This window comes from Prionailurus bengalensis, chromosome C2, assembly GCF_016509475.1.
Source record: "Prionailurus bengalensis isolate Pbe53 chromosome C2, Fcat_Pben_1.1_paternal_pri, whole genome shotgun sequence".
Taxonomy (NCBI): Eukaryota; Metazoa; Chordata; class Mammalia; order Carnivora; family Felidae; genus Prionailurus; species Prionailurus bengalensis.
In genome coordinates, this window is record NC_057350.1 from 29,284,189 (window position 1) to 29,428,367 (window position 144,179).

Below are 144,179 nucleotides of genomic sequence, written 5' to 3' on the forward strand. Positions count from 1 at the left end.
AACGAGGATGAGAGAAAAAAAGAGAGTAACATTAGATTGTTCACTTTCTTTTATTACTTATTTCTAATGATACATTCAAATAAAATGTTCAAAAATATTGATTGTGTTTTATCCTTTTCACTGTAAATAGAGACTACTTAAAACTGGAATAATTGATAAAATGTAAGTTACATTGACACAAGAGGGCAGCCTTTTCCTATAGATTTTTCAAATAAATTTCCGGGACTAATTCTGTAGATACTTTAGCTCACTTTCGAAAAGAGATTGAAAGGAATCCCAAAGCAAAATTAGTTCTTCAAGGTGATTATTTTGCCATATTCTTTATGTAATCACTGGCAAGTAGTCCTTTAATTTAAACTATTTTACGTCAATACAATAGAACAAGCAGAAAAACACATTTTAACTACAATAAAACTTTATTGATTTAAATGTTTTATGGAGAGGCAAAAGGCTATGGAGATAGAATCTTATATTGTGAAGCTAGAGTAATTAACACAATGCAATATTAGTGTAAAGCCAGATGGTTCAAAGGAATAGAATAAAAAATACACTTTGCTGCAAGAAACAAACAAGTAAAATTTTATTACATGACAGAAGAGTCATTTTAACTAACCATTTGGAGAATGAACAAGGTTAGATTCCTGCCTTATATCACACAATAACATTAATTTTAGGTTGATTATATATTTTAATGCTAAGTATGAAATAAAATACGAGAAGAAAACCTGGAAATAGTCACATAATTTAGTAGGAAAAAAAAAAGGGTCTTCCTGAGAATGTCATGCATGGCAGGTACCACAAGGGAGAAAATGGTAGACTTGAATATAAGCTAAATTCTCCAGCTCACAGGTACCTAAACAAAACTGGAAGCAAATGACACACAGCGAAAGTATATTTGCAACAAGTATAAATGGTAATCAAGAATATTCCTTCTATGTAAGGACCTCCTTAAAAATAATTAAGAAAAATATGATACTCCAAAAGAAAAAAAAATGGACAAAAGACTTAATTCACATAGAACAGGAAATGATCAATAAGTTAGAAAAAATGTTCATGTTATTTTTCTTCATAAATTTTATTTGTAATAAAATCTATGAAAACTTAAAAAAGAAAAAAAATAGCACACGTGGCTTATTAGATTGGCAATTATAAAAGAAACTAAATATTGAATAAGGGTAAGGTTGTTGGAAAATGAGCTAGCTGTCTCATTTTGAATGTTTGTATTCCCTAAAATTCATATGTTGAAAACTACCCCTTCAACGTAATGATATCAGGAAGGGGGACCCTTGGGAGATGATTAGGAATAGATGAGGTCATCAGTGGGGAGCACTAAGCCCTTTGGGATTAGTGCCTGAAGAGTCAGGTGAGAACCTGCTTCACCTTTGTCCTTTCTGCCATGTGAGGATACAATAAAAAGAACATTGTCTGCAAACTGGAAGTGTGCTCTCCCCAGAACTTGACTTTGCTGGCATTAGACATCCAGCCTCCAGAATTATGAAAAATAAATTTCTTTTATTTATAAGCCACCTAGTCTATGGCATTTTGTTGTAGCAGCTTGAACTAGTGCTGCTGATAGAAATGTAAATTAGCATAATCTTTCTGAAGAGAAAATCAAAACAAGAAATATTAAGCAACTTACCCTAAGTTAACAGCTAGGAAGTGACCGAAATCAGATTGAGATACAGAGATCACTACCAGTTAAACCTATGGTCCTTACATTACCATAAACTCTTGGATTTAAGGAGTGCATCATTTAGAATGCAAATCAGACACCCAAGCCAAAGAAAGGAACTTATTGTAAAACTACAGGGGTCTTAGGTTGATTTTTTGAATGAGGGTCTCAGATGTTCCTGTTACCCTCTTTTGTTTCTTTCTGTTTTTCTCCACATATCTATGTTATTCTATTCTGTAAATGACTTCATCTGTTTTCCTTACCTACAAGATGAAAAGCCAGCTGTAGATAGCCCCCAAATTTTCATTTTTTGAATAAAACCACTCTTTCCTTTCCTTTTTGTATTTTCAGGCAGAAAAGACCATGATTGAGCCTCCTTGGATTGGGTGCCAATCCCAACCAAGCACTTTTGACTACAAGTGGGGGGTGACAAGGATTGGCTTGGGTTGGGTTTTATGCATGTATTCCAAACATGTGTGACTAAGGAAACAGTGTCCTTTTATGAAATTGCTGTTATAACGTGATCATGGTGAGGCAGGATTGGTCTTTAAATGAGATTATTTAATGTGAGGCAATCCACAATATGTGTGCAGACATAATCATAATCAGGTTCCTGAACTTCAAAATGGAGGACTAGACTATAGACTCGTCATTTTGAATTTAACAATTTCAGGGAGAACTTCAGCATCCTTATGTTTTCTGAGGTGTTTTCCTCAGTACTAACATCTGGCATGCAGTAGGCTGAATAAATAGTAGTTATTATGGTTATTAACCTTGTACAGCTCCACTCTATGGGCAACAACTCTGCTTTATATTGCACCTTTCAAATCTCAATATAGTCAATATGCCTCAATTTCAGGTTTCTTGAAGCTAGTGACATAAAAATTTAACCAAACAGGAGCTCCAGGTGGCCCAGTCAGTTGAGGATACAACTCTTGGTTTCAGCTCAGGTCATGCATGATCTCATGGTTTGTGAGATGGAGCCCCATGTTGGGCTCCACGCTGGGTAAGGACCCTGCTTAAGATTCTCTCTCTCCCTCTCCCTCTGCCCCTCCCCCACTCAGACTCACTGTCTCAAAAAAAAAAATTAACCAAAAAAAACCTTCATTAGGAAGGTTGCTTTTCAGGGTGTCTGGGAAGCTCCATCGGTTGAGCACCCAACTCTTGGTTTTGGCTCATGACTTCATGGTTCGTGGGTTCAAGCCCTGCAGCAGGCTTGCTGCTGTCAGCACAGAGCCCGCTTTAGATCCTCTGCCCCCGTCTCTAACTTGCCCTCCTCCACTCATGCTCTCTCTTCCTCTTTCTCTCTCTCTCTCAAAAATAAACATTGAAGGTGCTACTGGGTGGCTCAGTTGGTTGAGCATCTGACTTTGGCTCAGGTTATGATCTCATGGTTGATGAGTTTGAGCCCCACATCACACTCTGTGCTGACAGCTCAGAGCCTGGAGCCTGCTTCAGATTCTGTGTCTCCCTCTCTCTCTGCCTCTCCCCCACTCATGCTCTGTCTCTGTCTCAAAAATAAATGAACATTAAAAAATATTAAAAAAAAACATTGAAAAAAAAAGAAGGTAGCTTTTCATTGTCACTCATCTTGGCAGGAGGTGATTTCCTTGCATTTAAAAGCTTTTTTAAAAATATTTTTTCTACTGATGTCCCTCTTAAATACACAAACACTCAACGAGTCCATTTAAAATTTCTCACGTTGGGACATCTGGGTGGCTCAGTCAGTTAAGCATCCAACTCCTGATTTTGGCTCAGGTCATAATCTCATGGTTTGTGAGATTGAGCCCTGCATCAGGCTCTGCGCTGACAGTGTGGAGCCTGCTTGGGATTCTCTCTGCCTCCTCTCTCTCTATCCCTCATCTCTCTCTCTCTCTTTCTCATCTCTCTGCCCCTCCCCACTTTTGGGCTCTCTCTCTCTCAAAATAAATAAACTTAAAAAAATAAAATTTCTCGGGGCGCCTGGGTGGCGCAGTCGGTTAGGCGTCCGACTTCAGCCAGGTCACGATCTCGCGCTCCGTGAGTTCGAGCCCCGCGTTGGGCTCTGGGCTGATGGCTCAGAGCCTGGAGCCTGTTTCCGATTCTGTGTCTCCCTCTCTCTCTGCCCCTCCCCTGTTCATGCTCTGTCTCTCTCTGTCCCAAAAATAAATAAACGTTGAAAAAAAAAATTAAAAAAAAAAATAAATAAAATTTCTCATGTTATGGGGATAAAAGGTACAGCATAGAAAATATAGTCAGTGGTATTGTAATAGCATTGTACGTACAGATGGTAGCAACACTTGTGAGCACAGCATAAGGTATATATAGACTTATTGAATCACTGTGTTGTACACCTGAAACTACTGTAATATCGTGTGTCACCTGTACTTAATACATGTCTCATGTTTATATTTCCTAAATGGTACATGTTATCTGGAGAAAAAATCATTGAAATCTGGAGAAATAAAACTGAAATTGTATGATTATGGTATCAAAGAATAAAAAAGCAGTTTTGCCATAAAATGGTTCTCTTGCTCAGAATATTTTTGGGAAGCTTCCATTTAGTTTACCCGAAGTAACTTTAATAGATTTGAAATTTATCCTCAGGGTAGAATCTTGATAGAGAGCCTCATTTTTAGTCCCACTGACCATTGGGCCCCGATTTCTATGAAGGAGATGTGACAATGACATTCAATCTAGCATGAGGTAATTATGATATCTGTTTACAAATTTTTCTCAAAAGTACTGACCAGTTATTATAGATCCTGTAAATAAATTTTTAGTACCAACAGTATAGTAACATATTTAGAGCACTGGAACAGACCTCACAAGACTTATATTCTAGCCTTTTCTCTGCTGAAAAAAGATGTGTGTTTTTGGGCAAATGAGCCTCAGCTTCTTCATTTATAGGGTATTTTTCTCAGGACTAATGTCTGGCATTCAGTGACCTGAATAAATAGTAGTTATTATGATTATTAACCTTGTACAGTTTCAGCCCCTCATTCATTCATTCATTCATTCATTCATTCATTCATTCATTCCTACTCCCCAAATCCAGTAATGAATACTTAAGCAGTAAACAAAGAAAGTTTGATTAATGTTCTTATTTTTTTTTTAATATTGCCTGAAAATTTAGTTCTTTGAAGCAGTTCAGTGAGTTTATCTGCAGTGTTCTTCGGAAAAGTACATGATGGAATTCTGAAAAATTCTTTTCATAAAGTTCCCAATTGCTTCTGTGGGCAGTGGGTGAGAATAATTGTCTTTGTCCTATTTGGATGGCAGGGGGAGGAGGGAAGTAACTGCTGTGTGGGCAGCTGGATAACCCGTAGGTAGAAGGTAGAGATTACTAGTTTATGAGAAAGGCAAACCTGAGATTTTCATCAAAGAAATGACTTGTAACCACCTCACTCCCATTTTCACACATAACCCATTGGCTAACTAACGTTCTGGAGTTCATCTTCTTATTTTCTAACAATGACATTAATTTTGATCAGATTTTTCCTGTGTGCACATATTCTAAGGAAAGAAATTGGGCCAAATGGCTGGTCTCATTTGCCTTCCAAGATCCTGTGACATGGCCCTGAGCTATGCCACTACCTAGGAATGAGGTTTTAAGCTCAGGATATTTTAATTACATTTTAAAGCAATATAATCACTAATATAAGAATGTCTGGTTAAAGAAACATGCCAATTTTCCAGACCTAAGTATTGTACAAGCATTTGAACAATAAAAAATAGTATGATATATGGATATACATACAGAGGCATGTTAGTTGAATCAAACTGTCTTAGCTCATAGGAAATACAGTTTAAATATTACTGAATTTTCACCATTTAAGATGTTTTTTAAAAATGTAGTATCAGGTTCCTTATATAAATATAAACAAGCAAGTATATTTGCTATTAAAGGGACCAACAACCCATCAGAGTGGTTTGAGGATAATTTTAAACTGAAAACATCTGAACAAATAGCATCCTCAGAAAGAAACTTTATCTAACTTCCCATTATGGCCTTAAGTAGAGCCATAAACTTTCTCCTGAAGGGGCTCATGTTCGAGAGAATACTGATCCTTAACCCTGTCAGATGAGAGTTAGGCTGCCATAAACGCCCCTTTGGGAGAGCTTCAAGCCAGGAAGGAAACTGCCTATCAGCACCTGCATGAAAACATGTAAACACATGTAAACAAAAGAATCTTCCATACTTTTCCACTGAAGCCCTAACCCTCTCCGCTCATTTGGCAAGCTGGTGTATAAACCATTGGCCCTTGCAATTTGAGGAGCCAGTCCTTATAGTATGCTCCCACATGCATGTGAAGTAAACTTTTCTTAAATTCATTTATTCAGGCAAATAATTTCAAACAAAATTACTGAATTAACCTTTGTCAATTTAATTTTCAGGCTCCAGACTACTTACACCTAAGTTGGTAGCAGAAAAGTTTTCCTCCTAACACCACTCACCTTGGTAATTAAAGATAACCCACTTGAATACATACCCCTACTTCCCATGATGTTAAACTCCAGTATCTTCACGGGAGGCAAACATATCACAGCTTGACAGTTTGGAAACAAGGTCCATTTTCTTAATCTTTGTGTCTTTGGTTTCCGAAAGTAGCTTATAGATTGTTGTCTGTAAGATGGGTCACTTTGGAGTCACCAGCTGTCTTGTGATAGGACTCAGGATGAATTTCTCCTCATCCCACTGATGGGTTCAAGAGGAGACTCCATTGAAACTTAGAACAAGGAAAGAGAAGTCACGGTTCACCGCCCTCCAATTATTCCCTGTGAGAAGCTGCATGCCTGTGTCTGTGGGCCATTGCAGGGGTCACTGCTGCCCCGAACTTAAAGACCTTGGACACATAGGAAGTTGCTGTCTCCGCTAAGAGAGAAAGGTGGGAGGAAGCCACTTATCCCCTAGGGAATTGAGCTTACGTTGAACACTTGTGGCTGGAAGCAGCAGCAGGACTCCTTATTTTGGCCAGCTCGTTTTCAAAGTAGGCATGTGGGTTATTTTCAGACAATCCTGCTCCTTGCATAACAACTGACAATTTACTTTTCCTTAGAGGTTCATTCATGTATTTTCTTAGATGTTTTTATTTTATGACAGCAGACATATTTCCTAAGCTGTTTTTAAAATTTTTTTTTCTTTTCTTTCTTTCTTTCTTTCTTTATTTATTTATTTTCAACGTTTTTTATTTATTTTTGGGACAGAGAGAGACAGAGCATGAACGGGGGAGGGGCAGAGAGAGAGGGAGACACAGAATCGGAAACAGGCTGCAGGCTCTGAGCCATCAGTCCAGAGCCTGACGCGGGGCTCGAACTCACAGACCGCGAGATCGTGACCTGGCTGAAGTCGGACGCTTAGCCGACTGCGCCACCCAGGCGCCCCTAAAATTTTTTTTTAATGTTTTTATTTTTTTGAGAGAGACAGAGCATGAGCGGGGGAGGGCCAGAGAGAGAGGGAGACACAGAATCCGAAGCAGGCTCCAGGCTCTGAGCTGTCAGCACAGAGCCCGATGTGGGGCTTGAACTCCTGAACCCTGATATCATGACCTGAACCAAAGTCAGACGCTTACCTGACTGAGCCACCCAGGAGCCCCTCTAGGATATTTTAAACTGTGTCATATTATTATTTAAGATTTCCCTGACTTAAACTATAGTTAACTTTTAAGTTTCTAAACACCATCAACTGTATCTTACTTCAGTTCCTTAACTTCCTCTAATTTTATTTGCCATATTCTGATTATGCTGTCATTTTCTTACCTCTAAATATTCATTTTGCTGACAAATAAGCTCCTCATTCTGGATGTTTCAAAATACCACTCATTGTTCTAAATTCAAGTTTAATGTCACCACCTTCATAAACTCTACCTTGTCACCTTTGTTGACTACACTGTTTATTCTGTGCAAAAGGCTGGCATCACTTCTTTAACTTACTTTCTGCTCCACACTCCCATGACAACGGGTGGGGGCAATAAATTCGGTCACTGGGAGTATTCCCTCCTTCCCTCAGGACTGTATCCTCTACAGGAGTATCTAACATACAAACACAATCACTATTTTAATATTAAAAAAAAAAACCCTTCGGCAAGCATTCCGAAAGAAATTCAAAATTGTTTATATTGTACAAAAATCTAAAGATTTTACCTCTTCATATCCTAAAAAAACACACCATGATCAAAGATTTATGTGTAAAATTGAATTCGGAAAAATTCTAAAACAAAATAGATTTTTTCTTAATCTTTGATTATGAAAGGCTTTCTGGGAAAAATCCCCAAAACTATAAGAAAGACTAATATGTATGATAAGTCTGGGTCTAAAGTTCTCTCTGGGTCTAAAGTTCTCTCTGGGTCTAAAGTTCTCTCTTGTCTAGCAAAAGAGCTGGATGCAGGATTGAAAGTGAGAGATGGCTAATGTCCGGGAAAATACAAGAGCCCTGAATAAGGGTCCTTGCTCTGTTTTTATTCAGATCAGAAGGCTTACAAATGTGATGGGCATGTACAAATAGACAAAGAAACTGGAAACATTAACTTGGGCATGTGAGGGAAAAGGGGGTATTTGAAGATATACAGTGTTTGGGGGTTTGGATCAATATAACACAAAATCCGGGCGCAGGGCAGTTGGGAGGAAGGTTGTTTACCGCGGATGTGAGGCAGCACCTCTGTTTATCTTAGCTACCCTAGGGCATGAGGCAGGTAGGAGGAATAAACTCAGGGTTGACAAGGCACCTTTTCTTTTGGTCACCATCTCTGCTCTGGGCTGCTTGCCTGCAGTGCAGGGTCCATAGTCCAATTCAACAATTTACCTAACCTGGCTCTATCCTACTGTGAAAGCAGCTTTTCTGCCACAGTACTAAATTGGGGGTGCTTCCACCCTGAACATCTAATCTCGTTTATTTCATATTCCTATGTATTGGTCACCTTTGCACCGTTCCTATTTTAGGCCTTTGCCTCTCCCTCTCTATTCTGGGGACTCTGCACCCCCTCTCTATTTTGGGGTGCCTTTGCACCTCCATATTCCTGGCGCTTTTGCACCTCACTATTCTCAGGGTGTTTTGCACCCCCTATTCTTGGTGTGCCAATCTGGTTTACCCAAACTTGGGTGTGAGCATTTTATGACTTTGTATTTCTTTATGCCTTGTTAACCCATTGGTACAAACCCGGGCCACTCCTACACTTATCCCCCACAAACTATATGGAAATTAAAATCTGCTCTGGAAATTAAATAAAAAAAACCCTGGAAAATTATTTAAGTATATATAAAAAGGAGTGAATTTTCTTAAGATAAAGAAGGATTTAAAAATCAGCAAATAGAAATTCCTTTTAGACCTGACACACTGACATACTGAGAAACAGAGTTTTATCTCCTCGTTCTCCAAAAACCGATTAAAACAAGAATAAGAATTTAAAAAAAGAAAAAAAAATATTTAAGCATCAGAAGTTGGGAAAAGGGCCAACAACAAAATTTTTGACATTCTCTAGGTTTTTAAGAACATAAACTAACCAACCCAATAAAAATCTTTTAACCACATATCTTTCTTATGTCCCTTTCTCTCCTCCCTTTCACAGGAAGAAACTTGAATAAATTATCCTTTTGCAGTCCATTACCTATAGTTATTTTCTCATTCTCACTCGAAATCAGTCTGATCATGCTTGTGCCAGAATCATTTAACCAAAATGTCTTATATGAAACATCATTGCTAAATCCAGTGACCAATTCTGAGTACTTATCTTACCTGATCTATCAATAGCATTTGACACAACTAATTATTTCTTCCTCCTGGAAACACTGTCTTCGCTTGGATTCCCAGATACCATGTTCTGTTTGTCATTCTACTGCGGTTCTTCCTCATCTCCCTATGGTACGAATACTGGCAATACCCAGGGCATAGACCTTGGAGCTCCTCTCCTTTCTACCTACACACACTTCCTAGATGGTCTTATCCAGTCTTAAGGCTTGAAATACCACTGATATATAATATTTAAATCTTCAACCTAGATCTTTCTCTGGACTTCAGATTTATATGTACAAATTTCTTGATATCTATTAGATTTCTGACATGCAAATCATAATTAACATGTCCAAAATTCTCCAGATTTTGCTCTAAAACTTACTCCTCCATAGTTTTGCCCATATCAGTAAATGGTAATTCTTCCAGTTGCTCTAACCAAATACCTTACGAGTCATTGGTTACCCTTCATTCCCTCTTTCCCATGATTAGAATACTTAGTGAATGGTCATCTTTACCTTTAAAATACATCTAGAACCTGACCACTTCTACTGTTACTGTTTTGATCCAAACAACCATGTCCTCTTGACTGGATAACTTCAATAGTCTCAATATTTCTGCCCTTGTCCTACCCTCACTCCCCACACCCCATCCACAAGACATCCCTGCTAAGAATAATATGTCAAGGTTGTTACAATGACCTGTAAGTTCCCATTATCTTCTGTTCACATCTCTGCTGTGATCAACCTCCTCCACCATATTAGCCATATTCTCTTTCTTCCCTGGAATGCTTCCCCCATGGGGTCTTTGACTCTGCTGTTCCCTTTGCCTGGTGTTCATTCCTCAGATATCCACATGGATTTCTTTCCTGCTTTGAGTTTTTAATCCCTAAACATGTTCTTTAAAATATATATATGTGTGTGTGTGTGTGTGTGTGTGTGTACATATATATGTGTGTATATATATATCTTTTTTCCTCAGCAGTTTGCTGTTATCAACATCCAACTTTGTTATTGACCTTAAATTTTCTCTTTCCACTACACTATTCCATAAGAACATGATTTAAAAAATACATTGCATAACCCATGTTCCTGTATCCTTAAGAGGTTGGGGTGATATTGACAAGAGGCAAACCATTTTACTAATACCGGTTTAAAACTTGGAGCCATTCTTCCAAGGATAGGTAAAGAGCAGGCCTAAAAATGTGAGAACAGTTGAGAGTCAGGATAGAAAACTGGACTTCTAGGTATTCTCCCTTTTTTTCTGTGTATTCGGGTGACTGCCTTTCTTCCTCCCAGGATTTATTGTCTTGAGGAATGGAGACTCTCATGCCCTCCTATTGTGCTCTGTTTACCTCTACTATAACATTATCCTGAAATCACCTAACTCTGCATCTATGCCAGAAGACCATAAACTCCTTGAATGTTGGGATCAAACTTTTCCAGTGATGTCTGTCACCTCAGCACCAAACTCTGTGTTTGGAATGATAATCATTCCTTGTTGATTGATTTGCTTTAATGAGTACTCCAGCAGGAAATGAAGAGAACCTGAACAAGGTCACAATGAGGAGTTAATGACTACTTAGAAATGGGAGTGACAGGAACTGTCTAGAATAACTCCAAGGGTTTTGATTGGCATGCAAGAGAATCTGCAATGTTTTCCCTTGTGATTAACTTAGAGGTGGGATAAAATCAGTGAAGATTTGTTGCCAGCCTGGGGCAAGCAGCTGGGGTGAAAGTTATTTTCCTATCCAGGATATTACTAATTTTCTCATATAGAAATAGAAGCAAAGACATTAATTATTAGGATTCATAGTGTATGGGACTGATTAACAGTATTCACTTACAGTATGTTTTCATTTATTAAACTCCCCAAGCAAGGTCCAGTAGTTGAAACAATTATTGTTATATCCAGGTTCCTTGCAGTAGATGATGTTCTATAAACTTGTTGAAAGCCAATAATTCTCAGAGCTTATAACACAGGAAATATGTGAGTTTGTATCCTTCCTTACATACTGGTTATGTTTTCTAATTACAATGCAAGTAGCACATGTGTTTCTTAACCCTTATACCTGTTAATGATATAACAAGATGGTATTGGAAACTGAAAAGGAAATATTACTGGGAACCAGGTAATAGATTACTTGATCTCATCTGCTAAAGCAGTTTCTACACACACATGAAGTAATTTTTGCAGGTTGGGCATGACTGGTAGTAGACTTAGTCCACAGTTGTGGCCTCACGTGACCTTGTAGAACCCATTCTGATCAAATAACATCATCACTATCAACTTCAGAAAATATCACTTAATGCAAACCAGAGAAGTTGTGTTCACTGAACTTCCTCAGGCTTGAGGTACAGAAGCATCCTTTGTAAAAAAAGATGTCCTTTGAACTTTCTGCTTTAAAATATAATATCTACGGAAATCCAGAGCCCCTCTCTCTCTCACTCTCTCTCTCCCCCTCTGTCCCTCTCCCCTGCTCCCATTCTCTCTCTAAAATAAAAAATAAAATAAATGAACCAGAGACAAGAAATATGATTTGATAATAAATATTAAATACCATACATTAATGAAGTATCATTCTATTTATTGTTCATCATCAAGATTTAAGTATGTCAAATATACTATATCAAACCCAGCTGACAAAAGAGGTTGGGTAATACAGTCATAGCTAATTTTCATGAACTACAATTAAGCGAGAAGTAAAGACGCAGGTATTCCTATTTATATACAGTTACATAAAAAGGGAAGGATCTAAAAACCAGTCCCATGATAATAAGCTTTCCTTTGGTATCCTCATTTTATGAAATAAAGCTGCAGGAGAGTAAGGCTCAGAAACACCATATTTAGACATAGAAGATAAAATGTTATTCACAAAGGAAACTAAAGCCTGCTTTTCCATCTTTGTTAGGAACAACATGCAACTCCTAAATATTTACACTAGTTTTCATTCAGAAAATCCACCGCTCCATATAGGCAACAGTCTTGGAGAGCAGGGTGCCTTATCCACAAGTGCTCAGGAAGTGACTTCTGATTGAGAAGTTAGTGCAATGCCATCATCAGTACTAAAATATAATAACTCAAAGCGTATTTCTTGTTGACAATGTGTCAAAAATACTACTACAAATACAAAAAATACATTATATTATTTTTAAGTTTTTGTCATTCAAGACAAAAATTTTTGTCACTTAACAGGAAATCAGATGTCATATTATTATATATTTCAAACAGCACAAGAAAGCCACGAAACTGGTCATTTAGGAGAATACCGGTTGTTTGTGTTTTTGTTTTTTTTTTTTTTAAAGAAAATGAAGAGCAGTATAGACAAATTTCATTTGAACATAATCCCTAATATCTTTTCTTTTTCTTACACTTTCGGAACTTTTGGCTATATTCATTTCCTCTATTATTTTCTGTGCTACTGTCACTGTCACTGGTTTGTTTTTGCCTCTTTCGTTTATTCGTCTGATGAAGGTCAGGTTCGCTGGGCTGTTGGTGAGTCCATTCATAAGAGCTGGGTCCAGCCTCTAGATCTGGAACACAATTTAGGGGAGAAGACATGGCCGTGCTACTGGGAAGCGGTGCTGTCACCTCGTAGTATGGAAGCTGCAGTGCTGGGTTATACGCGTGCCACTGCCATGAAAAAGAAGATAATCTTCTACCAAAACAAGCCCAAACGTTTAAAAAAAGTTAACAGTTACAAATAACTACGAGCAAACTAAACCGCGTGTTAGAAGGACAGTGACTTCAAAACGGCAATGTGGTAGTTTCCTTAAATGGTTAATGTGAAGATTGAAGGTAGTATATGCCTTATTACAATACAGATTAGTGCTGCCTTACAGAAATACAGTACAAGCCACAGATACAGTTTTACATTTTCTAGTAGCTACAATATGAAAATAAAATATTTTGTTTATAATACTGTTTCTAATATTAATAATGTATTTTATTTATCCCAAAATATCCCAAATACTGTCATTTGAACATGTGAATAATATAAGAATTATTAATGAGCTTTTTTACTTTCCCTTTTGCATACCAAGTCTTTAAAATTTGTTGTGCATGTTATACTTATAGCACGTCTCAATAAAGATGCTACATTTGCACAGACAATACTTGATCTGAATTTAGATTATCCAAAATTTACATTTGAAAAAGGAGATTCACATACCCAAGGTTTCAAATATTCTTAAAAATATTCTAATAACTGAGGGCGCCTGAGTGGTTCAGCCGGTTAAGCACCCGACTTTGGCTCAGATCATGATCTCCCGGTTTGTGGGTTCGAGCCCGCGTCAGGCCCTGTGCTGATGGCTCAGAGCCTGGAGCCTGCTTCGGATTCTGTGTCCCCCTCTCTCTATGCCCTTCCCCTGCTCATGCTCTGACTCTCTCTCCTTCAAAAATAAACATTAAAAAAATTTAAAAAATATTCTAATAACTGAACCGAGTTATCTGTTTTTAAATTTTAATAAAAATTAAAATTAAGTAAAATTAAAAGCTCCTTATTCTCACATGCGGCTAATGGCCATCGTACGATAGAGCATGTTTGTCCACTATTAAGATAGACACTTTCTTGTTTTTAATTCAAGTTTCTAACTACACAAAGTAGATGAAAGATTAATAGAGACAAAATGAACTTGTGTGTGTGAGTGCATCCATGGGTGCGTATGTTTCTCATCTCTACCAACAACATGACATGTAGGAAGAAGGATATTGACAGTTTTGAATGAGAACTGGTTGTTTGTTAGTATCTCACTGTAACTAAGAAAATTTTTTTCCAGAGGTTCAATTCTCGATGTTCCTTATGTTTACAAAATGAAAATGCCTACGTGAAACATCTGAAGCTCACATATATGTTGGGTATTTAAAAAAAAAATCACAACCTGTGAATCACACTACTTGTGTTACAATCCCACATCTGTCACTGACAAGCTGTCTTGGGCCTATTTGTATCCCTCAGTTTTATTAGGCATAAAATGAAGAGTTAAAAGAAAAATATTTTCCTAAGTTCCCCTTTAACTTATTGTGACCATACTTATAATTTCTAGGCTGGAACTACATTTTTGAGAGCCTTTGGAAATAATGCAGTTTACTCTACCAACTGAGAACCTAAATTACATTAAATTTAAATTTAAATGAGAACTCTCTATTCAAATTTTCCTTGGACCACAGTGCATCCTCACTACCATCTACCCGCTTTGTGCTGACACACTCGCTCAGGTACTAAGTTTGAGACTGAAGATGCCTGTGTTAGAGCCGACCATCACTGGGCAGAAGACAGCCTCTGCCTTCACTCCAGGTTGAGATTTGAGAACCGTAAGTTCCACCGTAGTCTGTATTATATTATACATTGAACCAAAGGCATATCAAACTTACCATTTTCTGAAAGAAAAAATATTCTTGAGGTAAAGTTGCACCATTAATTGGAAAAAACTGCATGGGAAAGGAAGATCTGCCCACAACTTCTTCATTTCTTTGGGAAGGGAAAAGAAAAATTAATGAACAGTTAAAATTCTTACACACAAATGTCCTTTTTTCTAAAAAACAATAAAAAAATAATAAAAGCTCTTTGTAATTAAAAAACAAAGCTTCCCTAAGACAACTCGATTAAGATTAACTTGAAACATATACATACAAATGATCAGACATTATACTGATAAAATAGTGACCTCATAGTGCCTTATATCTTATTAATTGGTAACATACTGAAATCTAAATATATAGAGTCACAACTGACTTTCTGATAGGAAAATGTTCAATATGTTATATTTGTACAAAGAAAAAGAACACTTAGATATGAAGAGAGCAAAGCTAGTCATTAGTAACCACCAAGAATGCATTTAATTTTCTACAGATATAAAAAGTGAAAGAAATATAGAATTTATCCTCAATTTATTTTGGAAGGTATCTTCACTGTTTAACTATAAAAATTATGCTCTTTCCTAAATGGACTGTTAATGTTACCATCAAGCCATGTTTGCTGATTTCTTTCACACATGAATTAAGATAATAAAAATCCCTAATTCAAGAATAGTCGTGAGCTAAAGTTTCATATGTAAGTGTAATATTTGCTTCTATGAAGATGTTTAATAAATTCCAATGTTAGAACAACTAGCCTTCATTTGCTACTTGCTCCTCAGTATTCCACAATTTTAATGCTAATACGACTAATCCTTAGGAAAGAGGTGCTGGGAGAAAGGGTAAAACTAATACAGGCATGTTTTTGGGACCTGGGAAGATGGCGGCGTAGGAGGACGCTGGGCTCACCTCCTCCTGCTGATCACTTAGATTCCACCCACATCGGCCTAAATAGCCCAGAAAACCATCAGAAGACTCGCAGAACGGACTCCAGAGCCAAGCATAGACAGAGGCCCACGAAGAGGGTAGGAAGGACAGAGAGGCGGTGCATGCTACACAGACTGGCGGGAGGGAACCAGGGCAGTGGATGGGAAGCCCGCCCGGCAGGGCAGAGCCCCGAGTCTGAATTGCAAAAACAGAGGGGCTGGACTCCATGAGTTCTGACAGCCAGTGGAACTTAACATCTGGAATGTTATAAGTCAAAAGCTCTGCTCTTGGAGAGTGGGGAGGGCGAGAGGATGCCAGGAGAGTTGTTGAGTCCCGGAAGACAGAGCTCAGCTCAGCAGGGGAACAAAGGCACTGGCAAGCGCCCTCTCCCTCTCTCATTCCCCAGCCAAAATTCCAAAGGGAACCAGTTCCCGTCACTGAACTTGCTTGCACCCTGCAAACACCCAACGCTGTGCTTCTGTGGATCCATCCCTCCGACAGGCCTGCCTCCCTCCAGGTGCTGCAGGGCCCCTCCCGCAGGGGACCACCAACGTCAAAGTGAGCTAAGCCTGCCCCTCCTGCCCCTGTGCACCTTGCAGATCCACCCCGGCTAATACGCCAGATCCCATGGAAGCAGCACCACAAGCCTGGCAGTGTGCAAGTAGCCCAGACAGGGGCCACACCACTCCACAGTGAGTCCTGACTCTGGGAGAGGGGAAGATGAGGTACACACCAGTCTGACTGTGGCCCCAGCAGTGGGCTAGGGGCAGACATTGGGTCTGACTGTGGCCCTGCCCAACAACACAAGTTACTCCGAACAGCACAGGAGAAGTGCCTTGCAGTTTGGAGCCACCCTCCACAGGGACTACCCAAAACGACAAAATGGAAGAATTATCCTCAAAGAAACTCCAGGAAGTAGCGACAGCTAATGAATTGATCAAAAACAATTTAAGCAATATAAAAGAACAAGAATTTAGAATAATAGTCATGAAATTAATCGCTGGGCTTGAAAAACACATACAGGACAGCAGAGAATCTATTGCTACAGAGATCAAAAGACTAAGAAATTGTCATGTGGAGCTAAAAAAATGATATAAATGAGGTGCAAAATAAGATGGAAGTGGCCATAGCATGGATTGAAGAGGCAGAGGAGAGAATAGGTGAATTAGAAGATAAAATTATTGAAAAAGAGGAAGCTGAGAAAAAGAGAGATACAAAAATCCAGGAGTATGAGGGGAGAATTAGAGAACTAAGTGATGCAATCAAATGGAACAATATCCATATCATAGGAATTCCAGAAGAAGAGAGAGAGAAAGGGGCTGAAGGTGTACTTGAACAAATCATAGCTGAGAACTTCCCTGATCTGGGGAAGGAAAAAGGCATTGAAATCCAAGAGGCACAGAGAACTCCCTTCAGACGTAACTTGAATCAATCTTCTGCACGACATATCATAGTGAAACTGGCAAAATACAAGGATAAAGAGAAAATTCTGAAAGTAGCTAGGGATAAACAGGCTCTAACTTACAAAGGTAGACACATAAGAATAGTAGCAGACCTATCTACTGAAACTTGGCAGGCCAGAAAGGAATGGCAGGAAATCTTTAATGTGATGAACAGAAAAAGCATGCAGCCGAGAATCCTTTATCAAGCAAGTCTGTCATTCAGAATAGGAGAGATAAAGGTTTTCCCAAAGAAACAAACTCTGAAGGAATTCATCACCACTAAACCAGCCCTACAAGATATCCTAAGGGGGAATTCTGTGAGTGAAATGTTGCAAGGACCACAAAGTACCAGAGACATCACTATAAGCATGAAACTACAGACATCATAATGACTCTAAACCCATAACTTTCAATAATAACACTGAATGTAAATGGACTAAATGTTCCAACCAAAAGACACAGGGTATAAGAATGGATAAAAAAACAAGACCCATCTATTTGCTGTCTACAAGAGACTCATTTTAGACCTGAGGACACCTTCAGATTGAAAGTGAGGGGATGCAGAACTATCATGCTACTGGAAGTCAAAGGAAAGCTGGAATAGCCATACTTATATCAGACAAACTAGACTTTAAATTTCAGGCTGTAACAAGAGATGAAGAAGGGTATTATATAATAATTACAGGGTCTATCCATCATGAAGAGCTAACAATTATAAAGGTCTATGCGCCGAATATGGGAGTCCCCAAATATATAAAACAATTAATCACAAACATAATCAATCTTATTGATAAGAATGTGGTAATTTCAGGGGACTTTAATACCCCACTTACAACAATGGATAGATCATCTAGACATAGGATCAATAAAGAAACAAGGGCCCTGAATGATACAGTGGACCAGATGGACTTGACAGATATATTTAGATATATCTGCATCCCAAAGCAACAGAATATACTTTCTTCTTGAGTGCACATGGAACATTCTCCAAGATAGATCACATATTGGGTCACAAAACAGCCCTTCATAAGTACAAAAGAATTGAGATCATACCATCCACACTTTCAGACCACAATGCTATGAAACTTGAAATCAGCCACAGGAAAAAGTCTGGAAAACCTCCAAAAGCATGGAGGTTAAAGAACACCCTACTAAGGAATGAATGGCTTAACCAATGGAATCAAATGAAAATACAACAATCCAAACACTTTGGGATGCAGCGAAGGCAGTCCTGAGATGAAAATACATTGCAATCCAGGCCTATCTCAAGAAACAAGAAAAATCCCAAATACAAAATCTAACAGCACACCTAAAGGAAACAGAAGCAGAACAGCAAAGATACCCCAAACCCAGCAGAAGAAAATAAATAATAAAGATCAGAGCAGAAATAAACAATATAGAATCTAAAAAGCTGTAGAGCAGATCAATGAAACCAAGAGTTGGTTTTTTGAAAAAATAAACAAAATTGATAAACCTCTAGCCAGGCTTCTCAAAAAGAAAAGGGAGATGACCCAAATAGATAGAATCATGAATGACAATGGAATTATTACACCTAATCTGTCAGAAATACAAGCAATTATCAGGAAATACTATAAAAAATTATATGCCGACAAATTGGACAACCTGGAAGAAATGGACAAATTCCTAAGCACCCACACACTTCCAAAACTCAAACAGGAAGAAATAGAAAACTTGAACAGACCCATAACCAGCAAAGAAATTGAATCAGTTATCAAAAATCTCCCAACAAATAAGAGTCCAGGACCAGATGGCTTCCCTGGGGAATTCTACCAGACATTTAAAGCAGAGACAATACCTATCCTCCTCAAGCTGTTCCAAAAAATAGAAAGGGAAGGAAAACTTCCAGACTCATTCTATGAAGCCAGCATTACTCTGATCCCCAAACAAGATAGAGACCCAGCAAAAAAGAGAACTACAGGCCAATATCCCTGGTGAATATGGATGCAAAAATTCTCAATAAGATACTAGCAAATCAAATTCAACAGCGTATAAAAAGAATTATTCAACATGATCAAGTGGGATTCATTCTTGGGCTGCAGGACTGGCTCAACATTCGCAAATCATCAATGTGATACATAACATTAATAAAAGAAACATAAGAACCATATGATCCTGTCAATTGATGCAGAAAAAGCATTTGACAAAATTCAGCATCCTTTCTTAATAAAAACCCTTGAGAAAGTTGAGATAGAAGGAACATACTTAAACATCATAAAAGCCATTTATGAAAAGCCCACAGCTAATATCATCCTCAATAGGGAAAAACTGAGAGCTTTCTCCTGAGATCAGGAACACGACAGGGATGTCCACTCTCACTGCTATTGTTTAACATAGTGTTGGAAGTTCTAGTGTCAGCAATCAGACAACAAAAGGAAATCAAAGGCATCAAAATTGGCAAAGATGAAGTCAAGCTTTCACTTGTTGCAGATGACATGATATTATACATGGAAAACCTGATAGACTCTACAAAAGTTTGCTAGAACTGATACATGAATTCAGCAAAGTCGCAGGATACAAATTTAATGTACAGAAATCAGTTGCATTCTTATACACTAATAATGAAGCAACAGAAAGACAAATAAAGAAACTGATCCCATTCCCAATTGCACCAAGAAGCATAAAATACCTAGGAATAAACCTAACTAAAGATGTAAAAGATCTGTATGCTGAAAACTATAGACAGCTTACAAAGGAAATTGAAGAAGATAACAAAGAAATGGGAAAACATTCCATACTCATGGATTGGAAGAATAAATATTGTTAAAATGTCAATACTACTGAAAGCAATCTACACATTCAATTCAATCCCAATCAAAACTGCACCACCATTCTTCTCAAAGCTAGAACAAGCAATCCTAAAATTTGTATGGAACCACAAAAGACCCCGAATAGCCAAAGTAATTTTGAAGAAGAAGACCAAAGCACGAGGCATCACAATCCCAGACTTCAGCCTCTACTACAAAGCTATAATCATCAAGACAGCATGGTATTGGCACAAAACAGACACACTGACCAATGGAATAGAATAGAAACCCCAGAATTGGATACACAAATTTATGGCCAACTAATTTTTGACAAAGCAGGAAAGGATATCCAATGGAAGAAAGACAGTATCTTTAACAAATGGTGCTGGGAGAACTGGACAGCAACATGCAGAAGAATGAAACTAGACCACCTTCTTACACAATTCACAAAAAATAAACTCAAAATGGATGAAGGACCTGAATGTGAGACAGAAAACCATCAAAAGCCTAGAGGGGAAAGCAGGAAAAACCTCTCTGACCTCAGCCGCAGCAATTTCTTACTTGACACATCTCCAAAGGCAAGGGAATTAAAAGCAAAAATGAACTATTGGGACCTCATCAAGATAAAAAGCTTCTGCACTGCAAAGGAAACAATCAACAAAACTAAAAGGCAACTGATGGAATGGGAAAAGATATTTGCAAATGACATATCAGACAAAGGGATAGTATCCAAAATCTATAAATAACTCACCAAACTCCACACCTGAAAAACAAATAATCCAGTGAAGAAATGGGCAGAAGACATGAGCAGACATTTCTCTAAAGATTTCCAGATGGCCAACAGGCACATGAAAAGATGCTCAACGTCGCTCCTCATCAGGGAAATACAAATCAAAACCACATTCAGATACCACCTCACGTCAGTCAGAGTGGCTGAAATGAACAAATCAGGAGACTATAGATGCTGGAGAGGATGTGGAGAAACGGGAACCGTCTTGTACTGTTGGTGGAAATGCAAACTGGTACAGCCGCTCTGGAAAACAGTGTGGAAGTTCCTCAAAAAATTAACAATACATCTACCCTATGACCCAGCAATAGCACTGCTAGGAATTTACCCAAGGGATACAGGAGTGCTGATGCATAGGGAGACTTGTACCCCAATGTTTATAGCAGCACTTTCAACAATAGCCAAATTATGGAAAGAGCCTAAATGTCCATTAACTGATGAATGGATAAAGAAATTGTGGTTTATATACACAATGGAATACTACTTGGCAATGAGAAAGAATGAAATATGGCCTTTTGTAGCAACGTGGATGGAACTGGAGAGTGTTATGGTAAGTGAAATAAGTCATACAGAGAAAGACAGATACCATATGTTTTCACTCTTACGTGGATTCTGAGAAACTTAACAGAAGGCCATGGGGGAGGGGAAGGGAAAAAAAAAGTTAGAGAGGGAAGGAGCCAAACCATGAGAGACTCTTAAAAACTGAGAATAAAGTGAGGTTGATGGGGGATAGGAGGGAGGGGAGGGTGGGTGATGGGCATTGAGGAGGGCACCTGTTAGGATGAGCACTGGGTGTCATATGGAAACCAATTTGACAATAAATTTCATATTAAAAAAACTAACACAGGCAGGTAAAGGCAAAAATGAGGACAGGTGAATGACAGGAAGCAGTTAGGTGGATAGGCGGAGATCCCATTTATAAGCGGTGACAGTACTGCAAAAACCAGAGGAAGAGTAAATTTCATTAAGGAAGGAATTAGACAGCTGTCAGTTATAAAAGAGGAAGTGTATGGGAAGTAAGGATGTGAAGGATGAAGGATTTTTCGGGGGGGGGGAATATAATAGCCTGATTTGGAGACAAGGTGCAAAGACCAGAACATGTGTATAGAACAAGCGATAGTAAAGAAACAAATGGAAAGTGCAATGAAATTCTAGAGTAGGGAAGATATGACCTCAGTAGCAGAAATAGTGAAATTAGCACCATCATGAAAGCAATTACAGATTCTCTAAAACCACGATCCTTCCTATGTGAGTATCTGGGCATGCACAGTTGTCTACATAGAAGAATTGCATGTAAATTGGGAAGGGTTATGAGCTAAACTGTCACCTCAAATTTATTATTTTGAAATCCTAACCCCCTAAACCTCAGAATGCGACCTTATTTGGAAATAGGATTGTTGCAGATATAATCAAGAGGAGGTCATACTAGAGTAGCATGAGCTGCTAATCCAATAGGACTGGTGTCTTTATTTTTTTATTTTTATTTTTTTTATGTTTATTTATTTATTTTTTTTTTGAGAGAGAGACTGAGAGACTGGGGGGAGGGGGAGGCAGAGAGAAGGAGAGACAGCATCCCAAGCAGCCTCTGTGCTATCATGTGCAGACACTGATGCGGGGCTCAAGTTCATGAACTGTAAGATCATGACCTGAGCTGAGATCAAGAGTTGGACGCTTAACTGACTGAGCCACCCAGATGCCCCAGGACTGGTATCTTTATAAAAGGGGGAAATTTAGAGATGGGTGCACACAGGGAAAACACCATATGAAGATGAAAGCAGAGATAGAGGTGATGGGTCTATAAGCTAAGGAATATCAAATATTGCCAAATAACCAGGAGATGCTAAGGGAGAGACACAGAACAGACTCTTTCTCACAGCCCTCAGAAGGAACTAACTCTTTGGGCACCTTGATCTTGGGCTCCTAGCCTTCAGAACTGTGAGACAAAATATTTCTGTTGTTTAAATACCTGTTTGTGGTACTTTGTTATGACAGCTTTAACAAACTAATACAGGAACTATTTATTAAAAACAGAAGGTATGAGAGGCAATCAATAGAAGCACAAAAACCCTTTGCCAAGAAAGACCAGTGAAAGACGAAGGGTTTGACATGTACACCACTTTTCTCTGGACATTACTATAACCTATTCTCATTCTTCCTTTATAATATAACAAATAACTAGAAGATAAGGTACTACTACCGGTGAAGTGTAGTATTATGGAATATACTTATAATTCTGATTTTCTACCCTAGAATTTGTGATGAGTTAGTTTGTCAAATGTAAGTACAGAATACAAGAGTTATGTTAACATCTTACAAGGTTTGTCTTATCTTTCTACCTCTGCTCAAATTGTAGCAATAACTTGTTCCTTCCTAATTCCTGAGAAAAAAGAGGTATAGTTTACCACGAGAAGAGGGGAAACTCTCATATTAAATATATAGCTCAATTCAGGAGTCTATAGCACTTCCCCTACCAACACAGTTAATTACTCTCTCCTTTTTGGTAACACTGGCTGAAAGTATTCACTGAATACTTGCTATGTGTCCAGTATTTTAAATACATTGCATTTATTACAAAATTTGATTCTCATAATAATCTTTGAGGTATTATCTTTGTTTTTTTTAAGTTTATTTATTTATTTAGAGAGAGAGAGAGAGAGGGAGAGAATGAGCAGGGGAGGGGCAGAGAGAGAGTGAGAGAGAGAATCCCTAGTAGGTTCCACACTGTCAGTGCAGAGCCCGACACGGGGCTCGAACTCATGAACCGTGAGATCATGACCTGACCTGAAACCAAGAGTTGGATGCTTAACTGAGTCACCTATGCGCCCCTTATCCTCATTTTAAAGACAGGTTATGGTGTGGTGAAATAACCTGTCCAAGGTCATAACATTAAAACAGTGGTAAAAGCAGAATTCAAATTCAGGCAATTTGATGTCAGTACCTACTTTTTAACTTCTAATGTCCCTGATACAGAAATGCTGGGAAGAAAGATGATGTGAAGCACACTGTGTTTTATTTGGGATGAAATAGTTTTACTACAGATAAGCCTGTGTAATTGTCAGTCCTAAGAGGCACTGTCTTATGCCTCAGAGGGACAGGAGTTTCAGCTACAGCTAGTTTACTTGAGAATATTCGGTTCTGCTGCAGAAGGCAAAAACAAATACGATGGATGAAATGCTTGTAATAGACTCTAAGTAAGCTGGCGGTTTATGGAACAGTGATGAAGCTGGGTTAGAGATAGAATAAGCAAATCACTTGGGAGATAAAGGCAGAATTTATAATATATATTAAATATAGATAGGAAATAAGTTAGTATCCTGCCAGACATCTATAGATAGATTCAACAGAATATAGGATGGAATAAGTAAGAACGTTACTTATGGACAAAAAGGGAAAGAAACACCATGTCCTCATCATGTCACCCCTGGGCTAACAATTATGTTGCTTCTCTTATCTTTGCTCTGCCTCAGAAACTCAGATAAAACCTGGGGGCATCTAGCAGACTAACCAACAAGTTACTTGTGTGGCCAGGTATATTTGCCCCTGACCCTCTTTGAGAAGGAAAATTCTGGGAATATTCCATCTGAATGGATATCCTTATTGAACTTCAACTCTAGTTCTCAGAAGCACGCTAGCAGTGAGGAAAGCTGATGCAGCAGAGCGAAAAACGGTGCATGAATATTAGTGTAACCAGAACGCGGTACGCTGGTCCTTCGGCCCATTTGTACCCACTGCTTAAGTGTGCTAACCTATCCAGTATCTTTCCTGTTGCTTTTCACTGTGTCTTTTAAGTTGGTTTAATAAACAGTGTGACTCAAACATCTTAATTCAGTTTGAGAGTCCTTCTGTTCCATGACCTCTGGGATAGCTTGCCTGACAATGTCCTTAGAGGCTAACGTTGCATCGAAAAATCAGCCAATGCAAAATTTTAGAATATTTGGAAAATTACAATAGGGAAGTTCTAAAAAGTAGTAAAATAAATAACAGAATGGCTTAATGGCAGAAGGCTTTATTTCAAGACTAGCCACTACCACTTTTTCATCTTCATGACCTTAAAAATTAGTTAACGTTTGCATTTCAATTTATTCAAATATAAAATATGGATAATGGTATCTCTGTGATCATCACAATGACACCTTGGATGCTTAAGTAATTTAACAACTATGACAGGCACAAGGTAAACCATAAAGAACACTAGAAACATAAATCTCTCCCACCTACTGATGAAAATATTAAAACCCCACTTTAAATGAAAATATTTTGTCACTTTTCATGGTTTCAGAAAAAAAGTGAATTGCTTAATTTTATCCTATGTCTAAATAGTAAGGTTTTACAATAGTCCAGTATATATAAAAACTACTGCTGGTATAAGAACACATTTATTTGCTTTACCTTTTTGAAAAAAAATATTTTTAATTACCTGTAGCTGTGTGAATTTATCTTAACACAGCTCTCGAAACTTTGGTTGGCTGGTTCAGAAGAGCGAGAGCTCCCTATGGAAGAAATAGAACAACTGATTACTTAATGGTACATTTTTTTTTTTTTTGAGTTCTAACATTAAGCCATACAGAAACTCGAAACCTGAAAGGATTTAGCACTGGTTAAAATTCCTTAATCATATAATTAAGATACCCAAATATATCTTTGATCTCCCAAGTAATATTTATAAATTATTTACATCACTGCAAATGAATGAATTACAACCAAGATTTGTCCAAAGTAATGGCTGTACAGAAAAATGATACTGATATGGGACCATAAGGTCCCTGATGTTGTATTGTTCTACATGCCTGTAGACTAACAATGGCAAACATTTGTGTTATTTGCATCCTTTGCAGAATGCATGAGTTCCCCAACCCGCACTGGCAAAAGCGGATGCAACCTTAGGATGCTGAGCAGCTGGCTGGGATGTGTCAGAACATACTATGTCGTGGCCCGTTTTACCAGTCCTTGTGAGTTAACCGGAAAGTACTTGAGAGCATTATACAGCTAATTAGCTTTGAGAAAACATTAACAAAATAAATAAAAGAAAGAAACACAAGGAGAAACCCTTTTCCTTTGCAATGAGGTATTGTTTTCTTATTCTTATTCATTTTTAGTATAATGAGAGGAATAAAAAACAAACAAGGAATACATCAATATCCTTGAATAATCTGGGGAGGGAGGGAACATAAGCATCCCAAGCCCTGCACCATGAGCATAAGCATCGCCTCTATCAGTCCCTCAAAGCATGAAAGAGGTAGAGCAGCAGCACAGTGTTCCCTGGTATTTAACCAGTTGTTGGGGGGTATGCAGGAGAAGGCATTTGAGGTCATTCATGTCAGGAAGCTTTCCTCCAGTTACTGAGGGTCACTCTGCAGCCACTTTCAGCCAGCTGCTCTTGCAGGGACTTTGATCCAGGGCAATATGTACAGCATGGTTTTCCCAGAAGAATGACTAAGACACTCACTATACCTTCCAAATAGTAGGTATTTGATACCATACATTAGCACTGACGAGAAGATTAGCAAATAGCCTTGCTGTATAAAGGCCAGAGCTGTGTGTCCGCAGTTCATTTAGATTTGCTTAATTTAAAACAGCAAATAGCAATATCGTAGCTACCTTCTGGCTGGTACTAAGAACATTTTAAATTTTCATATAGAAAAAAGTGCTATAGAGTTGGCAATACTAATTAGTCATATAACATTTTCAATGTCCACATGTATTTTGAGAAAATTTAACAGAGACCACAAGGGCCCTATACATCATATAGAACACACAATATTTACACCTCTGAGAACAACACCATCAACAAAACACACTTGGAAGATTCATCGATGGCAAGACCTACCAAATCGATACTGTACATTAATTGGTCTTCCATATAAACGAATTCCATTCAGCAAAGCTATGGCATAAGACACTGATTCAGGGTGTTTAAAGCAGACAAATCCAAAAGACTTCGGCTTTCCTTCTCTGTCTTTGCATATAGTCACTTTGGTTAATGGCCCAGCCTATAAGAAACTTAAAAATTATTTTCTCATAAATCTAAAGATTTTTTTACATTCAGATAAATCAAGTATATTCAACTTCAAAGTTAAAAAAATTTGTTAGCAATAATAGCTTTATGTAGTTCTGCAAATATACATTTTACTAACAGTAATATTTCATCACACTTTCTGGTATTTTTTGGCAGATCAAGGAAACATTTGTAGTATTAGGAACAGAAAACCCTCTGTTAGGCTTAACAAAACAATGTAGAGAGCATTTAAATCTAAGAATGAAATACTACTTTTCTCCATACATATTAACTGTGTAAACTCAAAATAAATTGAAATCACCAACCTAATGTTATTTGAGTGATCCTAAAAAAAGTGTTAATACTGTATTGAGGCCTAATTTCTTTTGTCAAGATTAAACATTTTTACAAGAGAAACTAAATTTATCATGTGTTTTGATCTAATAATCCTATTTGGTAAATATTTCCAAAGAAAAAAAAGTTTTAATATCTTTAAAACTTTTAAGTAGGTGCACTATTTATATGAGTGAAAAATTAGAAAGATTCCAAATCCAACAATGGGTGAATATTATTCCATTGTGTATTGCTAAAGTGGGATAAAATAAATTTAAAATATTCAGATTGTATTTACAGTAAAACCTATAATTAGAAAACAGAGTTAAAAAGTAGAAGCAAATATTATAAAAAAGTGTTAATTAAAACTAAAAACTTACATCTCCCCCATTGTAAGTGTTACAGGTAGTACCCACAAAGACTTATAAACAAGATTTAATGGCAAATGGCTCATACTTTTTAATTGTATATTAATGATTGATTACTTTTCTCTGTAGAGTTGGATAAATAAACTGCCTTTAAAGAAAAATGTTAACTATTATCTTTAAAATTATACTATATTTTAAGATTCAGTCTTTCTTTTTTTTCATTTTCTGCTTTCCCAGGGACTAGCTCATCCTTCCCTATGACTTCAAAGACCATTTCACCAACAAATCTATTTGTTATACTCATGACTCTTAGAGACCTCTGTGTGACTGTACTTCAGACTCAACACATTTGAAACTGCATTCATTATCTTTCTCCCCCACATCTTTACTTCAGTATTTCTTAGTCAAAAGTACAAAAATATTAAACCTGATTTTCTCACGTCAAAGGATAATGAGAAATTTTAAAAAAAACTAGTAAAAGGATAAATACACAGTAATAAAATAAAATCAATTTTAATCAGTATTGTTCTTCTACAGATAGTAAATATATAAAATCACAAATGAACAGAATATGCTTAAATGCTTTGAATTTCACAAATTCAAAGATATACCAAAGCATTTTTAAAGATAAATTTCAACAAGATTTGCTCATAGCAACAATCCCATCACCTTTCAATCTTTTTAAAGACTAAGGTTATGTGTTTTAAAAAGCCTTTTTAAAAGATACCTCACTTTAGCAAATCCTTCCAGAATATAGAAGGACCAAGGCAAAAATAAAAACATATGCTTGGTTGCCTGATCTCTAATGGTGAAATTATAAAAAATGAGAAAATTTTATATATTTGTATATAATTTATATATTACATTATAATATATACATATATACATATATATATATGTATATATGTATATAAATAGATGGATCCAGGCCCTGCTGACTAGAAATAATGTAAGTGCGTGGGGCCTTCATGATTATCCCCAACCCCTTTACCAGCTCCCCACCTTCTTTTTGGAAGCTCATCATTAAAGAAGCCTTCACGGGAAAACAACTATAAGGCTTCTTTCTGTTTTCCTTCCTTTCTTCCTTCCTCCTTCCCTCCCTCCCTTTCTTTCTTTTTTTTTCCTTTTTTGTCTTAAAATTTTTTTTTTTCTTTTAGTTAGAGTCATAAGTTTCAAATGATATTTGGGGAAAAAACTATAGGAAACTATCAGAACAGATTAAAAAAGGCCAGGTTTTTAAACTTTTTAAACTTAAGTATCTTTTTAAGAGGGCATATTAGAATAAGCATAAAAGTCTTAAAATAAACAATATTTTTCAAATAATAACAAGTTTTATGTTCCTGGGGTGGGGAGGGAATTCTGTCTACCAAATTGTGTATATCTATAATTAGCAGTAGACAGACACAAAGTTAGGGCTTTTCAGAAACTATATCAAGAACCCTTTTCACCACCGGTACTCATACTTAGTCCTAGAAATTTAGTTTTGTTATAGTCTCCCTTGGAACTTGCCCTTATTAGGATAGAGAGAAGTCATTCTTTCTTGATTTCTCTTGATGTTAGTAGTAATAGTAATACTATCAGTAGTAGCAGTAGTTTGCAGCAGCAAACGCTTAAAAGTGCCAGGCTCAATTCTAACTGTTTTACCTGGATTAATTTATTTAACCTTCACACCACATCATACTGTAGATGCTATTACTACCATTTGACATTTAAGGAAACTGAAGTACTGAGATATTCATTTACTTGCCCAGTGTCACTTTGCTGACATCAGAGTCAAACAGCTACGCTATATTACATATCCCCCTCTTTTGTAGATTATCTTAAATCAAAAATTTAAAATTTTCCCTTTTAGAAAAACCAAGGCCTATCTCTTAAATTTGTATGCTCAGCATCTTACTTTGTGTTTGCCATGTAATTTTTGTAACATTAAACAGTTAGATAGGGGCGCCTGGGTGGCTTGGTCGGTTAAACGTCGGACTTCGGCTCAGGTCATGATCTCACGGTTCCTGAGTTCGAGCCCCGCGTTGGGCTCTGTGCTGACAGCTCAGAGCCTGGGGTCTGTTTCGGATTCTGTGTCTCCCTCTCTCTCTGACCCTCCCCCATTCATGCTCTGTCTCTCTCTGTCTCAAAAATAAATAAATGTTGAAGAGTTAGATAAATGGCTGGATGAAGATATCTCTTTAGCAAGTGACACCTACATGTATATAATAGGTGAGTGTTTAGAGGAGACAGAGGAGGCTTACTCATGGAAGTCCTGGGTCTCAAAAAGTTTCCAGAAAGTCCTCTTGGTATGAAATACAGGGAGCTTCCCAAGGAATCAATTGGTCAGCTATGATGCGGCTGTCCAAATCACTAAATTTCATTTACCATACTGGAGTAAAAATACCCTCCATATAAAAGGGCTTGGGGGCATAAGTAATGTATAGGGCAACATTTTAAAATCTATACCTCTCATTTCGCTGGATGTAAGGCGTGAGGGTGCTTATTGCCTGAAGGAAGGCAGTGACAGGGCTGTTTTCTGTTTTGCCCAAGATACTCAAGGCCCAGGCAGTTTCTGGGAAGCCCTCACTCAGGGCTGGGCGCTGGGGGGAGCCAAGTCACCCCTTACCCGCAGAACTGTACAGTGGGGACGGCGATAGGACGCACATTATATCACTTCAATGCCAGCTGCTCACGTGGGGACAGGTGCGCCCAAACGGAACTAAACTATAAACCTAGGCTGAGGATGGGGCAGGAAGGGGGCCGGGCACCGGGTGGTCCAGGTGTGCCCCGCCCCTCGGGCTGCGCTTCCGGCTTGACGCTCCCCGCCCCTCCGCCGCCCCCCGCAGACGGTACCTGAAGGAACAGCTCGTAAAGAATCTCTTCCCGTACTCGGGCCTCTAAATTCCCCACAAACACCGTCCTGTCGGCCTCCTCTTGAGCAGGGAACATCCCTCCGGTCTCCGGCCGAGGATAGAGGAGGCACCCAGACCCCGCCCCCTCTCGCCGTGTTACTGCGCCTCTCGGACTAGGGGAGTCGCGCGGACGACGGGAGCGCGCGCGCCAGGGGCGGAGCGAGGTAGGGGCTACGCCCCCCGGCGCCCCGCGGGGCCGCCCACCATGCCGCTCCAACGCCCTGGATCCGGCCGGGACCGAGGGGGTGTGAGTGAGAATAAAAAAGATTACTGTGTTCGGGGCTTGCCCCTCTTGCTTGTGGAGTGCCCTCCATTTTCTTGGACACACCGTTATTAATTGACTTCGGATTTATTCAATAAAAATTTTCAATAAAATGTGTGTAGAGAGGCTTTTAAGACGTACTAGCCGCTGTACAGTCGCTCCTAGGCTAATGGGGCTAAGATATGTTTCCAAAGAGTAAATGTATAAATCTCTAGGATTTTGAATGTATATTCTGTACAAAATACTTTTTGAAAGAATAAATTCATGCATGCATGTCAATGGGTGTGGAATACAATGGAGTGCTAGAATTAAAGTTTATTTACCTAGGAAGCGCACCCTAGAGAAGTCTTTGAAAATGGGCATAGACGTTTTAGGTGGACTCCAGAAGACATTTCTCAGGCCAGAAGGCATGAGAAAACATCCTATACCTAGGAACACTAGAAAGAGTATAGCAGGTTTTGTGACTGAAGCCAGAATTCTTGAGGATGGCTGCAGGGCGCTTGTAGCGGGATCCAATGTTTGTATACAGTGACCAGGGTGAAGAATTCATTCTTTTTTGAGGAGGGTTAGAAAAAAAAAAAAAAAAAAAAAAAAAGAAGAAAGGTAATTAAAGGGGGAAGAAAACCTACTCAGAATGTCAATAGATTAATAAATCAACTGACAGCTATTAACTTGGTTTCCGTTTGAAGAATCCATGTCTCCAAAAGACCCTGAAATTATCCTGTAAATAAACAAGTAATCAGGACATCATTTGGCCTTTAGTTAGGAGTGGTGATAATTCATTTTGCATTGCACGCATTTACTTAGTTGGTGGACAAAAATGCCCTTCTTTTCTAATGAAAAGGAACACATCTTTGGAAACCTTATTTCTAATTGAAATGTGACATTATTTAATTTTATGATTTTACATAAGTAATTTCACTTTTAGGAATTCAAATTCTATTTCTTAAGGAATGTATTGAGCTAATGTAATTACAGTACTTCATTTAATATTTTCCTATAAAATAAATACAACATAATGTGTCAGTAACTTCAGCAGTCACCTTCTGTTGATATATCATAAGTATACAGGTCCTGTCTCCATTTTTCCTTTCCTCTGCCATCAACATTATTGTGGTAGGGTAGGAAGGGGTTAAAGAAACTAGCACATTGTAGTTATATAACAAATATGTGTCGATCAAATGAATGGATACCCGAAGATTTCTATTATGTATAATTCTATTGATTTTTAAAATTCATTTATCTCATAAATCTTATCCAAATGAACATATTTTTCGTTTCCCCTCAGTCACACTGATCTGGGAGCTGTTATCTTCAGGTTTCATTGTAAAATTTGCAGTGCCCATGTATATGATTGTGAATGATACAAAACTTTAGCTGTATTTACAAATAGTTAATGATCATGTTGTCTTGCTATATTGAGGTTTGCATCATAGTTTTGAGGTTTGCATCATAGTTTTTTTTTTCTTTTTTTAGAAATGTGTATGGTTTTCATGTTCTTATCAATCCTCTTTTCTTTTGGCAGGACTAAATTTATGGTGCTTGTATTTCTATGGTACTTTTTTTACTGTTATAAGCTCTGGGGTGCCTGGGTGGCTCAGTTGGTTAAGTGTCTGACTCCTGATTTCTGCTCAGGTCATGATTGAGCCCCATATCATAGGCTCCGGCTTCTCTCTCTCTCTTTCTCTCTCTCTCTCTCTCTCTCTCTCTCTCTCTCTCTCCCTTTCCCTCTGCCCCTCCCCCGCTTGCTTATATGGGTGTGCTCTCTCTTTGTCAAAATATATAAGCATTACAAAAATTAATGTTATGAGCTTTGAAAGCTCGTGCGGTTAACTGTTCAGAATTTGACCTTAGTATATATCATTTTTCTAATGTAAGCTTACTGTATTTCCTAGCTTCTGTTGAATGAACACGTAGTAATAAACCTAGCAGTAGCTAAAAAATAATTCACTTATTTTTAATGTTTACTTATTTTTGAGAGAGAGTGAGCGCGGGGGAGGGGCAGAGAGCAAGGGGGACCCAGGATCTGAAGTGGGCTCTGCTGACAGCAGCTAGCCTGACTCAGAGCCCAAACCCATGAACCATGAGATCATGACCCGAGCCAAAACCAAGAGTCAGCTGCTTAACCAACTGATCCACCCAGTTGCCTCAAAAAGCCACCTTCTTAATGGATTTTAAAAACTTCACTTTTTGCTTTTGCTTGGTTTAATTTTTTTTTTTTTTTTGAGAGAGGGAGAGAGAGAGAGAGAGAGAGCGCGAATACAAGTGGAAGAGGGTAGTGGGAGAGGGAGAGAAAGTGAGTTCATGACCTAAGCCAAAGTGGGACACTCAACTGGTGCCCCCAAATATAATTCACTTTATTCTCAGCATTTCCTGGACCATTAGCCGAATATAAGTTTCAATGTGTTAAGTGCATGGTACACTATAAAGAATTGGCCTTTCTTAACTCCTATCAGGATGTTTTATACCCCTAACTTTATGTATTCAAAAATGAAAACGTTTATATATAATAATATATGTAAAACTATAAGCTATGTATATAAATAAATAAGTGTATCTATTTACCTATCTATCTAAAACTAGAGCTTCTTTCTTCCCTTCTTTGCCCAACTGACTCTTACTCTCTTTGGCAGTTCAGCCCAGGCAGCATGTCCTGAAGGTCTTCCCTGAAGTCTGCACTCTAGATTAGCTGGTGGTCCTGCTGTGTGGTGCCATACTTTCATAGATACGCCTTTTTCAAGCCCTTCTCACTGTGAATTGCTATAAGGTAAATAAATATATTTCAGTACTTAGGACAATCCCTGACATATCTGTGGATATATCATAAATAATTGTTGATATAGTACAGTTTGAATAAACAAATGTCTCTACTTTGTATGTTCGACAACTACATTATACCTGGAAATTAGTAGATGCTTAGTAAAAGTTGGATAAATGAATGAATGAAAGGAGAAACTTGATAAATTGGTATTAAGGGACTCTAGTTAGTGGATGCTTTTTCTAAAATTGACCTCACTTTTGACTTCACTTATTTCCTACCTTCATTTTTTATTTATTCTGATTTTCTTAACTGTATCTGTCCCAAGCTTTTTTGCTTGTTTTACTTGTATTAGATACTTATTGTAAAGAAATATTTTTAATGTTTAAAGAAATAAATAAGAAAGTAAAAATCATCAATAAGTCTACCATGCAGACATAAACATTTTGGAGGAAAACCTTCCTTAGTTTGAAATATACATGTGCATATACATATACATATATACATAAAACATTTTAGGAAAATAAATCTTACTATACATACTGTTTTGTAGCTTACCTTTTCTCCCCTTGTGCTATGTAACGGAGACTTTCTTTACCAATAAATAGTGATTTATACACATCATTAGTTTTAATCTACTGTATGTATCCATAGACTAATCCCCCACTATTAGACATTTACATTGTTTCCATTTTTTTTGCCATTAAAAAAATACTGATATTAACATCCTTGCTCATATGCCTTTATGCACATACGTTAGTAAAAAATTTATGTAGGAAAATATCTTGGATGTTTAATTGCTGAATCAAAGGGTAATAACCATTAAGCATTTTGACACATATTGCTAAATTATACAAAAGATTGTGCCAAAATATATTCTGATAAACAATGACTACCCCATCTCAATATACACTACTCAGCTACCTATTATAATTACCTATAAACTGCCTGGAAGCCTGCCTGGTACACAGAGCTCAATCAATTTTATATCTTCATCCTCATCATCCTCATTATCACCTTTATAGTATTATTAATAATGTACCTATGTCTGTAAGCTTAAAATCATTTTTTATTTCTCAGGAGGACTAAAAACACAGAAATATTGTCTTACTAAATTATAGACATTTTATATAATATTTTGTTACTCCTCAGTATTATGCTATTTAATGCAATGGACATTCATCTGTTTTATCGCTATTGACAGTAAGTAAAAAATATGAAAACAGTATAATTTTTATATTTTGTTACTGCTATGTATTGTACTGTCTTAAATGCCAAGTTGAGATTTTCTTTTTTTTTTTTAATTTTTTTTTAACATTTTTATTTATTTTTGAGACAGAGAGAGACAGAGCATGAACAGGGGAGGGGCAGAGAGAGAGGGAGACACAGAATCTGAAACAGGCTCCAGGCTCTGAGCTGTCAGCACAGATCCGACATGGGGCTCGAACTCATGGACCGTGAGATCATGACCTGAGCCAAAGTCGGACGCTTAACCGACCAAGCCACTCAGGCGCCCCCAAGTTGAGATTTTCAATATAAGCTCTTTAGAATGACAACGATGAAAATAATGTATAAGATTCATATTACAGTGTCACATCAAAAGCACAAAATAAAAGAAGTATATGTTAAATAGGAAAGGTTTATCTTTTAATTTAAGTATAAACTTGTTAATAATCTCTTTTAACATGTACAACAATTGCATTACATTTTTTCCCACATTTTGAAGAGATGTGGTTTATTTATATTTTTGTTAGAGAAGTACAGTTGTTACAGCTAAGTGATATTAAAGGACATAGGTTATTTGGTGGTCTCCAGTCAAATTATAGTAATGGCCCCCTTCTAAAAATGAAGTTTCACATAAAGCCCCTAGAGATCAAACAATTGAAAATGATGATTTTTACATTTTTCACAGTTTTTAAATGAATATCTCATTTTGTTTGTGGATTCTTTGAAATATTTCCCTAGACTTCAGATTAGTTTCTGCTGATACTGTTCTTAAAGTATCTTTGCAAATTTACAGAAACTTGAATTTACAAAAAACAAATTTAATGTTTGAACTGATAATGCATGTACTGAAAATGGTTCTCTATTTTCCTGACCTACTAAAGTCTATTACTGGAAGGAAAATAAGGGGAAAAATAAACATGCGAAAAGAAACCTATAATAATTTTAAAAAAATGTTTGTTATATTAAAAACAAAAATATGTTTTTTTGATTTTCCAATTGTAGAACTCAAGAGACAAGCTAGCATTTTGAATTTTAAAATAGCCACTGAATTTGGGTTGCATAATGATATAAACATGAAAAGGTCATATTTTATATCTGACAGCTTGATGGATATGGATTTTATTATTGATTTTATGGTATATGAAGACAGCTTGGTTTGTAATCAAAATGAACATAAACCACAACGTTTTCTGACTTTTTCCATTTCTAGCATTTTCTAACATCACATTTGCTCTAGGCTTTCAATAAACATATTCTTCCTGACCGCTTCTGAAATTCTGAGGTTAAGAGGAATAAGGAAAGATATAATTAGCTTTTTCTTTCCCTTCAATTCAACTTGGGCAGCTGTTTGTGACTTATTACAGAGTTTTGACTTAAAAATCCTCTTACAACCACAAGCCAGATGAGAGGGGGAAAAAAAAAAAAAAAAAAACCAACCTACCTTACCTTTTCAACAAACAGGGAGGAGCAAAAGATCAGAGATCTTTTATGATAAAACCTACCAGACTCTGACAATCTTACAAAAGAGAAACCTTAATGAATTTCAGAATTTCTTTTGTGTTGAATCTCAGAGCTGCTTTTACTTTTACTGGATTCCAAATGAGAGTATACATTTTTCTTTGTTTGATGTGCTGGGCAAGATCTGGTAAGAACTTAATAGTTTGATTTATCTTACCAAATTGTGTGTCAAATAATGAATATAGTATTTTGATTCTGGGATAAAAAATTCTGTGACATCATGGTATGAAAGGAAATAGTATGACTGTGAATACTAACTATATCAAATGGTTAATTATGAATAAAGTTTGCGTGTGTGTGTGTGTGTGTGTGTGTGTGTGTTTGGTAAATTTTATATTCTGTATTTTACTTAATTTCCAGTTAATAACTAAGTAAATAGAGAACAAATATTCAAGAGACAGAATAATTCAGTAATAGAGAAATTAAATCTATTTGAAAATCATGACTTGATAAACATCTTATTTCAATTTGAATGCTCAAATAATCTTACTTTTGAGGAAAATGTTTACATAGGTAAATTGTCAATTGCAAAACTAACAAGTAAACGTATACTACAACTTTTTTTTTGTCCAATTATGCTCAAGTGTGACTAAAACCAAAATTAGTTTATAGTAATAAAGTAGAACTTTATTCTCCTGTTTTACAGATTTATGGTAATAAAGTTTACTAATGTTAGTAATATCATTTATTTCTTTCTGGTAATAAAGTAGAAGTACTTGTTCTACTTTATGATAATGTTATAAATTTAAAATTCATGATGCATATAGATTTTTGTCCCTTGCAAAGGCAGATGATTTTGTTTTAAATTTTCTTTTAAAAAATTATTGAATGCATACTTGAATAACCTTAAAATATCACCTAGAAATTCAAATTATTTCTTGTTTCTTTTCAATTAGATATTTGAGTTTATCATAATTCTAGAAATGTTTGAGTTTTATATTCAAATGCAGAATCTAAATGGTGTTAATATACAGTTTACTATATTTTTTCTCATTTAGATTTTTCTTGGTAGGCATTTTATATTTGTGTAATGCATGATAGTGCCCCCTTAAATTGGAAGTCAGAGAAATTTGAAGTCTAAGCCCCTTTTATGTCATTTAGAGTTGGCATTATCTTAGTATCATAGCTTCTACTCCAACCTCATGTGGCAGACTTTCTAAGATTATTGTTTTGATTAGTAGTTAGGAATTACCTAATTTTTCAATTGGGAACCCTCATATATAATTACTAAGTATGTTTCTGTCTCTGTTGACTGAAATAGAACAGAAGACCTTTTAGATATTAATAACAGTAAATAGAAAATAAGGTAAAGAATTCATCTATTCTCAAAATCATTTGTAACCCATGCAAACTCTTGTGCTCTCTGTCATTTTCCTCGAAATCCCACATGCCTAGGGAATTTTGTTGAATTTTCAGTAATTACTTTCATGTAAGTATGTTTTATTTAAACCATACAGTCTCCTCCCTTCTCTGCTAGAGATTCTTATAGATGTCTCTTAGCATCTCCTCAATCCTCACACTCCTCAACATGAAAATCATTATATGGTTATATCTGCCTTCAACAAAGGAAAAACATTCTGAAAAACTGAGATTAGTCAAATGTTTTAAAAAAAATTTTAATGGAAAAAATGGGAATGAAGAGATAGCCGAACAAACTGTACAGATATGTAGCTGTATGCATATATATTCAAATTATATGAATATATATTCTTGTTACAGTTTTTGCTCATATAAGTGTTTAAACGGTAGTTGTAGTTGCTGCTATTATCATAGCAAGGGGCAGCAAATGTTTCTGTAAAGGGCTGGTTGATCAATATTAAAGGCTTTGAGGGCCATATGATTTCTGCTGCATCTATTCAGCTCTGTCATCATAATGTGAAAACTGCCGTAGATAATTCGTAAATTAATGAGTATGGTTGTGTTCTAATAAAATTTATTATAGACACTAACATTTGAATTTATTGTAATTTTCACGTGTCACAAAATATTATTTTAATTTTTTTCAACCATTTAAAAATGTAAAAACCTGCCTTATCTTGCCAGCCGGATTTGGCCTTCTGGCCATAGTTTGCCAATTCTCTTGTTCTGGTAATCTGGAAGAGATATTAAAGATAAATTAGGGGTTCATACGGGCTAAGTCAGGTAAGCACCTGACTCTTGATTTCGGCTCAGGTCATGATCTCACGGTTCGTAGGTTCTAGCCCTGCATCAGGTTCCATGCTGTTAGCATGGAGCCTGCTTGATGTTCTCTCTCTGTCTCTCTCTCTCTCTCTGTCTCTCTCTCTGCTTCTTTCCTGCTCATTCTCACTCTTTCTCAAGATAAATAAGAAAGAAACTTAAAAAAAATAATTCTTCTTTCTCATTTTACAGTTGAGGAAAGTGAAATTCAGAAAAATGGAGTCACTTTTCTAAGGTGATAGATAGCACTTATATGTAATACAAAACAACTGGGAGTCTTGTTTAAAATACAAATTCTTATCCCATAGGCAGGAAGTGAAGTCCAAGATTCTGCAGTTCTCATAAACTCCCAGATGATGCCTGTGGGTATATGGGACTGCACTTTGAGTAGTGAGAGTATAGACATTTGTAGAACTTTATTTAGTGGGCTGTTTTGTAGGGCAGTGGTCTTTCTGAAACTCATGGCATTCTAAGCTCATGGACTCAATAAATTCATCATTATTTAACTGTATAAAAATTTATATATTTGTATAAAAATTTTGTACAATTTATGTAAATTTGTATAATTTGTATTTAAAAATCTGATATGACTAGTAATTCATTTCCCCTGATCTGCTAAAATCAGATGATTACTAGCAACTTATTGTACCAAATTTATTGGTACAATTTATTGTACCAAAGTGTCTTTAAAATAAGGGGAACATGCAAGAACATGGAATTTGCAATTAAAAGACCCAGATTCAAGTCCTGGCAGCTTATAATCCCAGACAAATCACTTAGCTTCTGTGAACCTCAGTTTCCTCATTTTTAAATGGAAGTAAAAGTTATAATACTGTCTCACTGCATTGAAAAGCTCAAAGGAGATAAAGTACAATTTGGTCAGTTATAAATTAGGTTAGAATAATCCGCTGTTTTCTTCCCATGTACCTTTTCTCTGTAATTGTCTCAGATTAACTTCCAGGTATAAGTCTTCATGTTATATCTACCTGTACACAGTTGTGGTAGACTTGTATGGACTACCTATATCGGAATCCCCTGGGTTATGCATTTTAAAATGCAGATTTACCTACCAAACCAGAATCTCTAGGGATGGGACCAGGAAACTACACTTTGAACAAACGTTCCCAGTCATTTTTTACACCCATTTTTAAAACCATGCTTGAGAATTCTTGGCCTCAAGACCTATCAGACATCAAGTTTATTTTGTGTGTGTGTAGTCAGCTTCATTTTTAACAACTTTCCAAACATTTGCACAGTTGGAAGAGTTGTGGATTGAATATCTGGACTACTTATGACTTGTTAAATAAGTGTACATTTTCTAAATGTGCTTTGATTGCTTCAGAATCAGAAAATTAAGGATACTTTTACCTTTAATTTTGCTTTCTGCCTTTAACCTTCCGAGATATTACAGTTCTACCTACAGTTTTGTGTCTTAACTGGCTCTATGACCATAAAAATCTCTGATTTTGTAGCTATAGAGTCAGTCTATTGTTTGGTACCTGATATTTTGCTAGCCCCCAAAGGTCTTCATTCTTTTTATTACACATGAGTATAATTAAGCTAGTGAACTTATGTTGCTCAACTGTTTACAGAGTAACTTGTGCTGTGAATATGGTTATGCTTTTCAGATGTCACTCATAAATGTTCTGTTGCTTCTAATTGTGTGACCTTTCTTCATATATAAAATGAGGGAAAGGATAGCAAATACAAAAGCACCACAGTGCAACACAGAGTGAGTGCTAAATAACCATTAGCCATTATTACTATCATTGATGGTTTTGTTTATAGGTGTTAACAAATATGTTTTGTTTTCAGAAATGGGGAAAAGAGAAAAGAGGTTTTCATGGAGTCTTTTTAGGGTGAGTGTGGGATTTCAGAGGATTATCAAAGGAAGTAGCAGTAGACCTTTCCAGAATGTGCTGGGATTGTTGGCTTTCTTTGGCTGGGTTTTGAGGCTCCTCTGTTATTGGCTTGGTCAACACTGAAAGTTGCAAGGCAGACTAACTGGTCTTAGCAGCTCACTGAGTATGAAAATAGGTTTGGAATCAAAGAATGTTAGAATAATACAAGTCATAGGGAGCATTTGCTTCAACTCCTTGCATTTAAAGAAACCAAGACTCAGAGATGAGAAGATTTACTCAGAGTCACAAGAGATATTTGAGGAGGCTAGAGGCACTTGGGTCTCAGCTGCCCATGTCCAGGGCACTGTCCATGTTTCTGGACTCTGTCCATTTTGATCCCCTTGTCTTCATCACAGCCATTGTCACTGTAATGGAAATATATTTCAGAGATACAACTGAACAACTTAGAATGATTATCCTAATTCCACCATATGTCTTTGATATTTTTTAACAATTTTACTGCTTCTAGAATTGAAGTCTCAGAACATTTTCAGAATTCTTTCTCAGTGTACCTCTGTTGAGATTACTAGAGTCATCATCTCCCTACATATTTGGCAATGGAATCTGATACTGTGCCCCTGCTACTGAATTTCTTACCACAATAGAATTACTTACTGTATTCTCTAGACCCTCAATTTGTTATTTTTCAAACAGGATTTAAAAAAATGATACTTGCCTTTCTGTTCTCGATATATTCATCCTTTTGCTGTTAACTTATTTTTGCTATTGTCATTATCAATTAATTGAAGCCTATTTAAATCATTTTTCATTAGTGTAAAATTAATGCATATTTTAGATCTAGAACATTTAGAAAATGGTGAAGTACAAAAAATAGAAAACACACATAAAAATACAGAAAAAACGACTCCAATATTGTCAACAACTAAGTTGTTTTATTTCCTATCAGTTCTATTATAATACATATGTATGTGTGCACAAATGTGTATGTTTTTAGTATAATATATATATATATATATATAACAGATAAAACTTACAACTGTATATTAACACACACATATATATGGATTATATAAATTTTTTGATTGCTGCATACAGCCCCCATCATATGGATACACCATTAATTTATTTTTCTAGTCTCTCATTTCTGTGCATTTAGTTGATTCTCAAATATTCACTGTTAAAAATCCTGTGATATAAATTGATGTTATTAATGGGTATAATAAAAATGTGATAAGAAAATATTGTAATTTTTATTTGATTTTTAAGAAGATTAAGTACATTTTGATAACTTTATGAGCCATTTTCATATTTTATTTTATAAAATATTTGTTTATATCTGTCACTTGGTATTCAGGTGGGTATTGTTTTTCTTCATTTATATTTACTTGTAAGCATATCAATTCCTTTCCTACCTTACATTGAAAATATTTCCCTAGCTTATATATTTTGTCTTTTGGCTGGTATATAGTTTTTATGTACAGAAGTTTTAAATTTATGTGCTGTGAAATCTATTAGTCTCCTACTTTATAGTTTCTTTTGTTTTTATGCTAAAAATTCATTCCTCAAACTGAGGTCATGTACATATTAACTATATTTTTCTAGGTCATATAATTTAATTTTTACATGGCATTTTTAAATAGGACTAACATCAATTATCCTTGTCATTGTTTATTTAAAAATCCATTATCTTTGACCATGAATTGCCATAATTATTATGGGTAATATAGTTTATTTCTGGGTGTTCCCATTCAGTTTCATTAATCTGTATATCAATTCTTGATGCAGTTTTAGGGCCTCTTTTTAATTAGTTTATAATATAAACATAATTTTAATCATGCCCATTTATTATCTTTAAAATAGCATTCATTTTCCTTGAGCATTTATCCCCTCCCTGGAAACATCTCATTGAGACCTTAATTTAGAATCATATTACACATATAAATTTAATATGAGTAGAATTGATTTTGTGATAATAGATCTTCCATTCTGGATCATGGTATATCTCAGTGTTTATTCAAATCTTTTATGTTCCTTTGTAATATTTTTAAGCTTTGTTTTTCTTTTAGGGACACTGTATATTTCTCTTTCCCTTCTGGTCTTCTTTCCTTTTCTCTTTTTCCTCCTTCTTTTCTTCATCCTTTCTCTCTTCTTTCTTCTCCTCTTTTCAAAGGGCTAGTTAACTTGCAGATCATAGGAACCTGGTTCAAAGTAGCTAAGGAAAGAAGGAACTTTATTTATTTATTTATTTATTTATTTATTTATTTATTTATATTTAAATTTTGTTTAGTTAACATGTAATGCAATATTGGGTTCAGTTGTAGAGTTCAGTGATTCGGCACTTACATACAACGCCCAGTGCCCATCCCAACAAGTGCCCTCCTTAGTACCCATTACCCATCTGGTACATCTCCCACCCACCTCCCTCTGTCAGCCCTCAGTTTTTTTCTCTATTGTTAAGAGTCTCTTGCGGTATGTTTCCCTCTCTCTCCACCCCCACAACTTCCCATATGTTCATATGTTTTGTGTCTTAAATTCCACATGTTAGTGAAATCATATGGATTTGTCTTTCTCTGATTGACTTATTTCACTTAGCATAATACATTCTGGCTCTATCCACGTTGTTGCAAATGGCAAGATTTCATTCTTTTTGATGGTTAATATATATATATATATATTACTTAACCATATATATATATATGGATGGAATATATATATATATATATATATATATATATATATATGGAACTTATTATGTCATATAACTGAAAAGTTTTGCATTAAATACCACTGGATCCAAGTACTGAAAAAAAAAAAAGATTGCCGTCTGTAGCTTCAGGATTTATTTCCTTATAGCTTGAAATCTGGAAAGAAAGCCACTTTCTCTCCCATGGTCTATATCAACCTACCCCAAAGGGTCCTGAATGGACCTGTTTGGATTTTTCATTCCCCTGTGGTCTAATCTTGGGTCTAGGTTGATTGGGTATTCAAATTGGTCTAGGATGAAGGGAGAGCATATCTTTATGGTTAGGTCCAAAAATTCACTTACTGTGGGGGAAGTTTTGAAAAAGAAAAGCTGGAGAACTGTAAATATAAAATATATTTGCAGCAATATTATTAATATTTACATTTTTGTGGGTTTTAATTTTATTATATTTTATATTGACTATTGCTAATATGAGCCAAGGCTAATGATTTTTATATATTTATATATCTATTTTTTAGTATTTATTATTTAAAAATTTTTCAAGGTTATTTATTTTTGAGAGAGAGACAGAGAGTAAGCAGGGGGAGGGGCAGAGACAGAGGGAGAGAGAGAATCCCACGCAGGCTCTGAACTGTCAGCACAGAGCCCAGTGTGGGGCTTGATTTTGCAAACCACAAAATTATGACCTGAGCTGAAACCAAGAGTCAGAGGCTTAAGCAACTGAGCCACCCAGGTGCCCATTTAGTTTTATTTATTTTTTGAGAGAGAAAGACACACACAGAGTGAGCAGGAGAGGGGCAGAGAGAGAGGAGACACAGAATGTGAAGCAGGCTCCAGGCTCTGATCTGTCAGCACAGAGCCTGAAACAGGGCTTGAACCCATGAACTGTGATATCATGACCTGAGCCAATGTCGGAGGCTTAACCAACTGAGCCACCCAGATGCCTCTTTTATATGTGTATATTAAAACTTCCCCTTGGATTAATTTTTTGAGTTCCTGTTTTCATATTTTTAATAGAATATATCACATTAAGCAAGTTATGTCTGTACCCAATGATTATATTTCTTTTCTTACATATATTTTTTGCTGGGGGGCCTTGAATTTTTTTATTTTTTGAATTTTTTAAAAATAGTTCATTGTAAAATTGGCTTATATACAACACCCAGTGCTCATTCCAACAAGCACCCTCCTCAGTGCCCATCACCCATGTCCCCTCTCTGCCCCTCCCCGTCAACCATCAGTTTGTTCTCTGTATATAAGGGTCTCATGTGGTTTGACTCTAGCTACTAGCTATCATAGGGTAGTTCTATTTTTAATTTTTTGAGGAACCTCTACACTGTTTTCCAGAGCAGCTGCACCAGTTTGCATTCCCACCAACAGTGCAAGAGGGTTTCCTTTTATCCACCTTCTCACCAGCATCTGTAGTTTCCTGATTTGTTCATTTTAGCCACTGAGCTGTGTGAGGTGGTATCTCAGTGCGGCTTTGATTTGTATTTCCCTGATTAGTGACGTTGAGCATCTTTTCATGTGTCTGTTGGCCATCTGGATGTCTTCTTTGGAAAAGTGTCTATTCATGTTTTCTGCCCATTTCTTCACTGGATTGTTTGTCTTTCAGGTGTTGAGTTTGGTTCTTTTTCTTATATTGTTGCTGAGTTAGAAGAATGTATGACAGCAGATGTTTTATATTTTTTTAATTTTAATGGAAATAATGTCACTAATGTTTCATCACTAATATGACAATCGTTATTGGCATGTGATAGGTAATATTTTGTCATTTTAATAAAATATACTTCTATTTTTAATTTATATAATATAGTATTAACTCTTGTTCTAGTTTTATGCTGTGGACTGTGCTATGGACTGTATATGCTTGTGAGTGTGTTATTTGGGAATTTTGCCTTTAATTGTTACATGAGTTGTAGTAATTTATAGCTCTATCTATGTGGATATTTGCCCTATTTTTGTTATGCTTGATATTAGAGATATTATAGCTTCTAAAAATGATTAAGCTTTATGTTTTTCTCTGTTTTGTAAAAAAATTAGAACTTTACTATAAGTTTTTTTTAACTATTGAGGTATAACTTATATATGCTAAAATGTACTCATTTAAGATTATACTTTGATGAGTTTTTAAAAATATGTGCACCACATTTTACATGGCATGTAACAGTCTTATCAAAAAATAAAATATTTATTGAATTACCAAAAGTTAGCTCTTTGCAAGTAACCCCCTCCCCTTGTCTGGTTTTAAACAAATCTGACCTGCTTTCTGATACTCTAGATTAAATATCCCTTTTCAAGAATTTCATAAAAATGGGATTAAGCAACATGTACTTTTCTTTGTGGAACATTTTGTTCAATATCATGTTTTTGAGTCTTATCAAAGTTGTTGCATGTATGGGCAGCTTATTCCTTTTTATTGCTGGGTAGTATTACATGGTATAATTATGCCACAATTTGTATATCTATACTCCTTTTATTGACATGCAGGTTTTTTCCAGTTTGGGGTCCTTATGAAAAAACGTCTATGAGCTTGTACATGTTGTGGACAAATGCTTTTATTTTTCAGAGGTAAACAATTGAAACTGATTTTTTAGGGTCATAAAAGTATATACTTAATATTTTGAGAAATTGCTAAATGGTTTTCCAAAATATATCATTTTGTTACTTCCCTTAGCAAAGAAGGATGCTTCAAGTTGCCCTACATCCTCACCTATACTTGGTTCTGTCCATATTTTTTTTTAAGTTTATTTTTGATAGAGAAAGAGAGAAAGTACGCACCAGTGGGAGAGGGACGGAGAGGGAGAGAGAGAAAATCCTGATGCGGGGCTTGATCTCTCCAAGTGAGAGATCATGACCTGAGCCGACATCAAGAGTTGGATGAACCAGCCGGGTGCCCCTCCATCTTTTTAATTTTAGCCTTTTTAGTGGGTGTGTAGTGATATTATTATTTTAATTTAACTTACATTTTACCGGTGACTAGTGATGTTGAGCATGGATATTAGGCCATTATATCATCTTTTGTTAAGTGTCTTCAATTATTTTGACAATTCTGAAAAATTGAGTTCGTGTGTTTAACATATATGTGTATATAAACACTCAGATTCCCTCCACCCCACCATATTCTGGATACAGGTGATTTTCAGGTGTACATATTACAAGCCTACATATTCACATTCTTAACGATGAGTGTCTTTTCAGGAACAGACATGTTTCATTATGACTGTCCAATTTATCACCTTTTTCTTTTATGTTTCACACTCACTGTAATCTTGTCTGAGAAATATTTGCTTACTTCAAGATCATTAATATTTTCTCTCAATATTACAGACATATAGCCTGCTGCCTGCCAGAGAATGAAGCTGAATCAAAGCAAGTAGAGTTGAGAGAATGAAAAGAGGAAAAGATGAGTCTCTTTCACTCTAGAGCTAGTTTAGCTCTCTTAAAACCAAATGTGACCTTTCTAGGGTCTCTGTTGAATGTCCATGATGTTCCTTAAGGTCTTTCTATTCTGGCTAGCCAGGGCTTCATTGTCTCCCAGAGCATTGTGACCTCTGGAACTGTTCAGTTTACAGCTCTTTTCGGAGTTTCACACTATGCATGCATAGGTCTGTATACAGCAACTGATTGTTGGGGACCCCTCTGCAGATTTCAAGCCTCTGCCTCTGTAGAGCCACTTCTTTTGCAGCATATAATCTAGAAATTCTAGTTTTTTACTTTCCCCAAACCTTGATCTTTCTCCCCAACTTGGTAACATCATCATGCTCTCCTTGGGTCCAAACTTCCTGCACTAAGGGAGACTATCTCTAGGCAGGAAGCTACTAGATTATAGTGTTCACATAATTTGTTTCCTTTCTTTTAGAGATCACAGTTCTGTGCTTTTTGTTGTCCAGTGTCTAAAGTTTCATATACACATTTTATCCACTGTTTGAGTTGTTTACAGAAGTAAGAGAAGTATGGAATCTGATATATTTCATGACAGGAATTGGATTCTAGAAGGTTTTAATTGTGGTAAAACACATATAAAAATCGCCATTTTAATAATTTTTACAGTTGAGTGGCATTAAGTACACTCACATTTTGTACAACCATTGCCACTATCCATCGCCGGGACGTTTCATCTTTCCAAAGTGAAACTCTATACCTATAAAAAACATAGTTCCCCATTTTCCTCTCCTTCCCAGCCCCTGGCAACCACTATTCTGTTTTGTGTCTCTCTATATTGACTACTTTAGGTACTCATGTAAGTGTAATCATGCAGTATTTGTATTTTTGTGACTGGCTTATTTCATTTAGTATAATGTCTTCAGAGTTCTTCCGTGTTATAGCACATGTCAGAATTTACTTTCATTTTAAGGCTGAATAATATTTTATTGTATGTGTATACCAGATTTTGTTTTCACATTGATCTATTGGTGGATGTTTGGGTTGCTTCCACCTTTTGGTTATTATAAATAATGTTTCTATGAACATGGTGGTATAAATATCTCTTTGAGTCTCTGCTTTCAGTTCTTTTAGGTGTATACCCAGAATTGGAGTTTCTAGATTATATTGTTATTTTACTTTTAATTTTTTAAGGAACCACCATACCATTTTCCATTCCCATCAGCAATGGGCAGCAATGAGGTTTTCTCTTGTATTTTCTTCTAAGAGTTTTATGGTTTTAGTTCTATTATATCCTTCTTTATCTCTTGTAAGAATTTTTAACTTAGAGTCTATTTTCTCTGGTAGAAGTATAGATGTCCCAATCTCTGTTCTTTTCTTATCCCAAACTTTATTGAGGAATAATTGACAAATATAATTGTGTATATTTCAATTTTACAATGTGATGATTTGATACACATATACATTGTGGAATGATTACCAAGATCAAGATAATTAATACATCCATCACCTCTCAAAATTAACACTTTTTCTGTGCATGATGAGAATGCTTAAGATTCACTCTCAGCAACTTTCAAGTATGCAATATTATATTATTACATAATCAAATATACAGTATCGTATTATTAACTATAGTCACCTGATGCACACTAGATCCTAAGAACTTATTTATCTTGTTACTGGAAGTTACTGTACCTCCCCATTTACCAGTCCCAAGCCTCTGGTAACCACCATTTTATTATCTGTTAATATGAAATTGTTTTTTTGTTTTTTGTTTTTGTTTTTAGATTCCATTTATAGTTGATATTATATAGCATTTGTTTTTCTCTGTCTGGCTTATTTCACTTAGCATAATGCCCTCTAGTTTTATCTACTGTTCCAAATGACAGGATTTACTTTTTTATGGTTGAATAAATTCTATTATGTATATATACTACATTTTTAAAATCCATTCATTTGCTTAAGGAAATTTAGGTTGTTTCCATGTCTTGATTATTGTGAATAATGCTGCAGTGAACATGAATGTGGAGATATCTCTTCATATCCCTGCTCTCTTTCAGTTACTTTTTGCATTGAGTATCTTGTTTGCATCCTAACACTTTCAACCTATGAATGTCTTTATTTATTTTTTTTATTAAAAAAAAATTTTTTTTTTCAACGTTTATTTATTTTTAGGACAGAGAGAGACAAAGCATGAACGGGGGAGGGGCAGAGAGAGAGGGAGACACAGAATCGGAAACAGGCTCCAGGCTCTGAGCCATCAGCCCAGAGCCTGGTGCAGGGCTCAAACTCACGGACCGCGAGATCGTGACCTGGCTAAAGTCAGACGCTTAACCGACTGTGCCACCCAGGCGCCCCCTTATGAATATCTTTAAAGTGAGTCTCTTGTAGACAGCATACACTTGGATGTTGTTGTTTTTTATCCACTCTTTCAATCTATTTCTTTTTATTAAGAGGTTTAATCCATTTACATTTAAAGTTATTACTGATAGGAAGCACTTATTTTTTTCCATTTTCTTATTTGTTTTTTATATGTCTTAGAGCTCATTTTTGTCTTTCATTTCCTCCATTACTGTCTTGTATTTAATTTTTTTTTTTTTTAGTGACACATTATGATTCCCTTCTCATTTTCTTTTGTATATGTTCTATAGATTATTTTCTTTTTGGTTATCATAGGGATTACTTGTAACATCCTAAAGTTATGACAATCTATTTTAAATTGATACTAACTTAACTTCAAAAAAATAAAGGCCTCAATAAAAAACTTAACTTTTACATAAACAACTACTCCTTTATAGCTCTGCTTTCCTCATTTAAGTTATTGATGGCACAAATTTTGTATTTATATTGCATACCATTAACATAGATTTATAATTGTATTTATGCATTTGCCTTTTATATTCTGTAGAAAATAAAAAGAGTTATAAATCAAAATTTAAAAATACTATTTTTTGTATTTGTTTATACATTTGCCCTTTCCAGAGCTCTTTATGTTTTCATATGACTTTAAGTTATTGTCTAATGCCCTTTCATTTCAACTTGAAGGCTCCCATTGTTATTTCATGTAGAGCCAAGTCTATGACAGTGAATTCCCTCAGCTTTTGTTTGTCTAGGGATGTCTTAACTTAGCTCTCATTTTTTTTAAGGGCAGTTTTGCTGGATATAGAATTCTAGGTTGAAAGTTTTTCTCTTTCATCACTTTAAATATATATCATCTCACTGCCTTCTGGACTACAAAGTTTCTGCTGAGAAATATGACAGTATTATTGGGAATTCTGATAAGTTTTTGATATATAGAACTTTATTTTTCTATTCCTAACATCTACCATAATTCAGTTCAATGTTTTTTTTAGGAGTTTTACTGTATACTAGTGTAACATTTTATTATCTTTTAAAGACGTTTGTTTTTATTTTCTGTACCTGATATTAAATTACCAATGAAATAAATTACATCATGTGACAGTAAAGCCAAACACCATGGAATAAAACAAAACCCCAGGCCTTCAGTAGCATTTGGCTTAAAGCAGCATTAGTCATACTTGTGGAGTCAGGTGGGGATTTTGTGGTTAGGTAGCACTGCTCTTCTGTTGGCTTCACTTGCATGTTTTGCTTTTGACTGGCTGTCAGGCACCTGGAGTGACCAGCTGGGAACTTGATGAGCTGGGCTCTTCTACACCTCTTTCTCTTCTTCTAACAGGCCAGACCAGGGATATTCTCATGGTGATGGCCAAAGTAGGACAGGCCAACCCCGCAATGTATAAGCCCATTTTAAGTTTCTGCTTGTATTATATATACCAGGATCCTATTTTCCATGGCAAGGAAAGGGGGATGAATTGGAGTCACCCTTATAATCTAGTATACCAAACAGCTTTCCTTTTATTTTGTGTAGAATATACCTTCCCATTTATTTAAAATTTTTGTGTACTTCTTTTAAATAACTTATAGCTAAGTGTCATTTTTTTAATGAAAACTGAAGATTCTTTGTTTTTGAATAGGCAATCTTTATACAGTTACATAAGTTTGTATATATCATATATTTTTTTCTCTAGTATAATTGTATTATTTTGTTTCATGGATTTAACTTTCTATATTTCTCTTTTCATTTTTTCTTATATATATATACATTGCTGTACTTCTATGTTTTTAGTGTGTACAAAGTTACATGTACTGTTTTACATAGTACTGGGTTTAACATTTCAGGTTTCAATATCTTTTTAAAGCCACATTTAAATATATATTAAAATTAAAAATAACTGACATCTTTTGAATCCCCCAGTTAAAGAATTTTATCCACACCTACTTTGTTGATACTACTTTTAACTGAAATCCCCATCTTATTAGTATATTGACTTGTCTTAATATTTAAATATTCTTATCAAACATTCAAATAAGAATGCCTTTTGATATTGCATTTGTTTTACCCAGTTTTTAATATTTACACTTATATTGGTGTCTAACCTATTTCTTTGCTCACTTTCAATCTTTTTATACTGTGAGTTTCTGTGGATCTTGTCTTCATTAAATATAGCACTTATTTAACAATGATGATGTCGGGAACTGTACTGTGTCATTTGTGAGTGGTGCACTTAAGGGAGGATATAAAATTCTTAGGCCACAAATTTTTCCACTTATAACCTTCATTCATTACACTTTTATCTGTCTAATGTATTGCTTCGGAAGGCAAATCTGAAGTCATCAAGACTTCGTTCCTCTATTTTTAACATGGATTTTCTGCCTTGATGTTTTTAGGATATTTTTCTCTTTCATCAAAACCCAAACCAGTTTCTAGGAAGTCTCTTGATGAGTCTAATTAACTGATTTTCTCTAGATTGTGTTGAGTCTTTCAGTTTACACACCCTGGTGTGCAATTATTTCCTTAGTTATTGTAACTGCTACCCTCTCCCTCTCCAGTTATTTCCCATTCCAGTAAAACGATGATTTTTAACTTGAATCATCATTTCCTGTCCCCTATTTTTGTTTCTCCTCCCAATTGAAATCTTTCTTCCTTCATTTCTTACTGTCAGGTGAGTGTTCCATGTTTTCTCATGTGTAACGTGAATTTTTATCCTGCAATTGCATTTTTTTCTTTCCTTGAATTGAGATATCTCATTATTTCACTTTTAATTTTGTCCTATTATTTTTTTTTACCTCAATAAATTTTCTCTTAATGGCCTCCTGTTTTTTGAGACATGATTTTTCTTGTACTGTAATGAGAGTGCTATAGAATTTTCTGCAGTTACTTCAACATTTGGCAATAGATAATAGATTTCTCTGTAGATTGTTTCAGGTTTTTCTGTCCCTTACTTTATCACAGGGGTCCTTCTGTTTATTCCTCATTACTCATTCCAGGGCCAGGTAAAATCTACACTGATTTGGAGTGGACCAGCAGTGTGGATATGTTGATTGCATATGGCCATCTCAGAGTTTCAGCTGATGGAAACATTTCAGATGGTGGAAAAATGGATGTACACAATTCCCTATGCAATTTGTATAGTGTAGCAAGCAGTGATATTGCACTGTGATTTGATTTATTTCTCCTTTCCACTTCCTCATTCTCTAGGACTTAGAACAAATGAAGTTTGTTTCAAACTTTTTCACTTGTCTGAGTATCTCTTAGCTGTTAACCTGGGAATTAATTGTGGTTCTTGCTTTTCCTTCACTCCCTTCCTCCTTCATCTTCTGAATAATTGTGACAGTATCACATATATACTCTCTGAACTAGAAGGTAGATTGTAATTAGTGCATATTATTATGGATTTATCAAACATCTATTATACATTTATAGTTTATAAATATTATTTATTTATTATACATTTATATTTATTATATAAATAAATATTATTTATTATTATTATTTATTATAATATTTATTATTTATTATACATTTATAGTTTATATATATTATATGTATGTAGCTTACTTAATCACATCATTGTTTCTGGACACTTAAATCGCTTCTATTTCTCCAGTGCTAAAATAATGTACATTAGTTGATTTTTATATGTTTAAATGACTATTTTCTTGGGATACATTTTTAGAAGTAGAATTATTGACATGAAGTATATTAACGATTTTGTGAATTTTTGATATATGCTGGCAAATTGTTTCCCAAATCTTTTAACAAGTAAAACTTCCAGAAACAGTACAATCATATGCTCTCATAAAAAAAAATTGAGGGGTGCCTGGGTGGCTCAGTCAGTTGATCAGACTCTTGATTTCGGCTCAGGTCATAGATCCAAGGGTCCTGATAGCAGCTCCCTGTTGGGCTCCACGCTGAGTGTGAAGGCAGCTTGAGTCTCTCTCTCTCTCCCTCTGCCCCTTTCTCCCACTCACATGCTCTCTCTCTTTTTAGAAATAAAAAAAAAATGGGATTACATGCTTACTTTGAAAGAAATTACAATTCTGAGAACCTATGGAAAAGAAAATTAAGAAAGCAGCCATTGTTTCACTGCCTAGCTATGATTCTTGCTATTGATTTGGCTAAGATATTTTATTTTCTTCCCTACTTCCTTGTAGGATAGATGGATGGATAGATAGGTAGGTAGGTACATAAGGTAGATAGATAGGCAGACATATAGGATGCATGTATTGATAAAAATACTATAAGATGACAGGGTGCCTGGGTGGCTAAGTTGGTTAAGTGTCTGACTCTTGATTTTAACTCCGATCATGATCTCATGGTTTGTGTGTTCAAGCCCAACATCAGGCTCTGTGCTGACAGTATGGGCCCTGCTTAAGATTCTCTCGGTTTCTTTTTCTCTCTATGTCTCTGTTCCACTTGTCCTCTTGTCCCCTCAACATGAATAAATAAACTTAAAAAAAGTAGAAAATACTAAATGATGATATTTAAGTTGTTTTAAATTTTTGTACAATTATGCATAAACCTGTTATTAATGTCTTATATTTAATACAAATTGTTTATTTCATTAATATAAATCCTCGAAGGAAAGTGAGGAAGACTACATATTTTTAAGATTATGAATGTGTACCACATAATTTCAATTTCAAAAGGAAAGGATGTTATACCAATTTATACTCTTAGCATTCATTTATATAATTATGTGTCAAATTTACCTTCACAAGTATTAAGTATTAATATGATTTTCTTCATTTTCTTTAATTTGATAGTAAGAAACTTATACCATATTGTTTTGATTTTTTATTTGATCGCTAATTAGATAAAATATATTTTTGAATGATTATTATTCACATGTAAGTATTCTTCTGCAGAATTTCTTTTAAAGCTCACAATCAATTTATGTACTTTTACTGGTATGAATAATACTTTCATTACTAACAATATTAATGATTTTAGTCACACCATTGCTGTTTTGTACAGATAAAAAACAATTTTTTTAACTAACCATATTTCTTTCTATATTTTATTTTAAAATTTTGAATGCTTCTTGTTCAAAAAGTCTTTATATAATCAACAAATTAATCATTGTAGTTGCTCAGGATATTATGTTGAAATACTAGTGAAATAAAATCCTTCCCACCCTTCAAGTTCAAATCTGTTCTTTTTAACAGTAATAAGAATTGTATCAAATACTATCCCAGTACTCAGCTTAACTGAATTTTTTTTCAATTTCAGAGAATAAAAGACCATGCCTTGAATTCTCTCAGCTAAACATATTGCATTCCATCAAAGATTTGTTTTCTCCCCAAATGGACATTGTTTTGATGATGTATACAAGAAACAACCCTTCCTGTGCTGAGCCACTGTTTGAGCAGAATAACTCACTTAATGTTAATTTCAATACAAGCAAGAAAACAGTCTGGATTATTCATGGATACAGACCAATGGGCTCCACCCCTAAATGGCTTCAGAACTTTCTAAAGGTTTTGTTGAATCACGAGGATCTGAATGTAATTGTAGTAGACTGGAACCGGGGTGCTACAACTTTTATTTACAACAGAGCAGTTAAAAACATCAGAAAAGTTGCTGCTACTTTGGGTATATACATTCAGATTCTTTTGGTAAGAATTTTATATATTATGTATGTTATACAATATACAGTGTTTTATGCGATACCACAGAGTGGTAGTAAGATAAATACTTTTTTTTCTATAAGCATTAAGAATTATTGCTTTTATATGCTACCATTTACAGCCATCTTTTCTTTGTGGAAATGGATAAATGCCATACATAGATGTGTACTGTCTTATTTTTAGAAGAAATGTCTTAAAGACTTAGTTAATACATTTTGTCTTAAAAATCTTTTAAGATTTTTGGGGGCACCTGGTGGCTCAGTCAGTTAAGTGACTCTTAGTTTCAGCTCAGGTCATTATTTCACTGTTTGTGGCTTCGAGCCCCACATTGGGCTCTGTGCTGGCAGTGCAGAGCCTGCTTAAGATTCTGTCTTTCCCTCTCTCTCTGCCCGTCCCCTGCTCACATGCGTGCATGCCTGCACATGCTCTCTCTCTCAAATAAATAAACTCAAGACAATCTTTTAAGATTTTTATCCTTTTGTAACTTTACCTATACTGACTTGAGGTTAAGGTAGTGATTCTCTGTGCACCAAGGAGATAAACTATATAATCATTAAGTTCTTTTCTAAGGTATGGCTAATATGTTTATAGTTAATTGAGTGTGAATTGGTAAAAGTGAGGGAAAAACATCTTAAAAAGTTGCATACTTCTGCCAGTCTTCGAGACCAGTCTTAATACCATTTAGATATGTCCAGCATTTAGGTCCAGGGTTGGGATGAGTCTAACAAATTGAGGCTAATTTGGGCTTATCAGGAATTTACATCTACATTTACTATGTCAACCCATACGGCGATCAGTGTCTATTCTAGAGAGAGATGTGGTGGTGATGAGCGCTTGAGAGAAAGAAAGGTAATTTCTGGGGCATTCATGGGCTTGAAATCTGTTTTGAGTTGTGCTCAACTCAACTTGCTCAGTTGTGCTTGGGAGACTCTCTTAAAACTAAGCAGGCATAACTGATCCAAGAAGCAGTTACATATAATGGTTAGGAGTCAGACTGGAGGAGTTCAAAGATCAAATCAGTCTGTTATCCTCTGTGTGACTCTGACCAATTGTTTAATCTCTCTGCCTCATTTATTTATCTATATATTTGAGATAACCAAACTTTATGACAATATTTTATATAAGTATAAAATGACATTAATTCTTAATCAGGACCTGGCATAAAATAATCTGAGTAAAAATCAGGATCAGTATAATTTATACATCCCCAAGTTTGGACAAAACCAAACCATCTCTCTATAGAGAGACAGAGGAGGTGATTGATTCACCTGTTCTTATCACCTGTAAACTACATAACTGATTTTTGCTTATAGAAGTGGTCTTTTCTCTAATAAACATGTACTTCAAAGTGTTGGAAATATGATTATTAAATATAGAAATTTAGAAAGAGGCTTTATATTAAGGAAAAAAATGAAAAGATTAATAACACTAAAGTTGACAGCAATACCCCTTCAGGTTTCTGGGCATTGCTCTGAGAAATTTGAAGAAAATTAACCTGTGGCTGGAAAGCCTGGGTCTAGTTTCTCATTGGCAGTAAATGTTCCACATCTTTCTCCAAGCCATCAAATGTGTCACTCTGCTGAATGGACCACAACCTGCTTTCTGAGAGTGTGGTGGGAGAAACTTTCCCTCCTTGTTAGCTCCCTAGTGGCCCTCCAGGGCTAAGACTCTAAGTGCTCAAAACTTGAGCTTGGAAGATCAGATTCCATCACTCTCCAGCTTGTGGATTTGGGAAATCACTTAAAATCCATGAGTCTCATTTTATCATCTCTGAAATGAGAATTATAATTCACACTGTTCCAGTCTTCCTAGGGATTTTGACACAATCTGATCAGATAAAACAAGGAGGCAGATTAGTATATATTTTGGAGTTAAATAGGCCTGGACTTGAAGTCCATCTTTTTCCCTTACAGTAATAAGTATATTTGGCTTTGGGCAACTCATTATCAAACTATTCATTCAACACTTAATAGGTGCTCTTAATAACTTTGGGCAATAGGATAAAAATAAATAACTCATAGGACTAATGTGAATATGAGATTTACAAAACACTTACTCAAGTTAATGTGAATATGATAGTTATAAAACACTTATTCAAGTTAAGTACCTGTTAATGTCTATTACTATTATTACAAAATTATTTATTAATTAATATATTATTTTGCATATACTATTTTAGATAATACATAACAAAGGTTTTTAAAAGCTTAATGTTATTACTAAAACTATATTGAGAAAAATCAGATATCTTATGGAAAAAGTTGAACAACAATATGTTGTTTTGAAATTATAAAATCCCATTCTCTATCTCCCAGAAATGTATTAAACCAGAAAAAAAAAATAGTGAATACTATAATATTGATGCACAAGGCATAATTTGTGATTTCTGAAATGAAAATCATAACACTTCATTTTCAATTGCAGAACCATGGAGCGACTCTTGATAATTTTCATTTCATAGGTATGAGCTTAGGGGCTCATGTTAGTGGATTTGTTGGAAAGATATTTCAAGGTCAACTTGGAAGAATAACAGGTAAAATATTTTTGATAAAATTAGTGTTTTAGCATAATTTTAACCATGAGAAATTACTTTATTTACAAGTTAACAAGCACAATAGTTAAATGGTAAAAATGATGCACATTATTTTTTTCTGTATTATATTCAATGCTCGCCTTTGTTTTAATTAGATTCTAAAGTCTTCTTTCTTGTTTAGTTCTAAGCAGTGTTGAAGTGCTCATATAGAACTGGGAGGAAGATCAATTTCTGCAGCTCCATGTGAATTTTAAGAACCTATTATTGTAATAATCCAGAGAAAAGCTTGACTCATTAAATATAAAACTTTTTTCTTTTTTTATGTTAAATATAATTTATTGTCAAATGGGTTTCCATATAACACCCAGTGCTCATCCCAACAGGTGCCCTCCTCAATGCCCACCACCCACTTTCCCCTCTGTTCCACCCCCCATCAACCCTCAGTTTGTTCTTAGTACTTAAGAGTCTCTTATGGTTTGCCTCCTTTTCTCTGTAACTTTTTTTTTATAAAAATTTTTCATGTATTAACTAAATATATACCCATGTATTTAATTTTCATAAACTTTAACATATTTCAGTTCTTTTAAAAATTTTACTTGAACACCAGAAGAGAGAATCAGGAGTTGACAACCAGGCTTGAGGGAGTCTAGATCCTGATTCCTCTCATATTTTCCTTCACAGAGTTCCTGCATGCAGAAAGTTTAGTAGCCAAATAATGCTGATGTGGATTTTCATGCTTCCTTTTGGGAATGGTGGTGATTTTAGAACCAGAAAGTTAGTATCCTTCCCCAACCAATTTAGCTTAAAAAAAAAAAGGTTTATTATTTGAGAGAGAGAGAGAGCACAAGAAGAAGGGCAGAGAGAAAGGGAGACTGAGAATCCCAAGCAGGTTCCACACTGTCAGTGTGGAACCCAAACCATGACCTGAGCTGAAATCAAGAGTCAGACACCTAGGTGCCCTATAGTCAGGTTACTCAAGTGCCCTATAGTTGTTTTTTAAAAACAATTATTGAGATATGTGTCTGTAGAAGATTTATAATGATTTTGAGTGTTAATAAAAGTAGTAGAGTATTGGGGCGCCTGGGTGGCACAGTTGGTTAAGAGTCCGACTTCAGCCAGGTCACGATCTCGCGGTCCGTGAGTTTGAGCCCCGCGTCAGGCTCTGGGCTGATGGCTCAGAGCCTGGAGCCTGTTTCCGATTCTGTGTCTCCCTCTCTCTCTGCCCCTCCCCCGTTCATGCTCTGTCTCTCTCTGTCCCAAAAATAAATAAACGTTGAAAAAAAAATTAAAAAAAAAAAGTAGTAGAGTATTAAGTTGAAGCAAAGGGGGAGGGGAGAGGTGAATAAATTGCATAAGTAAGAGCTTTACAAACTTTAAGTATACCTTTCTTACTTTGATCAGTTTTAGTAATATCCCTGTTATACAGATATGAAAACAGGTTAACTGAATGAATGTAGGAAGGTCAAAAGTTCTTAACAGCTAAGCCAGGATTTATGCAAAGCTTTCTAGCAACCAAAGCCTATTTCTCTTTCAACCATCACAGTAATCCTACTTTATGTTAAAGTGTGTTTATTCACACATTAGTCCAGTTTGAATGGCTCCACATGTCAAGCAATCATCAGGGTTTAAAATTCCAGCAAGTGTAGTAGTTCTACATCAGAATTATTTATGAAAAGAGAAGTTTCTGCCTCATTCAGTCAAGTGGGCTAAATACACTAGGGAAAATAAAAGGGCTTGGGATGAGCAACATTATATTTTAGTTTAAAAAATCTCGTTTTTGAGATGAGTGTATCTCCCATTGCACAGATGTTCTCAAGGTGTTGAATTTTACCTCTTTGCCCCTTTTTGACAGTTGCCAGTAGGTCATGAGCCTAGAATTTCTATGTAGAATTTCACATGCACCAGAAATAATATCTATATTCCATGGAAATTTTAATACATTTTTCTTTTCTTGTGTGTATATGGGAAGCTTTTGGTGGAAAGTAAATGATAACATAATAATAATTATGTTTTATACCCCACCACAAATTGTATTTGGCACTTAAAATTCATTTTAGAACTGCAGATAGATCTGGGACGAACTAGTAAGGCATGAAGTTCAAGACAGGACCAGGCTATTACTCATTCCCCTTCCCCTCCAGGAAAAGTAGTAGTTACTTATTAACTATAAAAATACTACCAGTTTATCTCTAAGTACTTCTTAAATAAAAACGCTAAAAAAACCCCTACAATATTTTGTTGAGGCATTTCTAGTGTGGCTTAACACTAGATTGTTGGTAAACTCAGAAGATTGGTATAAATTATTCAGATAATGAAGATATTTGCTATTCATCCAATTTCATTTATATTTAGATTAGTTTTTAGACAAGTTTAAAGCTGTATAGACTTATGTTTATAATATAATAATGCAAACATATGATCTAATAAACACTATAGTAGAAGTTGATTAATTGATTGATAGTTTCTTTCTTGAATTTCAGGTCTTGACCCAGCTGGGCCAAAGTTCTCTGGACAGCCATGTGATCTCAGATTAGATTACACTGATGCAAAGTTTGTGGATGTCATCCATTCTGATATCAATGGTAACAATGTAGGATTTATTGCTTAATTACTTGAAAATGAAAAGGAGATGTAGACATTGGGATGCAGAGAACATAAAAGGAGGAAGATTAGTGGATAAAGTGATGATGAGTCTGTAATTATAAAATGATTATGTTTCCCACAAGTGGTATTTCTTAGAGTTAGTGATATCCTATGGTGTTAACATGGCACTTTTTGCCTTCAATTTACCTCCTTCAGGTTTCAAGACCTGTCCTATCATCCTAAAAAGCGGAAATTTGATTAAAAAATACTTCATCTCGTTCATGCTATTGACAATTTTGATTTGATCACAAATTCTCCCATGCTTAATGTTCCTGATGTATTTAGGTTACCATTCTCCACTCATTTTCTTGCTGTGATATCTATCAACTAGAAATGAAAACAGCATTTCAGGCACAGATAAAGAATACCTTCCCCTAAAGGTAGAGAAATAATTTCTCTATTGTTTTTAATTATCTTCCTGAAAATGTCAAATATGCTGTTGATAGTTTGGTCCAGAATGCTTTGGACAGGCACTTTCAAGGAATAAGTTAGATGGCCCTAAGCCCTTTTCTGATTTGGAATTGATGATACTAATATTTATTGAGCACTTCCTATATACTTCAGGCAGTGTTTTAAATGTTTTATGTGAATTAATTATGGCATTCTCCTAAGTTCCCATGAGATAAGTAAATGTCATCTCTTTTTTACTTATGGGGAAGCTAGAGTCAAAGTCACAAGGCCAGTAAGTGGCAGAGCTGCTTTCAAATTTCAAAATTTCAATTTTTTGAAATTTCAAATTTCAAAATTTCAAAAAATTTGAAATCTTTTGATTCCAGAGCCTGCCTTCACCAGTTTCTTGCTCTGATTAGCTGATAATTTACATGTGTTGTCACTGTGGGCATGGGGAGGTTATGGTGCTACCATGGAGAAAGGAGGAAGTGATGCAAAGACTATTCTGATTCTCCTATTTCCTCAGGTTACTTTTCTCTTTGGTCCAGGTAATTTATTTGCTCCCATAGTCCTCTGAATTGACTTCATGGTGATCCATACCAGTGCCTTTGCAAGAGATACAAATGCTATAAATGCCATAGATGACAATTTCTCAATATCAATGCCTGGGCTAACCCTATATGGATACAGTTTTGCTTCAAAAGTGGAATCTGAGTTCACCTATATCTCACAGGGAGTCAGTGCCTAAGGTTCACAGTTCTAGTGTGATACCTCAACCTCTCAAGTCTTCCTTATCTCTAGCTCTTATATCAGCTTAGCATTCCCACACATAGTACACCTACTGCCCAATTGCTCTGCAGTTCTTTGTCTGAGCTCTTCTTTCTGAAATCCCAACCTTATCTCTGCCTATGGCCTTGGAATTAGCTCTTCCTACTTTTTATTTTATTTTATTTTTTTTTTGGATTTTCCTAATAAACTGTTTTATGTTGTCTTTCATTCTCAACATCTTTTGATGACCCAACCTATCAGATCTAACTTACCACTAAATGCCACATTGTTTTGGCACCTTTGGTTGATCTTTTCATGACCATCACAAATGAGGGACACAGAATTTTGATGCTGCATATCCACCTGTCTCAAGGAATTTCTGAATGAGATATTTGGGGTCAGTACATATCTGACAGATTAATTCTTCCTTGAATACTATTCAGAGTGCATCTTTTACTTACCAATAGGTTTTGTCCTTATTCAGTTGTATATGTTAAAAAATCTATGTCGCCTTCCAAAATTGTGAATTAGGTAATTTGGGCTAATACTCCTGCTGGGATATCAGGGAAAACTTACCAGTCCAACATCTAGAAAAATTCTAGAAGTGAACTGGCGATTTGGAGTCACTTTTCTCATAGTAGGTTCTCTGATGCAGAGGTATCAGAAATATTTTTGAAACCCATACATGAAGCTTGTAAAACATCTCATTTTTATCTTCTTTCCATGAAATGAAGGAAATATAGAATGCTTAAATTTTATATATCACTCTCCATGTTAATATATTCTTTGAGAGAAAAAATAGAACAAAGAGAGAAGACACAATATCAATAATAAACAGGAGATAGTGTTACAGATGCTACAGGTATTAAAATGACTGTATTATGATATAATGAACAATATTATGCAGAAATGAAAATATATGATTATATGGCATGATATATAAAATAGAAAAATTTTATGAAGAAGAAAAAGCATTTACCAAACTAACAAATTAAGAGAGAAAATTTGGTTCTATAATTATTAATGAAATAGAAACTGTAATTTAAAAATTACCAGGGTGCCTGGGTGGCTCAGTCAGTTAAGCATCTGACTTCGGATCAGGTCACGATCTCGTAGTCATGAGTTAGATCCCCACATCAGGTTCTGTGCTGACAGCTCAGAACCTGGAGCCTGCTTCAGATTCTGTGTCTCCCTCTCTCTCTGCCCCTCCCCCATTCACACTCTGTCACACAGAGAGACACTCTGTGTCTCACAAAAAATAAATAAATGTTTAAAAAAATTAAAAAGTAGGGGCGCCTGGGTGGCGCAGTCGGTTAAGCGTCCGACTTCAGCCAGGTCACGATCTCGCGGTCCGGGAGTTCGAGCCCCGCGTCAGGCTCTGGGCTGATGGCTCAGAGCCTGGAGCCTGTTTCCGATTCTGTGTCTCCCTCTCTCTCTGTCCCTCCCCCGTTCATGCTCTGTCTCTCTCTGTCCCAAAAATAAATAAACGTGGGAAAAAAAAATTAAAAAAAAAAAATTAAAAAGTAAAAAAAATGTAGGAAACTGTTTACAACCTTTTTAAAAAGCCTTCATAAATTTAATGTCAAAACTTGAGACAGACATTACAGAAAAGAAAATTTGTGGACATTTTCTATTATAACCATGGATACAAAAATTCTACGTAAAACATCACACTAGTAAACCAATTCAGCAACATATAAAAATGGATAATGAATCATACCCAATTTGGATTATTATAAAAAAGCAAGTTTATAATAAAAGCATACACAAAAGGATACATGAATATGAGTCAGTTTTTATATGGGAAAATATAAATTGTAATGTTTTGGGAGGCATCCTTAGAAGCTAAAGATTAGCAAAAAAATTATTTTATTTAAAGGTAGTTATTATTGTAGGAAAAGGAGAAGCTGGTGATTAGATAAGAACACTGTAGGGGTTTCCAGGTGCTATATGTTGACATTGGTGTGGTAGCTAATTGGCTATTTCCCTGATAGTAATTAATCCATAGCTTTATGTTTTCTTCATATATGTATTATAAACTATAATAAAAAGAAAATTTAAAAAGCGATGTATGCTTTTCCTATACTTCCTCAAATGAAGGAAATGAATGACCTAAATGACCAAACTGCTCATCTTCCTCCATCTGATAAAGGGAAAATGACATCAAGGGCTGTTTAAGTTAATATAAATGTCTTTTGCTTCTCTTTGATCCCTGAGGAGTCTTCTTGGCTTGATTCTACTTTAGTAGAAGATTGGAGAAAATGATGTCTCCAACATGGAACCCCTATTCTTGGAACTCCATGTTGAGTTCAGAGATAAGGAAATTAAAGGTCTCCAAAATCATTGGCCTTTTTGTTTTTTTGGGCCATATTTAGGAAATTGCAGGCAGTTGATGGAATATAAAGAGGCTATCAAACCCTCACCACTGTTACAGTCAAATCACACTTATGCTTCCCAATTCTAAGGAGTTCCAATGAACTCACCCAAATTGTTCTTTGCTGGGGTGCCTAGGTGGCTCTGTTGGTTAAGCATCCGACTTCGGCTCAGGGCATGATCTTGTGGTTCATGAGCTCTGTGTGGACAGCTAAAACCCTGGAGCCTGCTTAGGGAGCCTGCTTCAGATTTGGTGTCTCCCTGTCTCTCTCTGTCCCTCCCCCACTCACATCGTCTGTCTTTCTCTGTCTCTCTCAGAAATAAATAAACATTAAAAGAAGGAAAAAAAAAAGAAAAAAATTGTTCTTTGCTTTTCCTTACACATTGAATCCCCTCCCCGATATTGCACATGCCCAGTGTTCTTATGCTCTGGTAATAAATACCTCACTAACGGTTATCTTGTTCTGTTACATACTAGAACTAAATCATGTTGCTGCATCTTAATCCTGACTGTCAGCCGCAAGTATTTACTTTGTTATATAAATCTATTGCCGATCACTTTTAAGAGTTTATTATGTTGTAGGAAATTTGTAGTCCCTAAGCCAAAGCCCAGCAGGCTTACTTGGCAGCAAGATTTTCATTTCTAATCATAGTCCTGAGTATTCTGAACTTGTTACCCTCTTTCATTCCTATGACTTCCCCAAGTTATAGATCCCATATTGGTAATCATGGACTCAGAATTTGTAATTCTCCAGTGCCTTGAGGATCTACAGATATACAAAAGCCCTTAAATCATAGCTACAGGTTTATGTCACTCTGGCCCAGTTTGTTCCAGCTGAAGCAGCATATTTAGATTTTTCCAGTTAGTGAATCTAGTACCAAGTCTTAGGCCTTATTATCCAGGGTACAAGCAAATCGTCACACTGGCTTAAAAGGTCCTGTATGACTTGGCTTCATTCTTTCCAGTGCTCCCTCATCCACGTTGTACTCCAGCTAGCCTGGCTTCTTTGAATACTTTAGGTATGCTCACATGGTTTTCTGCTTGGCTCACTGTCTTGCATCTTTCACATTTTGTGTGACTCTACCTCCTCAATGGGAATTTCCCTAACCAAACTGTTTGAAAGAGCAACCTGACTCCCTCACTAGGCACTAACTGTACTCTTGTTCTACTTGTGTTTTCTCTACAGCCCTTATTATTATCTGGCATACTATATTCTTACTTGTTTATTAGGTCTTTCTCTCACTAAAATTTAATTTCCACCAAAAAAAAAGGATTTTTTCTCTCTTTTTCTTTTTTACTTGCATATTCATAGCACAAAGAACTGTGATGGGCATAGTAAATCGGTGACTGATAAATATGTTAAATTAATGACATAATTTTCATGAGGAGTTAATTTGAGGCATTAAAACACGTCTTTTTAAAAATAGCATGTATTTTATTTTCAATTCAAACTGTAGGAGTCACTTTCAATGGAATTTATAGGAGATGCTATTTGTACAAGTGTTGCTGACCTGATTATGTTCACTTTGTGATTCTCCAGTGCTTTTCTTCTCAGGTTTAGGCATTAATGAACCTTTGGGACATATAGATTTTTATGCAAATGGAGGAAAAAAGCAACCTGGCTGTCCCAAATCCATTTTTTCAGGTATACCAATAATATTTTTGAATGAATTACAGATGATTCAGAATGATGAAAGAAAATCAGTTTACTTTTTTTCCCTCTTAATCTATGGGCAAGATTTTGATCACTGTTGCTCATGATTAATGAGAGTCACTGGTGAAAAATGGTTTAATTGGATTTTTATTGGTTCATAAAGTTGACCAGTAGATATACCATTTGGTCATGATGAAACCTATTACATTAGTTTCAACAGTTGTATTTCATTATTTTAAACATTAGGAGAAATTCTGAGTTATTGAAGAAGCAATCTGGTCAAAGTATCACATAACATGAGTTTGGTTCCAGGACTTAATCTTTACCATCACTATAGTATTGTACAAACACAGATTCATAATCTCTTGCATTTGGTTGTTACATAAATAGCCAAACAGCTGCTCCAGGTGTAGAGTTTGGCTCAGTTCAGAGCCATAGGAAGCATCTACAGTGACACCTGTCAAGTAACATATGGCCAAAGCCCACTGTAGCTAGAGAAGTTTGATCAAAGGTTATAAGGATGTGAGAAGTTGAGGAAAGAAAGGGACATAATGAAGTTCTAATGTTACCTGGTTTCATAATCCTCTCTGACATTAAATAGAAATATTAGGGGTGAGGGGTTAGAAGAGAACCATGTGTACATAGCCATTAAGTGTTGTGGCACTGTGTTTGTAGTGTGTCAGATTATTGAAATTAAACACATTTTTCCCCTGTGATAATTATTACTTTAGAAAAATGTCTTTTAAATCTCCTGTAAAAGCATACTGAATTTACATTTTCAATGGTACTACCTCTAGCTGCTTGAGATAAAATGGCACATTGTGGTCAGGCAACATTTCAATATTCACAAGTGCATGACATTGAGTAGAACTTAACCTTTAATTTTTTCTCTAATTTGCTTGAACTTGGTTTAATACATCTGCAGTTCTTTTGCTTGTTTTTTGTTTTTTGTTTTTTAACACTTAAGGCGTTGCATTTATTAAATGCAGTCACCAGAGAGCCGTTTACTTGTTCATGGCATCTTTGGAAACAACCTGCAATTTTATTTCATTTCCTTGTCCTTCATACAAAGATTTCCATGCTGGTTCATGTGTGGACTGTGACGACTTCAAGGAAAAATCATGTCCTAGGCTAGGTAAGTGAGATTGGTATGATGACTATAAGATTTTGTGGAAAATGAATAACATAATTGTCAGTATTTTTTGCTGGAAGCTTTTTATTTACTTATGAACATGTTAGCATTTTATGTAAAAATTGCCTGTGGAACAACCAGACACGAGAGTTTATTTCCTACTAAGTATTTTATAAGGTATTTAGTGAGAGAAGTTTAATCAACTGCCTTTCTATGCTCAGTGTAGTATACAGATCTGGTGGTCTCATGAGGATCTTTGTTCTTGCTTTGCAGAGGACTCTCACTATTTATCATCCATGCATATTTCCATTAAAGAAAGAGACTGCATTCTTTCTTTCTTTCTTTCTTTCTTTCTTTCTTTCTTTCTTTCTTTCTTTCTTTCTTTCTTTTGAGAGTTGTGCATTCTTAGTGGCATTGAGGGTTTTTATTTTTATGGAAAGCTTTAGGAGCAAGTGGAGAGGTATAAACCACTGTTAGCTTTTCATTTGCTATTAGCAAGTAGACATGAATCATACATGGTTCACACCTTCCAAATTGATAAAACTTGGCAAGAGCGGTTAAGTATTCCAACTTTCGATAACTACAGCCTGCTGGTGGGAAATTATAGAGAAAAATGAATCCACATAAAAATAGAACGTAAGAGCTGGAAAGAATCTCAGAGGTTGTTTGTTCAGGATTTTCCAAAGACATTACCAACCCCCAGGCATGTTATGAGCATGTAAACATCTGATCAGTGTCATGATCAGGATCTGCCAGAAATGTTTCCAGAGCCAAAGGGGCTCTATTAAATGGGAAGCAATTACAAAGGCTGAATTAAAAAGCTTCCTGCAGTTTTCTTCAGCAGGAGGTTTATACTAACATGCATAGAGAATTGCTAGGAGAGACAGGCAATATGCAGGCTTTGTCAGACTTATTTTCTTGTAGACCTCTTCTGTCCAGAAAACATCCTGTGGGATTCCTTTTCTTCAGACCTCATGTTAGGGATTGCTTTTCTGGTTTCATTGCTCTTCCATATAAATGAGAAAATTGTGACCCAGTGTGAGCATAAGTATTGTGTAAGGACACGAGTGAGAGCTAGAGTTAAAATCCTTAATTCTCAATTCAGTGTTCTTTCTACCTTGTTCACATTTCAAATTCAGAGGTAGAAAGTGGAAAGAGACAAATACATAAAGTGGGAAGCATTTTCAATATATATATGTGTGCGATAATATTTCAAATTTAGTAATAATGTATATATTGGAAATATACATATTATATACATAATATATAGTGTATATAGATACTATCTACACTTCATGTATTATATATAATGTACAGACATATATACTGTATCTCTTTGAATGTGTATTTGTAGGAGAATTGGGGGGTGTACTCATGGAACTAAATTCTGTGTTTATTTTATCTAATAATTTTATTCTGCTATATTTACTAAAAAGACACAAATAAAATTCTTAATTTATGATATATTAGTAAAGACTGCTACAAATGGATTGTAGCCATATAGAGTATTCTAACCTCTGATAAGATTTCCAGGGAGTAGATTTGCTTGTGAATCTTTAATTTGAATTATCATGTAATTAAAATAAATATAATGTAAAATTATTTGAAAAGTCATTTTTAATTGATAAAGATCCTGAACTATAATTATAATAATTATTATAATACATTGATCCTTTAGTTCCTTTAGTGATTTGAAAGCTTTGTGTGCTATTTGCTTGAAGTCTAGTTTCTAATGTTTTCTTTCTCAAATCTCAGGTTATCAAGCTGAGCTATGGAAAGATGTTTTAAAAGAAAGAAAAGAAAAAAGATTTCTCAGGACCACTGTGTTTTTGGATACTACTGGCACAAAACCATTCTGCAGTAAGTTAACATTTTCAACAAATGAACAAATAATTAGTTTTATATACTAATTTATATATTCTCCAAAATGTTCTTTCTACCCACTCCAATTTCATCATGTAATTTCAAGGAATTCTGAAATTTGTTAGAGCCAAATTCAAATAAGGACTTGATATTTTAGATTGAATGAACATATGCTTTGGACAGTATTTTCCCAAAGAAACAATAAAGTGTGTTTGTTCTTTTCCTCCAAATTTGCCTGAATATCCTTCCCACCTTTAGCGTTATGTCAACATATACCCGATTATAGAGTTCAAGACATCTGTCTACACTATTAATATCCTTTGGGAACTGAACCTAAACTGTATAAATACAAAATGTATAAGTAAATAATAACCTCCCCTATATATTTAGAGACAAGAGAAAATTCAATGAACAAGAGAGAATCTCTTAGAAATATATTAAATAATTAGACTTATGAGGAGCTACTTTAAATTTTATTCTGTTTAAAGATGAAAAGCTGGTAGTTGTTTATAAATAAAGGTAAATCCTATTATAAGAAGAATCTTACGAGAAGTTTCAAGTCACTGCCATTGACTTTAGTTACTGATGGATAAGTACTTAAAATCGATTCTCGTATTTAAAAGTATTTTGGGGGCTCCTGAGTGGCTGTCAGTTAAGCATCCAACTTTGGCTCAGGTCATGATCTCGCAGTTTGTGAGTTTGAGCCCTGCCTTGAGCTCTGTGCTGACGGCTCAGAGCCTGGAGCCTGCTTCAGATTCTGTGTCTCCCTCTCTTTCTCTCTCTGCCCCTCCCCTGCTCACACTCTTTTTTTCTCTCTCTCTAAAACATAAATAAACATTTAAAAAATAAATAAAATTAAAAGTATTTTTAGGGCTGTTAGTGTTATTATTTTGCAGACACAGTTGCTATCAATTTTAAGATACTGTAATTTTTAAAATATTTTAAAATAATTTTTAAAATATTAGTGTTATATTGTACCATTTGGAATTAGGCCTATTATTTAATTAAAATTTTTACTAAATTAAATTTAGATTCAAATGCAGATATAAGAAATACAGAGAGCTCCTGTGTACACTTTATCCAGTTTTCCTCAATGTTAATATTTTGCAACATAGTATAATTATAATATAATATCACCACCAGGATATTCATATTTCCCCAGGCACTCCTCTGTGTCTGTGTGTGTGTGTGTAGTTCTGTACAATTTAATCATACGTTTAAGGCTAGTATCTGTCACTACAGTGAAGATCGTGAACAGTTCCATCACCACAAGGATCCTTTGGGTGATACTTTTATAACCACATATACCATCCTGTCCTGCTTTTCTAAAATTTTGTCATTTTGCTCTTAATGATAGAGAACAAACTGAGGGTTGATGGAGGGAGGTGCGTGTGGGATGGGCTAGGTGAGTGATGGGTATTAAGGAGGACACTTGTGATGAGCACTGGGTGTTGTATATAAGTGGTGAATCACTGAATTCTCCTGAAACCAATATTGCCCTGTATGTTAACTAACTAAAGTTTAAATTTAAAAAAAAGAAAAAAAAAGAAGATACAATAAAAAATAAATAAAATTTTGTCATTTTGAAAATGTTATATAAAGGGACTCATTCAGTATGTGACCTTTTAATTGCCTCTTTTTTTTTTTCACTCAGCTTCTCTGGAGGTTTATCCATCATTCCTTTTTATTGCTGAGTAGTATTCCATGGTATATATGTACTACAGATGGTTTAATTGTTCATCTCTTGAAGGACACGAGGGATATTTTTAATTTTGGCTTTATGAATAAAGCTATGAACATTTATATACAAGTTTTTGTGTGAATTTAAGTTTTTATTTCTCCAAAGGCCTAAGAAATGCACTTGCTAGGTCAGAAGATAATTAACTTTATAAGAAATTGACCAAGTGTTTTTCAGAGTGCTGTATCATTTTGCAATCCCCTCAGCAAAGTATGAGTGATCCAATTTCTCTGATTTCTTACTAATAATTTGTGTTGTCATTATTTAAAAAAATTATTCATTCTAATAGGTGGATAGTGATGCCATATTGTGGTTTTAATTTTTGTTACCCTGATGGTTTATAATAATGAATATCTTTTCTGTATATCCTCTTTGGTGAAATGTGTGTTCATATCCTTTGCCTATTTCTTAACTGGATATTTTATTTTATTTTATTTTATTTTATTTTATTTTATTTATTTTTATTTTATTTTACATTATTTATTTTTTTTATATTTTACATCCAAATTAGCATATAGTGCAACAATGATTTCAGGTGTAGATTCCTTAGTGTCCCTTACCCATTTAACCCATCCCCCCTCCCACAACCCCTCCAGTAACCCTCAGTTTGTTCTCCATATTTATGAGTCACTTCTGTTTTGTCCCCCTCCCTGTTTTTATATTATTTTTGTTTCCCTTCCCTTATGTTCATCTGTTTCGTCTCTTAAAGTCCTCATATGAGTGAAGTCATATGATATTTGTCTTTCTCTGACTAATTTCACTTAGCATAATACCCTCCAATTCCATCCACGTAGTTGCAAATGGCAAGATTTCATTCTTTTTAATGGCCGAGTAATACTCCATGGTATATATGTATACCACTTCTTCTTTATCCATTCATCCACCCATCGATGGACATTTGGGCTCTTTCCATACTTTGGCTATTGTTGATAGTGCTGCTATAAACATGGGGTGCATGTGTCCCTCCGAAACAGCACACCTGTATCCCGTGGGTAAATGCCTAGTAGTGCAATTGCTGGGTCGTAGGGTAGGTCTATTTTCAGTTTTTTGAGGAACCTCCATACTGTTTCCCAGAGTGGCTGTGTGAGCTTGCATTCCCACCAACAATGCAAAAGAGATCCTCTTCCTCTGCATCCTCGCCAACATCTGTTGTTGCCTGAGCTGTTAATGTTAGCCATTCTGACAGGTGTAAGGTGGTATCTCATTGTGGTTTTGATTTGTATTTCCTTGATGATGAGTGATGTTGGGCATTTTTTCATGTGTCAGTTGGCCATCTGGATGTCTGCTTTGGAGAGGTGTCTATTCATGTCTTTTGCCCATTTCCTCACTGGATTATTTGTTTTTTGGGTGTTGAGTTTGATAAGTTCTTTATAGATTTTGGATACTAACCCTTTATCTGATATGTCGTTTGCAAATATCATCTCCCATCATGTCGGTTGCCTTTTAGTTTTGCTGATTGTTTCCTTTGCTGTGCAGAAGCTTTTATTTTGATGAGGTCCCAATAGTTCATTTTTGCTTTTGTTTCCCTTGCCTCTGGAGACGTGTTGAGTAAGAAGTTGCTGCGGCTAAGGTCAGAAGGTTTTTTTCTGCTTTCTCCCTGAGGATTTTGATGGCTTCCTGTCTTACATTTAGGTCTTTCATCCATTTTGAGTTTATTTTTGTGTATGGTGTAAGAAAGTTGTACAGTTTCATTTTTCTGCATGTCGCTGTCCAGTTTTCCCAGCACCCCTTGAAGAGACTGTCTTTATTCTATTGGATATTCTTTTCTGCTTTGTCAAAGATTAGTTGTCCATACGTTTGTGGGTCCATTTCTTGGTTCTGTATTCTGATCCATTGATCTGAGTATCTGTTTTTGTGCCAGTACCATACTGTCTTCATGATTACAGCCTTGTAGTACAGCTTGAAGTCTGGGATTGTGAGGCCTTCAGCTTTGGTTTCCTTTTTCAAGATTGCTTTGGCTATTTGGGGTCTTTTCTGGTTCCATACAAATTTTAGGATTATTTGTTCTAGCTCTGTGAAGACTTTTGGTATTATTTAGATAGGGATTGCATTGAATATGTAGATTGCTTTGGGTAGTATCGACATTTTAACAATATTTGTTCTTCCTATCCAGGAGCATGGAATCTTTTTCCATTTTTTTTGTGTCTTCTTCAATTTCTTTCATAAGCTTTCTATAGCTTTCAGTGTATAGATTTTTCATCTCTTTGGTTAGATTTATTCCTAGGTGTTTTATGGTAAATTTACAATTGTAAATGGGATCTATTCTTTGATTTCTCTTTCTGTTGCTTCATTGTTGGTGTATAGGAATGCATACGATTTCTGTGCATTGATTTTATATGCTGCAGTGTTGCTGAATTCATGAATCAGTTCTATGAGTTTTTGGTGGAATCTTTAGGGTTTTCCATATAGAGTATCATGTCATCTGCGAAGAGGGAAAGTTTGACCTCCTCCTGGCCGATTTGGATGCCTTTTATTTCTTTGTGTTGTCTGATTGCAGAGGCTTCCAATACTATGTTGAATAACAGTGGCGAGAGTGGACATCCCCATCTTGTTCGTGACCTTAGGGGGGCAGCTCTCAGTTTTTCCCCATTGAGGATGATAATAGCATAGGGTCATTCATATATGGCTTTTATGATCTCTAAGTATGCTCCTTCTATCCCTACTTTCTTGAGGGTTTTCATCAAGAAAGGATGCTGTATTTTGTCAGATGCTTTCTCTGCATCTATTGAGAGGATCATAGGGTTCTTATCCTTTCTTTTATTGATGTGATCAATCACATTAATTGTTTTGTGGATATTGAACCAGCCCTGCATCCCAGGTATAAATGCCACTTGGTTGTGGTGAATAATGTTTTTAATGTATTGTTGGAGTCGGTTGGCTAATATCTTGTTGAGGATTTTTGCATCCATGTTCATCAGGGAAATTGGTCTATAGTTCTCCTTTTTAGTGGGGTCTCTGTATGGTTTTGGAATCAAGGTAACGCTGGCTTCATAGGAAGAGTTTGGAAGTTTTCCTTCCATTTCTATTTTTTGGAGCAGCTTCAAGAGAATAGGTGTTAACTCTTCCTTAAATGTTTTGTAGAATTATGCTGTAAAGCCATCCAGCCCTGGACTCTTGTTTTTTGGCAGATTTTTTATTACTAATTCGATTTCCTTACTGGTTATGGTCTGTTCAAATTTTCTATTTCTTCCTGTTTCAGTTTTGGTAGTGTATATGTTTCTAGGAATTTGTCCATTTCTTCCAGACTGCCCATTTTATTGACATATAATTTCTCATAATATTCTCTTGTTATTGTTTTTATTTCTGCAGTGTTGGTTGTGATCTCTCCTCTTTCATTCTTGATTTTATTTATTTGGGTGATTTCCTTTTTCTTTTTGATCAGACTGGCTAGTGGTTTATCAATTTTGTTAATTCTTTTAAAGAATTAACATTGACCTGTTCTACTGTTTTTTTTGGTTTCGTTAGCATTAGTTTCTGCTCTAATCTTTATTATTTCCTGTCTTCTGCTGGTTTTGGGTTTTATTTGCTGTTCTTTTTCCAGTTCTTTAAGGCGTAAGGTTAGGTTGTGTATCTGAGATCTTCCTTCTTTAGAAAGGCCTGGATTGCTATATACTTTCCTCTTATGACTGCCTTTGCTGCGTCCCAGAGATTTTGATTGTGGTGTTATCATTTTCATTGGCTTCCATATACTTTTTAATTTCCTCTTTAACTGCTTGGTTAGCCCATTCATTCTTTAGTAGGATGTTGTTCAGTCTTCGAGTATTTGTTACCTTTCCACATTTTTTCTTGTGGTTGATTTCGAGTTTCATAGCGTTGTGGTCTGAAAATATGCATGGTATGATCTCGATCTTTTTATACTTGCTGAGGGCTGTTATGTCCTAGCATGTGGTCTATTCTGGAGAACGTTCCATGTGCACTGGAAAAGAATGTGTATTCTGCTGCTTTAGGATGAAATGCTCTGAATATATCTGTTAAGTCAGTCTGGTCCAGTGTGTCATTCAAAGCCATTGTTTCCTTGTTGATTTTATGATTAGATGATCTGTCCATTGCTGTGAGTGGGGTGTTGAAGTCTCCTACTATTATGGTATTACTATTGATGAGTTTCTTTATGTTTGTGATTAATTGATTTATATATTTGGGTGCTTTCACATTTGGCACATAAATGTTTATGATTGTTAGGTCCTCTTGGTGAATACATTCCTTGATTATGATACAATGCCCTTCTGCATTTCTTGATACAGTCTTTATTTTAAAGTCTAGATTGTCTCATACAAGTATGGCTACTCCGGCTTTCTTTTGTTGACTATAAGCATGATAGATGGTTCTCCATCCCCTTATTTTCAATCGAAAGGTGTCTTTAGGTCTAAAGTGGGTCTCTTGTAAACAAATGGATCTTGTTTTCTTATCTATTCTGTTACCCTATGTCTTTTAATTGGAGCATTGAGTCCATTGACATTTAATGGATGAGTACTGAAATATATGAATTTATTTCCATTATGATGCTTAGAGTTTCTGATGGTGTTCTCTGGTTCTTTCTAATCTTTGTTGCTTTTGGTATTTATTTATTTATTTGTTTATTTATTTATAATTTCATCTTTTCTCCTCTCAGAGAGTTCCCCTTAAAATTTCTTGCAGGGCTGGTTTAGTGGTCACAAACTCCTTTAATTTTTGTTTGTCTGGGAAACTTTTTATCTCTCCTTCTATTTTGAATGACAGCCTTTCTGGATAAAGAATTTTTGGCTCCATATTTTTCTGATTCAACACATTAAATATATCCTACCACTCCTTTCTGGCCTGCTAAGTTTCTCTGGATAGGTCTGCTGCACACCTGATTGGTCTTCCCTTGTAGGTTAGGGAGTTTTTTCCCCTTGTTGCTTTCATGATTCTCTTCTTTCCTGAGTATTTTGTGAATTTGACTATGATGTGCTTTGCTGATGGTCGGTTTTTGTTGACTCTAATGGGGGTCCTCTGTGCTTACTGGATTGTGATGTCTGTATCTTTCCCCAGGTTAGGAAAGTTTTCTGCTATGTTTTGCTCACATAACCCTTCTACCCCTATTTCTCTCTCTTTCTCTTCTGGACCCCTATGATTCTGATGTTGTTCCTTTTTAATGAGTAACTGATTTCTCTAATTCTTAAATCATGCTCTTTTGCCTTAATGTCCCTCTTTTTTCTGCTTCATAATTCTCCATAATTTTGTCCTCTATATTGCTGATTCTCTGTTCTGCCTCATCCATCCTTGCCCCTGAGGCATCCACCCATGATTGCGGCTCAGGTGTAGCATTTTTTATTTCATCCTGACTAGTTTTTACTTCTTTTATCTCTGCAGAAAGGGATTCTAATCTATTTTTAACTCCAGCTGGTATTCTTATTATCATGATTCTGAATTCTGGTTCAGATATCTTGCTTGTATCTGTGTTGGTTAAATCCCTTGCTGTCGTTTCTTTGTGCTCTTTTCTTTTGGGGTGAATTCCTTCGTTTTGTCATTTTGAAGGGAGAAAAGGAATTAATGAGGTAGAAAAATTAAAATTAAAAAATATTAAAATTAAAAAACTAAAAACACACTCATACAAAAAATCGAATAAATGATGCTAGATCCTGGGTGTGTTTTGGTTTGGGTGTTGAAAGTGGTTTGATAGATTAGAGAAAAAAGGGGGAAACAAAGGAAATTGAGAATTTGAAAAAAATGAAAACACTGAAATAGACTAAAATGAAATGATGGAAGTAAAATAGAATTTGAAAAAAATTACACAAAAGTAAAGAATATAGTAGAAAAAATTAAAGAAATATATTTTTAATATAATTTAAAAATAAAAATAACTTTTTTCTCTTTCTGTATTCAAGAAAAAGAGGTGAAAAAAAGAAAAAAAGAAAATTGAACAATTGGACCTGCTAACAGATTGAAATAGTACTTAAATTACTTCATTTTCCCCTGGAAGTCAGACTATGAAGCACTTTATAGTACATAAACTGAGCAAGCAGTGAGACTTGTGTTCTTGAAGAGCTTGGTCAGCCCAGTTGGTCGGGGCTTAGTGTAACGGCTCCCTTATCCACTAGATGGTGCTGCTAGCATACTGGGGTGGATTGTTGTGGCACTTGTAGGTGCATATGCGCATGTGTGGGAGCAGTAAAAATGGTGTCACCCAACTACTCAGTCTCTAGTATTGGAACTCTTTTCTCCCTGATCAGCAATCGTGCACCCATCCTTCATCTTCAGCTTCTGTCCACTCGCCGCTTCCACACCATTAGTGACCAGACCCCAGGTAGCACCTCCCTCCAGAGTTTTGTCTCAGATGCCGCTGCCTTCCCCATCCCCCCACTTCTGAGGTACTGTGGCTTTGACCTGCTCTGCCCCTCTGCGGAGGGTCTCACAGAGCAATAGTCGGGTGCCGGCCACACCCAGGAATGCTTGCGGGATCATGCTGCTGCCGATGCCCACTAACTGCGGCTGGGTGCTAGCCCGCCCCAGAAAAAGTTCGTGAGACAGTGTAGCAGCAGCACCTCAGGGGTATGGAAAATAATAACACACATCTGGCACCAGGCTTCACCCCCAATGACCTTGTTCCAGCACCAGTGAATGTAGCCCTTCTCTGGGGTCTGCTGGGCACAGGTGGCCTCACAGCCTCTACCAAACATCCTTCCAGCAGTGGAACCGCTTCTCTCCAGCAGTGGAACCGCTTCTCCCCTTGTAGCCCAAGAACCTGTCGGACCCCACTCTGCTCCTGGGGATTCACCCTTTACACCAGACCACCGTCAGGTATTGAGCTGCAGAGTTTCAGACTGTGATCCCCTTGTTTACAGTCTTAATGGAATTTAAACCCTCTCCTTTCTCCTTTCTCCCTTTTTAGTTCAGTCCCTGCAGCTGTTTCCAATTTTCCACTTTCTCTCCAGCTGCTTTTAGGGAGGGGTGCTTTCCCCTTATTCTCCCCCACCATGTCCATCCTCTCTCTGCATGCAAAAGCAGTTCCCTGCCCTCCATGTTTTCTCTCTCCCCAAGTTCACCTCTCCATGCCACGTACCTGCTGAATTCTGTGGTTCAGGTTGTGTAGATTGTTGTGTTAATCCTCAGATTAGGTTTCTAGGTGTGCAGGATGGTTTAGTGTTGGGCTGGCTGTATTTCATGGATGTGAGACACACAAAAACCTTCCATGCTGTTTCGCCATCTTGGCTCCTCCTCCCAGTTTTCTGAAGTTTAGTTTTGAGATGACATGGTGAGGATTTGTTTGGTATCCTGTTTACATTCACTCAGCTTCTTGAATCTTCATGTTAGTTTCCTTCACCAAATTTAGAAAGTCCTCAGCCATCAGCCATCATTTCTTTGAATACTCTTTCAGCCTCACTCTCCTTTCTCTCTTTTTGATATGATGATAACACAGAAATTACATCTTTTGTTTAGTCCCACAAGTGTCTGAGGCCCTGTTAATTTTTTCCCCCTCAATCTCTTTTCTCTACATTGCTGAGATTGAGTGCCAAATTGATCTGTCTTCAGATTCACTGATTTCTATCCTTTATCATCCACTCTACCGTCAGGCACATGCAATGAGTTATATATACATTACTGTAGTTTTTACTTATGTAATTTCTACTTTCTTTTCCAGTTTCTATTTTTTGCTCAGATTTTTCTATTCATTTTTTTTCAAGAAACTGACTTTGAAGCATTTTTATAATGGCTTCTTTGAAATCCTTGTCAGATAATCCTAGCATCTGATTCATCTCAGTGTTGGCATCAGTTGATTTCCTTTCTCACCAACGTTGTGATTGTCTTTGTTCTTGGTATAATGGGCAATTTTCAATAATGTTTTGAGCATTTTGTCTATTATGTTGGAATTTGAGTCCTATTTAAATCTTTTATTTTGAGCAGGCAGCTATTGTTTAGATTTTAGCTTTATTCTGAGACTATGGCTTCTTAGATGTATAAAAGTTGAGGATTTTTATAGTTGCCTGGTGACTTCCTTCTTTTTTTCTTTGTACATAAAATTGCCTCCTGATTTTATCTGATTCTATCACAACAATTTGTCTCATAGACCCCTTGAATCTGTGTCTTTTTTTCCATATTGAATATTATGTTCTATAGTATTTTATTTCACTTGTTGTTTAACAATTAGTATTTATTATGGATGCTATTACATCAAATACTCTATTTACCAGTTGTTTTTCTACATTTTATCTGGCCTTCTTCTCCCTCCCCTACTTCTTCCTTTTGGGTTTAACTTCTATCTTACTGAGTTCCTTTACTTAGCATCATGCCTCCTGTGCATGGAAGCTGACATGCATCCTCTGTCTCCATGCTAAATCTAGTTCCCAGGTCGTGTAGGGATCCAGGGCTTCAGTCCTCCTTATGTTTTGTCTTTATTTTCTCTTCCTTTCTGCCTTGTGATATTTTCCCTGCCTTCATCTGAGCTTGGTTTTGTATTTAATTTATGGATTGTACAGTCATCATTTCCATGTACTTGTAACACGAGATGGGCTTTTTCTGTGACATCTTAATATGTCACACTACCAGAAATCATCTGAGAGAGTCTGAACACCTACTTTTCCGGGTGAGGTGAAACAGTCTTTTGTCTAAAGCTGGGGAGTCACTTCAGAGTAAGAAGTGGTTCTTCAGTCTCTTGTGTTAGAATTTCTTGAGGTCCAGTGGTAAATAAATTATCTCATTTAAGGTGGTACTAAGTAAGCATCAGGCATAAAACAAGAAGTTACTCTTGTCTGTTCGGTAGCAACAGTTAACACCTAGCCTGCATGGTTTTACTACATGTATTTCTCACAAGATAATTTCATACATTCCATGTTCTGTTTTTATATGTTTTCTTCTAAGAAATAGTTCACAGTACAGGGACTAGTGTCTACCTCCCTTATATAAAGTATGATGGAGATGGACTGTACATTCTAGCCCATAAGTTACAATATCACAACAGGATTGGGATAGAACTAAAAGAATGGGTATTGCCTTACACTGGATTGCAGCCAAATGTAGCCCACTTGGCTGTTATTGGTACTATGGAATGGGCATCTAAGCAATAATAGCATCGTGCTTGAAATATAGGAGGAAGAGTGGATATTGATGTTAGTTGGTAAAAGGGGTAGATGTAGTGCATACTTAAAAATGTCTCTTTGATGTGAATTTAAATCCTCCCTCTGGGTATTTCCTGTCCAGATGTGTTAATATTTTCTCATCATAGAAATGAAAGTGTCTTAAACTTGCTTTCTTAGCTAATCTTCTAGCTCATGTTTGGGAGTGGTAGCAATGGGATCTTGAAGCAGTCTGTCCTATGATTTTGGGGCAGTGTTTCTGGCTGAGCCTTGTTCTCTGGCCCTGAATGCTTGTTTGAGCTACATATTCCTTAATAAATTCTTCTGTGCTAAAAAAAAAATCTCACAGGGAGTCAGAACTTTCTCTATAGTTCAGAAAACACTGAGTATGGGGGTGAGTTCAGTATCCTTGCCTCTGAAATATGTATCAATTTTTAGCTGGGAATTTTTTCTTCCTCTTTTATTTTTTTAAATTTAAATCCAAGTTATTTAACATTTTATGTAGTAATGGCTTCAGAAGTAGAATTTAGTGATTCATCATTTACATTTAACCCCCAGTGCTCATCCTGATAACTGCCCTCCTTAATGCCTGTCACCCAGTTAGCTCATCCTCTCACCCCATACCCCTTCAGCAACCCTCAGTTATCTGTATTTTAGAGTCTGTTATGTTTGACCCCCTTTCTATTTTTATCTTATTTTTCCTTCCCTTTCCCTATGTTCATCTGTTTTGTTTCATAAATTTCACACATGAGTGAAATCATATGATACTTATCTTTCTCTGACTGACTTATTTCACTTAAGCATACATAATACACTCTAGTTCCATTGACATTGTTGCAAATGGCAAGATTTTATTCTTTTTGATCACCGAGTAATATTCCTGTGTGTGTGTGTGTGTGTGTGTGTGTGTGTGTGTGTGTGTGTGTGTCAGTGGACATTTGGGATCTTTTCACAATTTGGCTATTGGCAATAGTGCTGCTTTAAACATTGGGGTGCATGTGCCTCTTCGAATCAGCATTTTGTGTCCAAAAGGGTTCTCCTTTCTCTGCATCCTTGCCAACATCTGTTGTTTCCTGAGTCATTCACTTTAGCCATTTTGACAAGTGTGAGGTGGTATCTTATTGTGGTTTTGATTTGTAGTTCCCTGGTGATGAGTGATGTTAAGCATCCTTTTAGGTCTCTGTTAGCCATCTGGATATCTTCTTTGGAAAAGTGTCTGTTGATGTCTTTTTCCCATTTCTTCACAGGATTATTTGTTTTTTGGGTGTTGAGTTTGACATGTTCTTTAAGGTTTTGGATACTAACATTTTATCCGATATATCATTTGCAAATATCTCATCTTATTCTATCGGTTGCCTTTTAGTTTTGCTTATTGTTTCCTTCACTATGCAGAACCTTTTCATCTCAATAAAGTCCCAATAATTCATTTTTGCTTTTGTGTCCCTTACCTCCAGGGATATGTTTAGTAAGAAGTTACTGTGGCCAACGTCAAAGAGGTTGTTGACTGTTTTCTTCTCTAGGATTTTGATGGTTTCCTGTCTTACAATTAGGTCTTTCTTCCATTTTGAGTTTATTTTCGTGTATGGTGTAAGAAAGTGGTCCAGGTTCATTCTTTTGCATGTCGCTGTCCAGTTTTCCCAACACCATTTGCTTAAGAGACTGTCTTTTTTCCACTGGATATTCTTTCCTGCTTTGTCAAAGATTAGTTGGTCATACATTTTTGGGTCCATTTCTGTATTATTTATTCTGTTCCATTGATCTATATCTATTTTTGTGTCAGTACCATATTGTCTTGATGATTACAACTTTGTAATACAGCTTAAAGTATGGAATTGTGATGCCTTCAGCTTTGATTTTCTTTTTCAACATTACATTGGCTATTTGAAGTATTTTCTGGTTCCATACAAATTTTAGAATTGTTTGTTCTAGCTCTGTGAAGAATGCTCATGTTCCTTTGAAAAGGGGTTGCAGTGAATATGTAGACTGCATTGGGTAGTACTGACATTTTAACAACATTTGTTTTTCCAAATCAAAAGCATGGAATATTTTTCCATTTCTTTGTGTCTTCTTCAGTTTTTTTCCCATAAGTGTTATGTAGTTTTCAGTGTACAGATATTTTGACTGGGTATTTTGAATAAGAGATACTACGAGCTGGGTATATATAAAAATACTTAATTTTACAGTCATTCCTAAAAAACAATGAAACTGGGAATTATATTTGTCAAGCAATTTTAGCCAAGACAATTCCTCAGATAAATATGGAAACTTATCATATTTATTTTAGGTGTGCTACTGAAAAATAAAAATTGTTTCATTGACCTAAACTATGATTTTTTATGGTTTGCACACCAGTTAGTATTCTCTATTTGGCCAGCTCTTTACCATACTAATGACTTTCTGGCAGGTTTTTCCATTTCTCATTTTCAAGTCTAGTTAAAAATTGACAAAATGAAAATATATTACCCACGTACAAAATGCCCCTTGATATTATGTGCAAATATAATATGTGTCTAGATTACATGTATGTAATTACATGTATTACATGTATATTACATATAATACATATATTATACACACATATTTACAAACACACATCTATATCTGTATAGGTACCAAAAATAAGTAGAAAATAATAATAATGTCAATTGCATTCTATATTTTTTGTAGGCTATTATTTTGTTCTGAGTATAACTGTTCTGGATAACAATATGAAAAATGGCTGTATTACATTTAAGTTATTAAACCAGCTTGGAATGGTTGAAGAGTCCAGGGTCTATGAGTAAGTATAATTTAGTAATTTTTTTCTTTCATAAATTAAATGTTTGTTTTCTTGAGCATCCACTTTGGAATATAATACAAATAGTATAAATTTTTTTCTCCAGAGAGTCTTAAAATATTAAATATTAAAATATCTCAGGTGTTATATTCTAATTCATTCATTGTCTGCAGAAAGATGTGGAATATGAAGTCTACTACTTAAGTTCTTTATGTCATACACACCTAGGGACTACAAACATTAGGAAAACTTTTTTTTTTCTCTTTTGATTGTCATTCCCATGTTCTTCTTCTCAAACTACCTTGGCTTCTATTTCTCTCTAGTTTTCAGGCAACATTGTATTCACAGTGATATGACCAAATGTCAAGTAACTTCTGTCAGTAGAGCGACCCAATTTCAGTATTTCAGAGAAACACTTGCAGCTACAAATCCTACAAAATAGAAGAGGGTTTTTTTTGCTTAATCTTCTATTTAGCTTTTTGTGTATATATGTATGTTATATATACATATTTTAAAAGTTATCTAATCATCTCAAAGAATATTCTCAGCTTGAATTTGTTGAAGGTATACCTGTCTATTTCATAAGTTCTCAAGCAAGGAAATTCATTTTCTGTTAAATAAAAGAATGGTATGAAGATGCATGCTACTATTAAAATTGTGGTTTCCTCAGGGTGCCTGGGTGGCTCAGTTGGATAAGCGTCCGACTTCAATTCAGGTCATGATCTCTCGGTTTTTGAGTTCGAGCTCTGCGTCAGGCTCTGTGCTGACAGTTCAGAGCCTGGAGCCTGCTTCAGATTCTGTCTCCCTCTCTCTCTGCCCCACCCCCGGGCCCCCATCTCTCTCTATCGAAAATAAATAAACATTAAAAACATTTTTAAATAGTAGTTTCCAACCTGCTGTGCTAGACTTCTAGAAATCTATTAAATAATGTAACTTTTTGAAAGGCTCACAGGTAACATATCTAGTGATGAGATAAAAGAAACACTTTATTTTATTACACCTGGACTTACAACAGTTTGGTTTAAGTTTAGACTGATTACTGATAACATCATTCGAATTTCAGGAAGCATAGTTGGTATATCCAACGTTTACTGTTGTCACAGTCTAGGTAGTTACAATACCTGAATTGACTAAATCTAGTGTGTGATGGGATTCAGACTGGAGTACATCATGACATCCAAATTTATGCAACCATTAAAGTGAACCAGGAAAAAGTCTCAAATTAGTGTCACAAATAACGGCACATTAGTGTCACAAATAACGGCAGTGATGTATGTAATTTTACAGTATTATTATGAACCTTTGTTTAAAATCTAAAATAACGAAAATATACAAAGTAGCCATAGCTCATAATAAACGAAGTTTGTTTTGTAGATAAATCTTTAACACCCTAAAATCCACAAAGAAAATAATAGTAAAAGAAGTATATTATGATCAAATATTGAGAACCTGTGTACTGACATAACATAGAAACTATTTATAGTATCATGGGATACTAAGGCCACTCTTGGAAATAACATTCTGAGTCATAAGTCAGAGAAAAATTTTTTAACTTTGAGATAAATGTATTTTTAATATTAGAGCCTTACCAAATTAGTTTTCATAAAATTTTAAAAGGCTTTGCAGATAATTTAGTAGTTGGATAAAACCTGACCTGAGTGAGCATCAATTATTTTTGTTTTTTCCCTTTTCTCAACTTCTTTTCAGTCACCCAAAGACTATTAAATAAATCAAATCGGGATTTCAATCTAAATTCTTCATTTACATCAAGGCCCATATTTTAATAAGAGAAACTTCAAATTCTTTCCACCTAATTCTCAGCACGATTGACTGGGTTATAATAGTTATTTTGTAATAGTTTATTGCTTTATGTTGCTTAAAATAGTGTATGTATGTGCCTATCTGTGCACACACATATGCATATGATCCTTTATTTATTTTTATGAAATATATGCTTTCTTAGCTTTTGAATCCACTTATTCAACAGTGTTATTCAGCAACACTAAAATTTATTCAGGCGTTTTGCTAAATAATGGATACTCAAACTAAAATAGCACTGTTACGGTTCTTAAGGAAGTCACAGAACACTGAAGGAGACTGATGAGTAATTACAGCTTTAAGTAATAAGATCTATAGTAGCAGAATACTTATATGCTGTGGGTGTATGAAGAGGATGCAAGGAAACATTTAAAGGAGAGATATTGCAATCAAGGAATGGAGACAGTGTTTTCAAAGGCATGGAGATAGGAGAGTATCTGAGTTCAGTAACAGCTCACAGACTACAGTCCTAGAGAAGTTGTTTCCAACTTGTTCAAAAGGCAATGAAATTGTGATTCTTCATTTCCCTTATAAACATCATTGTGTATGCAGAACACCCTGAAATATTGATATATTTTATTCATGTCCTTGAATTAGTGCATTTTTCATGAAGGATGATATATTCATGACAAATCTGTCCATCTATTACTGGCCAAGGGCTTTATTGTTTTTCTATTAATAATTCTTTGCTAATAACTTTAGTCATGCTTTGAGATTTAAACTGTTTCAGAAACCAGGGAAGTCAGAGATTTTTAAATGACCTTTTGTTTCCCTCTTCAAAATTAAAATAGGAAGATTTGCTTACTGTAGAAAATGTGTCATATTATACAGTAGAAAATGAGAATCATATATAATTATATCATCCAGGGATGTTCACATTTACTATGTGGTCTACAACTATGTCTCCTCTTCCTTTACCTCCTCTTTTTCCTCTCTTCATTCTGGTATATACCCTTGTGCACACACATTATTTTCTTCATTTAGCAAAATTAGGATCTTACCACAAATGTGTTCTGTATCCTGATTTTTATACTGAATGCTACAGTGCAATCATTTTTTGATGTCGCTAAATATTACTCACACGTTATAATATGCTAAATATAATAATATATAAATATAGGATTTTAAACAAGAGGTATCAATTTTGGACATTCTGGTTGGAAGGATTCCCCCAGAGGATGAGTAATGGGAGATTAGAGTGGCACGTGTCCAAAGAGGTGGAGGTACCTATTATAATAATTTATGTGAGACATGATAGAGGTCTAGACTCAATACGTGGAGGTGTTTCTTCCTTTTTTTTTTTTTAGGATTTAGGATAGATATTTTTATGATTAATTAAATATGTGAAAGTTAAGTAAAGAAACCAGTTTCAAGGTAACTAGTTAAATTATGATGCCATTTATTGAGCTAGAAAGTCATGGAGAGGAGCCAGTTTAATCATTCAATATAATTTCTTGAAAGCTTCTATAGGCCAATGACTGTACTAGAAATTAGGGATACAATTCTGGACAAATTAGATTGCTGTCTTTACATAACTTCTGTCTAGTGCAGCAGATAGACTTTACACATACATTATACAAATAAAATGATGATGTTCATCATTCCTCTATTCAAACAGAGGAATCTACACTGAGCTAGGAATTGTGCTAAGTGCTGAAGATACTGTGATGAGAAAGATAGACATGGTCCTACCCTCTTTAAGCTTGAAGCCCTAATGAAATATATAACAGTTATAAAAATTAAATAAAACTACATAAATAAAATCTGAAAAATGTCTTGAGGCAAATTATAGTGTGCATGGAAACATGAAATAAGGGATATGAATTAGTGAGGTCACTAAAAGTTTCTCTGAGGACATTTTAGTTGAGACCTAAATGAGGGACAAGATTGATTTTCTTTGCTATATTACAGGACAAAGTATCAACAAATGCACAGATCCTGAAGCAGGAGGGAACATAGCCCATTTCAGGATCTGAAGGAATTTTCTGATGTCTTAGAATGGAGGCAGGATCAGCAAGAGAGATATGAGAGAAGTATAGAGCCCCTGGATTTTGTAAGAACTAGAACTTGTAAGGCATATTTTGGGATTTATATTTTACTCACTGAGCAAATGAAAATCACTAAAGGGTTTTAGTTGGAGCAGTTTGGTTGGAGCCGGGTTGGATTTTCATTTTGGAAAAACAATTTGACCACAATGTGTTGACAAGGAAAAAGACAGGATGCTGTTGCAAGAATATAGGAAAGGAACAGTGGTGTCTGAGTGCTTGCTGTGGAAATGTATGAATTCAAAGCAGATTCAGGATATTTAGTAGGAATAATCAGTAGGAATTTATGATAGATTGGATGTAGGGATTGAAAGAGGGGGTGATACCAAGGGTGAATCCTAGTTGTCTAGCTTGGGTAATAGGTAGTGATGCCATTTAAAATAATAAGAAAATTTGTTAGTTGTAGGTTTTATTTTTATTTATTTTATTTATTTTTTTGTGAGAGATGGGTGTTGGGAAAGATGTCATTTAGATTTGAACCCTACTGAGTTTTAGACATCCTTAAGGTATGCAGGTACACATGGTGAAAAGCAATAGATCTCAGCAAACAGAGCTCAGATAGAGGCAGAGGTTTGGTGGTCACGAGCAAATAGTTGGTATTTGAAATCATTGAAGTGGATGTGAAATTGTAGGGAGAGATAGCACGTTCCCATCTGGACATACTGACTCTGAAGTATCTCTGAGAAATCTAGATAACGTCTTAGAAATTAGAGATATGAACAATGACATTATATTCCATGAAAGAGGAGGTAATATCAGTTCCTGGGGGTAATAGATATGGGCTTTGAGGAGAGTAATGACAACCTTTTTGGAGCCCAGCTGTTTCGAAGAATCAAAAGCAGGAAAGAGCAGGGATAAATATAAGATGGCACAAGAGCTGGAGACACCACTGGTTGCTCCTCAGCTGTTTTACGTATGATTGTTGCCTTTGCTCAAGCAAATCATTGTCACCTTGAAGGAGGAAATTACCACGACAGATTTTTAAATTTTTTTTTTGCTCTCTCCTCTTTTCTCTTTCCTTCCTTCCTCCTTTCCTCTTCCCCCTCCTCCACCTTCCTCCTGCTCTCCCTCCCTTTCTTTCCTCCTTCTCTTACTTATCCTGCTCCTCCTCCTCCTCCTTCACCTTCTTTGGAGTTTCCTTTGTAGTCAAGCAGATCCTTATTGATCTGACTCCAGGCCCCCCTATGTTTCTGGCACATAGGGGTGAGGAATTTGAGTAGAGTGATGAAGAAGATCATTGACGTGGCTGTGTTTGTTTTGCATTCACTAGCTTTGGAAAGTCATTTGTATGCTCTGATATTCAGTTTTCTCATCTGTAAATGGCAATACTAATAGTACCTAGTAAATGGAGTTGTCAAGATAGTTAGATAAGGTCAAGCATGTCAAGCTTCATTATAGTTCTGGGTACACTGTAAATGCTCAGGAAATTGTACTTATTAAATTCTACATTTATTTTTTTCCTTTTGAATCTGAAGCTTTTGTAATAATTCACAAATATTTGACAAAATGGCACAGATCAATTAAGAATTATTATTTGAGTACCCTGTCCATTCAGGGAACTGTAATAGTTGTTACGGTGTCTAAAACAGGAAGCATAAAATGACTCCTGTAATCTTAGACAAATGTACAATCTAGACACCAAGTCAGAAAGACAAGATGCCCCACTTTTTTCTCAAAAAGTGTCCCCAAATAATTTTGTATGAGGATACCTATATTATTATTTTATTTTGTTTTAATTTATTTTAATAAATACTTCACAAATATGTTTTGGGTTTTTTTCCTTTAAGATTGTTGTTTCTATAATACATTAAGATTATATTGACTTTAGAGTTAAATTAAATTTTAAATTACTAATATGGTGAGCATATTAAATTTTCTGTTTAGGAAGAACAGATCATTTTATCAACTTCAAGAAGTCAAGATTCTTGCTCAGTTTTCAAATGATGTTGTAAATATTTCAGGCATTGGTTTGGGATATTTTCAGAGCTCAAATTGGCAATGTTTCCAATGTAATTACAACATCCATCGTGTCATGGTACAATCACTTACCTATCCAGAAAGGTAAGAAAACTAAATTTTGATTTCAGTATATTATCTTTTAAACTTGAAAATATCAGTATGCTAAGAAATGGCTTAAGAATTCATATGTTCAGATATATGTTTATTGTGTATTTCAGATTATATTTTACACAAATATTAAAATATCTAAAAGGTGCAAAATGCACTTTTAAAATGAAAATTAGTTTGAATGAAGTTTAGTTTGGAGTCGCATTACCTAGGCAAAGAAAAAAAAACACAATCATTTCATTAGACACGATAAAAATGAAAAATGTGAGACAAATATCTGCCTTAGAAGTTGATCAATAATTTCTTACATATACATATATATTTATAGATTGGTTGAGATTCCTTTTGTACAATTCTTTAGATGGGGTTCAATGGCTGAAAACTCTATCACGAAGCATATCATCATAGAAGATAGAAGTCATCAGGACTTTCAATGATTTTTCTCTTTATTTTTATTTGGGAAGAGAAAAAAAATCCATTTTTATCTATTATATATCAGAGTCTAGACATCATGGAGATTCAACCCTAGGAATATATTGACATAAGTGAAGCTCTAGCATACATACAATAACAGCAGGAGGAAAGTCTGACTCCTATGCCTTGGTTTCTCTGTTACATCACAAATATCTCCATTACACAAAAATGTGATACTATCCTGACTTGATGGGGATATTTGAAGATGATAGACTGTATCAGTATTTTTCTTTGTCCATTTAATATGCTTTACTTAGTTCCATGTTCTCACAACTGAAGAGATTTTCCTACTATCCTTGTGCCCATGATATTGATGTACATGTTCACCATGACAGAATTCATATTCCCACAGAAACACCTCTGTGAAAACATTAAGAACCACTAAGACCCCTTTAATGAGTTGACCATCTGTCAATTTGGATATGTGAGATGTGAGTTGTTCCAACTGTGAGTGCCAACTGAGAGTCAATAGCAATGGGTTTGTGAATTGCTAGAAATCACTCTTCTTTAGTTGACTGTAGATCTTTCTTTTTATTTCTCTTTATTTTTCTGTATTTGTATATTTGATTCTCTAGTTACCTTTATATGAATGTTGAACAGAGTAAATAAGAAGTTTTGGAGAATAAAAATAATAAATGACGAGAACATGCATTTAGATGAGGTCTATATTAACACAGGAAAACTGGATTGTTTGAAGTGTAAATTATTTTGTAACCTTTGGTATGAGAATATTTAGTCACTCAAAAGTCAATAATTAAGATGTCATTATAGTGGAAAAAATCTCAGGGTTATTCTACTTTTCTTTGCCTTTGATTGAAATACCTACCAAAAATGCCAAAATATTTGAAATTTTCAGCTAGAAATATTAGCAGTATTATTCCCTACCAGAGTATACCAAAGACAGACAGAGAGAGAGAGAGAGAGAGACACACACACACACACACACACACACACACACACGCACATTAGGGGGTAATGTTTAAAGGACTAGTCTCAAGATTTGTAATCTTCAACTGATCTCTGTATTTATTATCTTAAACATGAAAATGTTCTGGTAAACATAAGAATGCAGACTATACTTGTGTTTCCAAAAGCTAGGTTTTAAAGGGACCAAACTTGTTACACCATCATAGCCTCCTAATTTCCCCCATTAATACTCCTCTGAGCTTAAGGAAGGTATGAACAGAGAAGTTTAGAGGTTGTAGTTTTATAACTTCTGTCTGGTACTTAAGTGTAAAGAATTCATATTGTCCCTGAATGAAGTCTTTTCCCTATATATCACAACTGGAAAAAGAAAAAGAATTTTCTCTTCAGTCTAGAAGCATATAATGTAAGCTTTGGCCAGACACCAGGTATTAGCTAGAACCTTTATACATAAAATAGCACAGAAGCTCAAGATGAGAAAGAGAAGTTTAATTACATACACAAGGACAATAACAGGAACTAAGAATAATCCACCCTTTGTTTATATGGGCAAATGATAGGACTGGATACTGCTTTTATCATTTAGCAAAAGTGAACAGGAAAAACACAAAAAACGATAACAACAACAGTGACAATGACAACAACAAAATGCTGCCTATTTCAGCATAAGCAACATAGAAAAAAAAGATCTAACAATCAAGATTTAGAAATAAGGTTGACCCTTTAAAAGATTTATTATAGGAAATAGATGGAAATTGTACAAATCATTGCTTGGCGTTCTTAATAATATTTAAGAAAACAGTAATTCATTAAAGAACAAGAGTAGAGCACTTGTTTGTGATTATGAAACAGCTGACTATGATGCAGAGTGAGCTCACAGTTAAACTAAAGACAGTATCAAGTTTAGTATCAACATTAAAAATAAAAAATAGAATTGATCACTAATGTAAAAAACTCATTTTATAATAATTTACAGAATAGGTGATATACATAATATAAAAGATTGAGGAACAGTTGTTGGGAAAAAATAATTGAAATGCAAAATGTAGCTATCTGGTGTTGTTGAAGAGGAGACACAACAGAAGAACTAAGTGCAGATGTGATACAAGAAAACTGTCTTCAGAAGAAGATACAGATCACAAATTGATAGAGTAAACTAAGAACCAGAAACTAAAAGAGACCAATCTTTAGACTCACTTTTATATATTTTATTTTTTAAAATTTGGTGATAAAGAGAGAATTCTGGGGGTGCCTGGGTGGCTTAGTCGGTTAAGTGTCCAACTTTGACTCAGGTCATGATCTCACAGTCCATGAGACCAAGCCCCACATCAGGCTCTGTGCTGACAGCTCAGAGCCTGGAGCCTGCTTCAGATTCTGTGTCTCCCTGTATCTCTGCCCCTCCCCCAGTTATGCTCTGTCTCTGTCTCAAAACTAAACATAAAAAAATTTTAAAAGATAGAATTCTGTGGGGCACCTGGGTGGCTCAGTCTGTTAAGTGTATGCCTCTTGATTTCGGCTCAGGTCTTAATCTCATGGTTTGTGAGATTGAGCCCCTCATCGGGCTCTGCACTGACAGCATGGAGCCTGCTTAGGATTCTCTCTCTCTCTCTCTCTCTCTCTCTCTCTCTCTCTCTCTCTCAAAATAAATACACAAATAAACTTTTTAAAAAAAGATAGAATTCTGCAAGTATTCAAAGTAATCTTCATAGAGTGGAAGATTAAATGTAGCAACTGACGTGTCCATCAAATGGATGAATGGATCACTATATGTATGTGTGCATATGCGTATGAATGTTATTCATCATAGAGGAAAGAAGAAAGAAGGACATGCTGCAGTTTGTGACAATATGCACGGACCTTGAGGACATTATATTAAGTGATATAAATCAGGGAAGCATAAATACTGTATCACTTGTGTGTAGAATCTAAAAAAGCCCAACTCATAGAAATAGACACTTGAATGGTGGTTACCTGGGCCTAAGGGGCAGATAAAAAGGTAAGATATTGGTAAAAAATACAAATTTCCAGTTATAAGATGAATAAGTTCTGGGGTTATAATGTATAATGTAGTGATTATAGTTAACAGTACTGTATCATATGCTTGAGAGTTGCTACAAGTAAATCTTAAATGTTGTCTACAAAAAAAATGGTAATGGTGGTAATTGTTTTGTAATATATAAGTGTATCTAATCAACATGTTGTATACCTCAAACTTACGCAGTGTTATATGTCAGTTATATCTCAATAAAGGTGAAAAAATAATTAATTTAAAAAGATATCTTACAAATCAGTAATAAAAGGATGAATATATTACGAGGATAAACAGACAAGGACACAAAAGAGAAAATGTACAAACTACAAAAATGATCTGAGCTTTTTATTTTATGTTTTATTTTTCTTTTGTTGTATAAACAATGTGTAATGAAGATGTAAACAAATATACTTTCTAATAGCTGTGGACATTCTGCCAAGTGCTTTCACCTTACCTGTTTCACCAAATGGCTTATTCATTAAAGACCTTATCCCTGCTGCTCAGAGTTCACATGAAGCAAAAGGCAAACTCTGTCACCACCCCCTCAGTTGTCTATTGGTTTTTTTTTTTATTATTATTGTTCCGGTGGTAAGAGCTCTTAACATGAGATTTACATTCAACAAATTTTAAGTGCACAATACAATACTATTTACTATAGGCACAATGTTGTATAGCAGATAATACAAACAAGCGAATTCCCTACTACAAAAGACAGAAAATCCAACTGCAAGTCCCTAAAGATAAAAGGGTCATGTAGCCAGACATATCTGAAAATCCCATGGAAGATATGGCTCCTGGTTTGTCTGCATTCAAAGAACAGTTCTGTGCTAGCTCTTGGCTTTACCAAGCTTTACATTGCTTCATACTCTGTCTATATAATACCAATTTGGCTGCTACTTGATTCCAAGTTCTAATCCCATGAGGATGGGTGGAGAAAAGGTTTTAAGGTCTTCCTGCATCTCAGTGACTTTGGGCAAGTACATACCTTTGAACCTTACACTGTGGTCAAGGAAATAGATTCTTCTGATTGGCCAAGGAAATAAGTCCTTTGGTTTATGCTTACTCTGAAACAAGATGGAATCAAATTCAATCAAAGTTTATATATTGAGAGTGGGATAAAGAATGACAAAGGTAATATTATCAAAGAAGATTATATTACCTGAAAGGGGATAGATGCTTGGTGGCAAAAATAACAGGACACTACAGAAAAACTGAAAATATTAAAAAAAAATTTTTTTTTCAACGTTTATTTATTTTTGGGACAGAGAGAGACAGAGCATGAGCGGGGGAGGGGCAGAGAGAGAGGGAGACACAGAATCGGAAACAGGCTCCAGGCTCTGAGCCATCAGCCCAGAGCCTGACGCGGGGCTCGAACTCACGGACCGCGAGATCGTGACCTGGCTGAAGTCGGACGCTTAACCGACTGCGCCACCCAGGCGCCCCAAAACTGAAAATATTTTGATAAATCGAGCAAAACATTAATTGAAAGTACATTGGCTTGTAATGTATCCTACTAAAGTTAAATATTGGTTTAACAAAAAAAAAAAAATCAAAATTTGTTTGCCAGATGCAATTAACCTGTGAATGAAGACAAAAAATGAATATTTAAGTGGGAGTACTCAAATTCAGATTTTTCAAGATACTTTAAACAATTTGGGGGTAAGTTAGGTTTTTTAAGTGGTTATATTTATTGTTCTGGATGGCTACAATGTAATATTTTGCCTGTAAAACAACTTGAGATTGAACATTGTAGTAACTCCTCAAATAATTTCGTCCAATATATCTTGGAGGGCTTATAAATACATTTAGACATTTTGTCCTTTTTCAAATTAATTAAATATTTTGATCAATAATTTTGTAGCTTTTGCCTGAATGCTTTACTTACTTCCTGATACTTCTCTAGTTATTTAGTATTGCATTTAGCTGAATGGTTTCAAGATTCTTTTGAAAATACTATACATGGAACTTAAATTTAATGAGAGTATTTAGTTAGGAAAAGGCAACAGTACTGTCTTTAACTTAAAGAGTAATCTTAGAAAACCCATTTACAGTTACATTATTTGTGCTAAAGTCTTCAACCTTGCATTTGTGTCTTTGAAATTGCCTGGCTGAAGGCCGACCCGTGCAGTACTTTGGGGGAATATGAGGATTGGAACTCTAGGACTCTGAAGGGTGTTTACAGGTAGCAATTTTGACATAACTCATTTTACATTTTCCCGAAATTTGTTCATCCTTCTTGAAACTTGTCTTCCATCTTCAATATCCACACCCCACTTTTTCCTATGTCCCCAAATGATGTTCTCTAGGTCACTGTAATTTTGAGAGGTGATATGGGTCAGGAACTCCAAAACAATGTCAACTATGTGAGTAGTGCATGCATATAGTGTTTCTATATGTAATGTAAGCTACACCTCATATAAGAATTAAGTGGTTTTAGGATGACTGGAAATGAGCTTTTTCCTTTCTGTTCTTTTCTGTTCTTTTCTTTGAGAGATCAAGAGAACGGGGAAAAGGGGCAGAGGAAGAGAGAAATAAGTAGTTTTAGTATGACTGGAAATGAGCTTTTTCTTTTCCCTTTCCTTTCCTTTTCCTTCTTTCCCTTCTTTTCCTTTCCTTTCCTTTCCTTTCCTTTCCTTTCCTTTCCTTTCCTTTCCTTTCTTTTCTTTGAGAGAGCAAGAGAGTGGGGGAGAGGGGCAGAGGAAGAGAGAATTAAGTAGTTTTAGGACGACTGGAAATGAGCTTTTCTTTTCTTTCTTTTCTTTCTTTTCTATTATTTTCTTTGAGAGAGAACAAGACAGCAGGGGAGGCGGCAGGGGAAGAGAGAGAGAGAGAGAGAGAGAGAGAGAGAGAGAGAGAGAATCTTAAACAGGTTTCATGCTCAGTTTAGAGCCCTATGTGGGGCTCGATCCCACAGCCCTGGGATCATGAGCTGAGTCGGAATCAAGAGTTGGATGCTCAACTGACTGAGCCACCCAGGCACCCAAACTCTCATATTATATACTATTAGCGTCATTATTGAACAAAAATGTTATACCTAAATATTTTTAGAAATTCATTTTTTTAATTATTAAGAGACAAGATAGTTTTATTCATATTCTCCTAACATTGTTTTAGATTAAAATTCTCTTGCGGTTATATAAGGATTTTTAAAATATTTGATAATTGAAATAAGTGGTTCTCTTTAATTTGCTTAAAAGTTATGATGACATAATTCCAATTTGCAGTTGTAAAACTGGACAACATAATCAGGGTTTTCAAGTTGTAATCATAAAAGGTACAACACATATATTTTCACTATGCTGTTAGGTGCAGTTATAGTTATTACACAAATATCCAATAAGCAATACAAATCTTAACAACATTCAATTAAAAGTACCTTACATAAATATATAACAAACAAATATATTTTCAGTCAATCCTTACTGTTCATAAAACAGTTGTTTTTTTGTATATTTGTCTTGTGATTTAATTTGCTCTAAATATTTTCAGTGGCAGAATATACATAAAGTTTATATTTGGATGATAATAGATGGTCAATTAAAGCAATCCCTTTTTTCTCATTTTTCTTCTCTTCTCTTGTTGGTCCTTAATTTAACTTTTCTTAGACCTCATTTAACCTGTAAATACACAGCTAAAGCAAAAGATTGACCAAGCCAATAATTACATGAAAGAGATCTGTTTGTCTTGCTAAAGCAATTCATCCTTAAAATGCCTCATTCCCAATATTTTTATGAAACTGTCTCATTCTCCATATATACATCCTTCTACCTTCTTGTAAAACTTTCCTTTTGTAGTCCTTTTGAAACTTCCTACACAAACTCTGTATTTGCTTTCCCACACTATCCTCTCTGATAATGCTGTGATCAGAATCTTCACCCAGTGGCTTTGTTGGGGACATAGGAAGACTCTGAGACTATCGATTAAGAACTTCAGAGAAGAAAACTCGCATTGATTCCAATTTCATCTCATAAAGTAGAACTTATTGTCCAAATTATTTGCCCTAAATGTAATTTAACCTTCTTTTTTAGGGAACTAGCACACATGGAAGGGATTTTTTAGGTGCATGTTTTGTATGATGTATACCATTTAAAGGAAAATTCTTATGTACCAAGCAAGGAAAGATGACTTTTTTTTTTTTTCAAAGTTTATTTATTTTTGGGACAGAGAGAGACAGAGCATGAACGGGGGAGGGGCAGAGAGAGAGGGAGACACAGAATCGGAAACAGGCTCCAGGCTCTGAGCCATCAGCCCAGAGCCTGACGCGGGGCTCGAACTCGCAGACCGCGAGATCGTGACCTGGCTGAAGTCGGACGCTTAACCGACTGCGCCACCCAGGCGCCCCGAAAGATGACTTCTTTGAAGAGGTAGGCATGAAAGAGATATCCCAAAGTTTTCTTTTTTCTGTTAGTAAGCTGCTTTCAAGATGAATAATAGTGGCTAAATTTGTTTAGATCTACTACATCCCAGACACTATTTTTGTGATCTTTGCAACACCTTTCTGAGGTAGGCATTTTCTTTGTTTTATTAGTAAAGGAACAGAAACTGAGGGGTTTTGTATAACACATCTAAGGTTTTTAAACCTAGAAGTGACTTTGCAATGATTTGAAGCCTGGCTTTTCTTGGGTTTTCAATGTTCTTGTTTTCTTTTGTTTTAGTTGCTGTTATTTTTATAGGAATAAACATTTTTTTCATTAATTAATGTAGTGAATTATTTCCATTATGGAGTATTCAGACAATTCAAATATAATGTTACAACTAAGAGATATCACTGTTAATATTTTGTCATGCTTACTAATAATCACACATGTTATAACTGAATCATGAATCTATTGTTTTTAAGTTTATTTATTTTGAGAGAGAGAGAGAGAGAGAGAGAGAGAGAGAGAGAAAGAGAGAGAGAATGAGCAGGGGAGGGGCCAAGTGAGAGGGGTGGGGAGAGAGAGAGAATCCCAAGCTGGCTCTGTGCTGACAGCGGGACTTGAATCCACACACTGTGAGATCGTGGCCTCAGTGGTAACCAACAGATGCCTAACCAAATGAGCCATGCAAACGCCCCTGACTCTGATTATTTACGTTAAATTATAAGCAGGCTTTCTGTGTAGAATCATGCAGCTTATTCACTGCAGTAGCTTTGCGAGAATCACTGTTTACATAGATAACAATGTGAACATAATGTACTTGGGGTTGTGCAGTACCTTGGGCCTGATTAGAAGCAATTTTTTCTTCCAAAATGTAAGTTAATGGCTGCCATTATATTCTGTCTTTTGTGGAACATTCAAATTGGTCTTTCCTGTTTTGTTGAGTATTTTTTTTTCCCCCCAGTGCTTGCTTATCATAGATACTGATTTTCTGTGCAGAGACAACTATCTGCACGGTAAACAATTTTCCTTGTTTTACATTCATAGAAGGAACATCAAGGATGAGGAACAGTTTCAAATCTTGCACCTTAGCACATGATGTTCACACCTTCATACAGATTGTTGGCGAGCCGTAGAGAGTTGTGACTTTTTCCATGCATTTCTCTTTTCTAAGTCACTCATAAGGGAAAAAGAAATGGTAAAAGCAGACAGATGTGTCCACTATTATATGTCAATCCCTATTAATCATTTTTATACAGACAAATATTGTACACAATTCATTCATTGGTTAATCAGTAAAAATAGGGGAATGTAATCGAATATGCTATAGAGAAAAAATAAGCATACATGTAATTTTAACTTTTATGTAAAATATAAACAGTGAATAGACTATGAAAATTTACCAAATTTATACAATATAGATACAGTTGTTTCTACTCATGAGGGAAAAAAAAACAAAAAACTAACAAACAAAAAAACTTGTGGGTGGTTAGCAAAACACAGCATTCCCTGCTGGTTGAGGGTGCTAACAGATGCTTGGATGAAATGTATACTTTAAGTTTAATTACCTAGATAATTGCCATAACTGTTTAGTTGCTTTTCCTATTTAGATCTGTCCCTACAGATAATGTGCAATTAATGAGAATTAGCACTGCCAAATTATTGGGAACGTGAGTTATAAAAGTGGGACGCCGTATGGCCCAGATATACTGTGTATGCATTCAACCAGTAATTATCTCTCGGTTACAAACTCTGATAGAGACTACAGCATCGTTCCTTCAGGGCGTTTCCAGGAGAGTAGGGCCTTTGAACTTAGGGATTGAGAAGGATATTTCTAGTGGAAGTGACCTGGGATGACTTCCTGCAAAAAGTGGGACTAAATCTACTTTTAAAAATTTTACCTAACAGTAAAATGTACTCTTTGGTGTATAGTGCTATGAGTTTTGATAAATTCATAGACTCATACACCACCATCACATTCAAGGTACAGGACATTTCCATCAATGACAAAGACTGCCTTGTGCTGCCCCCTTATTTTCAACCCCACTACCCACTCCTACTCTCTGGCAACCACTGTCTCTAGTTTTTTCTTTTCCAGATCATTATATAAATGGAATCATACAGTATGTACAGCCTTTTAAATATGGCTTTTTTTCATTCAGCTTCAAACATTCCAAATTCATGCATTTTGTTGCTTATATCAATGGAATGTTATTGATGACTACCGCAGTTCGTTTAACCACTCACCAGTTTGAGGACATATGGTCTGTTCACAGTTTTTGATATCTATCTATGAATAAAGCCAACATAAATATTTGCATGTAGGTTTTTATGTGAACATAAGTTTTCATTTCTCTTGGATAAATATCTAGCAGTGAAATCGCTGGGTCATACTGTAAGTGTGTGTTTAACTTTATATGAAACTGCCAGACTGGTTTCCAAAGTGACTGTACATTTTGCAATCCTGTCAACACTTAGCAGAGTTCCTTTGCTCTCCTGCATCATCATCAAGTTTTTTTGTTGTTTGGTTTTTATTTTCTCATTACTAACTTGTGTTTTTAATTTGGATTTCTCAAATGACACATGATGTTGATGGCCTCTGCCATTTAATTGAGGGTATAAAGATTAGTTAGTTTAATGTGATTATTAATATGGTTGAGTTAAAATCTTATTATTATCATCTTATTATTTTCTTTTCTATTTGTCCCATCTGTTCTTTGTTCCCAGTTTTGTCGTTGTCTGCCTTCTCTTGGATGAATTGAGTAGTTTTAGGATTATGTTTTATTTCCTTTCTGGGTTTATTATTATTGTTATTAACTCTTTGATTATTTTGGTGGTTTCTTTGGGGTTCATATTATAATCCTTAATTTATCAGAGTCTACCTCCAAGTGAATTTTATCACTTCACATTTAACATGAGAACCTGAGAGTAGTATAATTCCATTTCTCCCATCCTGGCTTTTGTGCTGTTGTTGGCAGACATATTGCTTGGATATATGCTAAAAATTCCATAATACAGTATATCATTTTTGTTTAAAGGGTCAATCTGTTAAGGAGATATAAATAATTAGGAAAAGTCTTATGTATTTATATATTCACATAGTTACCATTTCTGATATGCTTCTGTTATGCAGATGCATATTTTTATCTGGTGTAATTTACCTTTGGACTAAAAGAGTTCCTTTAAGGTTTATTGTTGGTTTGGTTTGGTTTGGTTTGGTAGTCTGGGTTTGCTGGTGTGAATTCTTTCAACTTTTATGTGTCTGAAAAATTCTTTGTGATGCCTTGATTTTGAAAAATAGTTTCTCTGGGTATAGACTTCTAGTTTGACAGGTTTTTTTTTTTTTTTTTTAATTTCAGTTAGTTAAAGATGTTGCTGGACTGTGTTCTACTATGCATTGATCCTAATGAGAAATCTATTGCTATCCTTCCTTTGTTCTTGTAAATATAATATGTCTTCCCCACCCCCACCCCCACCCCCGACTGGCTGGTTTTATTATCGCCTTACCATTGATTTTAAGCAGTTTGATTATGATGTGACTTACTTGTAATTTTCTTCATACCTCTTGTGTTTGGTATTTGTTAACCTTTTTTGGACCCATAGTTTTATAGATTTCATCAAATTTCATCTAAAATCGTAACTAGTTTTTAAAATACATTTTTTCCATGTCCCCCCTCTCTCCTGTGCCTTTGGGGACACTAATTTCAAGTTCATTAGGCTGCTTGAAGTTATCCCACAGCTCACTGATGCTCTGTTAATTTTTATATTTAATTTTCCCTATGTATTTTATTTTGAATACTTTTGTTGTTATGTCTTCGAGTTCCTATTCTTTTATTCAGCAATGTTTAATCTGATATTAATCCCATCCAGGGTATTTTTGATCCCAGACATTGTAGTTTTCACCTCTGCAAGTTTGACTAGCATCTTTTTGTATCTCTCATGCCTCTATTTACTATTTGAACATATGAAATAAAGTTATAATAACTCCTTTAATGTCCCCTGCTGATTCTCACATCTGTGCTTTGTTCTGGGTTGGTTCCAATTGGTGACCCTCATATGGGTTCATTTTCCTGCTTCGTTGCATGTTTGGTAATTCTTGATTAGATGATAGATGTTTGTGTATTTTATTATGTTGGGTGCTCTATATTTTTATATTTCTATAAATATTCTTCAGGTTTATTCTGAAGATGCACTTAAGCTCTTATAAACAGGTTGATTTTTTTTCAGGTCCTGTTTTCAAGATTTATTAGGCAGTCCTGGAGTAGTTTAGGGTTAATTACTCCCACTACTGAGGCAAGAACCTCCATATGCCTTCCCCAGTGACCTGTGAAATACTGACTTTTCCCATCTGGCAGGTGGGAACAGGCACCTGAATTAATGCTGAGAACCTTAAGTAACTTTTAAAAACAGTATGATAGGCTTGGATATGGTGATTTATTGTACAAAGGCCCTAGGGAGCTTTTTAAAATAAGGAAGTACATGTATTTTTTGTAATTTGGAATAATACACGGATTTAAGTTTTTAAAAAATGAACTATGTTTGAATTTTAGAGTTTTCTATTACTAGATTTCTTCTGTTATTTTATATAATCAGAGTAATGTATTTATTTCACTAATTTGTGGTAAGTAAAGCTTTTGAAATGCAATATTTAGTGTTCTTTTTAAAACTAAACAAATAAACATATAATAATCTCCCCATGGTAGTTCAATATATAACACGAGTTTTCTTCTAAATTATAGTTTTTAAAAAATTTTATAGGTTGGGGAGTAGGAACTAATAACATAGAATAAATGATGTCAAAATTAGAGTCCTGGCAGAGGAAGTAGACGGGCTTTTCACAATGTAAAAACAAAGAAAATTAATTTTTCTCATACATTTTGATGAAAATTAACTTTTGGTAGGTATTATAAACCTGCCCCAGCTGACTTGTAATGCTTGCAAAGATTTGTAAAATGTAGAATATTTAATTCAAAAATATGCATTTATTATATTACTGATTGAACATACTGTGATATTTTATTGTAGAAAACAAGTAAAACCACACTTGTCTTTATATTATAAATATGTGAATAGAATAATTACTTAATGGTTGAGGTAATTTGCCTATTAATAAGTCTAATGACACACTTGTTCTACTATGACAACTTAAAAATGAGGTAGATCAGGGAGGTCCAGAACGGTGAAGGCACATTCAATGGATAAGCGGTATAGCGGCATAGGTAAAGAATTGACACAAGTATATATACATTTGTTTGGAGAAGTGGTAAAGTCATTCCTACACCTATTTCTTAATAATGAAGGAAGGTTGATGATCTCTGATAATGTGACAAAAAAACTACTTTTGCTAACACCTAAAATTCTTATGATTGAAGTATTATCATTTTATATTCACTGTTATAGCATTAAAATTAAAATTCCAAGGTGCCTTTATTATTTCAAATAGAAGATACTCTAGTATTCTTTTTCAGTTTTTATAATTAAAAATTAATATGTCTATATTTTATTATTTTAATCAAATTTGAAGGCATAGAAAATTGATTTATCTAAAAATGAATAACTTGACTAAAAATGCTGTTGAATATTTTAAAAACTTGTTCAGTGGTGTCTCAAGCAAGCTAGAAGGAGATTGGGAGCAATGTATATCTTGAATTAGAGCAATGCATCTTTTCTTTAGCTCCTTTCCTAAACTTTAACCTATCTTTTCTTATCCTCCTTGATTACCTGTTTTGAAAGTTTTTAAGACATTAATGGGAGATAAAAACTAGACAAGATGCTCGATTCACCACAGTGATTTGACTTTTCAGAAATATTCAAATGCTAAATACACAATATCTCCAAGACACAGAATTCTTTACTCATTATTACTTCCATTTTAGCAGGTGGAAAAAAGGAATGATTACATTATTTTGACAGAATTTGTCTATGCAGTTAAGCTCCATTCTTTCATGGTGGCTCTCCCAGTAGAAAAAGTGGCCCAGCCACTAAGAGTTGAGTTCAGGCTTCAGCTATTTCAGTATCCAAAAATATTTCCCATATAAAGTTAGTATCCCAAAGAGGCATCAAGGAGAGAAGAATTTGAAACACAGTTTTTTTCTTTCTCATAAATATTGTGTCTACTTCATCCCTGTGTAGCCAAGTGAGATGGAATGGAAAGGATGCTATAGGTTTGTCCCTGCATTTGGAAAACTAATTAATTACAGGCATTGAATATTCTAATGTTTATGAGAAAAAAAATAAACTTTGCTGCTTTTTATTAATAATTATTTCTCTCTCTCCCTTGCTTTTTCACAGACCACCACTTTGCATATATAATTTTGTTCTTAAAGGAAATGAGGAATTATTTCTCAATCCAAGCACATGCACATCAGGATTTGGATTGTGATTAAAGAACTTGCAAATGGGGACAATGTAATCAGCATTTCTTTATGAAGGCATTGTTCAATCTGGGATTCACATATTTCTACTTCCTGAATAAATTTAAAAAATAAAAAATATAGAAAAATGTTAAAATGCATATAGTAAAGCATTCTGAATATATTCTAAAAGCTGTTTATCTCTGTTTACCTCAATCAAATGTTTATCATTAAATGTTTCCCTTAATTACTTAATAGATAATATGTCTTTAGAAAAAAGAGAAGCCTATTGTTTCAATACACTGTCTAAACTATCATTTCCTACTTGTCAAACTGCAGTCATAAAAGAAGTATTTTTAACTGTAAATTTGTCACTTGGAGAAGTCACTTGGATTAATGTAAATTTGGTAAACATAAATACACCTTGTGTTTAGTGATCTGTTTGGCATTTAGAGATATATTTGATTTATTTGGCACTGTAAATAAATTTATTTCTATGGAGCACAGTAATATATGGGTCTGTAATGTTTAAGGTCAGACTTTGGGTCCACCTACTGATGGTGTGAACTTGAGTAGCTAAACTTCATCATGTTTCAGTCACCTAAGAATTTTTGTGAAGATTGAGTCAATATTTTGACTGGTGTCTTTTCAAATTAGTATAATAATAATAAGAAATACATAATGAAAATAATAATAAAAATACTGAGAGTTAACACATAAATCCCTGTATTGCTGCACAGTTTAATAACACATATATCAATTCATTTAATCCTTACAAAAACCCTATGAGATTGACCTCGTTATTTCTGTTGATAAAGACATTGAGGGAATCCTGGGCCTCCACTCTCTCACTTATGTCTGAATACTCCCAAGGTTTGTTTCATGTGTGTTTATAAACCAATATGTCAACTACAGTCACAGTCCGTGTGTTTTGACTTCCTGCTATATTAGTTTGCTACAGCTTCCACAGCAAAATACCACAGAATGGGTGGCTTAAACAACATAAATTTATTTTCTCACAGGCATGGAGGCTGGAAGTCTAAGATCCAGGTGTCAGTAGGCTTCATTTATTCTGAGGCCTCTCTCCTTGACATGCAGATGGCTGTCTTCTTGCTGTTTCCCCACATGGTCTTTGTTCTGTGCATGATGTCTCTTCCATGTGTCTGAATTTCCTCTTATGAAGACACCAGTCCAGTTGGATGAGGGTCTACCCTAAAGGACTTATTTAAATTTAATCACTTCTTTGCAGACCCCCAACTCCAAATATAGTCACAGTCTGAGGTGCTGAGGGTTAGGCTTTCAGCATATGAATTTGGCGGTGGTGGGGGTGGTGGTGGAAGGGAGTGGGGTCAGGAGGCACAGTTCAGTCCATAATACCTGCCATGACTCATTAGCTCCACAATGATGACCTTTGCCTGATAAGCCATTTGAAGATTAATTGGGGTCATTTTTGTTGCCCATCTGGAAAACACTGATGTGTGAAGACTCTTGATGTACTAGATGAGTGTTCCAGGGAGAAACAAGTAGAAGTCTCCTCACTTTTTGTCCAGGGATTTAATCAGTGCAGCCTGTACCTCAACTGATAGTCCTTTTTGAAAACAGCGCCTTCGGGTTTTGCCTCAGCCTTCACCACACAGGCCTCTGACTCAAGTCTGCAGAGACACCTGTTTGCTCCTCTCTGTCTCTGAGGTGTCTGCTCACAGTCTTAAACAAAACTACAAACCCTCATGTAATTGCTAATCCTCTCTAATTAACTTGCCAGATATTCCCAGCAACTTTTGGATCTGTTTGTGATGGGAATGACATTTAAAATTAAATGTCAATAAATGCACTACAGATAAATTATGAGGACCAGAAATTCTGTTCCAGTATTCCAGTTGCTTAGGGTTCCTGGATAATAGAGAAACTTATAGCATTTTCATGACTCCTGTAACCTTTATAATAAAACTTCTTGCCACAGGTGATAGACTCTCCCAAGGATAACTTGAAGACACAAGCTTATAAAATGTTTATAGGTTTCCATATTATAATATCTTCCAGGATTCTAATTATTCCCATTTTTTTAAAAGATAAAAACAGAGAAGGGAAGAAGGCTGTGACTCTTCTGACCTCAAGTTCATAGTCCTTAAGCAACATTTTTTATCATAATTTTTTTTTTAATTTGTGGAAATCATAGATCAAAAATAAAAGGGGAAAAATGTGCCTTTTGTAGGATTATGGTGAAGCACAGGTATTCTATAGCAATAATCAGGGACAACAAAAGGAAAAAATAAGAATTATGCACAAAATATGTTACACCACGATGCTTTGAAGGCATGCTGTTCTGGAACAGATAGAAAAGGAAACAGACATGAGATGTTTAATTTCTATCTTTCATGATGCTTACTTGGCATGAATCACAGAATCAGACTCAACCCTGTCTTTCAAAGTCCTTTCAACAATGCAGTTTGGTTATTTTTAGGTTAGTTTTAGGATTTATCTAATTAAATAATATATTACAATTTTATTGATGTGTCTTCTTGTGTTTCCATGGAATAATAAATTTTATATTTAAAAAAATCACCAACAAAGCAACAAATCATACCTTTATTCCAATAATGGTTGACTGAAATGAGGAGTAAATATAATCCTCGGCAAACTGTATTTTGTTTTAATAAACTACACATTAAAAAAACCAAATTGCATCATTTGCATTGGCTGTAATACCATTCTAATGTATTGGATAATTGTTTGTGTGTGTGTGTGTGTGTGTGTGCACGTGTGTGTGTGTGTGTAGCCAATATAGACAAGGCAAAATTATGTAAGAATACTTAGAAATAGTTTTATTCATAAAGGTTTGTTGTGAGTCATAAAATTTATGGCCTATGTATTAGTCCTGTTTTTTGCATTATTATAATAATAATAACAAATACATAATGGATACTTACTATGGGACAGTCTGTGATTGATCGATTGATTGATTTTTAGCAATCTCTACACCCAACATGGGGCTTGAACTATGCCCTTGATATCAAGAGTCTCATGCTCAGGGCACCTGGGTGGCTCAGTTGGTTAAGTGTCCAAATCTTGATTTTGGCTCAGGTCATGATCTCATAGTTTGTGAGTTTAAGCCCTGTGTCGGGCTCTGTGCTGATGGTGCAGAGCCTGCTTGGAATTCTCTTTCTCCCTATCAAAATAAAGAAATAAACTTAAAATAAAAGAGTCTCCTGCTCTACCAAATGAGCCACCTAGGTGCCCCACCAGTCTGTGATTTTAGGAAGTCCTTGACTTGCACTGTTTCATTTAGTATTGAAAACTACCATATACATTAGGTAGTTTTATTACCTTCAGTGGCTAAGGGGAATAAAAGAGTAAAAAAAAAAACCCTTTGAACAATTGGCAATACTTGAAAGATATGTTTGTTGTATTTTGTTGTCTACCGAGTATGTAATAAGCATTATGTGAATGTTTGTGGATGAATAAATGGATAGATGTGTGAACAGGAGCTCAAATCCTCTGGAAAAGAAGCATAGGACAAAAAGAAGAGCCTGACTCAGAAATTGTGATGGGGCTGGTGAGTGCCTGCCAACTGCCAAGGGGCTTGCTGGTTGTAACCATTCCAGCAAATCACCAGGCACATGTACTGGTTTTCTGGCATGTACTTTTAGGATCTTAGTATGAAGACATTGTTAAAAGTTACCAAATACCTGACTCCTGCCCCAAGACAATACAATCTGCTTCTCTGGGTGGCATAAACAACACTTTCAGAGAATATCAGTGGATGACTTTGGGATAATGAAATGTAGGACTTCAAAGCACAGAAAACATTTTCATTCATAATTTCTTTTTTCCCGTGAACATGTGGTACATGAAAAAAGAAGGAAATATGGGAGGTGAACAGCTGGTTATGCAGATGGTGTTGAATTGAATTTGGATTTCTGTATCACGACTTAAGTTTCTGGAATGCTAGGCTCTTGGCTAAGGGTAGAATTATTTCTCACAGGGACACGGAAGAATGTGTTTGCATGTAGGCTAGCAGTCATGATTAAAGTGTTTTAAATGGAACATAATATTGTAAAAGCGTATGAAGATTCAAAGCAACTTATCATTCACCCAGATTCTCTAGGACTCAGTTGAATAGTCTTCCAGCTTTCTTGTTTGATCACCATCAGCACCTTCCAGTTCCTAACTCAGATTTGTCTTCATAGCTTCCTTCTCACTTGGGCCTTTTATTGGCCTTTTCCATGGTCAGCTTGTTGCATATCTCCCCAGATGACTCCTTCCTTTGCTTTTGCCTCCTCCTGTGTTTCCCAGAGATGCTATTTTATGTCTCTGTTACAGCCTGGGATGTTAACTCTTTGCTTACTTGTCTATATCCGTCACAAAGATGTGATTTTCCTGAGTAGGAAATTTTTGTATTATACATCTTTGTATTTTCAGGGTTTAGATGACTGCCTCGCCTGTTTCAGGGGTTCCATGAATATTTGTTGAATGATAAATGCAAAATTAAATGAAGCAGTAAATATTTTTTAGCTTAGTTGGGAAGAGTGGGCAGTGACCATTGACTGCAAGCTATTTAGAAGAACAAAATGTTACAAGTGGTTCTGGCTAGAGATCACAGAGCTCTCCTGTACAGCAAATTTGAGATTATCTATGCCTTATGCTCTTTTCTAATGTAGTAAATGTGGTAAAACCAGATTTTAACATTAGATGATGTTAGTCAAAACAGAGTATTTAAGAATAATTTTTGCGTTTAGAGCTGAATTTTAAAAATTCTTTCACACGTATCACTGAAATATTAAAACATTAACACTCTAAACACATAGAAGAATGATAAAAATTCAGGCCTATTAAAAATAACTACCTGAGAAAAGGAAAAAAAAAAACCACAAAACAAAGTGTGCGAAAGGTATAGATTCTGAAACCACTGGACCTTTTTCAGTTGTACTTGTCATAAGTTATCAAAGACTTTTTTTATTTTCCAATACTTGTTAATTTTGTGTTACCCTTTAACAATTGATAGGAGACATGTTTAATTGGGAAAATGTCTATGGAGAACGTTTCCAAGATAAGGGTTGTCAAAGTAAATGAAGAATGAATAACTTGGAAAATGGGCTTACTGTTAGCAGAGCACTTTTTTTAAGTTAGGGGGGTATGGGATGAGAGAGAGAGAGAGAAGGAGAATTATAATTTATCAGTATTACATCTTATTTTAATGATTAAATGGAATGTATTCTCAGAACCACATGGCCTAGGACACCCCCCGAAAAACTTTCATTGTGAAACACAAGATATAGTTTCTATGAAATAATGAGTTACTGATCATACAGACTATCTTATTTCAATCATATTCTCCTAAAATCTGTACAAAAAAGGTAACACTTGACCAATATTTATAGATTTGAATATAGGCACAGTTTTAATATAAAGAAAAATGTGGAAAGCACCTCAGGGTTATGATGATGGCAAGCAGTAGTGCCAGATTCCCCCTTACCTCCTTTTCATTTGAACAAGTCAAGGAAATACACAGAATCTAGGATTGAAAATGTCTGCAGCATAGGGAAATTAAATATAATATTCCAAATTTCAGCAGGAAGTTATAATAATCACACACAAGTGGGACATTCAGGCAGATAATTGAGCTGATCCCCATTATGCCCCCATTGGGCAGGTAGAGAGGTGACCCATTGCACTGTGATTCCATTTCACTTTCCAACTAGAGGTGTATGGACATTTACCTACTGGAAATCCGTAACTTTCTGAGAGCAAGAAAATTCCCACTCCTCACATTCTCTTCCATTATTTGACTTTTCAGTCATCAGTATCCCACAAAACCAGGAAAATTATATGATCGGAAATTAATATAGACAGGCTATGTGGCTTTCTGCCTGTGGTAGGTTGTTTCTGTAATATTGCCTAGTTTGTTCAAATCTCCTAGTAGTCATTCCCATATGTAATACCCTCAAACCCTAAATCTGGGCTTGAACATGTGTCTTGCTTTGGCCACTGGGACAATAGTAAATGTAACCCAACCTGAGACCTGACAAATACTTCCTGCCCTTGGATCCCAGGGACATCATGTTAAAATGCTCAAGCTAAGCTGCTGGAAGGATGAGACACTGAATGGAGGAGAAATGATACACCTCAGCCAACAACTGCCACTCAACAGATTGACCACAAGCAGAAAGATTGGTAGAATTGGCCCAGACTTGAAGAAATGCAATAGACCAAGGCACTGTGTTGGGATGGTTTGTTATGTAGCAAAAGTTAAGCAATATACTTTCTGAAACATGGAGTAGGTATACCATGGATGGTAACAGGAAAAACTATGTGGTGCTTCTAGAAGGATGTGTTACAGAATGTGCAAATTAGATACGTTTACATAAACATTCACTCATTTATTCACTCATCCAAACATACACCGAATGTTTATTATGTGCCTGACATTTTATTGGAAACACAGCTATGAGCAAAGTGAGCAGGCTCTTGAACTTAGAAAGCTTAGTTTTTAGTGGGTAAGACAAAGACTAAATAAATGAACACAAATATAATTTCAGAGAGTGATAAGGCAGTAAGAAAAAATAACAGTGAAAAGAGATAGTGATACTAGAGGGACTGAGTTAGTTGAAATGGTCGGGGCAAGCCTCCCTGGAAGAGACCTGGGGGATAAGGCAGAACCACCCATGTAAGGATCTAGGGAACAGCATTTGCAGCAAAGGTATAGCAAGTATAATGACCCAAGGAAGGAAAGTGTGTTGGAGCAACAGGAAGAAGGCCAGTGGAGCTGGGAGTCTAGAAATCCAGAGGCATGATTGCAGGAGTTGAGGATGATGACATTGGCAGATGCCAGATTTTAAACATCTTCTTGGTCATGGTAATAGTTTGCAATATATTCTAAATACAATATGAAACCATTAATAATATCATTCACACATGAGAATAACATTGGCTGTGTTTCATTACTGGAAGGGCATCTTAGGTAGGCAGGTAAGTTTGGAAGCAGAGAAACCACTAAGAAGGCTGTGTGATCATGGTGGCTTGGTCTATGATGTTTTTGTTGCTGTTGTGTGTTTGTTTTGTTGGATGTAGTGGTTAAGCTCAAGTATTCTGAAGGTAGAACTAGGTCATGCCACTTATTAGATATGGAAGTTGAGGGAAGGAAAGCTCCAGCATGACCTCATCTTAACTAATTACATCTGCAAAAACCCAATTTTCAAATAATGTCACATTCTTAGGGTTTGAATGGATGTGGACTTGGGGAGATACTCTTCAACCCAGTACAAAACCTAAAACTCATCTCAAAAAATGGGAGGACAAAATAAAACTTTATTAAACTACAAATAAAAGGAAAGTTTTCATTTTAATTAATAATACAACAGTCAAGCTACTCTTGTTGAAATCATAGTCAAGGTAAGGTAACCTGTTAACACTATTAGTAGTATTTTTATCTGGAAGTTTTGCCCAATTAAAATGTGAACTGGAAACATATGCATATATAAAACACCTATAAATTTGATAGACAACAAAGAAGATATATGATGTGTAGCTTATATAGGTATTTTATGTAATACACTCTAGTAACATATTGTATTATGTATTACTACCAACTACAAGCACCACTAACTCTGAGTACTCACTTCTAAAGTTATTTGTTGATGGTAATACTGCCTCACAACAAAACACAATACAATCAGCTACCCTTGTAACAAATAAAATGCTGGAGAGTGGTAGGATGTAAAAGAATATAGAGACATTAACAACTTCTTTATATTACTAAGTTTGAAAGCACTGAAACTACAATTGTAAAAGAGATATAATTCACATTGACAATAGAGTATACCTATGCTATTTGTATGAAACATTGATTTTTTTATGTTTATATCAGTGGCAGAAAAATGGACAAACAAAAAGAAGTGGAACTCAAAAATCATAAAATCCTATCCCTATTAGCATTTCCTCTTAGTTTCTCTTTTTCTCTCCCCACATCACACATGTATATATGTATAAAAATACACGTTAAATTTTTCAGATCATATTTGTCAATAACTTAGAAGGGTCTGAGACGTTACCCTACTTGCAAGCTAACAAGTTTTCTTGCCACAGTTTTATGGATGCTCACTAAAGACATAGGACTTCTGGCTCAGAGGTGGGAGGGTGGGGGGGGGGTACAACAACAAACTATTGCTCATAGCAACAGCATAGCGGGAGTACACAGCTCTCACAGGACAACACAAAGGGGCCAAGTAATGCCTGTACGTGGTACAAGCTTAGGGAACCTACATCTTCTATTATGGCATCTCATGTGCCAGAACTTTTCCCCAAAGAGAGAGACATTTTCTATATTACACTGGACAGTAAGCAAGCCTTTCCTTTGCTCCAAAAGGAGACACTAATCTATAATCCTGTTTCCTATACAGATGTTCTTGAATAGATATTCAAAAAAGGCAGCCAGTGCTTATAAATTGGGCAGAAATGAGATACCCACGAACACTTCCCAAATCCAGTTTTTTTTTAATCCAGTTTTTCTTAACCAGTTATTTTTCTACATAATAATGCACCACCAGTATGCTATCATATTCTAAAATGGTATTAAGAAATACTCCAATTTCTGAGTCTAGAAAGATACTAGGAATTTAATTTTATTTAGTACTAGTTTAAATAGGAATGATTGAAATAACTAAGAGGTATTAACTTTATATTATAAAGAAAAAATGATAACAATATTGTGAAGTGACATGCAAAAATAATGCCAGTCATTATTCCTAGTTGTCATAATGAGTGTAGAGTTTATTTTATGTTATAAAATTGTTAGACTGCAAAGAAAAAGATTAGAATAAATGAATTAAATGGTTCATTTTCAAACGTAGGTGGGTAAAATGGAATTGGCTTTTGAGAAGAAATATCTCAACAGAAATGCCCATGAAGTATCATCCCTTAATGGTAAGAACTGCCTGGACATCAGAATATCTAAATTAGACAGAAGAACTCTGTAGAACTCCAGGATGTACCAACTGCTATGGTATTAGGAACAAAAGTAGACTCAACCTGGAATACCTACATTCAAGGATACCAAGCAAGAGGTAAGGAATCTGGTCCATGAATGTCCCTATATCTGAGCCAAAAGAGCCTGAGAATGGGATTCTTTTTGAAGCATTTTCTCAAGATTATAAATACTCTGCCCACTTTCTGTACATTTTACCAGATTGAGTGTATCTATTTATAACTGTGCAATGAGCATACAAACTATGTGTTCAGGCATAAAACGTTGTGATGAATAAATTTATAAGAGAAAATATGCTGTGCCTCTGTTACTGTCACTAGTTCCTCCCTGAAATCCCATTTTACAAAATAAGCTACAGAAGGTTAGTGGTCGTCCTTCAGGACTTCATGTCTTAAACCCTTCTGAGTGCATTTGCACAGACCTGGAATGCCTAGGATTCTGACTCTGTGGGAGAGGACTCCTACAACGGGTCTGTGGTGACTGAGAGTGGTTTCAGGTCCAAGCCCAGAAGCTAGGCTTCCCGAGTTCAAATCTTGAATCTGCCACACACCATCTGTGTGGTCTTCATCTGACTACTTAAGCTCTCTGCCTCAGTTTCCTCAGCTGAGAAACGGTGATAATAATCATGCTTTCTTCACAGGGGTGGTGTGAGGATGAAGAAATTATAATGCCTAGCACATAACAGAATAATACACTATTACCTGTATGTGGGGTAACCACTCCCTTTACATGTAGTAGAGGCAAGAAGCAAGGTATTGTTCATTGGTCATTGGTGTCAGCTACTTTAGCAGTTACAGAGCAGCCATGCTGTGTGGACAATATATGTCAGGGCAAGGTTGTGCTATGAGGTCATTAGAAGCTGGTCATCTGGCTTGATTGTAATCCACATGGTCTCAATTCAGACACTGCCTGAAACATTTTCTTTTATTAAAACTTTATTTTTTTTTTTTAGAGCAGTTTAAGCTTCAAAGCAAGAGTGAGGAGAAGGTACAAAGATTTTTTTGTATACCTCTTGTAGGGATGCTGACAATACTGACCATATTTGGCCTTCTGTCTTTTTTACATACTTGCAATGACCTTCCTTGGGGCTACATGTTCCAGGCCCCTTGAAGGTTATTGTATATCCTGACCTCAGTGCAGGAAGGCTTGTTCTGATCTTCCCTAAAGTTGGTCAGATAACTATTAGAGATAACATAGTTCTTTCCCCTCCCTCTCCTCTAGCACACAGATGGCATCACTTTAGATAACTAGTATCCTCTCCTTCTATACAATCAGATTAAGATCCAGATTTGGGGGAGAATAGCTGCATAGCATCATCTGCCTGCCTTATCGCCAGTCAGTAAGTTACCTTGAATAAAATTGTGTAAACTGCAGGCGGGACTTGCTTTGTTTTTTGGTCTCAAAGTGCCTTCCTAATGTGGAGCATACTTCCCCTCCTCCACCTTCTAACACCTCTGCTCACACACTTGCAGAGCCTCCCTCCTTATCAACATCCCCCACCAAAGTGATACATTTGTTACAGTTGATGAATCTACATTGGTCCCTCATAATCACACAAAGTCCACTGTTGACATTATGGTTTACATAGTTTACATTATTGGTGCTGTACATTCTATGGGCTTGGACAAATGTATCGTGACATATATCGATCACTATGATATCAGTCAAGGTATTTTTATGACCTTAAAAATTCTCTGTGCTCTATTTATTTATCCCTTGTTTTTCCCCAATCCATGGCAACCACTTGTCTTTTTATTGTTTCTATAGTTTTGGTTTTTACTGTTTCCATAGTTTTTTGTTTGTTTGTTTTTTTGAAGGGAATCATACAGTATATAGCCTTTTCATATTGGATTCTTTCAGTTAAAAATATTCATTTGAGATTCCTCCATGTCTTTTCATGGCTTGGTAACTCATTTCTTTTTAGCACTGAATAATATCCCATTTGTCTAGATATATTACAGTTTATTTTTCCATTCACTGACTGAAGGACATCTTCCTTAAAGTTTTATCAATTATGCATCAAGATGTTATAAACACTAATGTGTAGGTTTTTGTGTAGACATAAGTTTTCCATTCCTTTGGGTAAATGCTAAGTACTACAATTGCTAGACTGTATGATAAGAGTATGTTTGGTTTTATAAGAAATTGCTAAACTGTCTTCCAAAATGGTTATACCATTGTGTACTGCCACTAGCAATGAATGAGAGTTCTGTTGTTACATATTCTCACCAGCATTTGGTGTTGTCGGTGTTGTGGATTTTGGCCATTTTAATAGATATGTAGTGGAATCTCACTGTTGTTTTAATTTTTACTTCCCTGATGCCACTTGATGTTGAGCATATTTTCACATGCTTATTTGCTATCCATATATCTTCTTTGTGAGGTGTGTATTAAGGTCTTTTTTACATTTTTCAGTTGGGTTGTTCATTTTCTTATTGTTGGGTTTTAAGACTTTTTTGTATATTTTGGATAAGTCCTTTATCAGATGTGTCTTTTATAAATATTTTCCCCCAGTCTGTAGCTTGGTCTTCTCACTCTCTTGGCATTGTCTTTCAGAGGGCAGAAGTTTTTAATTATAATGAAGTCTAGCTTATCAATTATTATATTCATGGATCCTGCCTTTAATGTTGTATCTAAAAAGTCATGGTCATGCCAAAAGTTGTCTAAGTTTTTTTCCTATGTTATTTTCTAGGAGTCTAATAGCTTTTCATTTTACATTTAAATATATGATCCATTTTGAGTTGATTTTTCTGAAGGGTAAGATCATTGTCTAGATACATTTTTTTTTTTTTGCCTGTGGATGTTCAATTGTTCCATTATTCAACCATTGTTGAAAAGACAATCTTTGCTTCACTGTATTACCTTTGTTACTTTATCCAAAATCAGCTGGCTGTATTTATGTGAGTCTATTTCTGCATTATCTATTCTGTTCCAGTGATCTATTTGTCAATTCTTCTGCCAATACCACCCTGTCTTGATTACTGTTGCTTTATAGTAAGTCTTAAAGTCAGGCAGCTTTGCTCCTCCAGCTTTGCTAATCTCCTACAATATTGTCATGGCTATTTCTTGAAATACTTTTTAGAGGGTGTGTCCCTGAAGTCTTGCCTTTGAAGCTTTAAAATATTTTGAAAACACTTAAGTGTTTTTCATGCATCTCCTTGAAAAGAGTGTGGTTACTGTGTACTTAAACATCTCAATCAATCTCTTCAATAAGCCTTCCTCAACTATGACAGGTATTTGGAGTACAAAAATGGAAAAGCTTGAATTCTTAGACTCAAAGAATTTATATTGTAATGAGAAAGCTACTTGTTTGTATAAACATATGTTGTGATATACCACGTGATAACTGATGGAGGGAGCATAAGGCAAGCTGAGGGCCAAACACAAGCTAACAATATCCCGCTCCCCCAAGTGGGAGATGGCTGATATTCTTCAGGCACTCCTGGATGAAGAGTGCCAAAGGAAAGGACAGAAAACAAAGGATTAAACTGATAGAGTCTCCATCAGTTTACAGACATCTTAGTACATTACAAGAAAGAGGCAATCTTATCAAGAAAGAGGCAATCTTATCAATAGCCTAATCTCCAGGAACTCCTTACTGTTTTCATGATAATGCTTTTCTACAGGGAAACAACCTTAGTTTGACACTAGCTAGGCATCCAGTCATCTTTGAGTCTTCTTTAGCATATAGATCCCATTAAGAACCTTCCTCTTGATTTTGTCTCCCCAACTCCATAGCATATAACCAGTCATTCTTCACAACCCCAGTGCAGCTCTTTCTGCCCACTCGTCCTGTCCCAGTGCTGTAATAAAATTACCTTTTTGCACCACAGACGTCTTCAAGAATTCTTTCTTTGCTGTCACCTCCAAACCCCCGTCACTCCAAAACCCCATCAGTAGCTGCAGAAATAATGATTACTCCAAGAGGCGGCGTGGAGAAAGGCTGAGTATCAGTCTCAGCAGAGGAGGTTAGGGAAGGCTTGGTGGATAACAGAGATGATTAAATTGGTTCTTGATGAAGGAGCTGAGGTGATGGTGGCTGAGGAGGCAGTGGTGGCAGTGGTGGTGGTGGTGGCTCTGGAAGCCCTGCTCTGGGTCCTGGCTTCAGTCCCAGTCTCACCATGGTGATGATCCCTGAGTGGCTGGTGCTCCTGGCCACCCTTCAGGCCACAGCCTTGGGCTACTTCATCGGCATTGATGTGCATGCAGAGGACTGCGGGTCGCCTCAGGCATCAACATGGGCCTCATCTTCCAGGTGGCCAAGGGTGGCTTCCTGGACATAGATGTGGAAATTACAGGGCCTGACAATAAAAGAGTTTATAAAGGAGACAGATTGATCAGTGGGAAATACATATTGGCTGCTCATATGGATGGAACATATTAAGTTTTGTTTTAGGGACAGGATGTCTACCATGACTCCAAAGAATGATGTTCACCACTGATATTGGGGAAGTCCCCAAAGGACAAGGCATGGAAAGAGAAGCTAATGAGAACAAGCTAGAAGAAATGATTGATGAGTTGGCAGTGGCAATGACAAGTGTAAAGCACAAGCAGGAATGCATACAAGTTCGGAGAGAATACACAGAGTGATTAGTGGCAACACAAACAGCAGAGTGGCCCTTTGGTCCTTCTTTGAAGCTCTTGTTCTAGTTGCCACGACACTGGGACAGATCTACTACATGAAGAGAGTTTTGTGAAGTGTGGAAGATTGTTCAGAAAGCCTTTTTTTGATGATCTCAAAATCATAATTCACTGTTTACCAAATATCTAGGTCATAATAATGTCATTAGTTTCTATAATTTTACTTTTGGAACTATATATTCACAGCTTATGTTTCTTTGTGATTAATAGATATTGGGGGCGGAGCGCCTGTGTGGCTCAGTTGGTTAAGCGTCTAACTCTTGATTTTGGCTCAGGTCATGATCTCACATTTTGTGAGACTGAGCCCCATATGGGGCTCTGTGCTGACAGTGTGGAGCCTGCTTGGGATTCTTTCTCCTCTTTTCTCTGGCTCTCCCCTGCTCTCTCAAAATAAATAAGCTAAAAAAGAGAAGGTATCGAGTGAAAACACCTTTTTAGGAAAGTTGTAGTGAAGATCTGACAATCGATTGGCATAATTTCTTATTTGAATTCTGCCTGCATTATACAGGTCTGTCAGAACTCAAACCCTGTAAGCGAAAGATAGGCGTATAGTCCCGATTATATCTTCCTTTTGTTTTCACGATAAAATGGGATTTGTTTGGAATAGTATGTTACTGATAGTACTTTAACTCAAAGGACTGCATTCTTTGGATCCCTTACCCTGCAGTTCAAGTATTAAAGATTCATTCTGTTCAGTTCTTATGAGAAGCAACAGTCTGAATCTTGACATTTTGTACCCATCCTGTTGGCAGAGCTCTGACTTGAGTATGTTACCAGGTTGGTACTTTTATACTTGTCTCTCTTGCTTTTTCTTTAAAGATAAGTCTTAACCCAACTACACCCCCCCACACACACACACCAAATTGGTATTTTGAACCTTAGGACTCAATCACTTCCAATTAAATTGATGACACAACCAGCTAATAACCATTTTTCGGTTTCTGCCTAGCCTTGTAAGAAGTCTTTCCTAAAGCTAGTTCTCTCTATATTACAAAAAACAGTACCTCTTTCCTTGCTGTGTGGGCACATCCATATTCTCTACTCTCAGCATGTAGGAAACACACATCATGAAATTGGGAAAATCTGGATTTCTGATGCCAAAGGTTTAAAGTCCCTTGAATGTAATTGCCATGATACACAGCCACTGTTTTATCAGTGGCAGTTTGGCTTTTGTTTAATTAGGGTACTGAATATCACTGTCAGTATTAGGATTTTGTTTTTGTTTCTCTTGGGCCTTTCTTTTTTGGCACATGTGAGCTTTGTCTTGTATAAAATGAAAAAAGTTCTCTTGGTCTCTGATGACAGGTTTAAAATAAAAGAAACATTTGGTAGTGGTGAGGGGATGATCCAGAATTATATTGTGACTGAGGTATATTAGTTACTTGTACTTTTTTTTGGGGGGGGGTTCTTTATAAAGAGAAAACTAATGAGTTTTATATAATTAATTTGAATTTGTTACAGGTTTTCTTGTTCAGGACAAACAGCTTTTCAGTCTTGGGTAAAATTACTTACAACAGTTTAAGGTGACTATTTTACCTTAAGACAACTATTGCAATGCCAGTCTGTGTGTGTGTGTGTGTGTGTGTGTGTGTGTGTGAAAGCACTTCAACGTTTTTTATTTTTATTTTTGGGACAGAGAGAAACAGAGCATGAACGGGGGAGTGGCAGAGAGAGAGGGAGACACAGCATCGGAAACAGGCTCCAGGCTCCGAGCCATCAGCCCAGAGCCCGACGCGGGGCTAGAACTCACGGACCGTGAGATCGTGACCTGGCTGAAGTCGGAAGCTTAACCGACTGCGCCACCCAGGCGCCCCAAAAGCACTTCAAAATTGAATTACAAGATGTAAGCTTGGGAGTGTCTGAGGGGCTCAGTTGGTTAAACATCTGACTTCAGCTCAGGTCATGATCTCTTGGTTCAGGAGTGTGAGCCCCGCATTGGGCTCTGTGCTGACAGCTCAGAGCCTGGAGCCTGCTTCAGATTCTGTATCTCCCTCTCTCTCTCTGCCTCTCCCCTGCTTGTTCTCATTCTCTCTCTCTCTCTCTCTCTCTCAAATATTAAAAAAAAGATGTAAACTTAAAATTCGTTGTTATCTAATCTGCCCCAGTTCAACAAATAATCAATTCTTTTTAAAAACAAATAAAATTGGTTCTTGATGGATGGTTAGGGATTAGTACATGCAAAGAGAGAAATATAGAAGAGTATGGTACAGTTGTAGAATGAGAGGCAGGAAGGAAGAACAGAGGTGATACAGGCAGGTGAGATTATATGAAGTTTTGTGTATCACAGAAAAGGATTTACTATAAATAGATCTACTTAAGATTCTCAGGTAAGAACAGGGCATGAACATACTTATATTTTCAAAAGGATGTATCTTTCATATCCTTTACTGAAAGAGTTGTTTCCTACCTTGGTGCTGGGGCCCTGGGCACACGGAGTAGGATAATAAAAGATGTTAGGTGAGGACGGCAAGCATCTCCAAGAAGATGGAGAAATTCAGCATAGCAATGCTTTGCATTTTGTCACAACTTTCTGGCAGGAGAGAAAGAAAAGTTTATGTGTTGTATAGATGTAGCCTTCTAATATGGCATCATTTTTTCATCCTTTTTCTAAATATGTTGAGACCCCCTTTGCAGCCCCATCAAAGTGAAAATCTAGCGGAAGTTCCATAAGCGGGCTCAAATGGAGTGAGGGGCAAAATAAGAGAAACAATTGAGGATTACTGTAGATCGTCCACTTAACAATTGCATGGGCTTTAGTTTAAAAAGCTTAATAGACTTTCTCTTCCGGCAATAGCAGAGATGTGAGGAAAACAGCAGGATGAGTTGATGTACATAGTAGAGGTCAATCTGGCTGGTACCTGCTATTTGAGGGGCAGCTAGTAGAAGTGCTTTGCAAATCCATGCCTGCCAATCATATATATTCCAAGTGAGTTAGGTCCATCCTCGGTAGCTCTGAATTGCATCCTATCTCTGTCATTTGTTCTCCAGAATAAGGATTTTTTTGTTTGTTCCTTTTTTTTCTTTTTAAATAGACATCACGATAAAGGATCTTCAATGTTATTTTTATTTTCTCCTTTTTCCTAGGAAAACTCGCTGACTTACAACTATATATATCTGCTTACATCCCCCTGTGGGCGAGGGGAAACAGGGTTAGAAATCTCAATTTTCAAGTGAGTACAATTGAATATAAAAATTGAACATGTAAGTTATGCTGTGAATAAAAATAAGTTATCTACTTATAATATTTATTAATCATACATATTATGTAAGGCATTTAGATTTCTTTGACATTTTTAGAAATTCTCACATTTCATGAAATAATTTAATCAAATGCATCACATGCATTTTTTTAGATCAATGTCTTTTTATCAGTTAAGACCCCTTTAGCATATATAACAGGGTTTCTAGGCCATATGTTTCATGTCTGTATACATTGTATGAATTACAGAACTTTTGAAATATATGTGTAATGTTGTCACAAAGAATTTCCTATTCCTTATTTAAGGGTTTAATCTCTCGACATGACAGTGAATCAAAATTTACTAAAAATACATCTATCCAGAGTTCCTTGCCCTGGAGTCAAAGCCATTACCAATCTCTTCTATATCCCACTGGAGTTAAACTTTTTATTTAACTAATCATTAAAGTTGTGTTTAATTGCAATTTTGATGTCACTCTATTAGGAATAATTATTGTCTTTGATAAATTAATTTTCCTCCCTCCTCTCACCCCCTTTTTTTTGGTAGCTTGACTCTGATGGGTCTCAAATTATCCTAATTTGGAGTAAAGTAGCCAGGACTTTATACACCCACATTTGCCAGTCTTTGGATAGCGGCTGTCTCTGAGAAGGGTCTGTGAACTTGTTTAAGATGTTTTTATTCACCTGTGATATTTCCGCAAGGAGTCAGCTGTCAGCACCCGTAGGAGCTGGGAGAGTGGTGCTTTAGTGCTGAAGAAGGCATCTGGGTGTCAGAGCACAGCTTTGGTAAGCAGAGTCAGAGCGTGGGGACGGATGGTAGTCAGGTGTTCAGTTGACTGTCTGCCTCTCCTTTGCTATTTCTGCAGGACTCATTGAGGCCCACAAGTCCAATGTTGCTTCTTGCTCATGTCTGGAGTGCAAACATCCTCTCATGAGTCTGCCCATGGCCCCTTCTGCCTAAACACCATTGTAACTTTTTAAAAAACTTTTTCTGGGATCTTTACATCTCATGGGGTATTTCTAGGAAATAGCTTCTAGGTCTCCACTGCTGGTCAAGGGACACTTCTCTTTTCCCCTCCTCTCAACCATGAGGACAGAATGTAGAGGTGCAGAGAGTGGATTTCTTCCTAATCTGGGGAAAATCTGTCTCCTTTCATATTTATACTGTGTTTCTCAATCATAAAAATATTTTTCTCCACCAGTTCCACGATTCTTCTAAATTTGCTCTAAGGCTTAAGTTTTTAGAAGTTATGAGTCAGAGAGAATTGTAGGTCACTTACTATTACTTTCCATAAAATGCTTTCTTTACATTCCTCTAAGTCAGTGAGCCCAGAATAACTTTGCTCCTAGAACTGGGAAGAAGACCTAGAAAAAATACTGGAAGAAAACAAAATTAACATCACAAAACACCACAGTCACTATATTTGTAACTATAGGGTGTGATAAAATGAAAAGAAGGGAACAGTTTCAAGAGATATGGAGAGAAAATCCACTGAACGTCCACAGAACGTTATAAACGCTTATCATGTTGTATTCAAATTGTCTACAGTGTTGTTTTTCCATTACAGCTCAGTTCCTTAAGAGTAGGGATTAAATATTTTCATTAATACATTTCCAGCATCTAGGGAGTACTTAGCATATAATAAAATCCTGTGTGTCTTACTCAAATGTCAGGTGTCTCCAATGTTAGCTGTTTTTAGTCTGTTTCCCTGGTTCTCTACAGAAAAGCTAAGTACTTTCTCTTCTATATTTCCAGGTGTAGTATTTACACCTGTACTGTAGCATTTATGATTTTTCTTTGTAATTGCTTACATGACCTATCTCCTGCATTAGACCAAGAGCTCTTCAAAGCCAGAAGATATGAACTATTTATCTTTCCACTAGTGATACTTACTGATTAACTGACTCTTCAATCTGGGGGTGACATTCATAGTTACAGTAACATAGATGAGTTTCTAAGTTCTATGATGTACGCCACTGACACCTCAGTGTATAGCAAAATTAACTAATTTTTTAAAAGCAGAAAAGTGGGCCATATATATTGGAAATATATGTATTAATAAATTAGTTAAATAATGAGATGTGTTTAAATTTCAGTTCCCAGGAACATCTACCTAATCAGAACAATTCATTACCTAAAACTGCCATAAAAGCAAGATATTTTTTAACAAAATAAAATTTTTAACGAAAAAAAACCCACATTGAGGTTTTATATCTGTTTAATGCTATTATGAATTGTATTTTAGAGGGTATAAGGTCATTTTACCAGTAAAACATACAAGACGTTGTCACAAGAGGGCAGTCTTTTAACATGAATTGTTCCCCAATTTGCAGACAGTCCTTGAAATTTTAAGTTACTGAGATCCATACAACTAAATAATAAAATAATACAAAACATTCATGCAGATACTTTGCTTTATGCATGTTGATTTTTTTCTTCATTACTGCTAACAAAAAATATTTTTTAATCTATAAAGAAAACAAAGGCTGAAATTGTCTCATGTAACAAAATGGGTTTATACAAATTGTACTTTTTAAACATTAAGTCGGTAGATCAATGGCTGTGTTGAGTGAACCAAATTTTTATAAAACCAAAGGTGTCTAACCAAGCAAAGGCAAACTGGAAGTATCAAGACTGATACATTAGCCAAGGGCAAATTAATATCACTGGATTGTTTGTTTCTAGTTTTGAAACTTTTAAGTGTCTAAAAACACGATGCCATTGGATATATTGATAAAGAGTAAATTGCAAGGCGTCTTGGTGTATGCATGGTTTGGGTCTATAACACCGGTGAATGGTTACCTCCCCCAACGCCATGAGTCCTTTCCAGGAGTAGCACCAGGTGTTATAACCACCTGACCCCAACTTGCCCCACCTTTCTCCAATTTAGGTTTCTCTTCTTATTGAATCAGAAACTGTCCCAGCCAATTGTGGCTTCACAAGCCCTCCAGGTGATTCTGATTGAGGAGTATTCGCAGCTACTGGCAGAGAGCAGCAAAGAACCGAATTTCCCTGTATGGTTGAAAGACTGCATCTAATTTTTCAGCCTTAATACCTCTCTCCTATCCATAGCCTGGCCGTTTAGTTGCCCTCACCTTCCCCTTTACTACCCCAACACACCAATATCTGTATACTATACTTGACTCTCTCTCTCTCCAGGACCAATCCCAATCTATGGCAGAGGGGTTAAAAGCCCTCATGTTTTGAAGTTGTATTTAAGCATCACCTCTGACAGTTGTAGAGTATTCCAGTTATAACTATGAGACAGAGGAACCTCTCTGTGACCCCATACTGGACACTGCTTTCAAAAAAGAGCAAGGTGCTTAGTCAAATTAATGGATTTCACGCAGTGGGTGGAGTGACAGGGGAGCTTCATAATTATTCTGTGGACTTGAGCTAAGAAATGTTTGTTCTACAGACCTGGCAGATCTGGAGAGGGCTTGTACTTGTGCCTGGGACAAAGTGGACACAAAAGTGATCTCCAGACTAATGAGTAAGTCTACCTCTGTGGTTAACATTTGGTGCTACTTCCAACCCAATGTAAGATCTCAACAATATCGAAAACCCCTGCCTGGTCCCTGGAATCTAGATGCAATTCTGAGAAGAGGATGGAGGAGAATCTGAACAGATAATTAAATTTTGCCACCTAGTGGCTTTGTACTTGACATCCATTTGATGGCAACTTAACAGCAATTTTCAGCCTTGTAACTAGGAGGGAATAACTTTCTTATTAAAAAAAATTTTTTTTAAGTGTTTGTTTATTTTTGAGAGAGAAAGAGACAGAATGCGAGTGGGTTGGGGCAGAGAAAGAGGGAGACACAGAATCAGAAGCTTGCTCCAGGCTCTGAGCTGTCAGCACAGAGCCCGATGCGGGGCTCGAACTCACGAGCTGTGAGATCATGACCTGAGCTGAAGTCGGAGGCTCAACCGACTGAGTCACCCAGGCACCCTGGGAATAACTTTCTTAGTAAGAAGTAATCCTTTCTTTTATAAATTTATAAAATGATGGGAACATCACACACACCTATCAGGCCAGATGTAAACATGGAGCACAGTATGATCTTTCCCTCTGAAGATTAATAACATGTACACAGCTAATCTTCATGTGAGATGGAGTGGGATTTATTTAAATTAGTGGGATTTTAAAAAATCGTTATTTTACATTCTGATAATAAAAATCATAGTAACTCATCAATTTTCAATCTAAAATAAAAGTTTAAAATATAAGTTACTAGGAAAATTAGATAGTATATCAGCAAAATATGTAAAATGGCACTGAAAACATTTTATCTCTATATAATAAGGCACTAAATCTAATCACTATAGGCCATTTTGGTCTCAAGCTAGAAAAAATATGATTCAATCAGAAGAGAAATACTAATGACAATATTTAAATATATATCTAATAATATAATATTGAATATATATATATATATATATATAATGTGTGATATGAACTTGGCTAGCTTTTCACATTATCCATATAATTCAAAGCCTTATGCATCATTAATCAGCATTTTATGCATTGAATGTAATTCAATAAATTTATAAGTGTGTGGCTTAAGGATTTTAGATGAGTAAACTCCAAAAGAAATACCTGTAAATTCAATATTTTTGAAACGTATAGATAGTAAGTTTTTGTTTGCTTGTTTTTTTGAGAGAGAAAGAGTGTTTTCACGTGTACCTGAGAGCACAGTGGGCGAGGTGCAGAGGGAAAAGGAAAATTTCAAACAGGCCTCAAGCCCAGCACAGAGCCTGACATAGGGTTTTTCCTGTGATTATGAGATTATGACCTGAGCCACCCAGGCACCCTGATACTAAGTTTTTAACACCAGAAGATTATTAACCTAAAAATTAAACCATTTCTATGTGATGTGGTATATTCATTTCCTGTATATTAGCAGGTTTGGGCCTAAATGATAAAAGCAGTTAGGAATTCCATGGAATGATGTAGTTTCACTGTGGAGACTTGAAATTTCTTTTTGATGCTAGACTGAGTATACTTCTCTTTCTGTCTTTAAACAAACAACAAAATTATTTGAGTAATTTCAGCTATATTCCTGGATCTAGCATATAACTAAAAATAGAATCATTTATCAGTAAGTATTGGTTGAATAAATAGATATAATATACTTTCTAAGTAACTAAGTGGTCAAGTTTGTAGTCAAAACTGGCTGGTTTTGTATAGAAAAACATGGTTAGAGAAATTGAATGAGGTGGATGTGGTTGAACAAGGCAGAGGTTTGTAAGTCTGACTGCATGGCGGAATCATTGAGGACTTTAAAACACAAAAATTAGAAGCCTGAATATTACCCATTAAGATGCTGATTCAGTTCTAATGGATATTTTAAAATTTTCAAGAAAATCTACTGTGGTTTTGAGTGATGGAAAAAAGCAAATGGTATGACAACAAACATTCCAGATAATTTAGAGAATTTAATTAAATTCTGTGTTAAGAAAGTATATAATTTAAACAGTATTTTTTTCCTCTATATTCTTCATTTTGGAAACATTTCTCGTGATCTATTCAAGTTTATTGATATTTTCTTCTACCGTGTCTGGTAAGCCTATCTACTAAAGTTTCCATATTGGATATTGTATTCATCTGTTCTAGAATTTATATTTCCTTATTTCTATAGCTTTTATTTCTTCCTTGAAATTCCCTATATATTCAAATGCATGGCCATCTATTTCTCTAATTCTTGAATACTTATACCAGCTAATTTAAAGTCCTTGCCTTCTAATCCCAAAATATAGGCCATCTCAGTGTGTCTCTCCATTGTCTACTTTTTTCCTGTGTGTTATATTTTCCTGTGACTTTTTATGTCTAGGTATTTTTAATCATATACTAGATATGGGGTTGATACATTGTAGAGACTCTGGGTTCTGTTATTTTTCTTTGAAGAGAGACTCTTTTCTAGTATTACTCATCTATCTATTCTCCAACACCAAACCTTCAAACCTCTGTAGTGTATAGTGGTTGAAATCTCTGCTCTGTTCTTGTCCTTCAGCCATTGCTTTCTGCTGGAATCTATGGAGTCCCCTCTATGCATGTGCAATTTAGGGGTCACTGATAGTCTGAATAGAATTTATATTAATATTTCAGATCTTCACTACCTGTGACATTCTTTTCTGTGACTTTCACTTATGAGGGAGTCTCTCCCCTCCACTCAATCCCCCAGCTCTTGGCGTTTTTCAGCATGGAACTCCTTACTGTTACTCCTCACACTAGAACAGAATTGCTGCTTCATTTTAGTCATCCAGTTCTTCAAGACTGTGGTGTAATCAGGTGTAAATCTGTATTAATGCAAACTTAACTAGTGCAGTTATCTTCCTTCCTTGGTCAGACACTTGATCATTGGTTGAATACTCTGATATTTCTGCCTATTTTCTATTTTTTTTTCCCTCAAAACATCAGGATTCTGTTTTTGTTGCTTTTTAAAATGTTTTGATTAGAGTTGATTAGAGTTGATAATTTTTCCTCTGCATTTGGGTTAGTCAGATATGAGCTACTACCACATCATTGTAACGTAAAATTTTAGTCCATCATCTTTTGAAAAACCTCTCTATATTTACGGAACTTTCCAAGTGGTGAATTCCCCTGTAAACTGAATCAAGGCTTAAATTCTTTACTTCCTTTGTAGGCAGATGTTCACATGAAACTTAAGCTCAGCTAATCATACACACTCGTACATTTGAAAGTGAGAAAAGTGGTAAAAGGCCCTGTTTGTTGATATCGTTTTAATTGATACAGGGAAGAGCAACAAGAACCGACTTTTGCCAGAGAATTCTATCCTCAGTGATTGTTTTCCTGTTCTTCTGGGTACAGAATTAGAATTGGCATGGTGTTATTGCTTGATTCTGATAATATTCTGGTTTTGTCTTTTTTTTTTTAATGTTAAATCCCCTCTGTTTCTGGTCCTGCTATCTGTACAGTACATAATCGCTCCTATACAATTTGATTCTAGCTTTTTGTTTCCCAGCATAAACTGGATTTTGGTGGACAACATCCTCACTTTTGAATAAAAGAAAGAGTTTTGGTTAGCATTAGACAGAAATAACAAAAGGAGGAAAATAAGGAAATACATCATCTTAATAACGTTATATTAATGAAACATTGAAAAGTCAACAATCTCTTTTTCAAAAAATAGAAAGTTTCTACTGTTTCTCATTATCTTCAATACAATATAATTAAATGTGATTTCTGCCTCATGAAGGATTTCCAGAAATATGCAATACTTAATAGCATCCAGATCATTAGGGGGGAAATGGATAGAAGATTGAAAGAGGTGAGCACTGTGCAGTAATCTAGATGGAACACAGTGTGTGCATGGAGCCTTAGTACTTTTTATCATGGCATTTATAAAATAAAAGTTAGGTTCCTGTGAACTTGCTAATTAATATGACTTTCATAGACATTTCATTAACCTAAACAGTTTAGGTTTCCTGTAGATAGACCACATGTATTCTCATCTTTAACCTTTCCATAATGTTTCCTAATTACAGATTCCATTGATTCTTAATGGCAATAGAACAGTAGTGGTTTAAAAAGTTATGTTCTAATTTTGTACACCAGTTTTTACACTAATATGTAAAGTGATTTTGCCTTTCATTTCCCCTCTAGAGCTAATTATGCATTCTAGGTTAACAAAAATTCCTGATCATGCTACTATTGGCTTAAACTTTACAATGAAATCATTATTTCCATTTATTACTAGCCTGCATTATGGTGATATGTGGCTAATGAGTTCTCAGAATGTTATCTGAGAGGTTAAAGAGTACCTCAAATAAATGCTAACATTAATTTATTTATCTGAAATTTTTTAAATTTTCTTTTTCACCTCAAAGGATACTAATGAGGTTAGAGTATGAGTACTCTCTGGTTAATAAAATTGAAAAAGTTAAATGAACTATATCAACTTTTTCCAAAACAGTGAAATTGTTTAATTTTTAAAGGCTGTCTTGTGTCTGTTTTATTCAAAATGGTCAGCTCCTTCATTTAGCTGGGTTTTGAAATTTGACAACCTTTTTTAAACTTTTTTTAAAAGTATATTTATTTATTTATTTTGAGAGAAAATAACACAAGTGGGGGAGGGGCAGAGAGAGAGAGAGAATCTTAAGGGCGGGGCTTGAACTCAGGAACAATGAGATCCTGACCTGAGCCAACAAGGAGAGTCAGATGCCTAACCAACTGAACCCCAAGCGACCTTTCTTTCTTCTGTTTAATATAGTTGCTGACCAGTCCAGGCCTCCAGCTTTACTGATATATATGAAATTATATAAAGAGTAATTAGACAAAGTAAAGCTGATGGCATTCTATAACAACCTTTGGGTGTATGTTATAAATCCTGCACAACTGAATCTTAATTGCTTCAGTTTATGAGTTGTGGAATACAAATGAACACTATATGGTAACAGCAGCATATAATTTAAATTATGCAAAAATTTTTTGAAGAAAATTCTTCTAAAAGTGCACATAAGTTAAGAGCATATGAAATCTATAAAAAGTTGTCCATAGGCGAATAGGCAAAGACACCTGTGAATAAAACAATGTTTGATATAGATGCTTTTTTTCTATATATAACATCTTTATGTTGAAGGGTTTCCAAAAATATGTAATGCTACAAGTCACTGATCATAAGTAACAGGCAAGACACAAAGGATGGAGTGTAGGTGAAAATGAGGAACAAATTAGAAACAGGCCTTTAAGTGGAATTGTTCGTATAAGAAAATTATCAGACGGGAGGTAATTTCAAAACGTGACTTTACCAGGCAGCATTTCTAAGTGTACCACATGAGATGATTGATCACCTATTTATGTAAATTATGTCATGAAACAAACAATAAAGGCTATATATTATGATCTTGAAAGTGGTTGATAGTGGATGAATTATTTATACTCATGTTAAAAGCAATAATCTTGATTTTTAAGGGGTGTAATGACCTCCTGAAACTATCCCCCAGTAGATTTTCTAGAGGTGTCTCCCTGGCAAAAGCTCAGCCAAAGAGCTAATCTCTATCAAAGTGTATGGAATATTTACTGTTTAATTTTCAGCAAGTTTCAAGTTCTGCTTGAAAGTTTATAAGATGATGCCTATCAGAATAAAATATTAAATGGTACAATTAATTGAACCCTACAAGTAAAAAGCTAGTTCACTATATTTTTCTTTCTTAATAATTGATCTTTATAGATCATTTTATTTACGTCCTTGTAAGTGGAATAACACTCTCAAGATCTTCTTGTAAGACCTATAGCCACCAATATAACTGCAGTTTATAACTAATTAGCCCACCTGCAGGGGGCTGGTTAAATTTAACCAGACGTAATTTCCTAACTTGCATAGCCTTGAATAAAAAATATATATATATATATCTACCAGGGGCGACTGGGTGGCTCTGTTGGTTAAACATCTGACTTCGGATCAGGTCATGATCTGACGGTTGTGAGTTCAAGTCCTGCTTAGGGTAGGTGAGCTGGTGAACTGGTGCCCCACTTTGGGTGAGCTCAAGACCTGCATTTGGTGAGCACAAGCTCTGCTTCAGGCTAACACGAGCCCTACTTAGGGTGAACCCTGCTTCTCTCTGTCTCTCTCTCTCTGCCACTCAGGGGATTTTCTCTCTCTCTGCTCCATGCTCACTTGTACCCTCTCTCTCTCTCTCAAAAAAAAAAAATCTAATAGCATTTGTAAAAGAGTATAAGCTTAAAATAGTTTTCATTAAATTTTACAAAATATAAAATATAAATATTGATCTTCTGCTTTGAAGTTTGATAGTGTGTGTTGTACAATGAACATGCCAACAGAGAACATTTGCTTATCAAGCAAGTGTATGCAAAAGCTTTGGGACAGGTCCAGCTCTAGGTAACGCTGTAAAGTATTGAATGCTTGTGTTCAGTATTTCTTTCTCTCTTCCTGACATAACCCACATATCAAAAGATACATGGAGCCTGGGCAGAGCTTCCCAAAATTGCTGGTGGGAAGTGTGCCACACATAAGCAAAGCTCAGTAGCCTGCCTCTCCCATGAGCATCTCAGGCAACAATTATAACACTGCTGGCCATTCTGTCTCCAACCACTCTTGCACTTAGCAAGCCCAAGGAACATACTTGGCTTAGATGTGTCTAGGTTACAAGATATGTTTATTTGTTACCAGGAAGTTAATTGTTCTCACTGTAGAATTCAGTAAATCAATTACTGATGTAGCAATAACCAAGAAATAAGCAGTCTTAACAACTCTACTTTATCAAGGGAAGTAAACATTAGGATAAACCCCAAGATAGATCGCTGGAACATATAATTATGGTTAAGGGCACTTAAAGTCACAAGACCAGTTTTTAAATACAGTTGACTCTTGAATAGCATGGGTTGGAACTGCACAGGTCTATTTATATGCACATTTTTACAGTATAGACTGTAAATGTCTTTTCTCTTATGATTTGCTTAATAATATTTTCTTTAGTGTACTTTACTATAAGAATGCAGTGTGTAATATATACAACTTACAAAATATGTGTTTATTGACTCTTTATGTCACTGGCAAAGCTTCCAGTCAGCAGTAGGCTATTAGTAGTTAAGTTCTTGGGGAGTCAAAAGTTAAGAAGTGATTTTTCAGTTGTGTGGGTCCAGGGTCAATGCCTCTAACCCTTGCATTGTTTAAGGGTCAACTGTATTCAGGGTGCCTGGGTGGCCTTGTTGGTTGAGCGTCGGAATCCTGATTTTAGCTCAGGTCATGAGCCTAGGGTCTTGGGATAGAGCCCTGTATTGGGCTCCATGCCTGCTTGGGATTCTTGCTCTCTCTCCCTCTGCCCTTCTCCCCAACTCGTGTGCGCACTCTCTCTCTCTATCAAAAAAAAAAAAGTCAGCTGTACTTATTGGTATTTCCTATACATTTAGCAGTCTTATCAGTGGAAGGTACAGCCCAGAAAATCAATAGATTTGGAATTATTGAAGAGACATAAATAGCACCAGCACTTTGAATGTATTCAGACTCAGATCAGGCAGGATTCTGGGTAACCCATTTATCCTGCACCAATATTTCATCAGTGCCTTTTTATCTATAGATTCTCTCTTTTTGATGTTGTCTAGATGGCTGTAGGTATGGATGCTCTTGATGTTGGTGGAAAATGGTGTCATACATCAGCAAGACTTAACTGCCCAGCATTTATATCACCTCACTGAGTGAGGTCTATTTTTTATTGTTGGCAATGGTAACATAATATAAAGCAGTAGTTGGAAAATTAATGTAAGATGCTTCTGGAACAACTGATTGATGAAATCATATGTGAACAAGCAGAGACTCAATAAATCTGTTCAGGTCATTCATAACCTGGGGAGATACTAAGTGAAATATCTGGAAGTTGTAACCGTGCAACTTTCCTTTAAGTGGTTCTTGCTGTAAATAAGACCTTGTTTCTGTTTGTGTTGGAGCTATAGTGTCCATTTCCCACGAAGTCCCTATAGCAATATCTCATAATGAAAGAATTAATAAATGACAGTATTGAAGTGCCCACCATGATTTCAGTAAATGAAAAGTGTGTTTGCTAAATTCTGATCATCTGAAATGGGAAGTGACTTCCTTCCTGCTCACATGGCTGTTCTCCTGAAGTGCTGCAGCTGCCAGAGAATGTGTATCCGATAAATCCTGGAATTCTCTATTGCTGCATAATGAAGATCACATGGTATCAAATGTGGCAAATGCTTACATTATAAAGACATGTATTTTCAGGGTGCCTGGCTGGATCAGTTGGTAGAGCATGTGACTCTTGATCTCAGGGTTGTGAGTTCAAGACACACGTTGAGTGTATAGCCTAATTAAAAAAAAAAAAAGAGAGAGAAAAAAATGCATGTACTTTCTTGTTAATCTCCAAACAGAGCAGGCATTGGTCTGTCTTGAATGTTTCTGTAGTTATTATGGCCCAAAACATGGGTCATGATTTTCTGCCTATTTGTCATAGAAGACATGAGACTTGTTTTATTCAAGTGTAGTTGACACACCATCCTATATTAGTTACAGGTGTACAATTTAGTAATTTGACAAGTTTATACACTATGCTGTGTTCACTACTAGTGTAATTACCATCTGTCCTGTTCCATCACTATTACAGTATCACTGACTATCTTTATACTGACTTTTATTCCCACGACTTATCCATTCCATTACTGGATGGCTGTATCTCCCTCTCCCCTCCACCTGTTTTGCCCAATCCCACATTCCCTTTCCCTTCCGGAAACCATCAATTAGTTCTCTGTATTTATAGGTCTGATTCTGCTTTTTGTTCTTTTTTTTTAATTCCACTTATGAATGAAATCATATGGTATTTGTTCTTTTTAATATGTGATGTGAAATGTAAGTGCCATTTATGAGTCTACCTTCTAGCCATTTTAATTGTCAAATTACATGTGGTCAAGAAACATAGTTTAAGGCCTTCACTGACAACAGTATGTAGATATAGATAGATTGGGAAGGATTGTGACCTTTCTCTTAGATCTCTGGGTTGGAGAGCTGGGAATATGTATTTCTCTTGCATGTCCTTCCAAATTATCCTTATGTAGACTCTCCATGGGTTTTCATTTGGGAACCACTGGTGAAGGAGATCATTAGAATTGTTATTCTCAGGAGGATTCCTCTATATATGCAATGGTAACTTTCCCAGAGCAATGTTCTGCTTTTGAAATTCTAAATTTTTAATAATGACGGATAAGTATACCCCCATAAAATAACAAAGTTTGACTCAGGTGAGCTGTGTTTTATGCTAAAGTTGTACTGACTCTGAATCCCCATCCATTCTTCTTATGGTCTTCTGTTTTCTAAGTTTTAGGATAAGATTAAAGCCACTCCCATATTATTTAGTCATGAAACAGAATGATTAAAACCAACTATCCATTTATTAGAAATGCACACTCCAAACTCAGCATCTAAGATGTGAGAACCTTTGAAAAGGCATCAGTTTAATCTTTATAGCATTTAAAACTACATTTTCACTCATGCTATTGGTGTTAATAATATTTAATTAAATTTTGTGTTGACAATGATAACAGAAAATACTGTATATACAATGAGGGACAACTGAGGCACCCTTAGTAAACCTGTAACTCAGTGGAATTAGCAGAAATACCTGGGTATGATAGCAAGAAACATGCCAGCCAGAAGCGTTGAGCAGTTTTTTAGGCAGAAAAATATGTTAATCCAGGAAGTAAAATATGTTAATCCAGGAAGTAAAATGAGTATTGGTCAGTTAAAATATCAAGTATTTGATTATAAATTTTGCTTAGGTTTCCACTGAGAAGGAAATATAACACTATAATAATTTTCTCTTTATCTCTCTGGCTATTGTTAATATTTCGTGAAAGCTATCAGCAGTCACTGGGTTATCCAAGGACTATAGGCCATACTCAATTTATTATTCCCTCTACCCTAATGCATGCTTATTCTACATAACCGATCTCTTCCAACTCCTTAGCCTACCCCTTTTTTCCATCTCCACTAATGATTCTTAATTTAGAATCTCATGTTATTGGAAGTTTTGCCTTTTTTTCTAAACATCTTCCACACTGCTGTAAGAGTGCTCTAAGACACATGACTAAGCATGTCACACTTATACACCAAGTCTATGTCTTCCTGTCAGCCATAAGGAAGAAGTCCAAAAAGCTTAGCACATTATATAGATCCTATTGTGATACAATTTAATTTCCTCTGTAGCCTTCTTTCCTGCTTTTCCTCTCATACTGTTTTCTCCAACCTTAATGAGCTAATGAACTTCCCTATATGCCCTCATGCCTTCTTTCATCTCTAAGCTCCCTTGGCCTGAAGAGATACCCAGCATACCCATATAATCCTCTAGTTTACTTTTATTTATTTCTACTATTTTTCATATTGGGGGGCACAGTGCGGTATAACCACTTTTAAAAAGTTTCCCCTGATATTCCCAGTCTGAATTAGGCACATGCACATGAACTTCTAGAGATTTACTGTTATGCATTTTACTTGTCAGTGCATTAGGCTGGAAACTAGCTCCTTGTAGGCAGGGGTTGAGATGTATTTATCCTTATTTCCATAATGCCTAGCATAGGACCTGTGGTCATATACAGATTATAGGACCATAATTCCTGAGAACATATACACATTTTAGGGACCCATAAAGGCCTGGGATAAGTGAAAATGAGAGCAATTGGAAGAGTCAGTGAAGTTGACATCTCTGTGCAGATGAAAAGCAAGAGTAGAAGAGGTGATAGGGGATGTCTGAAACACTGGAGAAGTATAGTCAGAACATAAGAAATTGATCCTAGGTGCTTAGAGGTGAAGAAATTTGGGGAGAAATACTTGAAGCTATATCTTAGGGAATGGAATGGGTAACAGAGCCCAGTAACCAGATTCAGTGCTAGCAATAAACTCTGGGAACTGCATTGGGACAGAATTTGGGATTAAATGGAAGACTGAGTAAGAGGCTGATAGTCTGTGGAAGACAGACTTAAAAGATGCAGAGATACAGCTAGATGCCACAATCTTTAACGAAGATATTTTTGCACCAGGAATAAGGAGTAAGTTTGGAATGTGATACAAGATAAATTGATAGTCGTATTGTAATGTGATCTGAGGCTCATTAAACAGAGGTGTTGATAGCAACCTACACTTTGCTCACTGACAATACATTTTTCATGTCTTGAAAACTGCATTTGAAGACACAATCAATTTCACCCAGTAGCTGTGAGGGTCTACTCAGGTGTGGACAGAGGTTGCTGATACCTCTGATCGGATGTTATTGGTATTCTCTGAGGCATGGGAAATTGGCCTCACATGGCCAAGTGATGTGGCTGGCATGCATTAACCAGGTGATAATGATATTATAATAATAATAATTTACATATAAGAGATTTTACATGCATTACCCTATAGAAATAACTTCAAATACATTATTTATATTGTTTTCCTTTACTGTATTTGTCTTTTCTTGTTATTGAACTATCATACCTGCTGACTTCAGAAAATGTCTTTTCCTAACACTATTCAATCATCTCCTTCCCTTTGTCAAAACGTTTTTAAGTCTTGGGATGTCCAACAGAATATTCCTGACAAGCCTCATCAGTTTCCAATCACTGATTCACCCTTGTGATCTCACCCTTCCCTGTCTCAATTTAACAGAACTTTCAAATATATTTTCCAGCCAAGTAGACTTGTTTGTATGGTTTTGCATTTCTTCCTGGTGCCTTTAAAACCATTTATTCATGTTCACATTGATTTCTATCAGATCCATGAATTACTCAAGGTAAAGAAAATGGTACAAGATGGCTAATATCTTTCAAATTCCAGGTAGTGTTGTAAGTGTCCTGCAAGCATAAACCAGTATAATACCAGCTCATAAGAGAGGCACAAACTGATGTGTATATAAAACTAAGGCACAGCTACTAAAAAGATGAGCTAAAAATTTCAATCCAGAGCCTATGCTTTCAACTATCATTTCAGTGTTCTCTAAATCATACTCTACTATCCTGTTACTTCAAATATCAACTATGTCACTGATCACCTGAGTGTTATTACAACTTACTCTCTATATGACTCAATTTTCTTCTCTGTAAAATTATAAAATCAGCATATACCTCATAAAGTTATTGTGAGGATTGCATGAAATAACACATGTAAAGGCTTTAGAAAGAATTGGAAGATGGTAAGCTCTTTTCTCAATAGTATATCAATGTTGTATATGGTGATGTTAAGTGAGTTTTGGCTCAACAAATAAATGTAATGTTTAGAATTCAATATATTATTAATATAATATTAATAAATGCATTTATTTCACTATTCACTGATATTCATTTTATTTTTTGTGTTTTTCTTTTTTCTTTTCTTTCTTTTTTTGTCCAGAGACTTCTTAAAATCTTATCAATAGTGTATACATTTCTTAAGTTGATGGAAGGATTTATAAAGGCATTTTGTGTTATGCTTTCCTTAGTAAATGCTAAATTTAATCATGCAGGAGAAAGAGATTTCTGTTCTTGTTGGTATGATGGTTTAATATGCACCTGTACTCCCTGTGTGGTGGTTCTGATTTAATTGGTGTTTAGAATAAAGCTCACTTCTTATTATTTGTTTTAATAATTGAAAATTTTATGTTTTAATACTTTCTATACATATACTGTGCTTTTCTTTATTTCCTTAATTATTTTACTGTTTCATAATCATAACATTTGAAATCTCATAAGATGTTATTTGAGGGCTTGCTGGAAATGCCATTTACATATTAATGGCTCAAGTTTGTAGCATCTTTAAAGCATAATAGGAGATAGAATTCATGGAAGAGTAATAAACATGTCTCTTTAGGGTATGCATTGGTGATTGGTATGACTTTGCTCCCAGTGGGCAGTCAACAATGCAGCAATATGATTGTGTACAAAGATAAAAATAATAAGTAAAAACAAAAAACTCCTTTCACCTTTAACACAGAATTATTTTTATTATTTTTTTTTCAGAATCGAAAGTCTGTGAATGTTCGATATGTGACCTCTTTATTTGGCTTTACAAGTGGCGTAAACTGATAGGATTTTCAGAACATACCTAGGTGAATAATGTGAATCCAGAAGAACATTGGTTAGACACTCCTTTAGAAAGTGCTCTCATTGAGCAGTGTCAAGCAAAGAATCCCCGTTGGGTATCCTTTCCCACTTCTTCCTGTGAAAGTAGCTCTGGATGTACATGTAGAAAGTTAAGTGGATATAGATCACACACGACCTGCAAAGGGAGATAGTTTTTAAAAAAAAAAAAGTACTAAATTTAATCCGAAGGAATGCCAAACCTAAAAACAATAAGCTTTCCATATGTTCTTTTCCTCATGGGGGCTACTTTCAAGATGGCTTAAATGCATTAGAATTCTATAAATAATTACAAAACTCTTCTCTAGTGATAACCAAGCAAGCTACATGTTCTTGCTCTGTGAGCCCAAGCACAAAAACACATGGTTTCTTTTGGATATCACAAAGGCAGTGTTTACCAAGTAATCAGTTTGTTTCCTCCATGATGTTCATATGTCTTTATCATGATTTAGAAAGGGACTACTCAGATAAAGTCCACTTGTTGTGTAAAGTCTCTCACAATCTCACAACCTGAGTGCTTTAGTCTGCCTCTAGTATGAATGCAAAAATCAGGATCTTTGCCTAGTTAGGAAAAGAAGAAAACATATTCCCATTTCCAACTTAATCTAATCAGAAAATTGGACAGATTTATCCTTCAATATATTATGTAATTCTAGTAATAGCAGAGTACAAGTAAAAGATTGCAGGTAAACTCACAGAGAAGCAAGTAGAAATTATTTTTAAGACTAAGATTTATAAAAGATTTCTGGTATTAATGATAAGGACCTCAAAGATTATATAAAATGTGTAATTGTGAATTTAAGTTGGGGAGAGATAGCTAGACTTCCATTGCTATAAAAGTTCAAGTGTCAGATAAATACATTTGGTCAAAAAGTCTTCTAGGAATGATATTGGAAGCAATGTTGGTGATTTTGAGAGAGAGCCATGGAGAGGGGTTGAGATGTCAGAACACAGAAGATAGATAAGTATCCCATGTTTGAAAAAGAAGCAAGTGGTGAATTCCAAATGTCAATGAGCTTCTTATTGATCCTGAGCACAATTTCAGGAAGGTCCATTAAATGAGTGTTTTGAGAACACTTAGGATAAAAGGCTGGCAGTAGACTTTCACTAAGAATGAGTCACTAAGTGATTCAGTAAGACCTGACTGATGGAAAAAAATGTAGGCTTTAGACATAGACAATTTGGATATTTCCATGGTAGAGTTACTGTTGGGCTACCACTGCCCTTAGCCTCTGCCCACAGCTTCTCCCAGCAAGGATTTCTGAAAAAAGGCTGGTTGTTCTGTGATCTAGAAATTTATGTTGGTTGGCAAATAAATAAGTAAATAAATAAATAGATAGATAAATAAATAAATAAACTATCCTTTAGGCTGCTTTATGCTCAATTATTAGATCATATGAATGTGCCTTTAACAGGAAGCAAAGAAAGCCCATACTGCAGACACTATTAAAGAGATGAACTTCTTTCATTCTCTTCTGTTTAATGTCCTTCAAAAGACCTGTTATCTAACGTCAGCTATTAGCCTGCCAATTACTTGAAAATAAGAACTATATATATTTTTTGTTTCAAAGACTTATCAAGTGTTTTTCATATTATGGGGGCTAGCTTTTTAATTATATAATTGCTAATTAATAAGACAGTGCATAATGTTATAAACCATAGAAGACACACTTGTTACTTACATAAGAGACATTCTCAATTTCTCTGGTTAATAGAATTCCCATTTCATACAGGAATTGGACACTGTGTTCTTTAGTAGGCCCTCCTCAGTCCTAGAATGAATAAGGATAAATCTAAGCCAATGGTTTTCAGTTCTCTCTGATCCAATGCCTCTAAATCATAACACATTCTTGAATGGTCCCTTCACTACACTAAAATGTTAGTGAAAAATATAATGTACATATTTGAGTCCTTAAGAAATGAATATAATGCCTAAAGTAATATAAAGGAGAAATGATTTGAAATAAATGTATAATAAAGAATGAATGTAGTTATATCAAAGTATTTACATATGTAAATACTATGGAAGGTAATACAATTTTTATGTGTGTGCTTGTATCTTGAATCATTGTAAATGCAAAGCTACAATATGGCAATGTGTGTGAGTTTTATTGGGCAAGTCAAATACTGGAACTGCCCCTCCCATTGTTGACATCATTGATCTGGACTGGCAAATACCATTGGTATCTTCTATTTGCCTCCATCCCCAGTTCTGCACAGTTTTACCCTGTTTCTGTCCAAGTAGAATGACCTAAATTGAATGTATCAGTAGGCTACTTTGCCCTTTGGCTTTTGTTTATGTTTAAGAGTTTAGAGGAGGGGTGGCTCAGTTGGTTGAGTGTCTGACTTTGGCTAGGGTCATAATCTTGCTGTTTGTGGGTTCAAGATCCGTGTCGGGCTCTGTGCTGACAGCTTGCTCAGAGCCGGGAGCCTGCTCTGGATTCTGTCTCCCTTTCTCTCTGCCCCACTCATACTCTGGCTCTGTCTCTTTCAAAAATAAATAAACATTAAAAAATATATAAAAAGAAGAGTTTAGAGGGAAGGAAGAGAGAAGGGTCAGGGATTATTCCCCAAGATCCCTCCCTAGTAGGTCTTCCTGGCCAATCTGTGTCTCTCATAAGAAGTTCAGTGTTCCCTTCTCCTCTTTGTTTTTTTTTATTTTTTTCATGTTTATTTTTTATTTTATTTATTTTTTTAATATATGAAATTTATTGTCATATTGGTGGATGGAACTGGAGAGTGTTATGCTAAGTGAAATAAGCCATACAGAGAGGGACAGATACCATATGTTTTCACTCTTATGTGGATCCTGAGAATCTTAACAGAAACCCGTGGGTGAGGGGAAGGGGGAAAAAAAAGAGGTTAGAGTGGGAGAGAGCCAAAGCATGGGAGACCCTTCTCCTGTTAAGATGGTTTCTCCTCCATGATTTTCTCTGCTGCTACTAACCCAGAGTTGCAGGGCTACTCACTGTGGTTTATACAATCCTATCCCCAATACCTTTGTAAGTAGTCTTTTATAAATAAACCTTTGTCAAATTATTTTGAGAATGGTTTCTTTTCATCCTTTCTTTTTTTCTTTTTTCTTGTACTTATGGGAGTACACCTATCTCTTTGAGATAATGATTTCATTCAGGATCATGTAAGTTGAACAGAAACATTTTGCCTTACCCCACAATATCATTTCTTTCCTTTTACCTGCAAAATTATCTCGTGATAATTACTTTAAAGATCAATTTTAATGTTAGAAAAGCATTTTGTACAACATCACATAATACATGCCATATTAGATTATATTAACTATATAAGCACTGTTTAAATCTATGATATTCCTTAGTACTAACAGTGAAACAAAACATATTTACCTGCAATAATAGACTCCTGATGATTTTTAATTTTGGGAAAAGTTATGGGTCTTAAACTTCCTCTGAATTTTCAATTTTAGATGCTAAGATTATGGAATCTCAAGAGGAAAATGAATCAGTGTCTGATTCTATTCTGGGAATCACGATTTGATCACCCATCCAACAATGTGTGTTAACTTTTCTTCACACTGCACACAGACATTATGCCAGGTTGACTATTCTTGGAAAAGGTGCATCTTTAGTAACATCTTCATGAAATGGTCAGTCTTGTTACACCTGTGTATTTTCTTTCTAATTCCTTATATATTTTCTGCTATCAATAAGTGTCATCCAAGAGACGAACAAGCAGGAAAAATTAGAAAAGAACCTTCATCTAATTAACTAGCTCCCCAATCTCTTAAGAATTTTTGTTTTCAAATAACTCTCACTTTCCTTCATTTTCAAGCTTTATTTTTCTTTATCCTTTCCAACACCAGATTTTCCTGTTTGTTTTCTCTACCTTTTTAAAATAGACACCTACAGTAAGGAAAGAAATAACTATGACATTTCCAATGCAGCTACAAATTTTGTATTGCTACAGAAAAGAAAGTATTATCTGCTTATAAAAAAAACAATAAAAATATGAACCAAGAAAGCACAGAAGGTAGTAACCACATTTAGTTGTTTATCATGGAATCATCTTTATAATCCATCTGTTTCAACTCCATAGAGCAAATTAAGAATAATTAGGAGGTTTCTCCTTATTTTATAGATTTGAGCTTGAAAGCTTGCAAGTCCAAAACAACACAAATATTATTTACTTTTTTTGGTATTTGGATTTTCAGTTTGGGTAAATGGCTGCCAGATGGATGATGGAGGCTTGTGGGACATACAGATGGTTTTTCTACAGCTTTGATGATGTCAATATTATATTTTCCACTCTTTTTATTAAAAAAGCATACTTCATTAAAAAGAGTATTATAACAAATAATAAATAAAATAAATAATATTTAAACAAATACTAAATTTAAAAGAGATATATTAAGAAGCTATGTATTAAAAATTCCTGTGTAAAATTAATTACCACTGTTGTCTTCAAGTATTTTTAGCTTCTTTAAAAGTAAGCCTAGCTCTATCACAGGTTTCTGGCCCTGATGATATAAATTTGAAGCTTGAAAAAAAAGATTTGCCTACATATCAGCTTTTTTATATGCCAGATTCCTTTTTTCAGGCACATGATGGCAGCAAGTCAGGTAGTCAGAAACTCCAGTCTCTAGTATGGTCTTGTTGGTTATAACTGAAGTTGACTCTGATGAGGACTCTACTGAGATGCATGATTGGGCAGGTGGGCTGAAAGCTGACCTGCTAAGAGGTTGCCTTGAGATGTAACTCAACAAGGAGAGAGAGGGTTGGTTGCTAACAATTTTGCACTGTGGGTTGTTTTGAGTTGAGCTTCCAACACCATCAATACCTTAAGATGAAGAAACAAAGGATGATGAGTTGAGCATTTAACTTTCATAGCTTGATACTTAGATTAGGGAATTTGGAGATAAACAGTTTCCTATTCTTTATTCCTCTACCTAACTCAGGGCCAATTTGGGACATGGAATCAATGGAAAATGGTGCTGAGATCCAGCGGAAATACCCATTTGAGCATAGGAGATAGTCGTTCTAGTCCAAGTGACGTTCCTTTCTCCTAATCATCTACAGCATGACTTCTTGCTGTTTGTCTCTGTGTGAGTAAATGTTGGAGGACATTGTCCATGAGGACAAGTTGGTTACACTGAGGATACACTGATAGAGGTTCTATCAGAAGTGCAAAATAAATCGAGAGCCACAAAATTGCCTGTGTGTGGACCATGGGAGAGGGCTGTGGAAGGCAAAGGAAGAGGAGCCAAGAGGCCAAATAACCTTTCTGCTTTCTCTACCTTGTGAGAGTGAAATTGTCAGCAATACTTATCAATAATTAATTAGAGGCTTTTTAAAAAGTAAGACTTCTAATAGGTACCTTAATAGCTGAAGTCCCTCCTTAGTACTACACTGACCTGTGGACAGATTTTAGTCATCATCAATTATTCAACAAATAGCTAAGTTGAAGGCATAGTCCTAAACTATGCAAGAATTAAATCAAACAAACAAATCAAGGGCATTCTCTGACCTTATTAGGACATTAAAACCCTAGCTGCTAAGTGAGAAAAGTAGGGATAGATTCCAAGTCCTATACCTGGTTCCAGTTATAACTGGGACTCTGCTAATTTGTTGCTTTGTTCTTGTTCTGGTGACCTGTCTATCATTTGGCATACTACCTACCCCTGTCAGGACCAACCCACCTGCAGGTGAACTTCCCTCACCCTTACTACCTATCTAGATCTTTGACTGTTTCTTTTTTAATGTCTGGTTAATTTACAGCTGCAACAGAATGTGATTTGACACCTGAGACTCTGAGGATATGTAATGGACACAAGTGTCTTGACTCAAAGACCTTTTGGGGAAGGAATTTAATAGCCAAATTGAAAATTTTTCTATGTTATTCACACCTCTGGGACTGAACATGTTGTTTAATTTCTACATCAGTGATATTCTAACGTGATTAATGCACATCAATTCTGGTGTGAGTTTATTATCCTTCTCTGATAACAAGTAATATATTCCTTACTTAAACTCAGTATAAATATAAATTCCATATGGTATATAAAGCTATCTTTTTGAATTATGGCTGTAGAATATATCAAATTGTGTGGGTTTCAGGATAGTCAGGATAATTTTCAAGCATTTAAAAATTTTTAGGCAAGTGTTCCTTTTGTTTCCGTTTATACAACTTTAACTTGTAAGTTACCACTTACTAGTTGGATCACTAACTTAATTCGGCATGCCAACATTTATTTCCTATTTATCGAATCATCTAGATGTTTTCTCAAAGTCCTCCTACAGATTTTTGAAAATAAAAGAGAAGTAACAATTTAAGAATTGTGTCTAAAAACAGAATCATATAGTAAGAGAGGCTGTATATTCCTTGCAGGTGTCCAGAATGGATGCATTTCTTTTTCTGTGTTGTAGCTTGTCATTAAAAAATAGTTTCTCAACCCTGATTTTCATTACAAGTGTCTCATAAAGTGGGTTTAGGCAGCAAATGAGTATATGCCATCATGTATAGTTTATCAGAAGGTACCATCTACAACCTTGGATGCATATTCCTAATTGTAGAACATTTCTCCAGCAGCCGGGAGTTTTGAGATTGGAACAAAAGCTAATTTGGTATGTTTTCACCATAATGATAAGCCAATTTTGGTATTTCAACTGTAAAATATAAAATCCAGAATAGTCCAGAAATTGGACAACTTCTGTCCCTCAATAATGTGTATCACTTTCAAGATACTTAAAGAGTCAACTGCCTTAAACACAAACAATAACAATCTCCCAGCAGACCTGCCTATCTCAGTTGGAAGCTTCTTTAGAAGGCCGAACCCTTGAACCTCTAGATACTGTTTTTCAAGTCACTTTAAGTAATAATAGGTAAATGTCTGGTTTAAATACACATAGGATTCAGCATCAGTCTTTTATCTCTACCATTGCCTTTTTGAGTAATAATTGGTGGCAGCAATGATGGTCTCGTGGGGGCAAATGGTTCACTAGGCTTTTTACTGCCAAAGGTCCTCTTGGTACTTGGTTACCAGGGTAGTCTTATGATAATGCCCATAACTGGCTGTCCAATTGCTTACTTTCATTTTTTTTTATTAAAGACAATTTTAAATGTAGAGGTTTTATGCTTTTGATTTACACATATGCTCTATTTATAAAATCATGCTTTGAATATTTTTTCCTTTGATAACATAGATATTCAAGCTACTCAGGTTATGTTTTTTTGTCACAAAAATACTCAAGTATAGCAATGTATCAAAAGATGCCTAAAAAATGCCTGATAGAGGGGCACCTGGGTGGCTCAGTCATTTAAGTGTTCGACTTCAGCTCAGGTCATGATCTCACAGTTGGTGGGTTCCAGCCCCACATCGGGCTCTGTGCTAACAGCTCAGTGCCTAGAGCCTGCTTTGAATTCTGTGTCTCCCTCTCTCTCTCTCTCTCTCTCTCTGCCCCTCCCCTGCTCATGCTCTGTGTCTCAAAAATAAATAAACGTTAATTTTTTTAAATGCCTGATATAATATTTATTCTTATAACCCTTTAATTCTTTCCATCTAGATGTTTAATTCACCTCTGGATAATTGTACATAACTATAATGGCTCTTGCTGCTAGTCAGAAACACTTGTGTCGTTAACATTGATAAAGCTTGTTGTAAGTCAAAATATGTTTGAGTAGAAATAGTATTCTGTAAATATTGCCCTTATTATCCCTGATTTTCCAAAGAACTGAAGATTCTTAAATCTGTCTATATTGTTCAACTTTGGATCATAGGAACATCTCATTATAATAAGCCAAGGGCCTATCTGATAATTAATGAGAATAAATTTAACACTTATGAATAACTGCTTAGTACACAGCTAATTTATAATAGGGTTTTGAAGTGCAAATTACACATTTCTATTTAAGTAGAGGAAAATATGTACACTATCAATTTACGCTCCATATACACAACTAACTTCAATCTGTCCCTAAGAAAGATATAATTTTGCAGGTCTGATCCACAAATTAAGGTGCTAATAAGCTACATCTTTATTCTCACTTTTAAGTGCTTTCTTTTTAATTACAGAACAACAGTATTACAGTTTGTATGGAAATAAAAACCTATTTCACAGTCAAGTTCTTTAAGGAGATCACTTACTTTCAGTCATTTATTTGGGGTATATGTACTTTTATAGTAGGGAAAGGAATTCATAAACTTTTGTCAAATTATGTAACCTTCCTTTAAGATAGCTCAAAATTCCATTTCCCTTGTTATATAGCTAGTTTTCATGAATTCACAAGAAATATGCTATGCTTTTGCATTAATAATTATAATGCATATCTATAAATTTTAAATCATAAATAGTTTCAGTTGGAAAGAACATAATGAATTATCAAAGTGATTTTATTGGTTCCCAGATTTCCAGAGAAGACATAAAACACACTTATGAAAATTTCCCAGTCCCTAAGTCCATTTAAGGTCTATTGCATATGCCCTTGAGTTCTTCAGATGTTATTGCCAGTAAAAGGACAGCACCTGATAATAAAACCATTGTCTCACATTCTTCTTAAGTGTACACAGAATACTATATCTGGGGGGGAACACTGTCTGTCTGTCTCCTACTTTGTGTGAGTGTGGGGAGAAAATGTTTGCTAATTTTGCTTCCTATAAAGTATGGTCTCAATAATTGAAGATTCATCAGCAAACTTTTATTTTCATACTAGTGTCTTGCAATTGCCAGCTGGCTTCTATTTAGATGGTAGTGACATTGTGACTTATGGTCTTTGTTCATGGTTCCTGGCCTATAGCTCCCAAAACCCTTGGAATTTCCTGAGCAGTAAGAGCCATGAGAACATTTTTTTGTCATATTTAGTCTCTTGTCCTCTGTCCCTGAAACTGCTTCAGAGCTATAAAGGTGAGATGAATGCTGTCTTATTCATAGTAAGTACCTTTCAACTATACCTGAGTTTGCTAATGAGGTGACTTTTAGGAATCCCCGAAAGATTTGGGGTTGGGGTTGCTGGCAGGCAGGGGAAACCACCATGAATAGTCCCTTTCCTTCATTTTTAGTGAGGTAGAATCAGTCACCAATGGTCAGTGATTTAATCAATCATGCCTACATAATGAAGCCTCCACTAACTCCAATGGATGGGATTCATAGAGCTTCTGGGCTGCTTAACAAGTTGTGATTTGGGGAGAATAGTGCACTCAGGGCATAGAAGCTCCACATGTTTTCCCATACCTTACCCTCTGCATCCTTTGCTTTTTTTTTTTTTTTTCTGGCTGTTGATTTGTATCCTTTAATCCTTTGTAATAAACCTGTAGTTAAGGCGATAAATTGGTTTCCTGAGTTCTGTGAGCTGCTCTAGCAAATTAAGTGATCCTGAGTAGGGGGTTGTGGGAACCTTCGATTAATAGCCTAGGTAGAAGCATAGGTGGCTTGAGATCAGCATCTGAAGGGGGGTGGGCAGCCTTGTGGGACTGATAGGCAAATATCCAGGTAGATAGTGTCAGAATTGAGTGAAATTGTAGGACACTCAGCTGGTATCAGAGAATTGCTTGGTGTTGGGGGAAAAGCCTCACATATCAGGACTGGGCACAGAATCATTAGATGTTGAATCGTAAAGGAAGAAAGCTAACATTTATACAATTTGACTATGCTCCAGAAATTGTACTGGTACCTTTTCTTCTATTTATCACACTCATTTTTCCAACTAAT

General features: G+C 35.7%; 2 protein-coding genes and 1 pseudogene across 4 annotated transcripts; 2 read left to right on the plus strand and 1 right to left on the minus strand.

Annotated features, from left to right (window-relative positions):
• Positions 1-11,910: 11,910 nt before the first annotated feature.
• Positions 11,911-30,289, minus strand: RBM11 (RNA binding motif protein 11). The gene is made up of 5 exons (XM_043593850.1): positions 30,185-30,289; positions 26,481-26,643; positions 25,071-25,143; positions 14,751-14,847; positions 11,911-13,010 (listed from the first exon to the last, which is right to left on the minus strand). The coding sequence occupies exons 1-5, from the start codon at positions 30,278-30,280 to the stop codon at positions 12,726-12,728; spliced, it is 714 nt and encodes a 237-aa protein (XP_043449785.1). The 5' UTR covers positions 30,281-30,289; the 3' UTR covers positions 11,911-12,725.
• A 90-nt stretch (positions 30,290-30,379) lies between these two features.
• Positions 30,380-101,605, plus strand: LIPI (lipase I). Of its 3 annotated transcripts, none has more exons than XM_043593847.1 (11): positions 30,380-30,490; positions 33,139-33,272; positions 53,731-54,116; positions 56,553-56,661; positions 59,142-59,243; positions 64,392-64,481; positions 65,458-65,625; positions 67,378-67,482; positions 80,920-81,031; positions 86,776-86,952; positions 101,038-101,605. In XM_043593847.1, exons 3-11 carry the CDS (start codon positions 53,805-53,807, stop codon positions 101,126-101,128), a joined length of 1,266 nt encoding a protein of 421 aa, XP_043449782.1. In that variant the 5' UTR covers positions 30,380-30,490; positions 33,139-33,272; positions 53,731-53,804; the 3' UTR covers positions 101,129-101,605. The 3 variants fall into 3 exon arrangements, with proteins under 3 accessions (XP_043449782.1, XP_043449783.1, XP_043449784.1); XM_043593848.1 differs by lacking the exon at positions 101,038-101,605 and adding an exon at positions 94,417-94,520; XM_043593849.1 differs by lacking the exon at positions 64,392-64,481.
• Positions 101,606-114,200: 12,595 nt separating this feature from the next.
• On the plus strand, positions 114,201-114,776 carry LOC122490951 (annotated as a pseudogene).
• Positions 114,777-144,179: the final 29,403 nt, after the last annotated feature.

Excerpts from the sequence above, each read along its gene's own strand:
- LIPI (XM_043593847.1), top strand. The coding sequence starts at position 53,805 with ATGGACATTGTTTTGATGATGTATACAAGAAACAACCCTTCCTGTGCT. Across the intron at positions 54,117-56,552 it reads TATACATTCAGATTCTTTTG|AACCATGGAGCGACTCTTGA; the intron begins GTAAGAATTTTA and ends TTTCAATTGCAG. Across the intron at positions 59,244-64,391 it reads CATCCATTCTGATATCAATG|GTTTAGGCATTAATGAACCT; the intron begins GTAACAATGTAG and ends TTTTCTTCTCAG.
- RBM11 (XM_043593850.1), bottom strand. The coding sequence starts at position 30,280 with ATGTTCCCTGCTCAAGAGGAGGCCGACAGGACGGTGTTTGTGGGGAAT. Across the intron at positions 26,644-30,184 it reads TTTACGAGCTGTTCCTTCAG|GCTGGGCCATTAACCAAAGT; the intron begins GTACCGTCTGCG and ends AGTTTCTTATAG. Across the intron at positions 25,144-26,480 it reads TAATGTACAGTATCGATTTG|GGAGCTCTCGCTCTTCTGAA; the intron begins GTAGGTCTTGCC and ends TTTCTTCCATAG.